General features: G+C 37.6%; 1 protein-coding gene across 2 annotated transcripts; it reads left to right on the plus strand.

Annotated features, from left to right (window-relative positions):
- Positions 1–31,225: 31,225 nt before the first annotated feature.
- Positions 31,226–89,518, plus strand: lgr4 (leucine-rich repeat containing G protein-coupled receptor 4). Of its 2 annotated transcripts, XM_059530263.1 has the most exons (19): positions 31,227–31,540; positions 31,740–32,026; positions 60,517–60,588; positions 70,123–70,194; positions 71,055–71,126; positions 76,465–76,680; positions 78,451–78,522; positions 79,813–79,881; positions 80,379–80,450; positions 80,570–80,641; positions 81,079–81,147; positions 81,305–81,376; positions 82,078–82,143; positions 82,229–82,300; positions 83,766–83,837; positions 84,102–84,227; positions 84,484–84,581; positions 84,744–84,800; positions 85,957–89,518. In XM_059530263.1, the coding sequence occupies exons 2-19, from the start codon at positions 31,830–31,832 to the stop codon at positions 87,327–87,329; spliced, it is 2,919 nt and encodes a 972-aa protein (XP_059386246.1). In that variant the 5' UTR covers positions 31,227–31,540; positions 31,740–31,829; the 3' UTR covers positions 87,330–89,518. The 2 variants fall into 2 exon arrangements, with proteins under 2 accessions (XP_059386252.1, XP_059386246.1); XM_059530269.1 differs by lacking the exon at positions 84,744–84,800 and having other exon boundaries at positions 31,226–31,540.
- The last annotated feature ends 54,661 nt before the right edge of the window (positions 89,519–144,179 follow it).

Consider the following 144,179-nt stretch of genomic DNA (forward strand, 5'->3'; position numbering starts at 1 on the left):
AATGTAAGAAATTACTTGTAAAATCATTTTACAATGTATATTTATAAATTTGAACATATTAATACAAAACCTTTAGAGCTGCTAGTCATTCACATTGGCACATTGGCATAAAAGTTATCAATGCATAGTTTTTAACATATTTCCATCAGAAAAAATTAAAATAAAAAAATTAATAAATAATAATAATTATTATATATATATACGGTATATATAAATATATATATTTTTTTCTTCATTGGATCATATTGCATTGAATCACATTGTGTTAAATCGAATCGAAGTCAGATCGCACTGCATTGTAATAGGAGTGAATCACATCACATCGGTAGTTGCTTCATATCTTTAATGTATCATATTGTTGGCTATGCATCAAGATGTGTATCATATCAGTCTCAGTTATGGAGATACATATACATTCAATATATACTCACTATAATCTCTCTCTGTTTTTTTTCTGTTCATATAGCACACATACAGACCGACTGAGGTTGAAAACTCGTCTCGCAGCTTTCAAAACATCAGCCATCATCCCTGTGTCTGACTTTGACTTCCAGTGTCTGTGTCCTCTTTTAGAGAAGGGCATTAAGGATGATTGACAGCTGCTGAAAAGCTGCGTCTAGGGAAATGTTGCTCACTTTTACATTTGGATCTTGGCAGACATTCCAGAAGGTGGATATAATAATACGGAGAGAAATAAATTCTGTCAATCAGAAAATGGTCCGCATTAGATCTGAATTCAATCACGGGTGAGGCCTCTTGTCATCTGGTTCCCTCCCATTCCACGTTAATTAGAGTCTAACGGTAATTCTGTGGCCTGAGTGGCCTCACAAACCAAATTATTACAATATCACAATATAACCAAATTATTCACCAATGTTCAGGTGCCGATGCTGCTGTATTATTGGCATTATCATTGGCTCTTTGATGCTGAGCTGTTTTAAAGTACTCTCACAGAACTGGGATTTCATTTAGAGCCTCCAAAGTGTTCCTAGAATGGAATCAACTTGAGTGCCTTTGGCCTTGCTGCCATAGCTACCAGATGTTGCTAGGAAGTGATGCATGATGCATGATGTATGACGCGTCTTAGACTGCAGGTGACGTCGTGAAATGGAAATCGTTCTCTTGACCTCATCCACGTGAGACCTTGACATTTTACTTGAACTGTGGCATAAGAAAGGGAACATCTGTTTAGCCATCAAAACTATGGGATTCTATTAACATATCAGATGTGCTGTACAAGGATCCCAGACAGAGCTTTGAAAGACTCATCAAAGTATCAGAAAACGGTCTTGTGTCTCAGTGAATAATCAGTGTAAGCGATCTCAGAGCAGGTCGATATGGTTCTGATCTTATCGCTGGACTTTCTCTTAGCACTGTAGTTTGCATTACCCTCTGCTAATTGTTTTATGTAAAGGTTCTCTTATCTCTGAGTGCCGCAGAATGATTTTGTCTCTCATTTACACACAAACACATATACAGATGAACGTACACTGGTCATTTGCACTTGCCAGTTAACAAGCATAATTTCCTTGTTTAGGGTCAGGGACTATCTTTGCCTTTAATTTGGTCAAATCAATATCTCTCCAAGTGGCTTAATCTTATCTCGTTAATGCAGTAATGAGGCTAACATGGGTTAAAGTTCTCAGACAATACCGGCCAGTTTGTTGATTGGTTGGGGTGGGTGCTGGGGTTGTCTCTAATATCTATTGATTATGTGTCTCTAATGTTAGTCCTACAGATAGCTTTGTACACTTGTAATGGGCTAAAACGTCAGCATAGACGTTCATTTCCTGACAGCACAAAGACAAACATACACAAACACAATATTGCAGTGACAAATACACATAATATGCTCTCAAATTCACACATACACTCCTACATGCACACACATTCAAATGAATGCACTCACATTTACTCAAGCACACCCACACACACTCACTAACGTAACAGCCTTTAATTCTTAGTCTTCAGTGCCAACTAGTGGCAGGCTGTGAGATTGCAGTTTAGCCTGAGGTCGAAGATGCATCGAAACCTTTGCTCAGAAAACCCCTCAGTCCTCCAAATAGCCAAATTATACCCCTAACTTAAATCTAACGCTTAGACAGACCTGTAGATATCAAATAAGTTGAAGCAAAACTTATGTATGAGCCTTTGAAATAGCCAGGTGCACTTCAAATGTCAGGTTCTGACAGGATTCACCAAATTTCAGTGGACATTTTCAACATCTGGCTGTCAAAAGTATAGTCAGACCTTTGCGCACACACAGAGTTGTCCACAATATGGCTAAACAAGAGAAACAGTTCCTGCCTGACAGGAATGAAATGCAACTCGTTGCAATTTACACCCTCATTTGTCATGGTGTAGCTCTGAGCATGAAAAAATTAAGCAAATATGTACTGAATAATTACACCCTGAATAAATGACACTGTTAATATGGACCTTCTTAGGAGGGAGAGTACTGCTTCCATAATTAATTGCAACAGTGAGCACAGAGACAGCTGGTGACAGCAGCTTGGCCAAGCTTACAATGCTTTAGTCAGTGTTGTGCTGTTTGTTCATTGTGTTTGCTTGTTTGTCATTTGTGTACTTGTTTTTTCTATTTCTGTATGAAGCGTGGAAAGGTTTCCATTAAGAGGTTGAATCACTGCCTTAATTCAAACAAATTTGTAGTGTGTCTTTAATAAGTTAAATCATCCTTACTTTAACTGACATTAGTTCATTAGACTGATTAAAGAGTTTCAGCTAGACCGTTTATACAATGGCCTAATATGTGAGTATGTATGAGAAAGAGAGGAGAAATTTAAAACAACTCAAACTAATCTTATTTGGTTCTAGCTGGCAACAGCATACATACTGTAGGATGTAGTATACAGTCACTGTCAACCTAAACACAATCTCTACTCTTTTTTTAAATCTCAACATAACAAAATAATAAAAACCTTTTTTCATTTTGCTCAAAAACACATAAAATAACACTTTAATTTCAGTTTCAGTACATGTACTGTATGTTGATCATAAGTCCTCTTTTCCCTGTACATGTCTTGCATGGCTGGGATTTATGGATTGTCTAAAATGTCCAGGTTTTGGCTTTGTTTTCCTAATGTTTGTTCTTATTATTATTTATGGCCTGAAAAGTAGTTTGATCCAGGCACTGGCAATGATTTCCACTGTAAAGAACCTTTTGAGCAATAGAAAGTTTCCATGGAAAGGATGTTAAAGGTTCTTCCAGGGAACCATTCCTGTCAGTAAAGAACCTTTATTTTATTAAGTGTATGTGTACTGTAGGGAGCACTTCAGTAGTAGCCTAAGCAAAGGCTAAACACTGATATTTTAGGCAATTTACAAATTCCAGCTAGGAGGTTGTACTGTATGGGCATCGTAGTTAATGCCAACTAAAACGGAACACAAATGCATTAAGTAGACCTCTGTTTTACAAATGTAAATGGAATGCATATAGTTCAATTGATTTATGCAAAATATTCAAGCACTGTGGACTTGCATTAGCTCATTTTAATATTTAGTGTAAACTGAACCAGAAGCATTTTGTGTCTTTTGTCTTCCATTTCTTCATAAACACGATTATCTCAAATGATTGTTTTCTTCATCTCATCTCATTTCTCTGTCTTGAGAAGATGATTAATTAATATTTTGCGTGTTGCACAGTCTGTTAAGTCTATGAGTTTAGAGTGACACTTGTTCAGTTTGGGGGGGGGGGGGGGGGGGGCGTTTACTGAATCTGACTGTTACGATCAAGGATGTGCTGTTAGCAAATCATTCAATGACTCATAAATGCAGCATCAATGATAAAACCTTTGCCATACATACAACAGGATGAAGGAAGAGCAGGGTTTCAAGAGGGTCTCACAGAGTAAAGTCCTGGTGAAGGAGGCACTATATAGGCCCAGAATATCTGACATGTCATATGTGTTTGTATTTAGAACAAACTGCTCTTCTAAAAGAAATAAAGAGGGAAAATGTTTTTCCAAGATACAAGCGAAAATGTTGCATCAGCATGATGGATATGTAATAAGTTCTGTAAGTCTTAGCTTAGCATATCAGAAGTTTGAAAAAGCATGCCACAGCAATAAGACGGAAGGAAGAAAGGCAATAAAAAAGTCAATTTAGGAGAAAAAAAGAACTCAAATGCAATCTTTAATTCTGTTTTTCTGTATTGTCTTCTTATCAGTTTCCTGCCTTTCAGAGGTTTTGTAGGATCTGTAAAGACGGACAAAGGCAAATGATTTCAGTTGCAGAACAATGTAAATGAAACATTCTGTATTTGTTGTTGTTGTTGTATCTGAAAGTGTTTTCAACCAGAAATCCTCTTTTACATCAAGCAGCTATAAGCACTCAGACAGACTTGTGTTTTCACAAGGTCAGGTCAGATTTCCCAGTTAACCTGAAGGGGAAGGGTTGTGGAAGCCAATAATCTTGAAGTCTCTTCATTGTGGCATAAAATTGATACTACTGCTGGTACATAAAAAAGGATGTTTAGTTGACTTATACAGGTCATGTCAACATCGGCTGAGTGTGACAATGTTTCCCTGTCCACTGAATGAAGCTGGGTGCAGTTTGACTTGACTGGCAAGTGCTGGAGCTCTTAAGGATCAAAATAAAATAATAAATATCTTTAAATTAGCCTCAATATTGTATTTCTACAGGCAACCTAAAGATTATTGTAACCAGAAGTTAGAACAATAGGCTCTCCAGCATAAAAACATTTGGTGTTTGTTCCTAAACAGGCATCCAAGTAAACCAGAGCCTTATGAATGATATGTTATTGACAGTTTTACCACCGACATTTTGACAAACTTTCAAGACAGCGGTATCACAGCAACTGCAAGACATTGAATTTTCAAGACCTCCAAGTGAAAGTAGCATTGCCTGAATCGCAGAAGATGGAGGGCAGGTTGTTCAGCTTCACAATGGCAAAAATACTGTATGAACAACTGATGCAACTTTAATCTTCAGAAAAGTCACAACCAGTGGCAAGATTGAAAAATGACTGCAGAGAAAAAAAAAGCACTAGGAGCCATAGCTGTAGACAGATAAAAGACAGACTGCTAATTGTAAGAAATTGATGCTTTCCTGACCAATATTAGAAAAAATATCAGATGCCAGATTAAATTTCTTATATTTAAGCAAAACCATTTCTTGCTTTATGTATTATTTAATCAATATTTGATCTATTTTTGCTACTTTCATGTTATTAATTTCGTTATTAATTTGTATAGTATGTAAAATTAATAGCTATTTAGAAATAACAGTATATATATATATATATATATATATATATACACACACACACACACACACACACTCACACACACAAATACAGTATATATTTTTTTTAGATTTCCATGTATAGGCCTATATTTATATCCATATAACTGATATTACATACAAATACTTTAAATGTATAAACTTAACATATTTTTTAAATACATACATGCATGTATGTGTATTTATATAAAATAAATATACACAGTACGCACACATATATTATGTAAACAACTTGTAAAAAAAACATTTTGGATACGTATTAATCGCGATTAATCATTTGACAGCACGATATGATACATTTTAAACCATTCTTAAATATGATTATAGGATAAGAGGCTCTGTTTTAACTCGGTGTTATTCTGTTTTCTCTCTCTCTCTCTCTCCATCTCTTTGCAGTAATAATGCAGCAGGCAGCATATTGCCAGGGTACGGTTAATTTGGTCATGGTCTGCCGTGTGGCGAACCGCTAGATTAATAATTAATAAGGCTTATTGAATAGCAGACAGGACAACTGGGAAATTTCCCTTAAACTTTGATATGTTTTAAAGGTATGCTACATAGAAAAGGATAAACAAACATAGAGAAAACAAGCATACATAAGGTATGATAAAATGATACGTGTTGAAATTAGACTCACGTAGCTGAGGATGGATGTAGAATTAGATGTCAAGTCACTCTTTGTGAGAATGGAAGGGGAAAAGAGGGCTGTGTGAGTGGAAAAATTACAGACGGATGTGCTGTTTTAATGAATCTGTGGATGTGTGGTGGCGTCACAGTGTGGACACAGTGCTGACCTTGAAACTGGAATTAGTAGGATGATGCACAGGCCACAGGTGTGGGAAAAGAAAGACAGAAAGAGAAATAGTGCTAGAGCAGTGGTCTTCACTATTTATGTATTTTTTTTTTTTTCATGAGAGCCGCACTAATAGGACAAAGTCAAACAATGAGCCACTTTTACTGCAAAGTATCAAAAGTTACATCCAGTCATAAATAGCATGGCTGGCATCCCTGAACATACAATATACAATGCAATGCAATGCAGTACAGTGGGGGGGGGGGGGGTCATTCTTTATCATTTACCAGTCAAATATGTAACTGAGACAAGAGGATTTCTCTTGATGACAAAAAAGCAGGATTTCCTTAATGCTGGGAAGACCTCAAGTTTTTTTTTTTTATACATTAGCCCATCATCTAACCACCCATGAAGAGCACATTCGGTGTTAAGAGCTGGAAAGATTGTCAAAACTGGTAACTCCGCAGTGAGTCAGTGTCATGGACATAAGGGCAGAGCAAGTTTGAATATCTTTTCTAATCTATATTTCTATCTTGTAATAGAGCAGACACTGTCTTACTGTGTCTACACCAAATGCAACACTTGTGCCATGGCACGCTGCACTAAAAGTCTGCTAAAAGTCTGTCTACAATGGATGCGACAAAGCAACCATTGCAAATCATTTGAACACAGGGCTGTCGCTAGGGTGAAAGGTGGTGAGGACTGTAGGGGTCCACGGCTGAGGGGAAAAGCTTATCATTTGCACAAGTTTTTAAGCCTTGCCAATTTAAACATTCAAAAGAGTTTTAAAGCATTCAAACACTCGAGTAACTCAACTGAGTAGCTGGTTACTCGTGCGCTGTGTTCGGTGCGCACAGAGAGAGCCGTCTCACGGACAGCAACACTGAACCAAGCTCTCTTTCACGTCATGTAAACAGAAAAATATGTAAAAGAGCCCAATTCAGCAGCCAAATGCTGTATTCTTTGCACACAGGGCATACGTAGGGAGACGCGTCTCAAAGTGCTTGAACACTGAATGTGCCTCTTCTTGCTCTTGTACCAACAAATACATATAAAATTGTCAAAATATCCATCAAGTAAACAGTGGGGAAAGAAATCAGACATGTATCATTATTATGGATGCATTGTCTCTTAAAGTGACCATGCCTAATTTACTAGCAGCTGTAATTTTAATTTAATTTTAATTTAAGAAATCACTCACTGCTCTTGACTGAATTACTTTGTAGTTCTAACAAGAATCCACAATCAAACCAAAAATTATTGAGACACCAGATATAATTTGACATTTTCCTTTTTTTTCAAAATTAAGCATTGCTTGGTAACTGGTCAACAAAGTATTGATAGTTGTGTAAATATTGTCATACTAACATGTCAGAATTTTTGATAGATTGTAATCCATTACATACCTTCCTATCAAGTTCTTGTCATATGTTATTTCCCTTTTTGAACCTATAGTAAACAAACTGTGATAATGTGAAAAATGTCGAAGGTGTCTGAATAAGTTTTGGTTTGACTGTATTTAATTTCTACATTGAAGATGCAGTGCTATTTTACATTTGATTATTCGATTTATGTACCTGGACACTTACAAACTTGAAGAAAATGTAAACATTGTGTTAATAGCACAAATAAATAAATAGAATGAACATACAAATTGAACAATTTCAAACAGGACCCACTGGTACAACCTTCATTGGGGTCCCGCAAACCAGCTACGGCCCTGTTTGAACATTGTGTCAGTACAGTTCGTCATAAATAGAACGAGGCACCAGTTTGTGTCACATGCATCGTGCTGTGCCGCATCCAGTGGAGACAGAACATCACAGATTAAAATGGTCTCTATTGTCTTTTGTCACGCCTTGTCGTGCCACTCACGTCCGGTGTGAGTTTTTTAATGGGTTATGTTGTAGCTTGTTTTGAATGTTTTTATAAAATATCTGTACTGACTGCATGATCTTATCATCGTATTACTTACTGCCATGCAAGCCACATATTGAAGCTTGGCAAGCCTCAGGTGGCTCGGGAGCCATGCAGTGAGTATAACACTGGGCTAGAGAGAGACAGAGAAAAGACAAAGACAGAGAGAGTGGGATCAGCCGTTGACTCTTAATGAACATGCAGTGCACACAGAAACATACACAGACACACACGTCTTGTGTTTGTACAGGTAGTGCTGTTCATATGCATGTCGTTTCCTTCTATTCATGTGTATGTGTCCTTCAGGGACTGAGTGTGAAACAGACGGAGGAGGGGTAGATGAGGAGAGAAAGAAGAGGGAGCCATGAGCCTGATTGAAATACATAAACCAGCCACAATTGATTTGAAAGCAAATAAATGGGACTGAGCATATTTATCCAATTACTGAAAAATTAAGACCCATGGTCCATCTTGTTCCATTATTCCCATGTTCATTTTACCATCTTCGCATTAGAGGTCATGAATTTTTAATAAGCACTGAGGCAGTTTTTATTGGTTGTCTGTTGCTAAACAACTCACCGTAACATTCCAGCACAGCATTGTTTCACTGGGTAGACCCTTTGCTTTGCTATACTTGGATTATATGTTTTCAACAAATAAATAGAGGTAGAGATATACAAAAGAGATAACAAAAGACAAATATATGTTTCACATTTCTAGATTATTTGAATTTCTTTTATACTGTATATTGGCAGTCCCGGGAACATATTTTGTCTGGAGGGTGCTGGGGCTTGATGTTGCAGGGCGGGGCCATTTTTAATAAAAATCCTTATATTAAACAGCCCAAACTCTTATATTAACATAGAAATGATGACAGAGTTATATGCGAACCAATATAGATGTGATTTTTTTATTTTAGTTCAAAATTTCAATTATTTAAGGAGATTTCAGTAAATATTAACATCGCTGATACACAAAAATTTGGGTGTAAAAGTGCAGATGTACATGCAATGAAAATATGACATTAATTCATTATGCACAGACAACATTACTGATTATAGCTTAGTTTTTATTTAGAGTGCTTACACAATTCAGTGATGTTATTTCATAGGCCTATGTTCTTTGCTCCTATGTTCTCCTGTTAACAAACATTGGTTTTCACGAGACTCACCGGCGCATGCGCAACGCTGACCTCATACATCATTCCCCCCGGAACTGCTTCCGTTTAAAAAATCTATGAACGCAAGTTAGATTTAAGTGATTATTACGTTTTAATGTAGATGTTTTTCTTACAAAAACGCATCGATTCGCTATAGATGGCCTTTTTTTCACCCCCTGGAGCCGTGTGAGAAATTTCTTTTTTAATGGATGCGCTTTCTATTAAAGTTCTCATGGACCTGTTAAAGTGCAACTCCCGCTGAGTTGCATCAAACACCTTGACAGATCAAAGACAATTTTTAAAAATAACTCTGACTGGATTTGTATGAAAGAAGAAAGTCATATACACCTAGGATGAATTCAAGGTGAGTAATTTATGGGCATACTTTATTTATACTGGGGATGATGCATCCTGAGCAGTCAGCACCCCTATTTCCCACAGCCATGATCCCGGATAGACAGTTCTGACTTTTTTTCTCAAAATTGAGTTTTTATGTCAAAATTGCAATACATGATTTGTGAGTATACATCTTTGCAATTCTGACTTTTTCTCTGAATTATGAATTTACCTCTCGCAATTCATTTTTTTTTCCTGCCCCCAACAGAATATTAATTGCAACTTTTTTCTCACAATTCAGATTTATTTCCCCTTAGAATTGCATGATAAATTTTGCTAATCTCACAATTCTGAAAGAAAAAAAGGTAAATGAGAAAAATTGTGAGATAATAAAAAATCACAATTACCTATTTAGTGGAAAAGATTGTAGCCTGCTGTGGTGGTTAAACAAATAATAGTTTATTATTATAATTGACTTTATTTAAAACTTTTTGTTAGTAAAGTTACTAAAACTACAGAAACTCTTGTGAAATTATTTCGTAATATTCTCAATTAATAAAGTATTCTCAATTGGGTAACACTTTAGTATAGGGACCAATTCTAGTTTCTTATTAGCATATTGACTGTTTATTAGTACTTATAAAGCACATATTCTGCATATCCATATTCTACATCCCTAATCCTGCCCAATTCCCTAAATTTAACAACATCCTTACTAACTATTAATGAGCAGTAAAATAGGAGTTTATTGATACAAAAGTCATCGTTAATCGTTTGTTAATGGAAAAATATTGCCTAAACATTGCCTAAAAAGTGCATTGTAATGATTAAACTCCATAACTATGGTAAGAAGGAGGCGGGAACCGGCGGAAAATCAACTGATATTTAATAATAATCAAAATAAACACAAAACAGCGCAACAGCCCCTCGCGGACGACTGTTGCGCCCAAATAAAAAGCAAACACAAAATAAAGTCCAGGCCTGGTCCTCTCTCGTCCGTCACTGTCGTCGCTCGTGTTTTATATCCTTCCATCTCCTCCATGGGACTCGAGACCGGTGGGTCGAACAGGTGTCGTTCATCTCCAATCACTCCACCGGCCTCGCTCCTGTTCCCACGTCTCTCGGCCCCACTCGTCACATACCCCCATCGCCCCTCGCAGGCCGGGGGGTACCCACGAGACTGCGCTCTACTCCCCATCCCCCGCTCACAGGGACCTGCGGAACCTGTGGATAGGACAGACGAGGCGAAAGAAAAGGAGATGGAAGGAGGAGCGACAGAGACGAGAGAGGGGAGAGAGGAGAAAAAAAAAAATTCCGGTTCCCTGACGCACTGCTGCTCGGCCCTCCACCAGTTGGGTAATCTCCTCCGCGGTGCCTGGCGAGCATCCATGGCGGCACACTTCCTCGCCAGCTCGATGGCACCGCGGAATCACCACAGCGACGAGGGATCTTCAGCAGCGCGTCCCTCCTTCTCCCGGGCTTCGGCACCACTCAAATGATACAAACTCCATAACTATGGGAAGGAGGCGGGAACCGGCGGACAATCAACTGATATTTAATAATGACAAAAGAAATACAAAACAGAGCGTCAGCCCCTCACGGACGACTGACGCGCACAAATAAAAAGCAAAACACAAACTAAAACCCAGGCCTCGTCCTCTCTCGTCCTTCACTGCAGACATCCCAACCTGCAAAAAGTCATTTCAGGGAGGTATCCCCCCCCCCCCCCCCCCCAAAAAAAAGGAAGGAAATACATCTCAGCTGTAGTCACCTTCTTAGTGAGATTTTGCCTATCTGAATGGGAGAACGGAGATATATTGGAGCAGCGTTCCCTGTACTTAGCCTCCCTAACATGTTGTGGTCCCTAACAGATATAAAAGCATAAAATATTATTTCTATAAGCTATAGGCCTATGTAATTATTCGTTAATTATGTTTAAATATGTAGATTACTTTTACTAATTATATAATCTGCTTATACAATTTATGTAAACTGCTTTTATTTATTTTCCATTGCAACTTTAAACAGGTCTAAGGAGTTGGTTGTTTTCATGTAGCCTTGGCAACTAACCTGAATAATATGCAGATGAAATTAAACTTGTCAACTCATCTCAACATGCCTTTTGCAATCATATAACCCTCCATGGGCAATGCTTGAGCAAGACTGTCATTATGTTTGACACCTATAAGACAGTAGTACACTTTCGTGTAGTCTGCCGTAAAATGTGTCTTATACTTTTTTTGTTTTGTGGCACTATCCCTCTGCAATTGTGCTCCTGTTTCTAGATAGACATAACTGATTAATTTTGTTCAGGACAAGAGATAAAAGCCCGCCCACACTGACAATTGATTGGTTGATTTGCAGAAACAGGCCAATCAGGATGCTCTCTGTCTTACATGCGCTTCCCACACACGCACATTAGCACACACACGCAAGGTCTCTCGCTCCCTCTCTCTCTCTGCTGTGCGTGCGCTACACGGTTTGAAACACAGTATCTGTTTCGCATGCACGCTTTTGCTCGCTATGTCTAGATTCCGGGAGATTTTAACTAATTTCCGGGTCTCAGGGAGCCGCTTTCAATTTGCGGGAGACTCCCGGAACTTCCGGGAGACTTGGGATGTCTGTCACTGTCATCGCTCCAGTTTTATATCCTTCCATCTCCTCTGTGGGACTCGAGACCGGTGGGTCGAACAGGTGTCATTCATCTCCAATCACTCCACCAGCCTCGCTCCTGTTCCCACGTCTCTCGGCCCCGCCCCACTCGTCACATGCATCTTCACTGAATAATGCTCATCTCTTTGTGTACCTCTATCTCTACCTCTATTTATACGCCATTTAATCTCTCATGACCCTTCACTCAAGTCTGTTTAGAATGTGGTATCTAAGTGCAGCCTGTGCTTGTTTTGTGCTTTATCCCTTCATCTTTTGTCCTGTCATGCTGGACAACACATGCTTGTTTTCAGCGAATTAGACCCTGGATCTTTATCTGTACATTTGGATCTGGGAGAGTCTGAAAACAATCCCCTCCACCAGCACTCACAATGCTCCCCAGCTATCTATCAATAGATGAGTCACCCAACCTGCACAGACACAGAGGGAGGCTGTGGAAACAGAAACAGAGTCAGCTAGACAAAGTGAGAGGTAGATGAGAGAAAGCAAGAAAGCAATATATAACCAGCCTAAAGGCCTGTTCAGACCAAGGACGATAACTATAACTAAAAAGTTTTAATAATCATTTTAATTATGTCAGAATAGCTAAGACAACACAATAACTAGACTGAGGATATACAGTATATAATTTGGTAGCCAATCTTACTTTAAATAGCTTGAGCACTTAACGCGACAGATGACATAACTGCACATAAAACTTGGCGAAGACACAACCTGGTGTGGAGGCTAATATTATCATCGGTATAGTTTTATTCAGAGTTATTGTTCTTAGTGTGAATAGGCCTTAAAAGAGACATTTTATTGAAGGGCCAATTTCTGTCTCACCATTGCTTTTTCCATCTCACTCCCTCTCTCTTTCTTTTATATGTTTTTCTTCATCTGTTCCAGAAGGCTTAGCAAGTAAAAGGGTTTTTGTTAAATGTGCCCTCAATAGACTGAAAGTTTGCTATCTCCAACTTTTCTCTGTCTCTCTAGGCATTCACTGTCTAGGCATTCACTTACACAGCACAACAGTCATATATCCACGTGTAAATATTTAACTTTAAAAACTGAGCTGCAATATCTTTCAGAATGTTCCTTTCATACCATTGTTTTGGAAAATTGCTTTTAAAATAATGCACAAGCACTGATATAATTAACAAAGGCTGTGCTCAAGGCAACAAGGTTTATAAAGAATAAAAAAATATTCTGAAATAAAAGACAGGTACATGTAAAAGATAAATTTGAATAAAAATAATGGGAATGTGAAGTTCAAATCAAGCAGATGCTGTCGAGAAAAGAAATCACATGGAATAGATAATGGGATTAAGCTTACTGAGACATGTTCACTAGAGAGTTCATCATCTCAAAATGACTCTGAACCGTTCAATTCACAGTCAGTAGTCGAGCCAACGTCATTTGGAGCCCACACAAAGGTGCGTAATCATAACAAATTCATAATTTCTCATAACTCTCCAGCCCTTTACCAGCACACTAAATGAAAATAAGATTTCAAATGCACGTCAGCCTGGCTTCCGCTTTGGCAAGGTCTCACTGCAGAAATGAGAGTGTCAGCAAGTCCCCGTACACCTACACACACTCTCTCATTTGAAGCAAACACACGTCGTGCTTATTCCCAGTAGATTTCGACACACTGCAGATACTTATCTTTTCCAAAACATTTTTAAAGACAAGAATGGCTTCTAAACAGTCGTTTCATCTTTGATTTCACACCAGTATTGGTCAATGCTCAGAACAAATATTTATGGATTTCAAATGGTATTTATGTACACTCTTTCAAAGCCCCTCTAAGGTGAGTCATTTAACTTGGTGACCATTTTAGTAACACCCTACGGGCAACTGTTTTCTAAGTAGGCACTAGGCAGCATGCATCTGCTTGAATGGAAACTGTTTGTCAATATTGCGTTAAATTCCAGATTTAATACAGTGTGGTTATTGTCGACTAAAGCTGAAAATAAAACTAATGTATACTTATTTGAGAATTGAAAGAAAGCTACACGTATAAGATAAAAAAAGTAAACCTACAAATCAAAAAAAATAAATAAATAATTTAAAATACTATATTAGTATATAAACACGAAATTACACACACACAGTACAGAAAAATAGCTATAATTTTGTTTCAATCATAAACATTTTGCATGTGGGGCGTGTAAACTTGTGAGCACAACTGTATGTTTGAAAAGAGTTAATCTTATGAATGCAAATGTGCCACTAGTGTCAGTTATGAGAATAGCCTTTCAAACATTTCATATAGTGGAGGTTCAGGTCAAATATTTTTGTTTTCTGCTGTTGTCCTCTATAGCATTTCAGCATTTTCTTTTTTTTTTTGGACAATGACAGTAATGGTGACTGTGAAAGTCGAAAGCACCAGTGAATCCTGGGAGCATTTAAGTGGCTCTACTGAAAGTGACACCACAAGCTTCAAACGCAGTGCAGACAGAATATACCAGGAGGCAGTAATCAAGATCCTTTATCGTGTTGCTTTTTTTCACACTGAGAAAACAGACTGAACTGAGAATTACAGTCTCACTGCAGCTATTAAAGATTACAGTTTCAATAATATTCACACATTTGGCTGATGCTTCACATCAAAAGCTGCAGATCTGATTTATGTTCTGTTTGCTTCTGTGTATCCTTTCAATCAAATATATAAACCACATTTCCCAAAGCCCCAAATTCTCATTCCAGTTTGGGATGTGTGTGGTGGAACATGATGTATAGAACTGATCTTTGTATTCTCTCTCTCTTTTCTCCCCTCTGCATTTTCATTATACCACCACAGTGTGTGTTGTGAATGGAAGCAGAGTGAGCGTGATGGAGAGAGAGAGAATGTAATAAAGCATTTGGAAGGTGAGTCATACTCAAACTCAATAGCCTTATACGAGTGCAGCATGGTGGGTGAGAATGACGTGCAGACTCTATTCTAGAATCAGCTGTGGCCATGAAAATAACATTCCAGGGTCCCTGACTAACCTGGTCCTCGGCTCTTAAAGCTTCACACCTCTAAGTGATAAATTGTTGGGCTCAGATTAAGATGTTGTTTTTCTTTCATTGGATACATGTACACACACACACACACACACACACACACCCTTGGCTGCATTGTGCATCTGCTGTTATTGCCGTTTGGGTACACACTTTAAGCATTTTATCCTACATGAGCCTGAGGATCAATGGCTGATACTTGTTTTGTTTTGTTTTATTTATTCAATAATGCATTAAGTGTGTAAATCATACATACTAACACCTCTTCTATGATTAGCAGAATTAATTTTGTTATTTTTCATTTTTTAATTAAAAAATGTCAGGGTAATATAGTCCTGATATCATAACGACTACAACAAAGAAGCCTCATTAAAGGGACAAAATTCCTGAAAATAAAACCTTATTAAGTAGTTTGGCAAAATCTTTATTTCTTAGAAAAAAGCATATATTCTAACAAAACTGCTTCACTTCTTGATTTGTTTTTAAATGTGTCCACCAAAATCATGAGGTGCAATCTACATGCAGAATTATATTGTACATTTTTTTTTAAACATGAAATGATATCATATCATATTATATTATCTTCACCATGTGTCAATAAGTTTTTTTTATTACTTTTTATTACAAGACAATGACCCGCTAACATTAGCACTCTCTATTCTTTTTCTATTCTACTTGGTTTCTTATAAAAATAATAATAACTTGACCCTCAAACCAGCTCTTTCCATTTCATTTCTGCTCTATCTACGTTTTATTCAGTTTATTTATTATTATTATAAATAAAATCTTGTAGATTTTCAAAACCATCTTGAATAAATTTATCTTTTTTAAATGACATTTTTTTTAAAATATTTTTTCTTTACCTTAGACACTATGTTGGTAAGATGTAAATGTGCTTTCTTAGCTGTGATATGATTGAGGAGGTCAGTGCAGATTTATTCTGTTTCTGTCGAGTCTGGGAGGTGTTTGGCTGTCTCTGTGCATTAATGAGCAGGATTTGGCCTAAGCCTTAAAGATCTCACCCTTCCGCCGGTTAGTCAAAATGATTACCACGACATCTGCGGAAAGTAGAAAAGCACAACACTTACTCACAAAGCAATTTCTAGCTCTGTAACATATTAGAAAGAAATCTAATGCAGATGAAATATTAGATTCAGAAACTAAAGAACCATCATAGATGTTATGCTGCTGCCCTTTCTTCTTTAGCGCATAATGGGTTATGACTATTACAGACATTACATGTGACATGAAGGACATCTTCTCCTGATTGGTGATATGTCAAGTCTCCAGTGAACACCCTACTTAAACCTGTGAAAATGAGAATTCAGTGTTGGCTTTCTAGCAGCTGACTCAGATGCAGGTAGTTACATGGCAGAACTACCAATTAGGTGCTTCACAGGGTCTTGTTAGCCTGTGTCTTCTCCGTCCATCATTAAGGTTCTGACACAGAACACTGTGTGCCTAGAGAGAAGAGAATCAAGAACAAGAGAGAGGAGCCATCAACGTGTCTCTTACTGCACTGTGAAATCCAATGGGTGAAGGTAACTTAAACCATTTGATGAAATCGTTTGCCTAAAAAAAATTAACATTTATGAGTCCACAGTATTGTTTAAATATTCATTTAAATGATAAATTCACTAAAATGCTTTGTGTAGCAGAAAGCAGAATATTTAAAGGTGTCATATGATCAATATTTTGTGTATTTGGTGTAACAGAATATGTTGACATGCTTTAATGTTAAAAAAACGCATTATTTTTCAAATAGTGTACATCTTTGTAGATCCTCTATGCTCCGCCTCTCTCAAACGCATCAATTTCTACAAAGTCCCTCCTTCCGACAAGCGCAGTCTGCTCTAATTGGCCAAACACCGCAAGTACTCATCGGAAATGTCATGTCAGAGTGGAGTGACAGACACAGTGATGAAGCTCGTATGTGTTTGCAGTACACAAGCTACGGACGGTTAAGACAGCTGACTCCACTGTGTGACCCTGTCTCTCTCTCACACACAAACACACACACACATGAGACGCAACACGCAAAACTTTGCATTTGAACATTCATTAGCAAATACTTAAACTTATAACAAAACATACTTACAGTAGCTGATTCAGAAGCAGCAGATTGTCGTAGCAAAGTCAGAATTACCTCCTCTCCTAGGTTCACGAAACTGTCATCCATAAAATGCAACCTGATCTCACGGCAATTCGTAAATTTTTCACGAGGTGGCTTATTCGTACGAATTCGTACGACCACACTCGTACAAATTCATACGATTTTTGCCAAATCGTATGTATTTTACGAGTTGCACAATTCGTATGAATTTGTACGATTGACCTACACCTAACCCTGCCCCTAAACCTACATCAAAATACGTATGAATTGGTCGTGAGATAGCGTTGTAAAATGTGTTGCTGTTCTGTTGTAAGTAATCTTAAAGGAGTCATGACCCACAATTTTCACTTTTCCACGAGAATCAATGTATGTTATGATTGCCTAACGATTATACACTGGCCGGGAAGCCGATATTTAAAAGTGAAGCGTTTGTTTACCTCAGGGTTTGTAAAATAGCCCACGTGCACGCGCACTCAAATACGAGATTTTGATATACCATATATGGACACCGCAGCAGGAATCTCGCCCTTCCCCTCTCCCCCTCATATTCAGTCGAGAAAGATGCTGGAACGTAGTGCACACGTGAGTTGCTCTGTGGTTGACTGCCAGAATCAACATGTAAATGTGTTTTCTCTACCAAGAAAAGACCTAGCTATCAGAGACCAGTGGATTAAATTCATTTTTAATGACGCGGTTCCTTCAACCCTTCCACTGGTTTATCGTTACGTGTTTGTGCTAAACATTGTACGCCGAAATCCTTCACAAATTTGGGGCAATATCAGGCGAAGTTGGCATCGAAGCTCGGGAAAAGCGCCATTCCAACAAAATTGCCTGCAATTGAAACGGTAAGACTGTGTTTTTATTGCTCTACTGTGTGTAACAAACAGCATAACTGCTAATGCGGCTATTGTATGCTATTGCGTCTGTCACTAGACAAATAAACGAAAGACTGGAGGTGAAGTAATTATTTATGTTCCCTGTAAACTGACTGCAAAAACGGACTTTTGACTGCATTATAATGATTTCTTAATTCAGAATATGATCAAGATTGCGTAGGTTGATGTGTTCGGGGAATTTGCCAGTTAATAGTAACATTTAAAGCCCCTTAAATGAACGAAATGACTCGAAAAAAGATTTGTTCATTTTGATGAGCGAGTTTGAACAAGAGAGTCTGGCGTTGCCAGATTGGGTGTTTTTTCCGCTACATATTAAGGCAGGTTTACGGTGGGTTTTAGGTGGGTTTTCGCCTGGAAGGCTTTATAGAAATCTGGCATCCTACTGAACGAAGTTAAACTGAGAGAGCGTGGCGTTCACAGACACCAGAATGAACGACTTCACAGTAACGTTCATCAGGCAGTAATGCGGTACGTTCAGTTCAGTCCAAAACATGAACGAGTTCATGAATTATCGTTCAATGAACGCGTCCAGGCACAACTCTGGCGGGAGTATTAGCTTCGAGGTATGGGGAATGGCTGCTAACGTACTTTGCAAAAAACAAATGACTGAGATCATCATGAATTCGGTTATTGTTTATTTATTGCCTAACGCTTACATGAGGCCCCGTCTAGTTTGTGTGTGTGTGTGCTCACGTCTTATATTTGTGTGTGTGTGCTGTGCTCACGTCTCATATGAGTAACTTTATGTGCGTAGATAGTTCATATACATGTATGTGTGACTAGTACTTAGTATATATGCAAGCGTGTTTCATATGTGTGCGTGAATGAAGTTTGATTTAAGCCCTAAACGGCGCCCCATACTTATACACTGGCTGGGAAGCCGGTCGTGTTCATTCACAACTTGCGCCATGATGTCAGTTTGTAATGATATGCTTAAGCGTTACCTGAGGTGTCAACCCCCCTCCTTCCTGCAACCAATCAACGTGCCCCTCATTTGCATTATTATAATGACCGTCCATGACAGCCAAAATATCGCATCAGATCTCGCGAGACAATAATGCCTACAGAGATAAGGGTCTGAGGAGCTCTGTGTTTATTTTTTTTCCACTTTTCTTTTTTAGAAGGGCCTGAAAGACTATAATACAGCAGTAGGTATCCAAGGTAATATGAGGGTATGACTCCTTTAAAGATTCCTAAATGCATCTATTTTTGGAAGGACAAATAAAGTGCTTCAACACTAACTGCGGTTACTTGAACCACGCCTTCTTTGTCTTTGCATGAACATTTGTGCAGCATTACGCAAATATTTCCACATAGTGACGTAGATATGTGGGGGCGTGTTTGAATGAGCCGTTTGCGTGGCAAAGTCTTAACTTTTATGAAGAATATCTCTTTGGAATTGAGAATTTAGTCTTTGCAACTTTACAGATCTTCTTCATGCACCAAGAACTCATAACACTACTAAGAGAAAAGAAAAATTGAAATCACATCATATGACCCCTTTAACTCAAAATTGCATTTTTTATTTCTCCCAAGCCAGCGCTCTTCCTGCCTCGCAACCATTTCTAAAGATTTCATTGGCCAGAGTGCTGATCACCTACACAGCGCTGAAACAGCTTACCCTAACCTTAGTATAGCTCTGGTAGCACATCTTGATAGATATTGTCACATTCTGATTCATATGATTTTTCTGAGCTTTAAACTGAATCTGTGAAGTCTGATCTTTTGTAAACTGGTGACTGAGAAATTGAGGTGACCAATGAAATCATTGGTGGGGTAGGGTTTGTGCTTAATTGGTTTGGGGGGAGGGGGGGGGGTTATCACACACTGAAATCTCTTGCATTTAACTGCTAACTAGCAATATCACAAGCACACATGCATGTGCTAATGTAATTCACAAAGAAACTATCACTGCGCTGAAGTGCGCACAGCCATTGCTTTTTAAATAAAGCAGCATATAATCTTAAAGTTACTTAGCCAATCCTCAGTCTAACCACAGGCTCTACTCTTTACCACAATGGCAAGTCAGACATTACAGAAACACTTTTAAATCCCAACATAACAGAACATTAACCACTAACAGATCCCCCCATATTAATCTTGAGTAAAAGCACATAAAATAACACCTAGTTCCAAACATTTACTCTCTTTTAGCTGTCTGAAGCAAAGTATACTGAGAAAATGAAATCAGCTGAAGCTCATCTCAAATTCAGTTTCATCCATTTCATTTAGTAAACTCGACTGTTGAATGAACTAGGGATCTGAAGAAGGAAGGATATGTCATGGGTTTCAAAGGTTTTGATGCGCAGGACCCCCAGTGAATATTAAAGAAATAGTTGACAGCAAATCTTTTTGTCTATTTTCCTGTTAGAGTAATAAGGTGTGTTAACCTTGTGTTAAACTAGATCTTAGTATTAAAAAGAGATTTAAATTGAATACAACAACCATGATTCATCTAATGATTTCCAAAAAAAGTAGAAATAAGTAATAATATCAAATTCATGTAAATTACACATACATTAGTCTAACAACTTAGATCTGACAACTCCAAATATACTATTTCTAAAATCATTTATTGTAATATAATTCTCACAGATTCCCAAGGATTTTCTTCTCAGTGAGAGTTTGAAAACCACTGCAATACAAAAAAAATACAAAAATAGAGAACAAAGAGGCAGGTAAACAAGAGATTGAAATCCTGTTGCTTTTAATGAAGTTTTAAGAAAGTTATTGTTCTCCACTAATTACATATTTGCTGCAGACTGCAACAACAGTATTTTTGGTTGTACAGTGTTGGCACAGAGGGTGGCTTGGCTTGATCAGAAAATACTTATGAGGTGAAAAGTCTGTTTTCTTAAAAGTCACGTAAAACAGCTGCATGGAAAGTGTCAACAGTTCCACTTAGCACTTCAGAAATGAAGTTCAACAGCTTTGAAAGAGGAGCCAGACCACTAGAGAGTCTCTGAGAGAGCAATATGTGCGCATAGCCAAAAAGAAGATGAATGTAATCACAATAAGGACCCTTACCTGCCAGGCAAGCTCATGTCACTTACAAAGACATAAAAGCAGCCACACATTTCCCAACAGAAGAAAGTCTGCAGGTGGTTCTTCTAAGGGACTCCACTGGGAAGATGTCTGACTTCGCTTTGTGATATAAGATGCCTGAAACATGACTAGAAGCTGGGATAAGAGAGTATGGAGAGAGGCAGAGCATCTACGTAAAGTCTAACCTCCATTGCCCTGAAGTAACACACCCCTGTTCATGATCACATGAGGATATGCACTGCTCCTTATTTCACCCTTGGCTCACTTCACATCACTTGGGCCCCCAGGAAATTTAAGATGCACCTGCACAAACAGGCCATGTGGATTCTTGCCAAGACGCTCTAAGATCCCACCTCAGGACTCAGGTCCCCATCAGCCCACTAACATGCCCAGATATGCTCCCTCTCCACTTGAAAGATGCAGTCGTGCCTGAGGCTACTCTAATACCCTTTATTTCTCTGTGCTCCTCTACCCTCACACCAAACTTCACACGCAAGCTGCTGGATGATTATAGATGTGGTGCATTTGAGAAAAAAGTGCCTTAATGCAAACACCTAAAATCCCATTGTCGTGATAATGCTTTGTTTATGACTAATGCAATCTAGCAGTTATGATGTCACCAACATAACAGTTAAATTTAAATAAATGTAAATAAATAAATTCCCAAAAAAGTTCCACATAGTTAAAAGAAAAGGGTATTTTAAAACGACTTCTTATCTTAAAAAAATTTTTTAATTAAAAAAGCTAATAATAATATAGCTAATATAATTTGTCGGCCGGTTTTATTTTATCAAATTTAGTGGTCACTCTTGTCACTTGCTTGTTCAGAGTGAATACAAAAGTTATGATTTGTAGCATAGCTGGGTTTCCTGACAACAATGTGAATCATGCTCAAGATTATCTTAACACTCTTGAGACTGTTTCTGAAACCAGTTTGATTTACTTTTTATTAAGTGAGGGATAATGTGCAATTATGGTAAATTATTTTATTTTATTTGTTTTGTTTTGTTTTGTGTTAATAAAATAAATAAAAATAAAACACACCTGCTTTTGAATTATTTTGTTAGTTTACTCGTAGAGTACAGTGTTGTCACAGAAAATGGTCATGATATCTGACACATTTTAACGCTAATGCCATGGTTGGCCTTACAAAATGAAGTGTTCCAAAGATCTACCTAATGTAGTTAAAAAAAAAATTTCATTCCATGAAATAGTGTGCAACGATCAAAATGCATCTGATAAAGCATCTGTTTAAATGGCAAATAACAGGTTTACAATTGGTCATTGGTTCTCATTCAAGAACATTTCTATTTGCTACTTTAACAATTGCACTTATGGGAAACATGTCATTAAGATGAAGTACTGCTTGTGTGTGGCTAACATTTTACTTTTAAGTCTTTGGGAAACATGTCCAAGGGTATCATCAGACAGAGAAAAGCAAGCAGGATTATACAACACATAAATTCAGGTGCTTGTACACCTCTTACACCATTGAAAAGATTTCTCACAGACTGGTACAAAGATTAATTCATTTTGATGGATGTGAGAGTTAAAGATAATCTGTTCATTCTCCCACACCTATTTATCCTGTCTAATCCTTTGTATTCCCAAAATAACAGTGCGTTTACTACATTATACACTGCAGAATCTAACTTGCATGGGTTGGGGGTCGAGATACAGTGGTATGAAGAACAGAATTCAGTTCATTTATTGTGCCCATTCAATTTAATTTGCATCTTTACTTATGAGTGAACAAATGTACTTACTACTTCAACATTTCAAGTTTAATTCAATGTTACTTGTTGTTGTTGTTATATATATATATATAATTCAATGTGAAATTTACCAGGAATTTCTGTGTGAATTTTTTGTTCAGTGAGCCTTCATACTGTACTGACCATCAACCAGACAGAGCAAGGGCATTGAAGTCACACTCATAAAACATACCCACTCCAAGTATTCCAGACTCTTGTTGACGAGTTCTAAAGGCTTTGCCGTCATGCTTTGAAGCGAGTCCACCACAAGAAGTCATGAAGGGCTGCTTTATCTGTCAGACAATAAAGACACATAACTGACAGCACCACACTCGTGTCAGTCCCATGACCAAGTTAAAAAACTTAAAACATCATCTTTTAGTTATAAATGTGACAATAATAGCTATTTATCCTAAGATAATCGACTTCAAAAAGTTCTCTGACATTTCAATCAATGTTTTGTTTCCATGGAAACCGAATCAAGGGTAATAACATTTACTAATGGTCTTAAGAATGAGATAATTGGTGACTGAGAAACACAAAATGTGCACAACATCTCTTTGTCATACAGCCAACGGCAGTTTCTTCAATGGCCTCATTCATTTGTGTCTTGGAGGAGAGCAGAAGAGAGAGAGGGATCCAACACGACCACAGTGCCTGATGAAGTATATTTGCATAATGTCTGCTGAGCAATGTGACAAGTGTTCTGCGGTCAGCTACTTTATGGCCACTCTCCTCCTTTAGAAATTTTTAACAGCGTGATTTGAAAGGCTCTTATGTCTGACATGTAATTGTTCATTTCTGCCCTGCTCTGTCTCTGATATGTCCTCAAATTCCCCATCACCAGGCTGGAGACAATAACAACTCTGTGAGGATATGACATGGTCTGACTGTCTGTCTTACACATCTATCAAACATCTTGCGCTGTTTCAAGGTCTTGGGTTTAAGAAGCGGATGAGCGCCATCTAGGACCGGATGCTCCAGTGTTCCATTGAATTGTTCTGCTTTTCCAAACGTCATTACATATTTTCTAGCTTTGATCATAAACATCTGCTGTCTTTGGGTAATAATTCTCTGTATTTGTAGGACTTACAGTATAAACATTTCAGATATGTCAGTCACGTCTGCTGTTTTGAGACATTCAGGATGGATTGGATGGGAGGAGGGAAGAATGAAGCAGGATGATGGGGATTAAATGTGGGGAATGGAGGAGATGGATTTATCCGACGTGAAGAATGTGGCATGCTGAGGGGTTTATTTCTGGTTACTCAACTGCTTAATATTGATCAGGCCCAGAGAGACTGGGGGAAAAATAGAGAGAAAGAGTGAGAGACAGATGAAATGAGAAAGAGAGTGGCATAAGGTGCTGCAAGACCAGACATGCACACAAATCTCACACTCATCCCTGTAAATTCATGCATGCTAAGTACACAAATCATGTACTTGAGTTAAAATGCATTTACTCAAGTGAAATAAGGGATCAATCATTCATTCTGATTAATTAGTGCATATTTATTTTGTTTATTTAATTCAATATGCCCCATAAACCCTAGTGAAAAATAAATATACTAAAATGTATTTGAAATACATTTATTTCATGCTGAGTATACTACAAATACGTTTACATATTCTTGTACTGAATAAAAATATTCTGCAATTGTACTTTTGGCATACTAAACTGGTAATAATAAGAAATGTGGATTGTGCACAAGTTGTACTCGAAATAAAATTTCATTATAATTTTTATATTAGTAAATCTCGAGCGATATGTGAGTAAATATGTTTATAGATTTTAACTATACTTATGAAATAAATGTATTTTAAATATAACTGTTTTTTTGTTTTGTTTTTTTTACTAGGGCAAATTCTCAAAATTCATATTTAAGGAGAGGGGGTCTAACGTGCATAAAAGCACAGAAAGGATAAAGTTTAACAGGCTTGATACAGTATATTATGAATTATTATAAATAGTCAGCATTGTAGGATTTCATACAATCCCTGCTGAAAAAAACATCAATAACTGAAACAAGCCTAAGCTTGTGAGCTGGTCTTAGCCGAAAACCCAGCTTGGCCAGGCTGGAAGACCAGCTTAAACCAGCAAAGACCAGTCAGCCAGCAAAAGTGTTTTTTTTTGTTGTTGTTTTTTCAGTAGGGATGTGTGCAAAGACCCTGCCATTTTACAGCAGCTTTAATTCACAAACAATTAACAGTCTTTTATAACATAAATATGATTTCCATTGGCAATAAACAATTCTAAGATTTGGAATTAGTCACTTAATTTCCAATCAGTTTCTTCTGCACTTCAGTCAGTTCTTCTGCACTCACGTCCTGTTCTTGGCTCATTTTGAGTCAGACCAAGACGAGTCATTAACTGGAATCTTTTTTCTGAGCAGATCAATAAATCAGTGAGTGAATCAAGAACAGCTTTAGGCTGCATTCAAAACGGCATATTTTGCAAGTAAGTACTTCTTTTGAATAAGTACTTATTTTGCAACTGTTAAAAAGTATGTTCTATACAGTATGAATGTGTGTAGCATGAATACAGTCCAAATGAACTGTGTTGGTCACATTGTGATTGTCATGTGACCTAATACCATCAGCTGTGTCACTTCACTGTCATTCACAAATCCTCTCCTTTGGCCTCACTGCAAATTGGATTTGCCCATCAGAGTCTCACCAAAAGTTGTAAGTCATTTATATGTTTTATGATTGTGAATTATGACATACTACTCTTTACAAATACAGTTTTTCTACTGTATATACAGGTGCATCTGAATAAATTAGAATGTTGTGGAAAAGTTCATTTATTTCAGTAATTAGACTCAAATTGTGAAACTTGTGTATTAAATAAATTCAATGCACACAGACTGAAATAGTTTAAGTCTTTGGTTCTTTTAATTGTGATTATTTTGGCTCACATTTAACAAAAACCCACCCAAATCTCAACAAATTATAATACTTCATAACATTTTTTGTGAATTGTTGGCCTTCTGGAAAGTATGTTCATTTAATGTACATGTACTCAATACTTGATAGGGGCTCCTTTTGCTTTAATTACTGCTTCAATTCGGCGTGGCATGGAGGTGATCAGTTTGTGGCACTGCTGAGGTGTTATGGAAGCCCAGGTTTCTTTGACAGTGGCCTTCAGATCATCTGCATTGTTTGGTCTCTTTTTTTCTCATCTTCCTCTTGACAATAGCCCATAGATTCTCTAAGGAGTTCAGGTATGATGAGTTTGCTGGCCAGTCAAGCACACCAACACCATTGTCATTTAACCAACTTTTGGTGCTGTTGGCAGTGTGGGCAGGTGCCAAATCCTGCTGAAAAATGAAATCAACATCTTCAAAAAGCTGGTCAGCAGAAGGAAGCTTGAAGTGCTCCAAAATGTCTTGGTAAGCGGGTGCAGTGACTTTGGTTTTCAAAAAACACAATGGACCAACACCAGCAGATGACATTGCACCCCAAATCATCACAGACTGTGGAAACTTAACACTGGGCAACAGTCCAGTTCTTCTTCTCCTTAGCCAGGTAAGACGTTTCTGACGTTGCCTGTGGTTCAGGTGTGGCTTAACAAGAGGAATATGAAATTGTAGCCAAATTCCTTGACATGTCTGTATGCCTTGACCCCAGTCCATTCCTTGTGAAGTTCCCTAAATGAAACTTGAATCAATTTTGCTTGACAATCCTCATAAGGCTGCGGTTCTCTTGGTTGGTTGTGCATCTTTTTCTTCCACACTTTTTCCTTCCACTTCCACAACTTTCTGTTAACATGCTTGGATACAGCACTCTTTGGCAATGAATGTTTGTGGCTTCTTGTGAATGGAGTCAATGATTGTCTTCTGGACAACTGTCAGATCAGCACTCTTCCCCATGATTGTGTAACCTAGTGAACCAAACTGAGAGACCATTTTGAAAGCTTAGGAAACCTCTGCAGGTGTTTTGGGTTGATTAGCTGATTGGCATGTCACCATATTCTAATTTGATGAGATAGTGAATTGGAAGGTTTTTGTTAAATGTGAGCCAAAATCATCACAATTTAAAGAACCAAAGACTTAAACTAGTTCAGTCTGTGTGCATTGAATTTATTTAATACACAAGTTTCACAATTTGAGTTGAATTACTGAAATGAACTTTTCCACGACATTTTAAACAGATCTGCCCAAATCACCAAAGTATTGTTGTGATTTGTGATTCAGACATTGTTATTATGCATATTATTATGCTGTTTATGAAGCAGGTCTCAATATGTTTTTATTATTATTATTATTATTTTTATTTATTTATTTTTTTGTTTTGTGAAATGTAATGGGGTAAGTGAAAAGATCACTAAAATTCAAATATGCTAATTATGTATGTAAAAAAAATATTTTTATATTTTTATGTATTTTTTATGTTAAAGATGCTTTTAAACTTAGCTGTTTTTGCCATTGACATTGTCCTGGCTCATGCTTTCAGTGCTAGATGACAATTGTCTTGACTTCTAGAGTTCCTGCCACTGTCTATTGCCACATTGATGTGGCTGCTGAGTGTGGTTTTGCATCTCAATGACATGTAGTGTCTTGCGGTTGACTCCTATAATGGGCGGTACACTCTCTGTGATCAGTAGCACATGGCAGCACTTTGATCTAATCACAAATTCATCATAATTTGTAGTTGCCCTGACGGGTAGAGCATGTAGTGGTTTGTGGTTTGGTATGGTTAATGCCCAGACAGTTTGCTAGAAGAACATGATGGGGTGGCTGTGTTGGCATCCACTGTGTCTTTTGAGGATCTGGATTTCAGGAAGTGTATTAAGTTGTTAGGATTTGAGTAGTGGTTTTGGTGCAGTTTCGTTGATACTATTGGGTTTTTCTAATAGATACATTTTGATTAAGTGCTTGTAGAGGAAGATTGCTGCTGTAGGTGGGAAAAGCAGTTGAATGTGTGTGACTGTGTGCACATACAAACAACAGTATGTGTATACTACGTGCAGTGCCAAAATATGTTATGCTGGGAACTCCTTTAGTGATTAACTCTGAGATTTTCTTTTTATTTCCTCAACAAATTTCTAGAATTCTTAGCTGTTTTGTGGGTTGCACCTTGCCAATAAGTTTGTTGTAAGGCTTAATGGTCTGTAAGCTGTTTTGGAAAAAAATATTTATTATGAAAGGTTTCATAAAAATACATTTTAATTTAATTTAAAATGTTTTATATGTTCACATGTCTAACATTACTATAATATGACTAGAAAAAAAAGATACAATTTGATCAGAATACAATGTAGGCCTACAGTAAATACTTACTTTGCAGGTAATATTTAAATATCTTCAGTTGGCTTTAAGGGTACAGTACAGCATTTTTAATCAGTTGTCTTTAGCATTAAAAAGTTTGAAAAGCCCTGTTTTATGCTACCACTGAGTGTCAGTGTTTTCCACTCCTGCTGTACTTAAAGTTGAATAAAACGTCAATCCCAACATGCATTTTAGAATTTTAACGGCAGATGGCGATAGATGATCACTCAATAAACTGATCTCGAGTATTGCTCGATTGAATGATCGGTTATATCTGTAAGCCTTACTTTTAGCCAGCCCTTTCTTAGCATTACACGTATTTTGAATATGGTCCATTCTACTATAACTGTTGCTAACCATGTCAGAGCAATTCCACATTTAATAAAAACAAAACTTGTTTTGCCAAGCCATGAAAACTGAATGTTCAGAGCTATCTTATTGCCCCCCCCCTCCTCCCTCTCTCTTTGGACTTGAAATTGAATATTGTGATATTGCTTTGTGTTTGTGTGGTGAATTGTGACTTTTTCCACCCCAAAATTTTCACTGGATAAAAAAAATCTGCGTAGCCTAATTAATAGATAAGTTAATAAATATAAATGTTGATACTTTTGTTAAATAATCATCTTGATCATCTGAATAATAGTCAGGACAGAAGTAAGTTTTTTTTATTATTATTATCTGTTTAAAGAGGTTTTATTATTATTTGTGAATTTGATATGCCAGCAGTTTTGTTCATTTATGTCAGAATTTAATTTATGTAGCCTATTTAATGGGTTAAAACTACAGTATCTGGGTTTCTTGCCACACCACATAGTTTATGACTTGTTTTATTATATTTCTACAATGTAATGTAATGTATTTTTTCAATCATTTAAAAATCACTAAGCTCTGAAAACTATGATAAAAATAATGATAATGGTCAAATACAATCAAATGTCGTAAGCTACTGTTAAATTGATCTCAATTTTACTGCATATCTCAAAAAAACTGTATACCTCTCTCTGTCTGTTACTAAATCAGATTCTGTCTTTTTCCCCTCCACATTATCTGTTTTCTTCTTCATAATGAAATTGTTATAACAGTAGTTGATCTTACTGTATTTTGTGTCTGTATCTCCCTCTCCCCATTCACAGCTTTGATAACCCTGTTTTGATAGTCACTGTCTATTTGCAGCGGGATCGTGATATGTGCCATTCAAATGTGCTCTCACCCATGTCATTTCCTCTTTGGGCCATCTATCACAACAGGTTGCACAAGTGCCTTTTCACTGGTCAGCTGTCACTGGTGCTAATGCAAATTGTATTTGCATGAAAACCCATTGCCTCCTGGGCCCTTCCTGCCCTTGGGAACTGAGACCGTTGCTGCTGCAGCACATATATCGACAATCAGATTGAACCCCTGCATCAAAATGACAATAATACTGCCTCTATGAATTGATCCTGTGTAACTGCTCTTGTGTAGGCCATCGGTTATCCTAGGTATGCCATTTTTCCATATTCACACAATCAGTTAAAGAAAGCGACAGCAGGTTTTGACACAGGAGCTGGATCTGTTTCCCAAACATGCTAACTTGAAGGTGGCTGCTGACATACAGAGCGAAGGAATTCAACAAACCTTATAATTATTCACATACCCAAAGCAGACATACCTTGATTAGTGATGAATATCAAAACAGTATACTACAAACGAAACATTCATTTGCCAAGGTAACGTCATAAGTTTGACATTATTAGTGGTATGGGAAGATTTAATTTTATCCTGAGAGGAGTGCAAGTTCACTTTAGACAATTTATTTTTGTGTTTACTTTCGGTCTAAGTTTTAAATACAGCTCCATGGAAAAATCTGTCCCTGTAGGCATCTGGGCATAACAGAAATGAAGATAAAACACTGAAAAATAACATAGTCAAATGCAATAGAATGATAATGGTGTGAGGTGTAGCGTTTGGCTGATAAGATAAAGAGCTACAGTCTGGACAAATATCTGCCTATAAAAGCAAGCTTTAGTGATTTCAGATAGCTAAACCTGACGTCAGTGGAGCTTGTATCGAGGAGGTAACATGGAAGAACTTACAAAACACACGCACTCTGGCCAAAACATTAAACAATTTTTTTTTCTCTGTCTCTTTCCTTTTACCCTCTTAGTTTATGAGTCAGTGCCATGTAATCCCATGGGTGGTGCAGCAAAGTGTGTAGCTGTGCAGACATTTATGAAAACTTTACCATGGCTTATAAAGCTGAGAAAAACAGGAGTACTGGCAGAAGAAGACAGTCTTTCTCTTATGTTATCACAGACAGTTTGTGCTAATAAGCAGCCAGAATGGGTAGAGTGTATATTGTATTCTCTTGGCCTTTTCAAATATGACTTAAAAGTTTAAACTTTGGAGAGTTCAGATGGAGAAATATTACTGTAAATATCTGCAAATGATGGTTTTAAATATACAATACCTTGCAAAGGTATTTAGGCACTTCTCATTTCACTGAATTACAGATTCTGCATCTGTTCCCTCTGACATTTTAAAGCACTTTCAAAGCAACTTTATTTTTAATGTTTACGCTACACAAAACACTTTGAATTCTTATTAAAATCTCTATTTTTATAAGTACGCACATGCTCTAGCTTTTGTAATTTCCTGAAAATTATTATTGTAGGATTACTGCTTTGTGGATGGGCTGTGAAGTTATGTTTTTTTTTTTCTTATTTGGAATTTGAATTGGGTAAAGGTGCCTGCTACAGTTTGTAATTACTAAGTTACTTTAAGTAACTTTTTGTTACTTTTTTCAATTTTTTAAAATTATTATTAAATCTGTTCCCTGCCACCATATGTAAATAAAGCCTTTTGAATATTTTATAGTCATAAGTTTTCTGCCTCCGGTTTCATACTATACAGCTGACGTCGAGAAATCATGAATATGTAGGTCTGTATTAACATATTCAGCACCTCACTGGCTGTCCTGCAGAGAGAGAGAGAGAGAGAAAGAGAGAGAGAGAGAGAGAGAGAGAGAGAGAGAGAGAGAGAGAGAGAGAGAGAGGGAAACGTGAGGCTCGACCGAGAACTGTGTTTTCTACAGGAAACAAATCAGAGAGAGAGAGAGAGGGAAAATACGGTTGTAACCGCCGTGTTTCGTCGCGGTTTTGTGAGTGTTTTCCTGGAAGCGGACGCTTAGCGAATCGGGGCAATCTTGAGCCCCGTTTGTTTAGACCGGGAATCCAAGCTAAAGGTGTTTATTTGGTGTGTTTTTGGAGGTGTGAGGCTCGAGACTCCGCGCAGAATGACCGTTGACTGGCCCGATCTGTTTATCGGTCGCGGGCATTAGGTAAGAGCACTTATTTACACCGATCATGGCTGAAAGAAAAGCAGGTAGCATAACGTTTCTTTTGGGGCACTCACAACAATAAGACATGATGTATCTTAATTTTAGTCCGTTAACTTGTTAACCCACATCATGTCTAAATCTGATCAAGCCCAACGAATTCAACCCAGTTCCGAGAGTCTGATATTGTACTTGTTCTTAGGTTAAAGGAGCTATCAACATCTCTGTTTGCTGGCGAAACAAGCACCACGCATTTCCTTCGAGGGGCTTTTGGGTCGAAAGGAGGAGAATAATGGCATTGCTGGCCGCCCGGATGCTCATGCTGGGGCTGTGGGGTTGTGCGGCGGCGGCGGCTGCTGCGGGAGAGGGACCGTCCACTCCGGCCACATGCTCTCCGCTGTGCCGCTGCGATGAAGACGGAGGAGCGGACTGCTCTGGACGAGGACTGACCACCGTCCCCACCGGCCTCAGCGCTTTCACTTATTACCTGTAAGTCACCACAGTAACGTTTAACAATTGAGTTCATGCTGGGAACAAGTGCATACTGTATGTATAGGCTAGAAATGTTTGGCTCCCTTTTCAAAACGGTCCTTGCAGTGTCAATGTTACGCATGTTACATATTTCTACAACGAATTGCTCCAGAAACACCATGTAATCCCCTGAAATAATCAAACATGTAATTTATGCAGTTATGTAAACTAACAATAACTTGTCTAAAATAGTTTTCAGACATCAAGTGAGTAAGATCATTGATCATATAATATCAAATCATAAAAAAACTGTAACTATGACTCAGAAACACACCTGCACACAATCAGTTTTATTTTCAGCATAGCAGTCAGAAAACCATAACACAATATTAAAGATTAGAAGTGAGAAATCAATATTGAGAAGTATGATTATTACATTTAGCTAAATGTGTTTTGTATGAATAAGTCTGGCAGTTGTTTTGAGACCGAGATTCATTGGAGAGGTTTTTCACTTTGTAGCTCAAAGTCCATATTGGGCCTCTCTTTGGGTACTTTGTGTGAGTACAGACTAAATGCTGTATGGCTCAAACTGGTAATACAGAGAGGGCTGCTCATCCATTATTAAAGTCAGTCAGCCTTTAAAACCTCACCGGCCTGCTTTTAAACCCATGCAGCATAAAAAGGTAGATATTGTGCCAGTTATTTATATTTTGAGGTGAGTTGGGGTGCTTTTCTATTAATAGTGCTTTCCACAAGTCAGCAGTCTGCTGCTGATTTTATACAATGCGTAACGGACACTAGTATTATTGCTTTCTGAATTCTTATTTTACCATTAATTTTTTTCTTTATTTTTGAATAACTTTATGGATTTGTTGATAATTTAGGAGCCCTCTTACAGTAATAAAACATAAAGTGTGTCTAAGTTTACTGTCAAGCTATAACTTGTACCATTACTGACTAAAGGTACATTCACACCAAGAACGATAACTGTATCGTTAACTATATTAGCGTCCACATAAATGCATTCTTTTTGTTAGTATAACCGTGCCACATTTAATGCTCTAAACCTTTAAAGTCAGGTGGATTCTGATTGGCTATCAATGTTTTAATTGTTCATTACAGCTGGGGTGTTGACTACTTTATTATAGAATTAGAATGATTATTAAAACTTTAAAGTTATTGTTATAGCCATCATTGTTGACGCTGTCTCTGTTGGTCTTCATCAACAGAGAACTCGCATCAACTGCATAGTTTGATTTTTCTCTGGTTGACTTGGAGAACTTTTTATCCCTCAAGTTTTTCCATCTGTCTTAGTACAGAAAGACTGGTTTATTGCTGGCCTGAGCCAGAGCCCGCTGTGTGGCACGTGTGAATCACATCCCTCACCTCATTACACTTTACCAGCATTCATTGTGTTTTCACTCTGTTGTGATTAAGTGTGGTACTTTTCTGCCAAAGTGTTTAGAAGCGTGTCTGGAGGCAAATGTTTATTCTGCAGCTCTCTCTTGGAGCCCATACGTTTCGAAAACAGCTTGACCGGGCTCTTGAAATATCTCTGCCAAGCTGGAGCGTGTAACCCAACGCCAAGCTAAGTCCAGTCTGAAGAAGCGATAAAGCCAGAAATAAAGCCACAGAGTTAACACTAGTGGTGGAAGTGGCCATCTTGGATATCAGTGAATTATATGCAAGTGGGGGGGGGCTGCATGTATAGGCATCAGCAGGATGCTAACCCTCCTGGTTGTTGCTCTTGTTTTTTAAACATTTTGCTAGGCAGCTTTATCATTGTATAAATCATATTAGTGTTTTGAGTGACCTATATATATATATAAGACCAGCAGGCCACGTTAGATTTAATTTTTTAGTTTTAGCACAGCCCTTTTTTTTTCTTCAAAAAAACACACATTACAGATCAATCCTCAAGTGATGCTGAGCAGATGATGGGACATCTGTCAGTCAGTCTGTGTGGTAATAGTCATGAGCTGTGAAATGCGCCGCACCGTTCCAGCCGCATTGCTGCATCCGGCTGCGTCGGCCTGCTGCACGCTTAACTGCATTTCTGGTATTTATTTATGTAATTGATAATAGTAGGGCAGTTCTCTCTGCCCGTCCTCTGGGTTGCCTTCAGCTGTCGCCACACTGTCTCTCCCCGCAGAGAAGAACAGCACTGGAGAATTAGCGAGAGAAAGGACGACAGAGAGAGGGAGTTGAAGTTTAAAAAACTGGTAAAGTGACAAAGAAAAATATGTTGGAGTATATCAGCATTCGAAGGGTCTGAGAAAAAGAAAGGGAGGGAAATGTTTTTAAAATATGAGAGAAAGAGAGTAGGCACAGTCTGGTTGATCATTATTCTCCTAGTCCAGATACCAGCTCTCAGTCTTGTGGGGTTAATATAGTTTGCTCACTTCAACAGGTTGTTGCGCAATGCTTCAGGTTAATCATACTCTGTTTAGGCGGAGTATCGGAGCAGGGCAAGCGAGAGACTTAGCACCTGCTTAAGAAACAAATATGCACTGTAGTATTGCTCCACACCAGAGAAACTTTGACCTTGACTGTGCTGTATGGGCGGATGTAACTATATACTTAACTCCCACTGCAAGTGGTTCATAGCTTATTACACTCTGCTTTCGATCAAATGGCCTTCATAATGTTTTAACAAGCACCTCATAAACATGTGTCTGTTATGTTGTATAGGGCAAGATATGTGTAACTGATGTTTTTGAAAAATTATTACCTGAATGTATTTCAGAATTTCTTTGTTGTATTATTCTTACACACTTAAAAATAAAGGTTCTTTATTGTTGCTTATGTTTCCTTGAGGAACGTTTAACATCCATGGAAACTTTTCATTCCATAAAAGGTTTTTTAGTGGAAATGGTCCTTTAGATCAGATCTTCACACATTAAAATTTCTTTAAAAACTGAAAAGTTCAATGGAAAGGTTCCACGGATGTTAAAGGTTCTTTATGGATCTATCAATGCCAGAACCAGAACCTTTATGTTTAGATATGTGTTTATGGAATCATTGCAAAAAAAAAAAAAAAATTATGTATATATCATAAAGATACAGTAACCTTGTTCCTGACAAAAAAATAATAATAATAAAATATTAAAAGATTTCCTAGCTATTTCCCTTTCTCACTTACTTGTTTGTTCTTATCCAGTAAGTTTAAAGAATGTGTTTTTTCTTATGATTCAGTGGCACGTCCTTCATAGTCCAGCGCGTGACTCCTTTACTTTTGACCCTTTCTACAGTTCAGTCTACCTTGCCTATTTTTTGGTGTCCCCTTGCTGACTGAATGAATTTCCCCTGTGTATATATGAGTGTGTGTGTACTGTGCAGTGGGGATATCCCCCCTTAACCGTCTGTCCACACACCATTAGCCCACTCTTGTCTCAGCCTCAGTAAAGCCCTTCAGCATTGAGGAGCTGGAATGTGCCTTTGTGTCCCATTAACAAAACAGAGACGCCATGTTCTTTTCCATCTTAAAGGCTGTGGGAAGGGTTGCACGTCTTCAAGCTCAGTCAGATGGAACCGGCTACACCATTTTTCCACACCTTTCTGAATGTATAGAGCGATTAGTGAGTGCTTTTTTTCACATTCACCTCTGAAGACAATACCATTTCTGTGCAGTCAGGGGGTACGTGACAGAAAGTGACTGGTGAGGTAATGCACTTTTAATGGGAGATTTAATGTGAAGTGGAGGATAAAGTTTGTCAGTGCTCTTTTTTTTAATTTAGATTTTTTTGAGTATGCCACCAGAGCAAGTCACAGTTTTATTGAACCTGTCAGTTAAAATTACTGTTGTGTAAATTCTGGTGTAGTTGATCTAATGCATTGCTTCACCTGAAGATGGTTTGTATGCCTCATTGCTGCACAAATGATTTACAGCTCTGATGTTATGAGGTAAATTGGGATAGTTCAGGATAAAGGTTGTTTTATGTACATGAACACAGGCAGCCTTCAGTCATACCTGGACACACGCGCGCGCGCACACACACACACACACAGGTCATGAGAAGAGCTCTGGAGGAGAAGAGGGCCCTCTGTGTTCAGCGTTCTGGCAAAGACTCTCTCAGCCGTTAAAGGTGAAGCCTCATGAATGTCTGTGACCGCTTTTCTTCAAGAACAACATTGCATATCCAGTTTGAGTCCCAAATGTTGAACTTCCTACAGTAAAATCTAGGGTTAGGAACAATGTTCCCAATGTAAAGAACCATTTACTTTTTTTTTTACTTTTAAAAGACCATGACCGAATCCTGCACTAGTCAATCCACTAGTGAATCTACAGCATGAATATATATATATATATATATATATATATATATATATATATATATATAAATTTTTTTTTTTTTTTTTTGTGAATCAAACGCATACAACTTACAGTGAAACCTAAATCAGTTTAGTTACTGCCTGGTTGTTTATGTGACATTGTGTAGATAAAGATAAAGAATTGTACAAATATTCATGAAATAAATATTACTGCTTTTTTGTTTTGTTTGGTATAGCGGTTTAACAGTTAAGGCCAAATATTGAATTGAATTAAATCGGCCTGTAAAACACCTTTTTTTCTTTTGCAAGAAATGTTTGGTAACACTTTAGATTAGGGAACACATATTCACAATTAACTATTTGCTTATTAGCATGCATATGACTAGCATATTGTATTAGTACTTACAAAGCACTTCTTAGCATCTCTATATTCTAGATCCCTTAACCTTACCCCAAACCTGAACATAACTATTACAAAACACCTACCTGACTTGTTATCAATAAGCAGCAAATTAGGGGGTTACTGAGGGAAGAAGGTTATAGTGAATATTTGTTTCCTAATCTAAGGTTTCATCTGTTGTTTTAATTTAGTAAAATATTTTTTATTAGCGTTTTATTTTATTATAGAATCATCTCATCATTAGGCAGTGGATCCAAGTTTTCACCAAATATTTATTCTTTTCAAAAAGTAAAATAATTTAAAACGTTAAGTGGAAAAATTACTTTTTGATTCCCATTAAGGCTAGGCGATCTATTGAATTTTTGCTAAAGTTTTGGAATAATTTTGACGACGATGTAAAATAAAAAAAATATTGAACTATCTTTTTTTGAACTAGCTTCTTTTTTTTATTTTATAATCTTTTAAAGATGCATTATATTAAATAGGACGCTGCGCTACGGCTAAAACTAGCGCTTCCTTAATTTTTTTACTTCTGTACACAGATGTCACGCAGTGACATATCGATCTTCTACTGGTCCCACATCTTCACGTGATGCGAATTCGCAGGTCAGAGTTCACCAAACTTGAACTTTGGAACAGAGATAGTAGACAGACCTATGTTCTTAGCTAAAAACTAGTAAAAAAATAAAAACGTATCCAGTTTAATCCTGTTTTTTTTATTACTTAAAGGATTAGTTCGCCCAATTTGCAAAATTATGTCATTAATAACTTACCCTCATGTTGTTCCAAACCCGTAAGACCTTATTTTTGGAACACAGTTTAAGATATTTTAGATTTAGTCCGAGAGCTCCTACTCCATCCATTGAAGCTGTGTGTACGGTATACTGTCCATGTCCAGAAAGGTAATAAAAACATCTTCAAAGTAGTCCTTGTGACATGAGTCGGTCAGTTAGAATTTTATGAAGCATTGAAAATACATTTTGGTCCAAAAATAGCAAAAACTACGACTTTATTCAGCATTGTCTTCTCTTCCGTGTCTGTTGTGAGACAGCACAGTTTGTCATATCCGGTGTTCATCAGAGGGATCTGATTGGGGATTGAGGGATTGTCAGCCACATTAAAAAAGTTAACAGTTTAAGTCATTTGTGGATTAATGCGTATTAGAGATGCGAACCGTTTAAAACGATTCAGTTCGATTTGGTGAACTGAATGATTCGTTCGCGAACCGGATATCCAGACTTCTTTGTTTTGAACTCTCTCACACAACAGACACGGAAGAGAAGACAATGCTGAATAGGGGTGTAACGGTATGTGTATTTGTACCGGACCGTTTCGGTACAGGGCTTTCGGTACGGTGCACGTGTGTACCGAATGACCGAATGCAATATTTTGTACGTGGAACATAGGTACATTTTCGTTTTTCCAAACGAACATATTAAGTGGCGGAAGTCTCCGCGTTCAGCGCAAATCCTGCCCTGCAGCTGATTCTAAGGCCGGCGACAAACTGACTGCGTGGCGTTTCTGCTGCGTGTCAGTTGCGTGACGGCTGCTTCGCGTTTTCTGTGTCTTTACACACCAGAATCGTGCCTGACACGGCGCTGGCGCGCTGCTGCTACTATAGGTGACATAGAGGGAGGCCGCCGACAGACCAGGATCTCGTCTTCACGACAATAATATCTATACTTCATGTTGAGCATAAATATAAAGCCTACTGATAAAGGACACTGTCAACAGTATTGACGGCAAAATAGACTATGTTTGACAGGTGCAATATGCCAGTGTGTCACCGGCCTAAGGTTTTCAAAAGGCATCACGCGAGTGTGAACATCACTAGGAAAAAACGATTGTAACTCAAATGCAGCTCCCGTTGGCATTTAAACAGACCTTTGCTCTTAATTCCGATCCGTCAAATGCAATAACGAAATCTGAGCAGGTCTAAAAACTGAAACTGTTGATGGTTTACACTTTGGAAAAGTTATATATATATTTTTTAAATATGAGCAGGCCTACAAGCTGGGATTGGTAATGCTGCACTGTAATCATAGTTATTTATTTATATTTTTCATTATATTTTATTTAGGGCTGCAACTAACGATTATTTTGATAATCGATTAATCTGTCGATTATTTTTACGATTAATCGATTTATGTACTTATATTTTAGTTTTTTCCATTTTTTCCCCAAGTAAATTATTAATAAATGGTCTTTATCCTTCAGCATAGATTAAGAGATTTTAACCATTTTGCACTGTTATATCCTAATCAAAAATATACCTGGAGTTGTTTTATTGTGTTAGTAATCCTTTGTCGAACTCTTCTGCAATCAGAACACTGACCCATACTCTAGCAAATTTCACAAGGAGATTTAAAATAATGTTTTCACCATGGCAGTCCTTAGAGCTCCTAAAGTAGTTTAACATCCCGAACGAAGCTTAAGGAATCTTTCAGAACATATTTTCACTAAGAATAAGGATAAAACAGAATAAAATTGCAGTGCATTGTATTTTATTATTTACTGGGAAACAGCTTTATAGCTTTTGCTGAGAAATTGTAAACAATCCTTCGAATAAAGTGCCAGTGGCATGAAACCTGAATGGAACTCACAATTTAAAGTAAAATCCATCAGAAGGTTGTCCAGAAAAAAAAATTGGACAGTCACAATCAAAAAACCTGCTGTGTGAAAAAGAGCAGTGAATACTTAGAAAAAAAGTGCATTTCAAATATCTTTAAACATTTACCTCTGTCATTCAGTCATAATTAGGCTGCACGACTGAATTTTGAACTGGTAAACTACAAACTGATCACAGAACATGTTTGTAAAGCTTTTAATGTTAACTGTTAAAAAGCAATGTTATCAGCTTTTACGACTAAACATTTGCAAACAACATTGTACTGGAGAATCTGCACAAATGAAAGTCTTAGGGGCCGTTCACAAATCGCGCCTAAAAACGCGTGGAAAAACGCTAGGCGCGCCGCTTTCTCCTTCTTTCCAAAGCGCTCGCGCAGAAGCGCCCCTGAGGCGTCTGCCTTTGATAAGCAACCATGACGTGCTCTCTCCTTGAAGACGCGGAAATTTCAGCAAAGGATAAATGGATTTGCAGCTCAAAAAATCGCTTGCAGTAGCTCTGCTACTAAATTTATTTCAAAATGGAAATCCATATACAACTATGATCAGCTGTTCCTTTCATCTTGACTGAGCTTTTAACGTTGTTACGGGAAAGGATGAAGCTGATTGGTTAGTTCTTGTCACATGACCCGCGATGCGCTTGCAGCATTCTGAAAAGTTGAGATGTTTTTAACTCGATGCGGTGCGGTGTTGGAAATAACGAACTTGAGCGCGCAAAAGACGCGATATGTGAACGTCCCCTTAAACAGTTCAGTAGTGCAGAGTTTACAGGTTACTCTTCTTTTTTGAAGGCTCAAAGTAAAGTACTCCCAGTCTCCCACATCCCGCTAAATGCTGCAGAGACACTGTTCGGGAAGCACGTGACATAAACGAGGCCAGCTATTGGCTATTCGCTACTTCTCCTGCTGTACTGGCTGAGTAAAACCTCCGGTGGCTCATTACTGCCACACTTTGGTCACCGCAGATTTGAAATATGCACGAAATGAGCCGTTTACGGCAAATAAAAGTTATTTAGCAACGAATCGATGACTAAATTAGTTGACAACTCTTTTAATAATCGATTTTTATCGATTAAATCGATTCGTTGTTTCAGCTCTAATTTTATTATATGATATTGGTTTGAGACTGAGAGTATTTTATTTAGTGGAGAACTTTGCAGCAGTATTTTATTTCTTATTCTTTTTAAATTATATATATATATATATTTAATTAAAAAGTATTTAAAAAAAAAAGTGTAAACAAATTGTTAAAAAAATGAACAACCTGCGGTTTAATGTTTCCATTTCTTTCCCTTACTGTACCGGAAATGAACCGAACCGTGACTTTAAAACCGAGGTACGTACCGAACCGTGATATATATATATATATATATATATATAGAATATCGTAAAATATTTTTCATATATCGCCCAGCCATAATTCCCATACCAAATAGCATCTTTCTGTCACCATGTATCTTTCCCTTTTTGGTTCTTTTGGTTTTCTTTCACTTCCCTCTATTTTTGATGAGCGTGAATGATGGCTCATGATGATTAGAGAGACACATAAGAGCTTTTCTCTGGTGGGTGTGGGACAAAGAGAGAGATTGTTAGGCTGCCAGAGTTTCTTAATTCATTGCGAGTGTTTACACGTGCTGCACTCAGACCTCAAATCAAGCCTTATTGGCCATGCCCTTGTTCCGTGGATTTCAACCCATGTGGAGAAAATATCCGCCAAATGTCCATTCTGCTGTGAGGAACTATGAGGACTAGATTAGTGGACTGACAAGTAGTCCCCAGTAGGAGTCGGACCGGAGATGAGCTCTAATCCAAGGTTTGCGTGTGTTGTGTTCTCCGGTGGTTTGACTCCTTGAGAAGTGTCCAGCAGCTGAAGAAGTGCGGATGTCTTCTCTGTCCAGCTCTTCCAGTAAGGAGTGTTTAACATGGCACCTCTCCTCCTTGCCGAAGGTTTGAACGTGTGTGGTCCTACGTGGTGCCACTTGGCTGGCATTTCCTCTCTGCCTGCTTGCGTGACCCCTGGCGACCTGGAGTCCATCATCGCTCCACAGCCGCACACTTCCTGACCGGGAGATGACCCCCTCGGGTCCCCTGCATCTGTCCACACGGTGCCTCCTGCCAACGATTTGTGTGTGTTTATGAGTGTGAGAGAGACAGAAAAGCAGAATGTGTTGAATTTATTTAAACTGAGCTGATGATACATTATGTCTAGAGGGCAGTAAAATAAACAGTTATTCCCAGTTCATAATTTTCTTCCTCATTTCAAAAACCTCTGCTGTCTCCTTGTCTGTGTGGCATGTCATATTTAAACCAGTCCAGGGCTCCAGACTAACATTTGAGAGCAGTGGCACCAGCGCCACTATGTTCTACAGATGGTGGCGCCAGGAGCAAATTTGGTAGGGCTGGGGGTGGTGTGTGGGGGTTCCAAAATAAAGATCATTTAATCATAAAATTACTATTGGTTTGCATTAATAAGTACAGTTACCAATAATATTTCATCTTTATTTCTTGTTTATTTTTCTTTTGTTTATTGTTTATACAGATTGGACAGTAAAGCACTAAGCTTGAGGTAAGATGCATACAAAAATTACTTTTATTAACAGTAAAAGGTGCAAAATCTACTTTTTAAATACAGAAAATGTTTATATCAGTATGTACCATTATGTTTCTTTTCTATCTGATTTCTTTATGATTTGATATTTTATAATAGTGATTTTATAATTTCAAAATATAGAGAAAAAGTAGAAATGAATGACTAATAAGCCAATAAGAGCTCCTCTGCTGCTGTCAACTGGTTATAATTGTGATTTCAAAGATGGAAATTAGCACCAGCCAAATGTGGGTGATTTTGTGTTGTGGCGTGTAAACTCGCTTCACCATTTGTACACACACCATAAATTTCCATCCCTGGTGTGTGTACAACACGCAATAAAGTGTAATATCATCCGAAGCAGCTCCATGGAGAAAGGCAGTGTAATCCGGGCTCGAAACGGTGGCGTTGTTCCCAGTACAGTGTTTGCAGCTGAAGTTAGTGCCGCTGGCGGAGTGATATATTTGTTGGTTATTTACAGTACGTTTTATAGCACGCGCTCATGATATACAAGATCGCGTGAAGAGTTGAATTTATCTCCCACCAATTTCTGCATACTGTCACGTCTCTGTCAAACCCCGGTAAGTTCATTCTCCTCCAGCATTCTGCAACATTTTAGGTTATATGGACAGTTTGTGTTTATCTTATTGTTTTTAACGGCATAATAAGCAAACTAACAAACAGTATTATCGGTCACGTGTCTAATAACTGCTGTCCGAGGGATGCATTTTATTACCAACATAAAAAGTCTTCAAGTACTTTTTCAGATGTTAGCTCTGTGGCTAGTAAGTTGTTACGCTGTTCATTTTTGTTTGTAGAAATAACATTGCTACACATGTTTGACAGCTCGTGTGTGACGAGACACGTAAAAACGATGTATTAAAAACGCTGTATTAAAAACGCTGTGCGTTCGTTTGTCAACGGCGAGCCGAGATTTCTTTCAGGGGTAGTGTTGAACAGGGGACTTTTCCCCATGCGTTCCCTGAACCACAAAAAGAAATGACACTTATACTGGTGAATCCTTTACTTTGGAATAAAATACAACATTATTAATGCGTACAAAAACTGTTTAGAATATAATTTTTTTTCTGTGCGTTAAAAAAGTTCAGTGCAGTGTATCATCCGGTTGGGCTACGGAGTTGAGAGAATGAGCTACTTCAGCAAGAGTCGGCTGTTTCAAAACCTAGTAAACTGCTTGGATAGGCAGCATTTTTGAGCATCACTGAAAGAGAAAATATCCGTATTTCATTGAGACTTGAGATTAAATAAACTGCTTAAGTATTGTAGATCTTGTAGTATAAATTTTCACATGCAGTTACACATTGTCGGTTAAAAAAATGAAAGTGGCTGGTAAAAACATTGAGTGGCTGGTAGATTTTGAAATCCACCAGCCACAGTGGGTGGTGGACAAAAAAGTTAATTTGCATCCTTATGTGATTTGATGTATTTTCAACATTTTACATGAGTGATTGTTTACCACAAAATATTTGTTATTCATCCCATTACAAATAAAATTCAAACTGGATCATCTTACAGCTTTAAAGTGCTGGAAATAGTTGTGTGAAATGCTTGAAAGTCATTGAAAAGGGCTTGAATTTCTCTCTCAAAGGTTGTACAATCCCTGAGATGAATGATATAATGCGGTTACGATTAGGCGGTTGCAATGGGTCGGGTATTGGTAAACATAATAATCGCTCACCGCTGTCAACGTTTTTTGTGCCTTTGAATCATGTCGTCATGTCACTCCGCAAGTAGTACAATAATTTGTCACGATTGAAGTTCTAAGTGTACGCGCACCGTTCTAAATGCGCACACACCCAACCATCTACTCACGTGAACAGCTTCAGTTGACTGACGAAGACTGTGAACACGGGTGATTCATGTAAGCAAATCCAATATATTGTCTTTCATTTTTATATGCAGGTCTAGTAAAATTTGACCAATCAATTGATCACTTTTGTCATGATTCCATAACATTAATGTTAAACGATTCTGGGCTAACTTAGCAAAGTAACGCCATGTTGGTTATTGCTTACTTCTAGCTAGAAAGTTTAGCAGCTTCTACAAGGCTCGAAATTGCCAACATTTTTGTCGCATATGCTCCTGAAATTTAATCTGTGCGACCTAAAAATATATTTGGGAGTAACGTTATATGCGCGGAGCATATGAGCATATCTGTCCACTAATGACTCATCCGATTTGCGAACTAATGACTCCTTTGAACCGATTCACTTTAATGAATGCTTAAATCTGATCTGGGTCGAGTTTCCCGATAACAATGTATCTTAGCTCTGAAGAGCGCTCTCAACGTGCAAGGTTATAAACGCTCGCCGCAATTCCACACGCTTTTCCCAAAAACTTTACTTGACATGAACGCGTTCTACGTGCTACTTAAGAGTCGCTGTCCATTCGCAAAATTCGCGCTGAAATATAACCTATGGAATCGTATTCTAAACGTTCAACCTAATAATCGTCTTCTGTTGTGAATATGCAATCATAGAAGTCTATAATAAAGCACTGACAAAATGGCTGAACAAAAACACAAGAAAAGATACCTTTCAAAAATATAGAGGCAAATAAAGATGTTATTTTTAATAGATGTAAAGGACACCATAGAAATAAGGAAAAACAAAAAATCTGGGAGGACAAGAAATGCCCAATAAATGGCTAGTTTTCGTGCACGTCAGCAGCAAGTTATTGACAGATTTTTTGGATTTCATCACTATTTTTTGCCCAGTCTTTGAAGCATATTTCCCACATTACTCCTTTTATGATTTTTTTTTTGTTCAATCATTTAATTTAGATGTGTATTTAAATTTTTCTTCCCTTTTTTAATTATTTAATTTATAAATTCATTTAAACAAAAAACAAGTACAATATTTTTTATTAATTTATTATTATACTATATAAATTATGTCACTGTGTGAGGGAGGTAAGTGCACCGTATAGTTTCCTGCTTTTTTGTCCATTGTCGATCACACCTATGATCAAAGTGTCATTAATTAATATGTATTTGTGTACAAAATGACATATAAACATATTTTCCTATTCTATTTTGCCTGGAAACGCTTCTAACACGCTTGCCTGTCGCGTGAAAAATAGGCGTTGGTTCTATTTCTAGCATGCATGCGTTCAGTGTGTCACCGGCCTTAGAATCAGCTGCAGGGCGGGATTTGCGCTGAACGCGGAGACTTCCGCCACAAAATATGTTCGTTTGGAAACACGAAAATGTACTTAAGTTCCGCGCACAAAATATTGCATTCGGTCATTCGGTACACACGTGCACCGTACCGAAAGCTCTGTACCGAAACGGTCCGGTACGAATACACATACCGTTACACCACTAATATATATATATATATATATGTATATGTATATATAAATATATATATATACACACACACAGTGCCTTGCGAAATAATTCATACCCCATCATTTTTTTTTCAAGTTTTATGTTGCTGCCTTATGTTACACCGCTTAAATTATTCTTTAATTTTAATTATCTATTTAAATTAGTTTTTTTTATTTTTAATAAATTTAAGAAGTTACAATTCTGTTTTTGCTTTGTCAATGTGGTGTATGGAGTATAGACTGACACAGAAACTACACACAGAAAAGGTGTTTCTTTACAAAAAAGTCATCTATTCACCAAAAGGCTAATCGGGCTGCACTGAACTGAAAAACAGGGTGTACAGTAGATATCAGTAGATATTTCAAAGATAGGTTTTTTTTGTGTGTGCTTTACATGCACAGTCACTCATTCACTTGATCCTTCAGCAATCATTCTAATATGTTCCAATAGCATTTCTAATTATCATTTTAAAAACTGTTGCACTGCTTAATTTTTTTTTTTACAGAAACCTTAATACATTTGAAAGATTCTTCTGCTTAACATGCATTTGAAATAAAAATCTGTATAAATAACTTTACTGTCACTGTAATGTATCCTTGCTGAATAAAAGCATTCATTCTTAAAAAAAATAAAAATAAATAAAAACACATTTTTGACAAGTAGTGTATGGTTAGACTTTAGGGAACTTTTATTAGTCATTAACAAATATTTGCACTAACATCAGCAGTTTATAAACATTAAACTACATTAAACTAATTTTAAAGCATTAATATGAATATTTATATTCATTAAGTTATATTTATATTCATTAAGTAATTTTCACTTGCAAACTGAGAGAGTATGTGTAGAGAAGGCAGGCCAGATTGTGGGGTAGTAAGGTAGTGAAGAGGCCCCTCTGTAATTTATTGAAGTGCTGAATTCTAGTCAAAGCCAGTCTGATTGACTGTGTATGGTCTAAACCAGCCGAGGGCAGCCGGAAACTCCCTTCGACTCACTTCATTCACATGCTCGAGTTCATCTCCATCCTCCAGAAGCAAAAGGTTGTGGACACTCGCAGACATTGCCGTGTGATTATTTAGATATCGTTCATGGTCAGTAGTGTTGTTGGGATGCTGACAGGTTGCCTTGGCAGTTAATGGGTTTGTTTAATGTGAGCTTCCTGATGGAGCCTTGAAGAAGGCCATCTGCTGCATTAGAAACGCCTGTCTCCCATCACATCTTCTTTTTCTAATGGACACCAGACAAATGACAGGATGAGGATCTGAGATCAGTGGAAAGGAATGAAGGGGAAGGATGGAGAGAGAAACGGAGGGAGAGAGATGGGCCGAACGATAAACAGAGGGGTATACTGATTGAGATGAGCTGGGAAAGCACTGAGCCACACGCACACACACACATTCTGTCTCTTAGTGTCACAACACACACAGACACGCAAATAGGTGCAGCCAAAGACAGGTCTGTACACACACTCTTACTGGAAGGTGGGAAGCCTCTCTGGTCTCACTGGAATGTGAAATGGCTTCCCAGAAAACTGTTTTTATTTGGGTTTCGTTCCATCAAGCTTCCGTCCAGCTCTGCTCACCTCTCCAGAGAGAAAGAGAGGGAACGCATGGACCAGTTTGAGCTGGAGTACTGTGGAAAAGAACTTGCTGGCCATGAGATGTGTGTGTTTTTCTGAATTTTGTCAGTATCAAACCCCTAATGGGAGGCAACTTACATTTAGGTGATGCTGTCAAAGACATCTGGACAGCACTCACTGCCAAACATTAGCAAGCATGTGGTATTTTGACCTTGCTGATGTTGTATTAAAACGACTGTTATTTTAAGCTGTTGAGATATCAGCTGATTAATGTCAGATATCGGCTAATATCATGATAGCTTATCCTTCTTTAGTGGAGTGTTTCCTTCTCACCAGTTTTTTATATATTTTTTTATTTTAATTGAACGCCATACAAGTATGTTTTAAATGAAATTTTTTTTGTAGCAGACTGGCATAAAAAGATGAAATGTTTATTGTCAGTGCTGATTTGATGCTTAGGTAACATTTTTAATTGTTATCATTGTTGCAAAAGTTTGTCCTGATCACTGATTTATTGTTAATTAGCATTAATTGATGATTTTCACTGATATTAATATTTAAGTTCAATAACGTTGAATTTATGAAAGCATGATTGAGATTTGAGCGCAATAGAATAATGTATACGGTAGTTATATAGAATAACTGTTCTGCTTTATAACTTAAGAGGAGTTGGATCTATGATATTTTTTTATGATACTTGAATGGTGTTAGTTTTGTTTGTTGTTATAAGCCATTTCAGTGAATGAAAAAAAACAGCCTGAATATTCTACAATTGTGCTCCTTACAATAAAGAAAAACAGATGGATTTGGATTGATATGAGGGCAAGTAATTGTGACAGACAGACTATTCAAGCACATTTTTCATGATATTTTACATATTAAGGTTTACATTTAAGTAAATAAAAGCTGTTGAAGAGACATTAGTTTGCTCTTGGCAAACTTTGCAGTCAGGCTCCAGTGTATGTTGCTTGTGTAGATCGGTGGTGTGTAGTGTTGTCACGGTACCAAAATTTCAGTATTCGGTACCGATACCAGTGAAAATCCATGGTTCTCGGTACCAATTTCGGTACCAAAGCAAAACACAGAAATATGCTAATTAAAAAAAATAACTTTTTATCACTAAAAATAAAACCAAAGCCATTCTTTATACTTATTTACAGTTGTGTTTAAAGTTCTTCTACAAGTAATATAATTATGAAAAACAGTAAACAAGTTTCACCCAAATTGAATTTGTCTTTTAATTTATGAAATTTAAACACATTTTATTTTTTGGTAAATAAAGGGGATTTGCTATTAAAATTAAAACATGGAAGAAATATTGTGTGATTAATTTTTAATTAACAGTAGTAGCAGTATCACATACATTTTACAAAATAATAGCAATATGTCTAGCACAATGCCTTTATGTAAAAATGAATTTGTAATGAATGCATATTTGTCATTTATCTGAACTTAAGACTGGTGGTGATGCTTAAGATATTTTTGTTCATTGAGGGTTTCTGTAAAAAAAAAATAGTAATAGATCATAATAATTATTATTAAAAGATAATAATACTACTAATTCTACTACCATACTAACAATATACAATGCACTATGGATTGATGAGCTGCTGGTTCATGAATATTAATCACGTTGTCTGCGTTCGGTCGAACTGATTTGCTGAAATCAAAACAGGGACGGTAATAGATGAGCGCCAGCCAATGAAATTGCCATATGCGCATTAGCTCCGCCCACTACCGGAGATACGGGCATATCTTCTGCTTGTTCGAAAATATGAATAATTCTAAATGAACTCCATTATTTTGACAGGAGAAGACAACAAAGAATATAGTTTACATGTAGCATGTCGATTCAGCGTGGTAAGACTCTCGCTCTCTCTCTTTGCATGTGTGAGAAACAGCTATCAGCAAAGCGTCGGCGAGTCGTGCTCCTTCACACAGAGTTTACAGTTCGGCAAATACCATAGACAGTAAAAGAGGCAAATACAGGTGTACTGTGCATCCATTGAGATGAATTGAAAAGTACAGATCGCTTGATGGAGAGAGAACTCTGAAGCGCTCAGTCAGTGTTCAGCGAGTGAAAATATATCTGCGCCAATCTTATAATAGCCTCGAACACACACACACTGGCGAGTAAAATCTAAGAATTTATTAGCCAATGGCTAACAATAGACATAATTTAGTCGCCCTGAGTAAAATTTATTCACATATGCAAGTTATTTACTCGCAATGTAGAGGCTGTTTTGACGGTTTTCCGTGAATACCTTTAAATTGACACTGGTTTTACTCAAATGAAACGGTAAAATGCTTGTTAAGTGACTCAGATCAGTTCTGGTGATGTTGTTTGTTTGATGTCCTCATTATTGCAAGCGTCATGCGCTTCAGTCTATGTAGTAAACAAACCATTCATTCATTCACACAGAGACATGCACGCAGAACATGCAGGATGCAGATTTCAACCAACTTTTGCGGCTTAACATTTACAGATACTGGTCCATATGGAGATTTGATTTGATTAATTTATGCTAACTTTGACAAATTCCGTGACTGTCCATATTAAATTGTAAGTTTCATTTTCATGACTGGATTTTGAGATTCCGTCCGCGTTTTCTGCTTCGCATAAATCATAGCGCTGTATGCATCCAGAACCGGGTTTGAACGGGTCCTCGGTACCACCGGTACTTACAGAAACCTGGTACCGTGACATTTTCATTTTTTTAGTACCGACTTGGTACCGAAGTACTGGGTCTTTTAACAACACAAGTGGTGTGTTCAGCCTTGTCCATATCTCATTACAGATAGGCTATCAGCAACCTGTCAGCTTACAGCCATGGTGTTCCTGTGGAATTAGCAGCTTTATATTCTTCCTTTCTTGCATTTCTGCTGTCTTTCTCTTTCTATAAATCCTTTGCTTTCTCTTAGACTCAGAATGTTTTTTTTTTTTTTTTTTTTTTTTTTTTTTTTTTTGGGTTGACATGTTTGCTCTCAAGGCTGAGTGTTTGTGTTAGAGCTCACGTGAGGGAATTGGCTTCTTGCTCTGTGACTCCAGACTGTAGCCTTTTTTTAACTGGGCATAGAGCTCCCTGTGTGTAAAGTGTGACTTGATGAATGTATTTTATTTCTATATATTTATTTAGAGTATAAGTTATGCGTGCCTGTGTGTGGTCGTATTCTCTTCTTTTAGTATAGGGCAAGTCTGTAGATTTTTCTTTTTTTTAAGGATCTCAGGTAGTTTAGTTCAAAGAGGGTTTAGACTGGAACCGATTACTCACAGTTAAAATCCCATGGTCTGAGTCAGACGCCCCTCTTTTTCCAAAACATTTAAGTTAAAGATCCGAATACATCGCTTATATCCCTTCGTTGAGGCCATCAGTCCTGTCTTTTCTTAGAGAAAAGGTGCTTTAGACTTTTTTTCATGATTCAAACCATATAATTGTCTTCTTGAATGGCAGACAGTTTGCCGAAGCTCTAATATGAGTTAAACTTTTCTTTTGTGTAGAGAAGGAGAGGAATTTGTCAGGCATGACATCATCCAAACCACTGATAGGCTTCCAGTGTTTAGTGTTCACTCTACTGTATGTAACACTGAAGGAAAAACAAATCATCAGGCTTGTGAGAAGAGACTAATGTGCTATGAATTCAGGGTGGAGGTCCTGCTTGAAACAACAAACCCTCAGCCTAACTCAGGCCTTGAAACTCAGTGTGGGATTGTATGTATTGTGCACAATTTTAATCATTTCCACAAACTGTGCATTCAGAATGTGGGCAAATAATCCCGTGAAATAATCTGTTTTATCTGTATTATATATTACATTTCAGTTACATGATATACAAGTGACCGAATAGAAAGGATCCTATGGATTTTTGGAATAAAATTAGATGCACGTTTCTGTAAGATACACAAACATTTAGATAAAGTAGGACAAAAAGTGTCCTTATTTCAAGTCCATTTTTAAGGTGCACACCCTTTTTACACTTGATCCTTAAAAGACATCATTTGCAGGCTTGTCAATCAAAATGAAACTGTCACCGAAGCACCTCGCCCTTCTTGGCCTAAAATCCAGCCGGTGAACGAGACCCACCCATGCCCCAACACATACACTCACACGCACACACACCACATCTGCTTGCCTTATCATGGGGCAGGCTGTGGCTGGGCTCCTTCAGGGCTTGGCAGCTGTGATGTGGGGCTCTGTGGGCAGCTGTGGCCACTGAAAGGCCTGCTGCGGTGCTGGGGTGGTTTGCCGACATGCGGATGCTCCCATGTTTCACTGATGCAGTGGAAATGTAAAAATTAAGCCTCAGAATCTTAGCTGAGGAGTTTAGGAGCCCACGGAGAGCAGCTGCTATTGAGAACATTCCTGCAAACGCTCAGAAACAGGCTTTCTGCATTGTTTGACCTTTTAATTCACTAAAATAATTATACATATTAAGTAACAAATGCAAACGTGGCCACAAAATCTGTGCTAAATCCAATTTTCCCAGCATAATTACCGATCTTCTACAGTAGGTTGTTACTAAGTAGTGACTGACCAATAATTCCTTTTTGGTCAGATATTTAAATTTTTTTTATAATCGCTTGTCATTTTTATATAAATAATATATATTCACTAATGAATAAACCCCCAAATTGCATTGCATTTTGTAATATTAACTGAAAATAAATATTTATAAATAAATCTGTGTGTTGGTTGATTAATTAATTGTTATATTATTAATTGTTAAACAGATTAACTGAAGAGTATCGGATAAATAATTTATATATTTACATATGTGTGTGATTTGTAAGAATTTTTTTTTTATTAATCTCCTATGGGGATAGTTCACCCAAAAACTCACCCTCAAGTCGTTCCAAACCCGAAGACCTTCATTCATCTTCAGAACACAAATTAAAATAGTTTTTAAGCATTCCGAGAGCTCTTTGACCCTCCCGTTATGAAGAGTATCATGACGCATGCACGCACTTCTGCTTCATGTAAACAAAGCATGCGCATTGTGCTGCTGCTTACATCAACACAGACATGTGTTGTTTACATAAAGTGGATACTCTCCAATAAAATACGCGATCGGCAATCGGACAGTTTTTGGTCTTTTTTCGACCGATTTTTCCGGAAGTGCACCCGCGCACAGACTACATTGTAATCATTCGCTATCATGTCAGTTGTGTGGAAGTATTTTGAAATCTGTGCGCAGGACACGGGCAACCGTTCAGCGCTGGATGTGCAGAGCTACATGTCTGAGGCACAGATAGCAGGAAGCGAACAGCCGACTGCACAAAATAAGAGTCCCTTTCCTGCGCTCACTGAAGCTGTGCGAGTGTATCTGTACCTGTCCGCGCCCTGAACAAGCGGAGACAGTGAAGGGACAAAACTGAAATCCTTTTTTTTTTTTTTTTGAAAGTAGAACTTGCATACATGTTTGAAAAGCCAGAAGTAAATGTCAGTTCTGTATAGGATGATTATTTTTTTTTTTCCTTAAAATTACATCGACTTAATTTGATTTTAAATTTAAAACTGTAGCACACTGAAGTGTTTCATTCATCCAATTAAAAAAATGTGGGTAATGATTCACATCTATATTTTTTTTTACTTGAGCCAATAGTTATTTATTTTTCATTGGCTCAAGTAAAAAAAAATATAGATGTGAATCATTACCCTATTTTTTTTTTTTTTTTTTTTTTGGATAAATGAAACACTTTGCATCTTTATTTAATTCGCACCAACATTATTTGATTTTAACATTTTGGAATAATGTATTTATATAGCATACATTTATTTAGTCTCACTGGTAAAGACCTTTTTTAATTTAAAACCAAATTTAAAAACTAAAACAAATACTGAATGCTGATTAAGAAACCTCTTATTGAATGTGTGTTGATTGTGTTGTTTGGACTGTAGAACTATGCATTTATTGCCTTTATTTTCACATGGTTACTGTTAATCTTTTCATTTAAGGCCAGTTCTCTGTAGTTTCAACCCAATTCAAAAACAAAAGCTAAGTGCTGATTTCTGTACCATCTATGTTTGTATTGAATGTAGTCTACTTACTGTGCAGTTACTGCCGTTAATTTCAGATGGTTATGGTTATTGTTTTCAATAGCCAAAAGTCAGTTTGGCCTATTAAATACCAAATAAACATCTTGTTTATGCATACTTTCCTTCTTTTTTGTTTGTTGCTTAAAGAAAAAAAAAATCGGTATCGGAATCGGGCAGTTTGCTTGTAAAAAAAATCGGTATCGGAATCGGCCATGAAAAATCATGATCGTGCATCCCTAGTTCTAGGTTGCCGTAGACACAATGTTGTGTACAGCATCACAAGAAAGCATGCAAGTCTACAGTCTACATGCGTGTTTGGCACTGTTCTCCATTATTTTTTTTAAACTGCATGTTAAACTGGTTTGCATATAAGTTAGTGAATATGCACAGGTTTGTAAGACATCACCTACAAAATTTTTAAAGTTTATGACTTGCCTCTGAGTATGTTCAGTCAAAGACAAACAGGCTTGTTGTGCTTCTTTCAGAGTGATTAAGAGAGAGTGCCTATGTTAAGCTCTGAAAAAATAAATAAATAAAGTCTTGTGGAAACTTTTGTCTCCAGAGGCCACAGGAGAGCGCAATGAGCAAAACAATGCAGCGTAAATTGTCAATTTGATTAAATAACTGTCCATAAAAACATGCATAATGTCTAAATCAATGTATATAAATCAAATGTAATTTTGTAAATTGCATAAACAATTATAAACAAAACAGCATCATATATTTATGTACTACATATAGGGAATGGAACCAAGAACCGGTTCTTATTCAGAACCGGTTTTGTTGTTTGAAAAGAACCGGAACCGAGAGCAATTTCTAAGTTTCGGTTCCGAAAACGGTTCTGGTGCAACACGTGACCAAGTGCTGTAAGCAGCCTTGCGCCGGTGTTCTGAGTATTCGGCGTTTCCCGTAAAGGATGTCACGAACCGAATAACAGACACGCCTCCCTGCCTCTTTAATTACTGAGCACATTGATTCCAATGACACGCATTCCACAGACTCGTTGCGCTGTCGCGTCTTTAATTGCCGAACACATTGTTTCCAACGACTGTATGTGCACTCGTGCCTTTGATAACTGTGCACATCGTTGTGTCTGACTGTACATCTAACAGCAGCGCGCTGCACCTGCCGCCACTAAATTACATTATATTTGTCCCATATTGTCATTAATATACATACTGGCTTCAACTTGGACCACTAAATAAATAGACTGCTATTGTTATGCAAGTATGAGGGTTAGATTATTTAGTGTACAGGTCATTTCAAGAGTGATAAACAAAGTGATAGAAAATATTTATTTTAATGCATTTTAAATGTTTAAATGTGAAAACCACTCATTGCATCACACTATCTCCCGACTGCATTATTATATGTAAAATAGGGACTTTATGGAGAGTGTGTATACATGTTTATAAGTTTAACCGTTTTTTATTTCATTAATTAAGGGAAATTAACAAGTGTCTCAGCCCTCAAGGGACTATTTTGCCAACAAACTTATTCCTGCTTGAAAAGCAAAACGTTATTGATAGTGTAAAAAACATCAACTTTGAAACACATGCTGATTGATGGACTAGCATTACTCAACATTACTTACTACCTACCAGCAACACTACATTCAATGAAGGTAAAATAATAAAAAAACATAATAATAGTTCATTTAAATGGAACCAGAAGCCGAACCGGAAAATTTCAAAAAATACCCAACCCTACTTATGAAGATCTGTACACTGTAATATATGTTGCATTTTGACATTGACAACCTTTAAATTAAGCTGACAGTAAGTAATAAACAGTATTGAGCATTGAGTAGTTGACTATTGTGCATTTTTCCTTACCACTATTTCTTAATAATTGTTTAATGATTTTAATGGAACCGGAATCAGAACTGGAACCGTTAGGTGGAACCGGAACCGGAACCGGAAAATTTCTAACGATTCCCAACCCTAACTGCATAAATAAAAAAGAGCCGAATCGTTGAATACACAGATTGCATTTGAAAACTTATGAGATGCAGTGAAAAGGAATAAACCTCTAGAAATTGGCAACGTGTTTTCTAAACGATTAAACTGTTTTAACTTTGCATGGCTTTCTATATATATCTTTTGTGTGACACGCGAGTGCAGCAGTCTTATTTGTCCGTCTAAAAAATGCACTATATGTGTTCTGTGTGAATGGCTTGGTTTTGGTTTTAACCTAATCAAGATCTTCTAAGCATTGAGGTACCATATTTCTTGAATATTTTGAATGAATAAAACAGCAGTGGCGCGTCTCGTGGGCTGGAATAACAAAACATTAAAATTCAACAACGTCACTTACATCATCATCACCCCATCTCGCACGCCACTGATCATGCTCCTTGACGGACACCTAACATTTGACTACCATTTTTGCATTCAAATTAATTTTGACTAATATAATTTTTTTTTCACAGCACTCATGTTCGTGTTTGTGTGTGCTGTCTGCATCGTTCATAGCATGTGCCTATATTGAAAATGTTTTATATCGTTTGTTATCGATGAAGGAGTACCTTCGATAAATATCAATACCATTTTATTATCCAGGCCTAGCTTCTGTCTCTTTCCTGCTCTATTTTTGATTTGAAATTGAAGTGACATTCAGCCAAGTATGGTGACCCATACTCAGAATTTGTGCTCTGCATTTAACCCATCCGAAGTGCACACACACAGAGCAGTGAACACACACCCGGAGCAGTGGGCAGCCATTTATGCTGCGGCGCCCGGGGAGCAGTTGGGGGTTCGATGCCTTGCTCAAGGGCACCTAAGTTGTGGTATTGAAGGTGGAGAGAGAACTGTACATGCACTCCCCCTACCCACAATTCCTGCCAGCCCGGGACTCGAACTCACAACCTTTCGATTGGGAGTCCGACTCTCTAACCATTAGGCCACGACTTCCCTTTTTTGTTACTCTTGCTGACAGGCAGAAAATCTACAGTGCTCTGTTGAGACTTGACATGTTCCTGAGCTCTCCTAAAACAAGGCTTTTCTTCTTCCTTCCATGTTTGTAGTATGCATTTTCCATTCAGTCATGCTCCATCTGTAGCGCTTAGGGTGGTCCATATTTGTAGTCGTCGAGCTAGTGTTTTAATGACAATGGCAAATTGTATCTGCCTTTGCAAGCTGAAATCTACTGTATGAGCATGTTGCAGAATTTCACCTTTACAATACCCAACAGGTATTACATTGTGTTTCTATCATTTGTGTTAAAATGATTTTTAACATACTCAACCAGCTAAATAGGTTTTGTCATTTTCGCTCATTAGTATTAATTAATCTGACTACATTACACTACACTGATAAGAATATTATTTAGAAATAGTTACTTAAAAATGAAAGTTCTGTCTTGTCGTTCTAACCTTGTTTGACTTTCTTTCTTTTGTACAACACAAAGTAAGATATTTTAGACAGTGCTGAGGTCCAAATAACATTAAACTCCAAAACTTCTTATTTTGTGCTCCACAGATGAAAAACATGAGTTGTGAGGGTGAGTAAATAAAGACAGAATTGTAATTTTTTGGGGTAAACTAACCTTTTAAGGTAAGAAATTGACATTTTTTTCAGTTTTAAAATAAGTTTTAATTGTAAGGTTGTGATTTGTATAAGAAATTAGAAGTTTGAGACTTTTTGCAATTCAGTTTGGTACCATGTAAATGAGAAGCATCACCTTTTCAATTCGTTTTAGGTTAATAATTATACTTTATTTAAACAGAACATAAATGCAGTAGAACTGGTCTCACATGGTCACAAACGCACACACTCTTTAAGAGCACACGCTATCAGTCTCATAGGATAGAGTTTCCTCCGGTAACGGCTCCAATAGGCCTCTGTCTCCGTCCCTGTCTTTGTCAATGCACTGCGGCCCCTGGCCCCTAATGAGGAAACCTGCTACTCAGGAATAGAGATCACATTCACAGACCCAAACACACATACACAGTCTTCTTTCTCTCTCTCTCATTCTGCTCCCAGTCACCTCAGCCAAAAGACTGAGAGAGTTTGCAGAAGGGCGAAAGGCTGCGGGCGTAGAGCAGTGTGTGTGTGTGTGTGTGTGTGTGTGTGTGTGAGAGAGAGAGAGACAGTACAAGAGGAACAGGACTGTCAGTTATACATAATGTATCCACCGGGGACCACCGGGACCGCTGCACAAATAGGGGCCCAGGGACACCACCAAGGGGGAAAGAGAGAGAGAGCGAGAGAGAGAGAGAGCGAGCGAGTGATAAGGAATGAGAGGAGAAACGTGAGTGTTCTGGTGGTACATGGTCCATTGAAAGCAGCCTGAAGGGTAATTGGATAGGGCAGGTAACCTGCGGATCCAAAAAAAAAAAAAAAAGATAGCGGAGTGATGGAAGGTCATAGCTGCAGGGGGGATAGGGAGGCCCCTTTCGGTGTGTGTGATTGGGGGGTAATCTGATACACAGTGTGGCCAGAGGCCCTAGTGCTCATATATATACGCTTTCAAGACTCAAGACAGCCCTTGCATTGAAATCCAAGATGGCGGACGATATCATCCCCTTGTTTTTCTCTTCCTTCAGGGTTGGAGATGTGCTTCATTAGCTATTGTAGCTGTTTGTTAGGCTCCATCGGACACAGTCTCCATGTCTACTGTTTGCAGCCCAGCTTTTGAAGCCGCATATAATGGATTCCTAATCAAGATCTCAGTCTGAGCTGAAAAACCTGCCCGGGTTCCATGTGCATCTCCTCCAGAACAAAGACTGAATCACACACACACACAATTCTGGCTGGAATACGGTAGAATAAATAAACAAAAGGACTGAGATGTATAACAAGTCGAATGTCACATAAAAACACACTTATTATGATTTACATGCACTGGTTCTCATTTCCTCTCTGAGAGTCTGTGTTGTGGCGTCTCTAACAGCGGGTGTTTTAAGGTCAGTGTTCTGACCTCTCTCACTGCGGATCTACCATTTGCTTTTCTAGCTGCCCACACACTTCACCTTTCAGCCCAAATGGAAAAGAGAATGAGAGAGAGGAAAACACTTTGTGTACTGCCTGCATTTTTGTCATGCTGCTACATGCTATCTCTCCATCTCCTTGACAGCCTCTCTCTCTCTCTCTCTCTCTCTCTCTCTCTCTCTCTCTCTCTCTCTGCTCAGAGCTTTGGAGCCTTAGGGAGAAAAGGAGGGACATACATAGTTATATAGAAATAAGAGAAGAAGAAAAAGTGAATGAGGGAAAACCTAGAGAATTTGACTTAAAGTGCTCTTGTGGATTTTTGAAAATGACCTTTCCTGCAGTGTGTAACAGCTCTTAAGTGAATGAAAACATCCTACACATTTTTAAACTGAAAGTGCACCGTGTATAAAGTTATTGTCTCTCAAAATAAAGAGTTGGCTCTGAATAATTGAAACGAGTTGTTTTTAAAACGAATCCCAAGCCGTTTCATGTTGACATCAACATGAATCATTAGCATATTGTCGCCCACTTGTTGGTCTTTTCGTGTTGGTCTGAATGAAAGTGTAAATTCATTCTTTGCCACTAGACGTGTAACTCTGTACACAAAGCAGCACTGCGCTCACAAACACTGCTTCATCAGGCATTACAGGCAAGATTAAATGAAAATGAGACCAATCACCACATATTAGCATCACGGAAAGGAGGGGTTTGGAAAATGCATGTCAACCTGTTATTGGGGACTCCCAAAACCAAAATATGAACCTTTCACTACCCATAATAGGGGCACACTTTAATGAAATGGTTCACCATTCTTTACTCACTCCAAACTCACTGAATGATTTTTCTTTATTTTTCTGTTGCAGTTTAATGTTACTCTTTTCCATTCAGTCTAAAGGTATGATAATTAGAGGCTATTAAACTTCAAGAGGACAAAAAGCACAATAAAATTAGCCCCTGGTCTTCTTTAACAATTTGCCTAACAAAAAAGCTCTATGAACCTATTTGTCAACCCATCTTTTTTTTAAATAGACTTTTATGAAGCAACATGATACACCATAAAATAAATTTGTCAGGCATGATGTATGCATGGTGAAAGTTATACAAACAGTAGTTTTTGTTCAGAAATCTGACAGTATTCAGATTTTTTAGCTGTATATAGTGCACACTTTGGAGTGTTTTTTTTTGTAATTAAATGTCAATGTGAATTTGATCCACCTCATTAGAAATGAATTAGCAAATTAGATTTAGAGGATCAAGTTGTTAAAAAAAGGTTCAATAACCCTTTCTTAATAACCATAAATTCTAAAGAAATCACTGGGGTCAGACAAATGGGGTCGCTGTTAGGGCTGCACGATGTGTCGTTTAAGCATCGATATCGCAATGTACGAATCCACGATAGTCACATCAAAGGATGTGCGATGTAGGCTGTCGTAGTTGATCCATTATCCTATTCATTAACTGTACGGGCCAGCTGCTCCCCGGCCCTTGAAGAATGTGATTCGCGGAGAGCGCGAGAGAGAGAGCGCGCGCACGAGAGAGAGAGAGCGCGAGAGAGAGAGAGAGCGCGAGAGAGAGGGAGCGCACGCTCACCGTCTTCAAAAAACATGAGCGCTGTCTTGCTCTCTCTCCCTCGCGCATATTAATCAATTGACACGATGGTGTCGATGTTTGAATCATTTAAAATGAGAATGGAAGTGTGCTCACCCCATTTTTGTTTGTAAGAAAAAATTAGATTAGATTTCATATCGTGATATATATATCGCAGAAAAATAAAATATCGCAATGTCATTTTTTCCCAATATCGTGCAGCCCTAGTCGCTGTCATATTTGCACAATGTACTGAGATGTGTGCCAGTAATGTGGGTCTGAGGTAAAGAGGCAGAGCAGGAGATTTTTAGGAGGAAATTCATACTTTTACTCCCAGCCAAACACTTGTAAGCCTCTGATGTCATACTTGCACCATGAGAGGTAAATCACCATAGTGCAGTGCAGATGACATCAAATAGACTCTGCTTCTTCTATTACTGTTGCGTGATGCTTGATCTCGCTGTCTGATCTGGATTCAGGTCTTATCAGTCGTCACAGACATACAGATCTCTGTTTGAACTTGTAAAGCATGAACATCAGCTGTGGGAGGGACCGCTTAAAGAAATTTTCGTCAAAATGAAATACTCCAGGACAGGATTTTGAGTAGTTCTACTGTGTTATAGGGGTCATTTTAATCTCTCTCTCTTTTTTTTTTTTTTTACTAGATTTTATATTTAAAATGCATTTACAGTACTATAATTATATTACAAAAAAGCTTTACATTTTTCCCTAAGGTTTCAAACGTGACATGTCTAGTTTGTGCAGGTTCACATGCCTATTTTTTACAGTTTATTTTTAACAAATGGCCTTTTTGGATTGGGTAGGGAGCACCTTTGAATAAAACATGATACGAGCATGAAATCTAGCTCTGTTTAAAATGAGTGTCTGCACAAGGCCAGTTTTAGTTATGTTGGTAAGTCAGCTCAAACCCAAAGCGAGCAAAATCACAGTATGAAATCATCCATGATTCTCTTCCATGCAAAACAGTGAAGCAGTCAATGTAAACAATGTGTACCAGAAAATGAAAAGTCAAACAGAAATGCATCCAAACAGCAAATGTAAATTGTTTATGTTGTGTTAACCTATAGAAGCGGTACCGCTCAACCACTGACTACAAGCATTTGTTCTTCTGTTTCCATAGGGATATCAGCATGAACAACATCACTGAGCTGCCTGCTAATGTCTTTAGAAACCTGCCCTATCTGGAAGAACTGTGAGGATGAGTTCTGTTTTCTCTCTTTCACTATTTTGCCTCACGCTCTGTTTTCTTTTTCTTATGTATGCTTGATACTTTTTTCAAACACCGTCATTGAAAGATTATGTATGGAACAGTTCCACGATGATTTGAGATTATCTTTTTGTCATTATTCTTGAATATTCTTGTCTATTTTGAGATTTCTAAAATGTTTATAGAACTGCAGAAACAGCGTAATCCACATGGCATCCATTAAACCGCTGCTGGTCTCATTACGCGAGCTCCATTGTCTTCATTTCTTTTGCTAGCCACCACATTGTTTCACTGTCCATTTTCACAAATTAAAGTGCGTTTCTCATGTCACCTTAGATTTGCCAACTATCATTGAAAATTTACGACTTCCAGACACTTTGACTGTGCAATCACTGTTAATGCTTTAGTGCTGTTATATGAGGATTCAGGGCTCATTGCCACAGAAAATCCTCTCAGGTGAATATTCAGTATAACAGCACTAATTCAAGTATAACATGAATTGACCCTTTACAAAGGCCCGCCCCATTTAGTTACATCACGGAGCAAAGAGGAAACTGACAACGCTCTAACAGGTTACTTTTGGTATGAAACAAAGTGTCCGCTTTTTTTTTTTTTTTTTTTACATTTAAATTAAAAAAAAAAAAAATGTTGTGGCTCTCCAATGTGTTGTGATAGATCTCTGCCTCAAGCGGCACATTACCAATCATATCTTTTCATCTCTTCTGGTTATAGCACAAAATAAACATTCCACAACCGCAGAAAGCAGTGTTAATTTTGTTGACAAATTATTTTCATTATAATTTTCATAAACTACATTTTCTCACCGACAAAAACGAGATGACAACTAAATAAAAAACAGTTTTTACATATATAGTAATTTTCAGCATTGAATAAAATTTGAGAGTTTCAACCAATTTTTAGCCTTATAATTCTTTGAACAGGCACACCAGACTATTCAACCAGACCGCGAGACCACACACCTGTTGATTGTAGGAACGATTTCACAGAGACACAAGATCTCACAGAGTATCGCGAGATCAAACGTGACTAGAGAAGATAAACAAATAGAGGACAATCTGGCTGTCCTGGCACGTGTTCTGTTTCACAGTGAAAAACAAAGTATAACAAAGAATAAGGGTGATGTTTCACTGCTTCCATGGCATGTAATCCGGTAGGTGCTGCTTGCTCGCTTTCATTGGCTATCGCGGAGAACATGTTTGATATTTATGATTTAAGTTTGGGGATGTGCCGAGCAAGAGCAGTAAAATAATCGTAATGACACCACACAATAGAGGATTTTTTGGGACAAAAAATTGCTTGCGACAAGCCGCAAAACAGGCCACCCCACGAATGTTTGGGGGTGCAAATCTGGTTTAAAATCCTTTAGTGTGCGGCCAGCTTCAGTCAGAACTGATTTCTTATACAGTAGTTATGTATTTTTGCATTTTACCTTCCTGATCTAACCACATGAAAACTGCTGCTCTACAGACTCACGCTTCAGACTGCTTCAGTGCGGACTGTAATCATGAATAGTGCACATTAGTGCACAACTAATGTTGATGAATTATGATAGTGTTTTCTATAAAATGTTTACATGGAAATATATAAATGGTTGGAAGAATGCAAAATATTTTTCATTAATTTAAATAAAATAAATTGTAACTGAAATTAAAAACAAATCTATAAAAAAGGAAATATGTATATAAAATACATATATGTGACCCTGGACCACAAAACCAGTCATAAGGGTAAATTTTTTGGAACACAAAATCTGAAAGTTGAATAAATTAGCTTTCCATTGATGTATGGTTTGTTATGATAGGACAATATTTGGCAGAGATATAACTATTTGAAAATCTGGAATCTGAGGGTGCAAAAAAACCTAAATATTGACAAAATCACCTTTAAAATATTCTAAATAAAGTTCTTAACAATGTATGCTGCTAATCAAAAATGAAGTTTATATATTTACGGTAGGAAATTTACAAAATATCTTCATGGAACATGACCTTTAATTAATATCCTAATGATTTTTTACATGAAAATTTGATAATTTTGACCCATACAGTGTATTATTGGCTATTGCTACAAATATACCAGTGCTACTTATGACTGGTTTTGTGATCCAGTTTCACAAAACTTATTTTATTTAATTTAGTTTATAAGCTTTAGCTTATCCTGATGTTAATCTACTGTATTTAGTTGACAAAATTTTTTGATATTTAGTCAATTAAAACTCAAACAATTCAGATAACTAAAATATGACTAAAACTAAATCAAAATTATGGCTTGGTTGTCAGATTGTCAGTCAAACTACCTACGAAGTGTAAACTAGGGCATATACGATACTGGCACAAAATAATGTTTATTATTTATAATAAATTAAATGTTTAATTATGATTAAATAAATAAATAAAAAACATTTACACACAAACAAGTTATACACTGCCTATTAGACCTTAAGAGTTCCCTTCAAAAAAGTGCAAGGATGTACAGAGAATAAGCGGGGAACCGATTTGGCCACCCACGGCTCCATCAGTGTGGTGCTGCACATCTGGAACAGTCTTATAGCTTGAAGTACTGTTAGTCAGAGCATCTCAGTATGGCTTTTGAAGCTACGTCTAACTTATCCGTAGTGTGTCAGTGACATTAAAGGAACAGACATGTGCTGTTTTAGGCAGTTTTGGAGTGGCTGAATCCACATGTTTGAAGTAAGTTCTGAACTCTCATTGGGTGTGACTGATCTTTTTCTTTGTGTCTGTCTTTTCTTTACTCCTTCACTCATCCCGCGTCTGCCCATCTGCAGGAAGGGCAGATAACATCTAAGTGATATCAGGTACCTGCGCTTTCAGACTGCTGAAATGACCAGCTCCCAAAGACGGCTCCCCCTCGCCGTTCGCTCTTTTCCTCTGTTTTTTCCTTTTTTTATTCGTTTGATTGGAGTGTGTTTTCTTACCCTCGTGTGTCTTTCATCCACTCCAATCTCTTCAGCTCTCGTTCCCAAACAGTCCTCCAGCGCTTTGTCAAAGGCCAATTTGCTTTTCAACGCATTGTGAGAAGGAATGCATGGCAGGAAGAAGGAGGGCAAAACAATGGTTTCCGTGACAACTGGAGTTTTCAGAAGCGTGTGCTATCTGGGAATGAGCTGGGGGTGCGTGAGGTCTCTGGGTCCTGTACAGCACTGTATTGTACCAGATGCTCTTTGTCAGGTTGCTCATGGTTCAGTGGTCACAATGGGTGTGGTTAATGAGGAGGGTCAGGAGTTCACTTTCTGGGCTTAAAGTTATTTTTAAATACATCCTGGACTGTTGTATCTACTCAGCAGCTACATTTACATTGCAAGTTCTTCAAGTAGCCTATATCCATACAAAAAAAGAAGAAAGAATACTTGGTAAAATAGTTCAAAGGAAAAAAATATTTTTGAATTTATAATAATGTCATAAAAAATGCCTTGCAAAATTGAAAACTGAATATGTTTGTAAATAAAGTGTTAATGAAATTTTAATTTAAAAAAATGTGTGCACAATTTGGAGGAAAAAAATGTATGAGATAAAAAAAAAAAAAAATTTATCTGATACATTTAATGCGATTAAACAAACATCCTGTTTTGTTGTGCTTGCAATTTGGCCAAAATTCTCAGATTTATATCACTATATAGTAGTAGTAGTAATAATAATAATAATAAGATCAACAATAATTCTAATTCTAATTGATACTACTACTATTATCTACTAAATACAAATTAAAAATATACTAAATATTACTATTGTAACTTTTCTACAACAATCAAGACAGTATTTAAGAAAAATATAATAATGATAATTATATTAAAAAAAAAATATATATATATATAAATATATATATATATATTTTTTTTAATATTAATCCATCAGACTTTTATTTTAATGAAAAACCACAGGGAGCCTTTTCAGCTTCTCTTTTATAATAAATTCTTTTATTACAAGTAGATGGTTGGCAGATGTTAGATTTCCAAATGCATGTTGAACCAACACAAACTCAGAGACGAAGAGACGGACTACAGAGATGAAGTTCATGTGGAGCATGTAAAGTGCTATGTATAAAAGTGTGGGTGTCCAGAAATAAGCTTGCAGATATTGCCTTTCAAAAGTAGTTCTCATGTAGAGAAGAGTACATGTATTTACAGTACGCATTTCCCTGACAGGGCAGCAGCAGTGATGTGCTTGTGTGTGACCTGTGACAGCACAGTGGAGAGCCGAGAGGAACATTCTCTGCCTCAGAGTCACGCAGTCTTCTAACATAACCACACACACACACCCTCACCCCTCTCTTCAAACATATCCAACCCCACTGACAGATACAGAGCTGTCAAATATTAATCCTCTCTAGATTTGTGTGTGTCTCTGGATTGATACATTTTGTAAGTGTGAGTATGCCAGAGATTGTGTCTGATCGATTTTCTTGTATTTAAAGGAATAGTCCACCCAAAAAAATGTTTTCTGTCATCAGAATGTCTGTAACTAAACAGTTGATGGTAGCCGTCAACTTCCATTGTATTATTTTGTATTATCATTCTTCTAAATATCTTTTGTGTTCAACAGCTGAAAGAAAAAAAAATACAGGTTTAGAATAACTATCTCTTTAAAGATGTTTTTCTCATGAATTTGTGTAAAACATTTTTGTAATTTATTTTAAAATATCATAATTTTGTCTTATGTATTCCAGTGGCCTTAAGTTGCTTCATGGTGATTAGTGTTGGGAACCGAGAACCGGTTCTTATTCAGAGTAATACTTAAAGCATTGAAGTTCTGGGAAAAGTTGTGTGAAGCATTTAAAATCACTCGAAAACATTAGACCATTTCTGCCACAAGTTGTCCCTGTAGCTTTACTGTTAAATCTATGGTCAATGGTGGAGATTTTGTGTTTATTGAACACTGTTTTTCCTGGTTTCCACATCAGTGGTGTTTGTTCTGATATCAGCTTTAACAGAATTCTTCGCTGAATTTGAATGCTTCTCAAGATTTCACAGAGATGTTATTGAGTCTGTGGGGAATTCGACCGCTTTCTTCACTGTCAGCGCTGTGTATAATGGTGTTGCGCTCTGGCTCGAGCAGATAAACGGTCTGCGCAGCCCGAACTAGCATGGATTCGTTCCGCTTTCGGTTTGTTTATCCAATGTAGCTCTTGTAAATTGGTCCTGATGAGAACGCAACGCATTTCTTTGACTGAAAGTGCACTGCAATGACATCACAGCACATGCTGATTGATGGACTAGCATTATTCAACATTACTTAGTACCTATCTTCCAGTGACACTACATTCAATGAAGGTAAAATAGTAAAAAAACATAATAATAGTTCATTAAATGGAATCTGAAAATGTGTATACTGTAATATATGTTGCATTTTGATATTGCCAACCTTTAAATTAAGTTGACCGTAAGTAATAAACTGTACTGAGCATTCAGTAGTTGAGTATTGTGCATTTTTCCTTCGCACTATTTTTTTTTATAGATGTTTAATGATTTAAATTGAACCAGAATTGGAACCGGAACCGGAACATTTCTAACGATTCCCAACCATAATGATGATATATACTGTAAAGATATTTCTACAGTGACCTACAGTACAGTTGCAAAGACTGCAGTTATTTTTCATTAATGAAAGGTCTGAACTGAAAGTACATGTTTTAAACTTATATAAAAGTTCACCATTAAAGCTCTTGACCTGGGAAAAAATTTCACCATCAGAGTCTGTGGTTTCAAAATGATGTCACATGGACCAATCTGAAACCAGCTTCGCAGTAGACAGTAGGACAATTTGACGATGCCAGAAAGGATGAATTGTATTGCATTCCCTTATTAGTTAATTTGTAATTTGCTATAGGTAATTCTATCTTGGCTGAAGCCTTCAAAAGGTCACATGACAGTTGCCTTGCTCACTGAAGTGGTTACTAAAGCAACACGCCGGAGTAGCACTACACAGCTTTGGCAACACACTGACCACAGAATGAGACTTAGATTAGTTCCAGACAAATAAAGATCAGGGGTGACATCTCCCCTCTCAACGCATCAGACTGCTGAGTAGTGACGATGAGTGTGTGCTTAAGAATCCACCCATGGAAGTCTGGACAAATCTGGTGGCTTTGAGACACAGCCAAACCCGAACGATGTCGAGAGAGAGAGAGAGAGAGAGAGATGTGGATCGAGAAAACGTCTCTGTTTCCCGCAGGCTAACTCGACCGCATTGGTGTGCCACAACAAATGTGTTGATGTAAACAAGAACGCAGTTGGACAGCAGTTGATTGTGTAATTTGGGGTTTGTGTCGTGGTTGTAAAGAGACCGATATTCTGTCAAAGGCCGTGTGACGGTTCATCATTTTAACTTTTTAGTGTCTCAGCAGTCTTTTCCATCTCTCCCTGTGTTTTCTCCCTCCATTCATCTCCTTGTATGTGGCAATATTTCAACACTAAAAAGCTGAACCCCTATGATCCAGCTGACTGATAAGCCACCCCTGTCATGTCCTCACCATCATAATTCCAGCTGTATTATCCAGTGTCTCTTGTTGTTTTTCCTGCCTGTTTGTCTTTCTCCAGGTATACAGGTGAATAATGGAGACATGGTGCCATAAGATAGTTATCCACGTATATATACTTTGGTATTATGGGTGTTTTAGAGAAAAGCAGCACTCTAAAAAGACCCTGAATTTTAACCTGAAAGATGCATCATAATTTTTTTCCAAGAAGTCCTTTATTCTTCTTAATAGCAGTTGCACAGTAGGCAAATTATCCCTTGATTTTTTTGCCAGTTCTCGTTATGCTCCATTTCACATCCATCCAACTTTGTTTGGTTTTGTTTTGTGTTATTTTTGTTTTACTTTGCTTTTTGTTTTTGGTTGTGCTGTCTTTTTATTTATTTATTTTTTGGCAGCAGATGAGGAAGAATGTAACATTTCAAGTCCTCGAAAAATTCACAGTTTGTTGCAGCTTTTATATTTGTCAATGGCAAATAGGTCTAGATGATAGTCATGGAAAATTCAGTAACAAAAACAAAATTACTTGCAGCTTGATATTGCCAAAAGAACCCATTGAAGACTTTTCTCTCAGTTTGGTTACTTCCACACAGGTTGTGCTATAGTGAAGATGGACATTGCATGTTTTTTTTTTTTTTTTGCATTGAAATAATCACAAAGCAAATTTTTTTTGTACATTTTATTTTAGATTTGATTTATTTCAGACATGCATCTAAGGGCCACCAAGGGGCAGTTAACACGTCCTGATGCTGTAAACATCTAGATAAATCTGTGAATTCCAGCACTTCCTGTGATGAGAAGGCCAAATGGAAGGCTTTCTGTTCTTTCTGAAACACTGTGGCCTATTTATGCTCCTAACAGATAGAGAGAGAGAGAGATGATAAGAGAGTTACAGTAGAAGAGTGTGAGAGAGTTCTCTGACTCCAGTTTCAGTGGGTGATAAATCTGGTGTTAATCTCTCAGGCCTGATTTGGTGAAATTATGTGGACCTTCTGCCTGCCTTACCACACACAAACACTCTAATGGCACATGCAGCACTGAAAAATGCATGTATACAAACAATTCACATCCTAGCATGTATTATGCAGTACAGCTTAACCTGTCTACATGCCTTCACACGCCTGGTGAAATTCTGACTCAAGATGTCCACTTGATTCTTTCTGAATAGAAGGTGTCAGGGTATGTGTTGTCCAGCCCAAAACATATCTGTACCATCAGAGCTCATCAACTCCACAGCACATTCATTCCAACCATCACATTCTGACACGTACTTAGGTATTTGTGCTGCCCAGTCAGACAGAGAGTCTGGGGAGGCTTTGCCAACAAAGAGCAAGCTTAGGGCAGGTCTAAGGTAAAACACCAGTGTCAATCAACAATCGTGGGAGGGGCCTGTGCAGAACTGTGTCACTCTGCCAAAAGTCTGAGAACAGTTTGATCTGAGGCGGTGGTTATGATTTATTGGGATAAAAAAAAAAAAAAAAATAAGAAACACTGGTTGGATTTTTATCATTGTAGGGTGGTTGTGTACTCTCACTGCCAAGACACATTTCAGTTCAAACAACATGTAAAAGTGAATTTTGCATCCGATGACACTTTAATATATTTTAAAATGTAATTTATTCCTGTACTGACAGCAGACGCTACTCTAATCTTCATTGTAACATGATCCTTGAAATCACTATGAAATCATGTAAATACTTTATATGTGTGTAAATAATTTATAGTATAAATTATTGGGCTTTGTGATTAATTGTCTTGCGCATCTTGTCAGTAAAGCCATTTCTGTGTGTTTGTAGTAAATCTCCATCACGTGCTTTCAGATGAGCAACATTTACTACACACAGCCGTAGTTCACTGACAAACTATGCAAAATTGCGTTCATAATCGCAGACGATTTAATCGTGTGATTATGAAATCAAAGAAATCGTTCTGCAATTATGAAAGCTGTTTGTGTAGCTTGTCAGTGAACTACGGCTGTGTGTAGTAAATGCTGCTCCATCTGTAAGCATGTGAAAATACCACATTTAATAACATATTTTTACTCCAAACCTACTTCATAATGTCAATCGAGTATTTGAAATCAATACTTCTGTGAGATGATGTGGTTTCTTACACAGAATAGGGCATGCAACATATTTCATAGTATTCTAAGCAGTGATAAAGGTTAATGTCGATTAGCATTGCATTATTATATACTTTATTATAATAAAAATTATGACAAACTCAGATAAACCATATATTGTTGTAGTTGCGTGTTTATTAGTCACGCTGAATTAATGAAAGACGTTAAATCTTCTGTTTATTCAGCTACCGCTATACTGTAGGGATTTCCTGGGTTTCTTCTGCTTGACGAATATATATATATATATTTTGTATATTACTTGCTACTGATATATATACCTAATTTAACACCTAATTTATACCTAATTAAATTGAACTAATACCACACCGACCAACCGTCACACCATGCTTGTACTACGACTGAATAACAATGGAGAAGTTAATATTGTTTGTCTCCAAACATCCATGTGTTCACCAGATGGAATTCCCCGGATTACCACATTTTTTTTAAAATAATGCTTGGAGAATCATTTAATTTGCAATGCGTCTACCATATTACTTCAGCAGATATTCTATAATACTATAGCAAACAAAGCGTCTCAGCTGAAAACAGAGAAGCACTCACAGCTAGGCTTTTTCAGCAGATCATCTGGTGTTTCCAGCTGGCTAAAAATGCTTTGGTGGACACATGGCCTTAAGGTGGTGCTTAGTGAAAGTAAAAATGGAATGTAAAAAAATATATATATATTGTCGCAGGAGTGCGTTTCTCCGTACTTTACACTAGCTCATCCAGCCTAGTTTTTAAATCACTCTTTCTTCACAGTTCCTTCCCTCTCATTACTTCACTTTCAGTTCCTCTGACACCCTTTCTCCAGCTTTCCATCAGAATATCTAACATTTTTCTTGCAGTTTAGCTTATATGAAGTATGTCTCTTTCTCTCTTCGTAGACGTTTGGCTGGTAATGACCTTGCATTCATCCACCCAGAGGCTCTGTCTGGACTCCATCAGCTTAAAGTCCTGTAAGTATTCAACACACACACACACACACACACACACACCTCTATTTGATACAGGCTTACTCGTTCACCCAGTGAGAAGATCGAGTACAGCGCAGTGAGAGAGCAGTAGATCCTGCTGTGAGTTTTGTTGAGTTGTTAAGTGGTGTTGTGTAACTAACAGGAATTTCGCTGCTACTGGATCAGCAAGTCTGTCAGTGTCTGATGGAGTACCTTTCATCATGAAGCAGCATGATGTGTTCTCTCTCTCTTTGCTGTAACTTATACTGTATTTTGTCCTTCAGGTGTTTGTGAGCGAATTCAAATGCAGCTTATCAGCTGGCCGGTCCCCTCAGCCATGATTTACATAAAGCTCACTTTTCCTCTTCCTGCCCTCATCCAGGGCTGCTTGAAAGCCCCATGGTGCTGTTACAGCTCATCCAGACACTCTAGTGGGAATTGATTTAGGGAAACTGGTTGTGCACCAAAAGCCAAGGGCTTTGGAGCTATAGATGTTGGAGATGATTTGAGACCAGTTTTTATTTGCTGTGGTCGTGTGTTTGTGAATGCCTCTTGGCTGGGCTGCATGTGTGTAATTGTATGTGTGTGTGTTAGTGTGTACTTGTGTGTGCTGTGGCCTGGCACTGAGTGGGAAAAGCTGTTCCCGTGGCCTATGCCATTTGAGTGACGCCAGAGAGCTGATAGGGTAGAGGAAGCAAGATATGCACCGTGATTAGCTCAGAACAAGACACACACACACAAACACATTTTAAATCAATACTAGAGCTTATAATTATGGAGAAATCTTGAAGTGTATATTTGTTGCGTTGTGATATAGAGGTGTACACAGTATATAATGGTGGTGTTTTAAACTTCTTTTTCAGAATGCTTCAGAACAATCAGTTGAAGACTGTCCCAAGCGCAGCTCTCAAGAATCTTCATGCCCTGCAGTCTTTGTAAGGATCTCACTCATTTTTTTTTCTCCCACTCTTGAACAAATATTTCAATATAAACTATAATTCAAAACAATTGGGGTCAGTAAGGTATAGTAAGATAGAGATTATTGGTTTTATTTAGAAATGATGGTCACTCTTTATTTTAAGGTCCAATTCTTAGTATTAACAAACCATTAAAGGGTTAGTTCACCCAGATAGCAAATTTATGTAATTAATAACTTACCCTGATGTTGTTTCAAACCCGTGAGACCTCCGTTTATCTTTGGAACACAGTTTAAGATATTTTAGATTTGGTCCGAGAGCTCTCAGTCCCTCCATTGAAGCTGTGTGTACGGTATACTGTCCATGTCCAGAAAGGTAAGAAAAACATCATCAAAGTAGTCCATGTGACATCAGAGGGTTGGTTAGAATTTTTTGAAGCATCGAAAATACATTTTGGTCCAAAAATAGCAAAAAAACGACGACTTTATTCAGCATTGTCTTCTCTTCCGTGTCTGTTGTGAGATAGAGTTCAAAACAAAGCAGTCTGGATACCCGGTTCGCGAAAGAATCATTCAGTTCACCAAATCGAACTGAATCGTTTTAAACGGTTCGCATCTCTAATACGCATTAATCCACAAATGACTTAAGCTGTTAACTTTTTTTTAATGTGGCTGACAATCCCTCTGAGTTCAAACAAACCAATATCCTGGAGTAATGCATGCACTCAAACAGTACACTGACTGAACTGCTGTGAAGAGAGAACTGAAGATGAACACCGAGCAGAGCCAGATAGCGAACAATAGACTGACTAGTTCACGAGTCAAGAACCGGTTGCATCAGTTTTCGGATCACCAGTAGTTCTTTCGGACAGTTCGAATCAATAAACCGGTTGAAGAAAACGGTTCACCAGTTCTTTTGCGCTCGACGTATAATGGCGTCAGTTGCGATGATTGCCCTTGATTCAAGCCTTCGGTTTACCCGCGCTCATGACACTAGCACAGAATCAGTTCAGAATCAATCACCAAAAGAATCAGTTTAGTTCAGACGCCCTGTGTGTCGGTCTGCTTCACGCTGAATCACACATGCGCTGTATCATCAGCTCCTCGGTTCACGAATCGGACGCATCTGACAGAAACGGTTCTTGACTCGTGAATGAGTCAATGATTTGTTCGTTATCTGGCTCGGCTCGGTGTTCATCTTCAGTTCTCTCTTCACAGCAGTTCAGTCAGTGTACTGTTTGAGTGTATGCATTACTCCGGGATATTGGTTTGTTTGAACTCGGAGGGATTGTCAGCCACATTAAAAAAGTTAACAGCTTAAGTCATTTGTGGATTAATGCGTATTAGAGATGCGAACCGTTTAAAACGATTCAGTTCGATTTGGTGAACTGAATGATTCGTTCGTGAACCGGATATCCAGACTGCTTTGATTTGAACTCTCTCTCACAACAGACACGGAAGAGAAGACAATGCTGAATAAAGTCGTAGTTTTTGCTATTTTTGGACCAAAATGTATTTTCGATGCTTCAAAAAATTCTAACTGACCCTCTGATGTCACATGGACTACTTTGATGATGTTTTTCTTACCTTTCTGGACATGGACAGTATACTGTACACACAGCTTCAATGGAGGGACTGAGAGCTTTCGGACTAAATCTAAAATATCTTAAACTGTGTTCCAAAGATAAACGGAGGTTTTACGGGTTTGAAACAACATGAGGGTAAGTTATTAATTACATAAATTTGCTATCTGGGTGAACTAACCCTTTAACTATTATTTGCCTCAATAATCTACTAATTTGCTGCTTCTTAATAGTTAGTTAGGTAGTTAAGTTTAGGTATTGGGTAGGATTAGGGATGTAGAATATGTTCATTCAGAATTCTGTATGTGCTTTATAAACACTAATAAACAACTAATATGTTAATAATAGGCATGCTAATAAACAAGTAGTTAATAGTGAGAATTAATGTATTATTTTATATTTACATGGTAATGTCTCGGATGCATTAGTGTTTCTGTAACTTGCATTTTTTGTTTGTGTGTTTGTCCTCTAACTTTGTCTCAAAAGAGACCAGCTGCTGTTTCTGCTGTGGGTCAATGTATGTTTAAAAAATCAGCTCTCAACCATTATCACCTCTTCAGATCTCTTCGTCTCTCTCTATCGCTCCCCCTCATGTTGTGTGTTTTTCCTTTTCTTTTTCCCTGTGGTGCTAAAGTAATGTGTTTTGGCACAGTCCGTCTGCTTTTGGATAATGCCTTAGAGAATGACCTGTCAATCAACGGGCCTTCTGCCCCTCAGCATGGACGATGAGAGAAAGAGTGGGAATATAGTCAGAGCAGAGGCCAAGGACGAGAGACATGAGAGAAGGAAGGGGGCAGTCCTCCAGGAATGTGTTCACCCTGCAGGCTTTCTGCACAGGTTCTTCAGCTGCACTAATCAGGCTACCACAAAAAAACCTCCGAATTACAGTAACATTGCTGTGGGGAACAAGGTGGAGTCAAAGCCCGAAGAAAACACCAGAAAAAACCCTTTACTTCACCACTTACTGCAGTTCTGCTTTGACAGGTGTTTGATAGATCGACTAATACATTTTTGGTTGTAGCCAGTGATGCATTCTGGTAAAAGCTGATACTGATAAATGAACCAATTTTAATTTAGCATACGTTTAATATATATATATAATTTTTTTTAAATTCATATTTCACAATTTTTGTGCTTTTATTCAAAAGGTTTTTTTTTGTTATTCTTACCAAGGCTGCATTTATTTGATCAAAAATACATTATATACAGTAATATCCCAAAATATTCAAATATTTTGTTCCATTTAAATATAATTTTGATGTTATTTATGCCTGTGATGGCAAAGCTGAAGTTACATTTAATCTTCAAAATTTTCCTACTTAATATTTTAGTTTTAACCATGATAATATTTTTGCTAAATAGAAGGTTCTAAGAACAGCATTTATTTTATTATATATATATATATATATATAGAGAGAGAGAGAGAGAGAGAGAGACGAATTAGAAATGTCATTATTGTCACTGAATTCATGTCGTTCATCAAATATTGAGCCTAAGCTTTTCAACAATAGTGTGTTTGTCTGTCAGCTCTTATCTATTGTGAATACTGAGGTGTGTATGTCTCAACAACTATAAAACTCAACCTCTTTCCTATCAATATATTACCCATTAACAGCCCGTGTTTACATTAAATCTCATCAAAGCTGGATCTTTGCATGTGCACACTGCTTTTTCTTCCATGCCGATGATTCTGTTATTGAATTTAAATTTGAATGGACCATTTCCTTCTTTCTTTTAATTATTTTTTTTTTTTTAAGTTTCAGCTGGCCAACATTCTTTGCATCCCTAGTTAGAGCAGTTGATGCTATGGATATGCTCTAGAAATATGACTGCCTCTCCTCACTCAAACAGTTTCCAAAACCACAATTATAATCGTAGGTCCATCTATAATTTCAAGTGGCTGCCTGTGCCACAGTTTGCAGTGATCCGGAGATCCGGAGATCAAAGATCTTATTCTTGTAACCTCAAAAGTCAATTCTGTGGTTTCCTAGCCATGCAACAGACCAAAGAGCAATTCATTATCATGAACAATTATCCTTATGATCAGAAAATGCTTACAAAGTAATAAATCGTAACAAACATGGAGCTGCTAATGTGTTACATTTACTGCTCCTGTGGCCAAATGTTTCCTTGGAGATATACATCTTAAATGAATATCTCTCGTCTGTGCCACCCAACCCTTTTCTCTGTGAATCTTGTACTATATATGTTTGTTAGCGTGCTCGGGTTTGGAAGTGGCTGATGTAGACATGCCTAGATCTGTACGTTCAAAACAAGCAGCATGCACAGCCTTCAGCTGCAGCTGACAGATCCATATCTCCATAGATAAGAGCCACCTGAGTCGACTGAATTGTAATTCAGTTCAATTCACAAATTAACTGTCCGTTTTGGGATAGATCTATAAGGGACTTTGAATGCCAGATTGTGTCATTCATTCACTGATTTCAATTTACTTATCACTCACCGGCCCCACATTGTGTGAGCTTCATGTCTGTGTAGAGCGGAGAATCAAACATAAAATGTCCCAAAGCCGAAAGTGAGCCAGAGTTCATATCCAAAGCACATGTCAGTTTAGATGATCTCTCACTATATCTCACACAAATGCCTCGGAGTGCTAAAAAGTTTTTCCTAAAGACTTGCACTCAGACAAAAATGGGGAACGGTACATGTATTAAAAACTGGTTTTCACTCTTTAGTCCTCCTTTCTTCGAATGGCCTGAGAGAGCACTAGAAGTTTATTTAACTAGTGAGACTAAGCTTAAAGTACACTGTGCACACATTACTCCACACAAGGCTATTGTGAACAATTATGAGCTGTTTATATTTTCATTCGATAGATCCACTAGACCTCTGTAATATACTTCCATTACACAAAGGCATTCATAATCTCCCCACTGTGTATGTTTCTGTTCCCAAATAGTGAGCTGACTGTATACAGTATGGAACATTTTAAGGCGACATATGCATGTTCCTGATGTGTTGTACATAGAAAGCAATTAAGACAAGCTCAGTGAAAAAGTGTCAATAGAAATAGCTCATACTTAAAGTTCCCATACTTAAAGTTGCAGTGAAAAGGTTACAAGGCTTAGTTCTTGTTCTAACTGAGATCTACACCTACGCATGCTCTACACTTTTGTGTTTTTTAATTGTACAATCTTCAGGGGAGGGAGAGTATAGCTTAGTCAGTGTCAGTCATTCATAAACAGGAAGTCACCACCCCACCAGTATTACCCATCAAACCCTTCCTCCCTATGATTAGTTCCCATTCCAAATCTCAGTGCCCTAACTTAGAATAGAAAATTGAAATAGAAAATGCTCCACATGACTTGTGCGCTTTATTCATAGTCTTCCGAGGTAATGTGCAACTCACACTTGTTGATAAAGTATATCCATACTGAGTCAGATCTTTTAAGCATCCACAGTATTTGACACAGCACTGTTTTATTTCGGTCATTAGCCCTCAGGCCTGAAAGGTGTGGTCCTCTTTTCTCATAAACCAATCGAAGGGGCCCCTTAGTGGGGCCAGTTTTGATATTCCCGGATGGACAGTGTGAAAAAGGGAGGCCAGTGCAGTGAGATCATGGAAATGGCTTGTGTTTCTTCAACAGAGACTGAGTGCTAACTGATGTTTTAGCACCTACTTGATAGCACACTGTTATTCCCAATATGCACGCTCACCCAGTGGCGTTTGTCGAAGCGTCTGTTTCATTGCGTAGAACTAATTTATGCTCTATCCACATCACATTTAAGAAACCTCTTTCACGATCTGTGCAGGCGATTGGATGCTAACCAGATCACGTCAGTGCCTGAGGACAGTTTTGAGGGTCTGCAGCAGCTCAGGCACCTCTGGCTAGATGACAACAGCCTGACTGAGGTTCCCGTCGGGCCGCTACGGCACCAGAGTAACCTGCAGGCCCTGACGTTGGCCCTCAACAGGATCACACACATTCCTGACAACGCCTTTGCCAACCTCTCCAGCTTGGTTGTTCTGTGAGTACTTTGCCATTTTGGTCCCACACACTAGAGGAATTCATAAGATCCTGCTTTTAACACTGAGAAATTGACCTTCCCTTGTTGCCCTTTAACACACATCAGTTAAATCCATCAGTGCGCTACACTAACTGTAGCCCTAGGTGGCTCGTAAAACACTCATGCAAATACACTTGCACATGGTTAAGTACACATGCAGGTAAACAGTGGCGTGGATGGACGATTTTAGAGAGAGAAAACGGGAAAGTAAAATGGACCCTTGTGTCTTGCAAAGTCAAACAGAGGCTATAGACCCCCCCCCCTCTCTCTCTCTCTCTCTCTCTCTCTCTCTCTCTCTCTCTCTCTCTCTCTCTCTCTTGCTCTCTGTGCCTTACTTCTGGAAGCTTCTATGCGGGTCTGATTTACCAATTACATTCCAGCTGCTGGAAAATATTTGTTTTAGGAGTGGAGGCCAATTAATCCGTTAAGTAGACTGAACAAACACAGAGACCTGTGCGGTGAAGTGCTCAGCAAAACAGCTGAGGAGTTATCTTCCAGGGACAGAAGATGTTTGTGTTGGTGTTCTGCTGAGAAGTGCATCTTTTTAATGACTGGAAAATTCAAGCGAAATAGATCCCTTGTCATCTAAATTGATTCTGCATAGATGAGATGCTATTCTTTCAGCTCTTAAAGTCTTAATTCGCCCTTCCATAAATGATGGCCACAAAAGGTCTTACATTTATAAAGTCATGGCACTAAATGTTCCATTCGCTGCTAAACATGAATGTATTTTTGTTTTGTTTGCCAATACAAATATCTAAACATCCTTAAATCAGGATACGTTTACTTGAGATGCAACTTGAACATATGTAGTCTTTTTGTTCCGAGAAATTGAAGTTTATACCTAAAGAAACATCTGTTAATGGGATATGATTAAGATCATTTTACTTGATTTAGGTTGAATTAAGTTGACATCGGCAGATAATTGTTTTTGTTTAAGTCTTTAATTAGCTTTATCAGTTTCTCAAAAAACAAGACTTCTTATTTTATTACACTTTGCTTCTCGAGTAAACTCATCTTGATTTAAGAGTCATTTTGCACATAAAACAAAACAAAACAAAACTACTGAGGAAGACAATTTTTTTTTGCAGTGTGAGCAGAAGGCATATATTGAAATATTCTACTGGCTAGGAGCACAGCCTTGCTTTTCTTTTTTTCAATAAATTAAAAAGTAATGAAAATTTGTTGTATTCTATTCTATTTATTATGTGGTTGTGTGCCGTTCAATTTATTGCTTACATTTTCTTTAATTTGGTCATAAAAAGTCTTACATTTTCCTTCATAAAACCTGCAGATATTAATTTTACCTCTCAGATTATACTCACTTTAGCATTATTGATGTGTGTTATACTGGCACCTTATTGATTATTGACAAAACAATTTTTGAATGTAGTGTTTTATATTGATATTTAATGGTGCATGGCCATTTCCCTTATTTTTATATTTAGTTCACCTCTGCCATCATCTAATGCACACGTAAAGTTAATCTTTAAAATTCACTTAATTATTTAATAACATTTTAAAATGTAATCTTTAGCAATTCATCATACTTTTTTAAAATGTATATATTACAGTGTTATAATATATTCTAACTTTATACCTGATTTATATTTCATTTCGAATTCATTTAGACAAAAAGTATAGAATTGACATTTTTGTCCATTGGTTGTGTGTATGTTAATGAATGCCTAAATCATAGCTTCTAAAATCTTGTTTGTCCATGTTGTTCAGGCATCTACACAACAATCGAATCCGAGAGATTGGAACAAACTGTTTTAATGGGCTGGACAACCTGGAGGCATTGTGAGTTGTTCCCCTTCACCTACATTTGTAGCCACACTTCCTGTCATTTAAAGAGATTGTAACCGCATGCAACACTACATTTATATCTGCTGCAGTGGTTCTGTCATCAATATCATCATGCTACATAATTTGACAAGAGATTTTATGTTGGTACAAGTATAGTTATGCAGTGTTTGATAGGATAGTTATCTGCTGCTCTTGCGCCCTCTTCTGCAAGACTCAGTATTGCAGAGAATGTTGGGAGCTTTCTGTAAGGATGCTTTAGCTACAGTTATTTAAAGACCTGTATGCAGTGTAGAGCAGAGGTTAGGGCCGAGGGTGTAATCCTTGAACCTTGAGCCTGAAATGTTACCTCATGCATTTCATTATGAATAAAAAGCATGCAAGAAGTTTCAAAACATGTAGAGGTTTATGACTTAATAGCATTCGTAAGCATTTTATTACGTAGCATAGACGAGTCCTTCTTTGACACTTAGTACAGTATGTGCAGTAAGTTGTTATTCTGAAAGTCATTTTAGAGTGTAAAACAAAGTAGCTGACTTATAAAAGTTTGTTCAAATAAATAGTAACATGCATTTTCTTCATATATTTTGATGTGATCAGAGTTCAACCTAAAGCCCGGCAACACTCATGAGTCTTTACTGCTTCACTTGAACTGAGTTAAGCAAGATTTACAGTATACCGATAAAGGACAAAGGAGTCTTTTCAAGACCTTTGGCTTTACCTTATTGCCTCCGTTCTCTCTCTCCACTTACCACAGTTCGTTTAGCAAGCATCCACCGCGTCAGGGAGGAAGAGGCGAGGGGAAGGGGAAGGCAGATAGCCATCACTGATTCTGCTTTATTTACTTATTCTGACCATAATTAGGACAGGATGAGGACACGCCAACGTCCTGTGCCCCTAGGGAGGAGAGTGGGACACCGGACAGGGGCATTAGGGGGTAGAGAGGAAGTATCATGCCAGGTTGTGTATCATGTGGCAACTGAGACAAACAATAACACACTGAAGAAATCAGCAGACTGGCTGTCCGGATTGGCCTCTGTAAACAGAACAGTCGGTTTCTCTAAACACATTTTTTGTCTTTTAGCCAGAAATGATCTTCAGTTATGGTTGTCTAGTGTTTCTTTAAACATAGAACAGAAATAGCCCTTATTATACGGCTTTATTAAATATACAGTACAAAGAAAGTATAAAGAACAATAAAAGTTGCTTTAGCTTAAGTGTTTAGTTTTCACAAAGGGAGGTTTTGTCCTAATGTGACTAACTTCCATCTGTGCTGTCTCCTTTTAGGGATCTAAACTTCAATAATCTGAAGACCTTTCCAGAGGCCATTCAGACGCTGCCCAAGCTGAAAGAACTGTGAGTGTCTCCGAACACACACACACACACACACACACACACACACTCATTTACAGTCATTCCAATCATTTCTCTCAGACACTTTGCTTTTGATGTGGATGGCTGGTGTTGTTATATCACAGTTTGAAATTTCGGATTAATGAGCCTCTATTACAGAGAGGAAAGGAAATCAAACTGGTGTGAAGTTTCAGCTTCTTCTTTCATCATTTGAAATCCTTTTAAAAGTCTAGAATAGTGTAAAAATCAAGGGTACCAAACAGGTGTCTGTTAACCTCTTCACCATTGTGTTTGGAAATCCAGAGAGCTTTAAAAAATAATCACTTGTGCCAAGCTGCCATCTAGTGTTGAGAATTATAACTTCTTCATAATGTTGAGCTGTGATCAGTGATGTAGTAGCAGTTATGAATCCTTAGGGGAAGTGTCTCATCTCACAGAGCTTCTTAAAGATTTCTAGCTTAATGATTTTATAATGCGTTTAATTTTTCCCTGTTTGCCAGTGGTTTTCATAGCAACAACATTGCATCTATCCCTGAGGGAGCTTTCCGTAGGAATCCCCTGCTCCGCACAATGTAAGCAAACGCTGATCCCACTGTCACGCAACACACACACACACACAGTCTAGTTGAAATGTTGTGATTTATTTATTTATGTTGTTGGCTATAAACATCCATTATATCTGTGTCTGCAGCCATCTTTTTGACAACCCGCTGTCCTTCGTGGGAACCACTGCTTTCCAGAACCTGTCAGACTTGCACTCTTTGTAAGCAGAACCATTAATCAGTCATTGTTCTGGAACTGCAATAATTACACATGTCAGTCACTCACACTGACACCTGTCACTTAAATGCTCTTTTGCATATTATAGTGTTTACTTCCTTTTATTTGTTAATTTCTGTTTATTCAACCGTATAGCAATTAATCACTCCAAAATTACAGTGTTGTTATTCAACACTAGTATGATTTTTTTTTGTTCTTTCCATGAAACGACAAAGAAGGGTTTTAATTATGTATTTGTTTTCTATATTGCACTTTTCCATTTAATAAACTATATATCATACTTTAATAGAGCTTTACAGCATCCCCATTTACTTTCATTATATGGAAAAGAGCAAGTCAAAGTTTCTGCTAAGCTTTTCTTTTTATGTTGAAGTAATGAACACAGTGTTTTTATTTTCTTTAATTTGTTATGTTTTTCAGAATGCTGCGTGGTGCCAGTATGATGCAAGATTTCCCGAGCCTGACTGGAACAATAAATCTAGAAAGCCTGTGAGTTTATTTTACACAGCATTAGCATACACAAAAAATGTGCCTAATATGGAAAAGTCACACAGCACAGCCTGAAATAATAATAAATGACAAAAAATTAAGTCCTTTAAAAGTTTGAAATGAATTGAGCAAAACTCACGTTTCTTGTGTTGTCCAGGACTTTAACAGGAACTAAAATCAGAGGCATCCCAGAAGACCTGTGTGAGGATCTGACTGTGCTGCGTACACTGTAAGTCATACGTAACACATGAACACGGTTTATAATTCAGTTCCATTCTTATACTGCTGACACAACAGTGTAATACATCAGAGAAACACATAAAGATAATAGCACTGAATACCACATTGTGACCACACACATTAGCATGTTTTTAAGCAGTGACACACTACTCATAATAGTTCGTAACACATGTCAGTCAAATGTCTATGAGTGGCCAATGATGTGCCAGTTACAGCCTCGAGTGCTCGGTAATTAATCATCAGTCACAAGCCACTAACACACAAAGGTTAACCGTCACTCAGAACACTGAGTGTCCCGGAAAAGCCTTCAAGCCGGTGCTGTCATTCAAGAGACTAACATATGCTCGGCATGTCAGTCATAACTACACACTGGCCTTTCCGTCTCCGCTTCAAATACACACAGACGCAATCCACAAGCGCAGTCAGGCATCATCCACCTCATAGGCCCGTGCGCAGTGGCCTGTCAGAGGCACAGCTGCAGGGGGACGTTTTAAAGTGATGTCTAATGACCTCCCGGAGGAGAGCGTGCCAGAAGCAGGCCTGCTCCCAGCCTGACTGCTGTAAAACATAACAGATCCTTCAGTTCCTGTCTAAACTTCATCAAAACAGTTCCATTCCTCACAAGCTCAGTGTCTCAACATTTGTGTGTGTGTGTGTGTGTGTGTGTGTGTGTGTGTGTGTTTCTGACAGAGATCTTTCCTATAATGAGATTGAAGACCTGCCGTCCTTTCAGGGCTGTGTTAGACTGCAGGATATGTAAGTTTGGTTCTTGAAGTTGGAATTAATTGTGTTTATGAGCAGACATTGACGTTTTTCTGTTTTTTAATTATGTGCTCTGCAGAAGTCTACAGCATAACCAAATCCGGCAGATAGACAGAGGAACTTTCCAGGGCATGTCCAGCCTTAGAGTGCTGTAAGTAATCACAGTTTTCATAAATGAGCCATAAATGTATGTATATGGAAATTATAATGTGAAGTCAGTCGGTCATTATCATGAAATTATCCCAGACAGGGTGATCAGTCCTGTTTTAGATGATCCTACATTATTCCACTTATTACTTGGCTACTTTCCACATAAATAAATAAATGGACATGAAATATTGATTTGAATTGAAAGATGTTATTATATGAGAAAAAAGAGACCATGGAGTGGTACAACAGAGAGACCTGAAACTATTACACATTTTAGGAAACTGTCAATTATGCAGATAAGTGCTTATTATACCACAGAATGCTGAAATTAACCAATGAGAATAAAGTATTAATATACTTAAAGTTTTACAATAGGACAAAAATCTACTTTGCGTGAAATGCATAAAAAGCCATTGTGAAAAGGTTTAACCTTAGTTCAATATTGAGTTCTGTACTAAAATTGTAAATGGTCTAATGAAATATATTATTTAATAACTTCTTTATTTCTAATCATAACGATTATAATTGTATCATAAACATATTTAACTGAATATTTCTGACTTAAAGGGATACTCCACCCCAAAATGAAGATTTTGTCACTAATCACTTACCCCCATGTCGTTCTAAACCCACAAAAGCTTTGTTCGTCTTCGGAACACAATTTAAGATATTTTGGATGAAAACCATGAGGCTTGTAACTCTCCCATTGACTGCCAAGTAAATACACTGTCAAGGTCCAGAAAAAAAGTATGAAAGAAATCGTCAGAATAGTCCATCTGCCATCAGTGGTTCAACCATAATGTTATGAAGTCAAGAGAATACTTTTTGTATGCAAAAAAAAAAAGTAATTAATGATAGATTTGGGGTGGAGTATCCCTTTAACTGCTGTTCAGGGTTTAGGGGCAGTAAAAATTTGTTTTTTAAGAAGCCTCTAAAAAGGCTGAATTTATTTGATCATGAATACAATAAAGTGATAATATAATTATATCATATAAAATAAATATCTATATAATCCATTATTAATATGGTTATGTTGATTTTTAAGCAGTCATTACTCCAGTCTTCAGTGTAACATGATCCTTCAGAAATCATTCTGATCAGCTGATTTGGTCCCCAAAAAACATTTCTTATTATTGTCATTGTCAAACAGTTGTGTTGCTTAATATTTTTTTCCACATTAAAAGGTGCTACTTTTAATGTACTGTTTATTGCTTTTTTCGCTGTTTTTATAACAGGAGACCCTATTTTACAGTAATTTTTACCATGGTTAAGACGGCTTCAAGGCAATGGTAAAATGACCAGTTTATGACTTTTTTAATGAAATGAACAGCAGTTCAGTCATCACACTCTGACTGATCTCCTCATAGTGAGCTTGCACAAGGCTTGTCCTGAATTGGGAATCTTTACCCAGAGCCATCTGTATATGCTTAGCCTGTGGATCTGTTTGTTTTCTTCCCACTCTATAGAGACCTGAGCATAAACCAGATCAAGTTCATCCACAGAGATGCTTTCCTTTCTCTCAGTGCACTCACCAACCTGTGAGTGTTCAGTTATAATTATTCACATTCATTTCATTTTAGTAGAAAAACTGCTGGGGAATTGAAATATAACTGTCATGATTTAACTGATCATACATTGCTGTTGAATTACTTAAAGATATCAAAAGTACTTTGATGCAGTTTCTCCACCAGAGTGCCTCTGATTAAACAACAAACCCATACGGGGCTTTCTTGCGTGTGTGTGTGTGTGTGTGTGTGTGTGTGTTCTTGAATATAATTGCCTTTTTTCCATCATGCCATTAGGGATCTCAGTCTGAACTCCCTTGCCAGCGTTCCTACCGCAGGACTGAGTGCACTGAACCAGCTTAAACTGACTGGAAATGTGGAGCTGAGGAACGGCCTAATGTCTAAGAGTCTGCCTAAACTCAGGTTAGAGCTCTTCACAGCTCTACTCATGAGCCGTGACTGATTACAGCTTGCTCCTGTGTCCCAGTTTATATGAATAATGACGTGACGTCCCCACCTTCACCCGTACTCTGTAATCACACTTACAGCGTACTCAAGAAATCAGAGAGACCTTGAGCTTTTCTGTGAACAAAACCCAGATAATTAAGTAAATCTTTGGGTCTCTCGCTCACTTTCTCTCTCTCTCTCTCTCTCTCTCTCTCTCTCTTTGTCCCCACAGGTCTATAACAGTTCCCTATGCCTACCAGTGTTGTGCTTTTGTGGCTTGTGACAGTGCAGTTAACTCAGCGGAGGATGATGAGCGGAGAAACGAATTTGGTATGACTTTTTGGTGTGCACTGTAAAGCGTAAAGCAGTTCAGTTCAGCTGCTTGCTGCCTTGGTGTTTGTGGCTGCATGTGATTGAATGAAGTGGTCTGGCTGTATTTATGTGTGGTATTATGTTTCTCTTAGCTGACATGCATATAAATATATATGTTAGGTGGCGAGGAGGAGATGGAGAGGATTCCTCTGGTCATGCACTGTTCACCATCACCCGGTAAATACAAAAAAGAAGTATCTTTTTCTCTCCTTTTGATATAGCCAGAGAACTCTGGGTAATGAAATGTTACGTGATACAGATTAATGTCACATAGCACATGCATTCTATGTAATAGGGATGCACAATACATCTGTACCATATTATGCTTTGTTTTTATTTGGTGTCACAGATTATTAGATATTTATTGGCTGGAAGTGGATATTTAAATTCCAATTTCCACTATTTTAATTACATTTAAATTATATAAAGAACACATAAAGATCTTTTAAAACAAAAATAAATAATTTTATAACACTTGTAATCTCAAAATAAATATCAGATTTTTTTATACTGTACATTATAATGTTGTGACTCTTAAATTTGCTTTTTGCTTTTAAAATTATTATTTTAGATTTACACAAAATAGTATAGAATTTTTATATCTGGCATTACATGAAATCAGGTTATTGACCGTTACATAAAAATAATTACCTGCTTATCGTAGTTGTAACTAATAATAATATCTGTGCATACCTAATGTGTACACTGCCTTTCAAAGGTTTGGGGTCTGGAAGATAAACTAAACTGATCAAAAGAGACATTTGTAATGTTACAAAATATATATATATATATATATATATATATATATATATATATATATATATATATATATATATATATATATATATATATATATATATATATGTTAAATACTTATTTTAAAACTACTTTAAAAGACTTCCTGTTCAAGAAGCATCACAACTGTTTTAAAGATTTGGTGCTTAAGAAACATTTCTTATTATTATGAAATTAGCATATTATAATGATTTCTGAATGATCATGTGACACAGAAGGCAGGAGTAATGATACTGAAAAGTCAGTTTTGCATTCCCAGGAATGAATTCCGTTTTAAATATATTTTACATTGTAATATTATTTCACAATATTACTGTTTTAACATATTTTTTGATCAAATACATGCAGCCTTGCTGAGCATATAAGAGACTTCTTTCAAAAACACCAATCTAACCCCAAAAAATTTGAACAGTAGTTTAAGTTGTTTGTGTTTTGTTTTGTTTTGTTTTTTCACAAGTATTTTTTAAAATTGTGAAATGTTGATTTAGCCTCTTATGCACCTCTCATACTTCGGCTCTCTTTGGTTTTCGTCTTTCAGGGGCATTTAAACCTTGCGAACACTTGTTGGGAAGCTGGATGATCCGCCTGACCGTGTGGTTCATCTGCCTGGTGGCGCTCCTCTTCAACTGCATGGTCCTCGCCGCCACCTTCTCCCCACGCACCTCCCCTCTCTCCCCGGCCCGCCTCCTGGTGGCTCTCCTGGCCTCCAGTAACCTGCTGACAGGGGTCTACGTGGCAGCACTGACACTTCTGGACGTGGTCACCTGGGGCTCATTTGCAGAGTACGGCGTGTGGTGGGAAACAGGCGCCGGGTGTCAGGTAGTGGGCTTCCTCGCTGTGTTCTCCTCCGAGTGGGCCGTCCTACTGCTGGCTTTAGCTGCGGTGGAGCGTTGCTTGGCTGTGAGGGCTCTAATGGGGAAGGCGGGAGCTCTGAGGTCCAGGGGCGAAAGGAGGGAAAGACGAAGGAGGTTCGGTATCGCAGCGCTCTTGTTTGGACTGGTATCTGTTGCAGCTGCCTGCCTCAGTCTTTATCACGGATCAACCATGGGCTCTCCTCTCTGCTTGCCCTTCTCTGGAGGTCCCGGAGCAGGCCTGGGGTTCACAGTGGCCCTGGTGCTAATGAACACACTTGCGTTCCTGCTGAGCGCGGTGGTCTATACACGTTTATACTGCAGGTTGGGCCGTGGCCAGCTGGCTGATCCCGAGCAGGCCGGGTCTGTGAGGCACATCGCCTGGCTCATCTTCACCAACTGCATCTTCTTCTGCCCGGTGGCGGCTTTCTCTTTCGCACCCCTGCTGGCTGGGACCAGTACTGCAGTGGGAGGACCAGAGATGGCCAAATCTGTGACCCTCATATTCTTTCCTCTCTCTGCCTGCTTGAACCCCGTGCTCTACGTCTGCTTCAGTCCCTCCTTCAGATACGACTGGCTTCGCCTGAGAGGACGGGGCCGGGCCGGAGGTTGCTGTGGGCTGGTCAGGAAAGAGGTCACCAAAGGGACGGTAGCAGAGGGTTCGGCGGCATCTGACGATGGCGAAGGCCTGTCTAGCGACTGCGGAATGTACACGAAGCTCCACGGGGACACTGGGGGACTGTGCGAACACTGTGACGCCACCCTTCACATCAGCACGTCTTCCTCTTCCGCTTCCTCATCTTCCTCAGCCTGCAGACATTTAATGAAGTCCCACAGCTGCCCGGCCTTGATGGCAAACGCACCCCAGTGCTTGAGCTCAGAGGGGTACTGGCCTGACACCGGGATGCTTTCCGCTCAGTCGGAATATGGGGACGAGGGCGATTCGTTCGTGTCGGACAGTTCGGAACAGGTGCAGGCATGCGGCCGAGCCTGTTTCTGTCAGAGCCGCGGCTTCCCTTTAGTACACTACTCTTATAACATCCCCCGCATGACAGACTGAGCTCACAGCCCCGAGCGCTCACACACTCACTTCCTCACACAGTCCTCCAGGGTGTGGAGTGTCCCTGCTCCTCAAGGACAGAGAGCAGGGAGGGGCTGGACACATGGCTGCAGATCCGTGGAAACCCAACAGACCAGAAGCACTTTCTCTCTTTTCACACTTGTTTGTATGTGTGTGTATGAGTGAATGTAGACCGAATCCATGAAAAGGGAATCTAACAATACAGAAAGACTCACTGAGCCAAATGTTGTCAGCAAACAACAACGTCTTGTTTTCTGTTTCCAGTCCCCCTCAGCCAAATTGGGTTGCATCGGCACCCAGGGCTGATTGACGGCTGATGGACACAGGGATCTTATCTCCCAGTGCCTGCCTTTCAGTTTGCAAGAGAGTAGAACTTGTCTGTTTATTTTCTTAGGGCATTTTTAGAAAAGAAAAAATGTTTTCCCTTTTATTCTTACCAATGTGATTTAAATTTTTTGATTTAAAGCAGGGATATATGTGCCACTGTTTATAGTGATGTCGATTCTTTTTCTCTTATTTCTTGTTGTCATCATAAGTCCTGAGTGTGGCGGGGGATCCCGTTCTATGTAGCAAAGCTCCTCATTATACTGGACTTCCAGTATGCCGATGAGAATGTAATCAACAAGTTTATGTTCACGCTGTCTTGTGTCCCCTCACAGTTCCTGGTGGCTGTTAGTTTTGCCAAGCATTCATTCCTTTCCTGTTGATTATTTTAAAAGTGATCCTAAAATCACAATCATCTCCTTCAGCTAACTGAGTGATCCAGTAATGCCAGTACAGAACTGTTTGTCAAAAGAAATTCTTTAATTTATGTTTTAAATTGACATTTGGATCTCTTGACCAGAGCTTTCTTAATCGCTAGTAAGTTTCTAATAATTTATTGCTATACAAGGAAATGCTTTGATGCATGAATGGCAAACTACACTTTTTTTTATTCTGCTATTATTCCTGACAATTATGTCACTAGATTGTTTCAATATGTATTTTGTACACTGGGTAGAGTAAAAAAGGCTTTTTGTATATTAAAAGCTCCTTCCTGTCCAGATAATCTGACTATACAGCTTACTACATTAAACACAAAAAGGGATTCACCAGTATTAAGATTCTGGCCAATATGATAAGACAATGATTATTTTATGTTATAGTTGATAAATTATTAATGACCGATATTAATATTTATACTGTTATGACTAAATTTAAATAAAATGCTAAAAGCCAAAAAAAACATTTAACAGTGTTACTGAATAATTAGTGTTTTTAAAGATAAACTTTAAGTGAACGTTTAATGCGGACAAAAGTAATCTAAATGTAAAAATAGGAAGAAGTAAATATCCAATATTCTTCAATTCAAATGCAAAGAAACTGAAAGTTGTGCATCCTTGCACAAAAGCTGTCATTAAATGCTTTGTATCAAGGTCTTTAATATTTAAAACCCATATAAAACCATTTTTTTCTCTCTCTCTCTACACTTTCATCCATACAGTAGCAGTTGGTTGATCAGCTGTATGATATATCGATGTTCAAGTTGCCAGTAAGTTATGTCACGTGAGATGGACAAGGGGACCAAATTGTGTCTTTGTGTTCAGGAATATAGAACAATGTTTCATCATTGTGATTCCATTTGTACACCTTTGCCCATGTATGTTCAGGAATTCAAGTGAAAAGACATGCGTGTTTGTTTGCCTTAGGTACCGAATGTCAACACCTTCCTTTGGTCTTCTAACATGTTTGCAAAGTGGATGCCATTACGCCAGTCATTAAGCTCTGGCATCAACTGACAAGCCTTGCAGGTCATAGCTAATAGAACTGACAGAATTCCAAATCATATGTCTATGCATTTGTGTGAGAGATCTGAATGTGTGTGTGTGTGACGTTTAGAGATGTTAGTGTGTTGTAAATTATTTTTGTAGGACACATCTAATCAAAATTGGGATGCATTGTCTAACTGTGGAAGCTACCTCTTCAACCGTAGCGGCTGCCAGTAGTGAGTAGTACATGTGGTTACGTTTCCATGTTTATTTTGTTGGAATGATTGCTTGCGCTGTAAATACAACTAGTTGTACATTCTCACTGAATGAGTCACGCGTTAGTTTGTACTGGGAGAAAATGACATACTGTATACAGACATTTTTTGTAAACCAAACTATATAAACTGATTCGCTTTAAAAGATGGGAGTACTTGTCCTTTGTTATTAAGAAGTTTCCCTCATGATAGTTTAGTCCTCTTCTGGTTGAAGAGTTACATCTGCTTTTTATTCCAATGGAGCTGAAAGGCCCTGACACTGTTCCTCCCACTGATAGATTTAACCTTGCAATATTATGACTGTCATCCTAAACAGGCTCATCGTCTTTATACTACTAACTGCAGCTCCTAAAACTTCACCTTTGTGTCATAACAATGAACATTAGCTCTTTCATCCAAAAAAACCAGCTATCTTCGATATTAAAACATTTCATGCGGTTAATGCATTCATTATTCTTTAACCTGTCATGCCATTTAAATGCTTGACAATATTAGTAGTTCAATTAATGGAGCTTTAGTACGTCGTTTTATAAAGAGAGGAGAGTGTCTACAAAACAACGTCTGCTCAACCCAAGGGAATTATCGGTTCCCTAGGAAAAAGGAAAAACATCACAGCCGATGCTGTGGAAAATGGCTCCACCGATCAGGCAGGGAGGGCTGGGGAGTGTGGAAACACCAGACACTGCCAGAAGGCACAGGGAGGGATTCTTAATAAAGGGTAGTCGATTATTCTTTTTTCCCTCTTTCTAATTTCCCTGTTATCAGTCTCCCAATGCTTAACTGGAGGGGCGAAATAAGAGAATTTCAAGTAGACCCCCTGGAGCTCATCGTCGAGTGGCAAAAACATCTCAGTGGGAATCTATCCTAAGGTGGCCATAATTGTACCAACCACTTAAGTGTGAACGCTTTCTGCAATAAACCTTATTACAGTCACGCTGGTTAACACTTGATAAACTGCCATCTTTCTCCAAACTTATGTAACATTAGTTGTACAGATCTGCACAAAACCTTCTTCTGAACAGGGCTGATCTTACTTGACTTACGATCCACAGTTTGGTGTTTGAGGAGTTCTATGGGGTCACTGCAGACCTCACTGCGTGTGTTGAATGGATAGCGTTGATTAGGCAGGAGTGAGAAGGAGTAGCCTGCCAGGATTTGTTATTACCTTAATGTTCCTGGTGATAGACTAAACCATCCAGGCTGAGAAAAAGACTCATTACTAAGACTAATATCAGCGTCAGTACTAAATATACGGCTCATGACAGTCAATTCAACATGTAATTAGTGAGTCTGACAGGAGGGAGGCCTCATATGCTCCGGATGGTTCGTGCCTGTAGATGGCAGTGCCGTTTAGCTGGTTTCTAACAGGGTTGCTTTCTCATCTTCATGCTACTTCAGCTCAACATTGAACACAGGAGATTTTCCCCAGCTGTTGTGAGCCTCTGATCTTTCCAAATGTCCTCCTGTAACCTTCATATGTACAGTAAGTGCACACTGCATATGGATTTGCTTAGCCATCACATTAACCTGAAGGAGAACCCACCTGCTAACATTTCAACTTGAGGTGGGCTAATGTAAAGCGCCCATTTGTACGTATTAACATTGCTGATGCCGCTCAGCCTAATAGTGTAAATGTTTAAAAAAATATATCACAAATTCTTTATGACTCTGTATGTGCCATCATCTGGCTTCAAGAGTCATGTGCTCCAGATTTATGAGCTGTTGTGTAGTTCTGTCGTCTCTAGTATTTATTTTACTATTTCCAATATCTGGTACTGCTGAAGCAATCAATCTTCTATATAAAGATGTATGACATTGCCGTTTTATAAAGTATTTAGTCTCCAGGAGGGTTGCTATGGTGATACTATGAACTGGAAAGGCTAATATAGCTTCACCTGTTCTCCTGGATCCATCTTCAGTTTACATCTTTAAAAACTACAGTACTTACTGTAACTATTGTTCTAGTGTTCATACTCATTTGAGTGAAGATTAAATGCAAGTTATGTCAGTTGAGAGGTCTGTGACCGATATTTCCATAAAGGAATTTTTTATGTTTTGCATATAATCTGTTTATTAGATATCTGACTTGCCACGCACACTGGAAAGCTTGAATCATTAAGAAAGTATGGAGAGAAGGCCCGAACAGAGCCATCAGTTCTGCAATTTAGTGAGCTTGAAATCTCCAAGCCTTTAAATTAGGCTTCCTTCACCATGTGCAGAATTTTACAAGGTTTCATTAAACAGAGTCATTAGCACATAAAAGTCATTCAGAGCGCTGTACCAATGGAGCAGCTGAGCCACAAATCTCTCCTAGTGCAGTTTCCCGATAAAGGACAAACTGGGAGGGAGTGACACTGGACCAGAACCAGGGAAAAGAGAAAGAAAAAAACAACGTCTATTAGCGTTCAGAATGTTGATTCTTTCTGGCATGAAATGAAAAAGAAAAAGAATCAGTAGAGCTGTCCATCTGGACCTGGAAGAGACAACGTAGACTGAGTTTGTAAAGAAACTTAAGCTGTTAAAAATAAACCCCCCTCAGTCTGTCGGCTACAAATTCAGTCAGCTGTGGCTCATGGTCGGAAATCTCACAAGCCAAATAAAGCTCCACCATACCTTCCACCCCAACTGTAACCCACTAACATTGTGCAAATGTAGTGTTGTTTTAGGATTCTTTATATACTATTATTAGCATATTTTGAATGAGCGTCTATATTTGTATTTTGAGTTTTCGTTTTAAGTTTTAGTAATTTTGTTATGTGATTTTGTCAATTTGATGAACTTTTTTAGTAACACTTTATTTAAATGCATTATAAAGGGTTAAATGGTATAATGCATTACAATTATTCATAATGTGCCTTGTAATACATTGTCATTAATAATTACAATCGAAAAACATAGTGTAACAATGAATTGATAAGTGTTATAAAGTATTAAATGTAATTACAATTACTCTTGAGATTGTACAATGCATTATAAGGTGCATTGCAAGACATTATTAATGCATTAAAACTACTTTTATAATGCATTATACATAAAGGCTTTAAGAAAAGTGTTACCAATTTTTTTTGTTCTAGCTTTAATTTTTATTTCAGTAATTTGAGTATTATTTTATTTCATTTAGTTGCCAAGGCAATGTTAATTTCAAATTTATTAAGATTGTTTGATTACAAGATTGTTCGAATTAAGTAGCAAACGGTTTTTAATGGTTTTACTTTTAGTTTAGAACTTAATGTAATCCAAATAAAACATATATAATCAAAAAAAAAAAATCAATACATATTCAAATAATCAGTCATAGTATTATCATCTTACTTTAATGGAGAAAAAACATATTAAAGACAATTAGTCCAATCTCTTTGACTACATTAATATTCTTTTAAATAATAATTTTCTCAACAGCTACTATCCAGAATCTAAGCAGTTACTCAAACACCAGTCTACTAGGTGCTAAAATGCTTAAAATAATTTTGAACAAAAACTAGTTCGATGGAAGGTCTCCACCACCAAAGTCAATACATAACCTCAACAATAGAACATATTTGTCTTTATATTTAGACGCACCATAGCTTTATGGTTGTTTGCTGAATGGAGCCAAGTGTGTTTACTCAAAGTTTAGAACAAATACAGTCAGACAGCATGTAAACTACAAGTTAGTTCCAGTTTAATTTTAATGTCACCACTATAACAATCTTTCAGTAGAAAGTTAGCATGATTTCTCTCCACTCGAGAGGCTGCTAATAGCACAGTTCATCTCCCTATGGCCTTGTCTGTGGTATCTCTGACAACACACTCTGTTCATATCTGCAGACATTATTTAAAAAAGGAAGCAAAGGGCACGAATGTGCTGAGGGATTAGCGTTCGCTAACATTACAAGGTAATTCACAGTGGCACATCTGCCATCTTGATTGTTTGTAGAGAAAGCACACACCTAATCACACTGAGTTGCCCATTTTCATCTCCCCCTGGCTTTCCTCTCTCAGCAGCTGAAGGTGATCACCGCCTCATTGGGGAACGGCTTCAGCTTAGCCACATCCTGCTTATGCAAGCTTATCTCTCGCTGTCAAACATCTCACACAGATGCACCGTGGCAAGGCTCGTTTTTAAGCCCATGTTGATGAGGACAACTTATTTTCAAGTGTGGCATGTAATGTTTTCCCATTTAAAGTTATTTATACGCCATGCATATTAGAGCATATTGTGCAGAATATTTGTAGATTCAAATAGAAATGTACAACTGTAGGGAACTTATTGGGTATACTAGATCGTGTTAGACCAGTCGATTGCTCCAGCAGGCAGATATTTCTTTAAAATCATTATCACCCATTGAAAATGCTGTATATCAGGCTTGTAATGAACAACGCACAAATGGGTCTGCCTAGTGTTTCCACTGGCTGAAATGCCATTTAATGCATCATGTCAGTGCCTGCTTAGAAAACCTACCTATGCTGCTTATGTCATTTTACTTGTGTATCCAAAAATTAGCTAGGCTATATTAATTGCCTTTTATGTTTGTTTATGTTACTTATAGTTCCTAATAAAGCTGTGAAATTCAAATTGTGAAATCAAATATTTCTCGTTCTTTAACAACTCAGTATACTAGCTTAGCATATGCTAGCCTGTTAGCCTGCTGGCTTATTAACTTTGATTATTTTTTAACCATTCATATTTTAGATTTAATATAATTTATATAATATTAAAGGACAGTTTCATTTCCAGCATTTGTGGTAAAAAAAAAAAAATTCTGGAATGTTTTCCTCAAAAAACTTTTTTTTTTTCAGCTGAAGAAAGAAAGACATGAATATCTCGAATGACATGGGGGTGAGTAAATTATCAATAAATTTATATTCTGGATGTGTTCTAATATTTTAATAATCACCTGTTTTACTATACACAGGCGTCAGTAGCGCCAACACACTTGTCTAATACCGTTCAAGCCACAGTTACAAATAGCTATTCCTAAATTGCAGACCCATAGACCTTTTACACATTTCTGGGTTTCTCAGCAGTGAAAGTCGTCATTTAGGTTAACTTCGAGAGCAGTGAATGGGAGATTTGCACAAAAAAATGTTTTTGCATTCCCATTTGCTCAAATAGCAAAAGAAAAACTCCATGATACTATTTTCACGACATTCAAAAAAAGGGAAAAAAATGATAGAGACTGATAACAGCAGTCAGAATGTCAAATGTACTGTCCCTCCCATAGACGCTGCATTAGAAACACCCTTGTGTTAGCATTTACTAGTTTTTTGTAATTTGACACAAAAAATAATATAATATAAAGTATAGAGTTATAAATAAACAAAATTTAATTGAAAATTTATGATGCTGCTGGCTGTTGAAATGTGTAATCACAGTCTTGTTAAAAAGGTCCATTTGTGAGTGGGACCCGATTTTTCTGCATCCTCGTGTTGTGAGAAATTGGGTCCTCCCACTGGGTCTCCATTAGGACCCCAAATTTTAATGGCTACTCTCTTACCTGATTACAACTGACTACAAAATCACATTATACAGTATGTCGTTTGAACTATAATGACCATTATTACCATCTTATTTAGTTGGCTTATGTTCTAGGATAAGCTAGTATAAGGCTGATAGCTAAGCTTATAGACCCTACAACAATCTTCACAACAATCTTTAATGTACTGCAATTATGTACGTGTTAAATGTCCAGATATATCCGTTATTAGAATAGCACTGTAATGATGATTGCATGGTCACAATTTCAGTGGAGAACATGATTTTATGCTTCTCATAATTGACTCTCTTTTTCATACAAATGCAAATGGCATTACTAGTGATTACTAGCAATTTTAGTAAAAATAGTTTTGTTGCTATGCCAATTTGTTGGTAAATAATGATATTTTTTTCTTATGTATAGGTAAGAGTACTTACTGCAAATCAATATTTCATGTCCACATATTTATTAGTTGAGTAGCTGTATAATAAATGGTTTATGGTTAGCTGCTTAGTAAATCATGTGTTAGGGTTAGGGTTAGGTGCATGAATCAACACTATAAACTCCTTGTCATGGTCTTTTTAGGTCCAGTTGAAAGTCGCACCATGATCATATGATCACACATCGACCGAGCAGGGGCGTTTTTTGTTGTGACGTCATGAAATGAGTGTTAGATAATCCATTACTACCCCTCACACATATCATCCATGCCTTCCCACAGAGCTGCTCTAATTCACTCCGACACTGCAGAGTTTCTCACAGTAGGTGGATGTTTTAAGGGTAGCAGGGCCCTCGTGCACATTTGTCCTCTTCATCACAACTGTATCACTCATCAACTGCTTCCCCCAGCCACCAATTTAAGCATCCATTGCAATAGGATGTAAAAAACATCACAACACGGCCTCGCTGAAACATTTATGACTCTAAACTTCTGTTCTAGATGCACTTTTATCCTCTGGCTCGGTCTTAAGTATTCATCCGCTGTGATAGGCAGAACACTGGTTGGAATGCTGCAGCGTGTATCATAATTGAACAAGTTTAAGCCTGATTGTACTTTATGTTCCGTTAAACGTGTAGTATGTTTTCAAATGCTACACCATCTTAGGCTGTCAAGCCGCTGTCCCTGCTGGAAACAAACCGAGGCTGTAAAATAAATGAGAAGTTGAATATGAAGGAGGGAAGGAAGGAAGTGGAATGAAGGGAAACAAGCCGCACACTGCTTGACTCTGGAGGGAATTTTCTGTGTTGTTCTAGAGAACTTCAGTGTTATTATTTGTCTGATGGAACATGTCTTGTTATTATTACATATTTTGTGTGGCACTTCACAATAGCGTCCTGTTTGTTAATATTAGTTAAGTACAGTACATTAGTTATCATGAACTAAATAATTATAAGCATTTATTAATTTATTAGTTAATATTAATATCAGTGTTTACTAATAGAGTACATTACTAAAATGTTATTCAATTACCAACCTGAACAAATAACAATGAAGAGTGCTAACAGAGATGAATAAGAACTGTATTATTAGTATTATTAGTTCATTTTAGTTAATGCATTTACAAACGTTAACTTCTGGGACCTTATTGTAAAGTGTTAACTATATTTTTCCTGAGTTCTCAAGGGTGTTATAAATCGCTGCCTTAACTTAGTCTCATTATGTAAGTAAGTTATGTAAGTCGATTTTACATTAATCTCAAACATTCTGCTTGCATGGATGAGTTCGGCGCAGTAATAGATCCATAAAGAAATTAGATTATAAAACATGACTTGATGGAGAGTTTCACTAGAACAGACACCGGTCGCTGATTCAACTCAAGCCTGGCTACATTAACAGGCAAGAGTTTTGTAAGCATGAGAGTCCATTGCCAAAATGGAGTCATTTGAGGCAAATTGTAGGAAAAGCTTTTTTTTTCCCTCTTTGCAGCTACTCTAGTACCTGTAAAGATGCTTTACTGGCTATAAACCAGCAGATGTGGAAAGTAACGAATTACATTTACTCGCGTTACTGTAATTGAGTAGCTTTTTTGTGTACTAATACTTTTTAAAGTAATTTTTTTAATCTGTAATTTTACTTTTACTTAAGTATATTTTGTTTGAAGTATTGTACTTCGCTACATTTTAAAACACATTAATTACTGAGTAAAAAAAATAAAATAAAAAAAATAAATCGCTCCCTGGAAACTACGGCAGTAAATGGGCAGGAGGGCAAACTGGCGCTAAAATCACAAGAAAGATGCAGACGGACAAAACAGGCGTTAGTGGTGCAGACACCGCTGAAAACGAAACCCCGTCATATTCTGATGTTGAACTCGAAGGAAATGAAGTGAACCCCTGGCCATATGTATGCTCTATTATGCAGTGTAAGCTGTACTTGCCTAGGAAGACCAAACTAGCAGCTTATAAAATCTCGATAAGACATCAACCCTTCGCAAGAATGTAGAGGTAAGCTAAATAATTGCATCGTTGCATTGGTGGTTAAAATGAAGCATTGACATTTTAGCAAGAGGTTTTGCACAAATTAGCCAAAAAGACAGTGGTGAGGAGTGTGCTATTTTTGTTTTAATGATGTGCACGCGCATTTATAGTGCGTTCTTTCACTGTGTGATTCAGTCTCCTAAAATGCATTTAGAATGATCACAGAATTGAAGATATAGGGGCAGAAAATTCACATATTTATATAATTTCATATATTAAATCAAAATCACACAAAGAATGCCATCTTTTCCTCCAAAAATCATCATGAATATATACATACATATATATAACAGTTCAGTAAACAAGTTAATTAAGAGACTTGCGTTTTAGACACCATATTGCCTTTTTAGCTCTATTTCTACAACAGAAAATAATTCCAAACACAGCCACCAAAGCACAGTTTTGCGTCTCTGAGCAACGTGACAGTGTTTCGTTCCTGAATGAATCAACCGTTTAAATGATTCGGTTCAATCGCAATGACTCACTTATTAACAGTGACTTGCTGACACATACTGGCCATTTTAATTTCACATTTAAAGTATCTTTTGATTTTTTTAAATAATTAATTTCTTATCATTTCAAATGAGTATTCAACATTTTATGTCTTGTATATCAAAACATTATTCATGCATTTGTAACTGCAGGTTAAATGCATTCTTGTCCTGCACTAAACAGTGTAATACATCTAAATGCCACTTCCAATGAATCTTCTGCATTTCCTCTGCATTAAAAGATGAGTTTGTTGATAATGATTTGCCTGGTAACAGCCCAAATGTTTTATTATTCTAAATAACTGATTCCTTTAATTAAAAACAACTAGTTTGAGATTAATAGACCTATCCCAGGGGTATCAAACTCAGTTCCTGGAGGGCCGTAGCCCTGCAGAGTTTAGTTCTAACCCTGCTCCAGCACACATATCATGTAGTTTTCAAATAAACATAAATGATTAGATTAGCTGGATCAGGTGTGTTTAATTAGGGTTATATCTAAACTGTGCAGGACTGTGGCCCTCCAGGAACTGAGTTTAACACCCTTGGCCTGTCCCATTTTTGACTCCCTCCCACTGTTAAAATGTAACTAAGTAATTTTTACTCTGAGTAAATTTTAAATGAGCTACTTTTTACTTTTACTTGAGTAGATTTTTAGACTGGTACTTTTACTTGTACTTAAGTAAAATTTCATTAATGTAATGATACTTTTACTTGAGTAGAATATTTTTGTACTCTTTCCACCTCTGTAAACCAGGTACTTGATTGATTATTCATGGACAAATGCTCATGGAAAGGACAGCATATATCAAGTAGTCACTAAAAAAATGTGCAGCGAACCAAATTTAACGATGCAACTGAGAGAGAAGCTCCAAAGTCAAAGGCAAGTTGTACTGCAGAGGAGATACCCAGCCAAATATCCTGACTGGCCGGTCCCTTATTCCCAATCACCTGATCATCAGGGCACTTTCACAGCTCTCCAGATGTGAATATATCTGTTTATAGAAATACGAGGTAGGTAGAGTGCTGCTGTGTATGTATAAATCTTTTTTCTCTCTCTCTCTCTGCAGACATTGTTTAGATTATGAATGCTAAGTATGAGTTGTTTGTTTCTTTTTATATTATTTTATCTGAATAAATCTGAGTTGCCCCCCTTTCTGCTGTGTGTCATTGCAGGAGGATGTGACAGGAGGGCCGGTGGGGCAGAACACGTCTGCTTCCATTTGTCATAACGAAGCACTGTCATGCAAGGTGTGTGTGTGTTGAAACACTTTTACATCAGCGTGTGTTTGTCAGCCTGGGACAGATCCGTGTCCATCCTTGGCATTCTGTAAGGAAGTCATGCACACAAACATGTCACACATTCGCAATTATGTCTAAATCACATGAGTGTTTGAATGAACATGCAAAGCCATTCCTGTTCATGGGACATGCATGTCTAGCTAGGCATAGAAATATGACATTTTGCTCAGCCACACATTCATACATGGTTATGCATGGCTAACTTCACCCACATATTTCACGTTTTGAATTTCATTGGCTTAGAGACATCCCCTCCTTGACGTGGCCACACACACACACACACAGGCACATAAACAGGCTCGTGTGGTAACCACAGCGAGATAGGGATATGAGGGTCGGCTGAGCCCCTCCAGGCCAGATCCTCCTTTCCACATGAGTGTGTCCAGTCTCCAGTCCTCACCCCCTCCCATCTCTTTCACTCTCCTCTTGGGCCACAGGCTGCAACATGGCTCTGAATACTCCAAAGACACACTAAATCAAATCCTCATCGCAAGCTGTGCCTTTTATTAGAGTTATATAAGGATGTGTGACGGATAGAAAGAGAGCGAGGAAGTTGCTCCTGATTTTTAGCTTCGTGCTGAGGGATGCCGGGTAGAAAAATAGAGGTTTCAAAACGTTTTCAATTTTATTGGCTTGATTTAACTCACTAGTCTGTAAAATTGTGTTTTAAGATTGTTTTGCCATTGTCTTATCTGTTCAGAATTCAAATTGATTCCCGCTGACCTTTGGCTTACATTAATGAGTAGTTATAGGCTAATACTGCATGGATACATGGGGATTTTAAATCATGGCACTCAGTCTTGGTCTGATGCACTAAGGCAGGGGATCTCAGAGCCTGAAGGCTTCGAGGAGCTGTCACACATATATGATGTAATGTGGAGGCCAGATGGACAGTGGTACCACAATCAGAGGCTCACTTGCTCCGCTCATGCTGTCTCATACAGACACTAACACACACAGAGTGCCTCTCACAGCCATTAAAGGGGTTGTTTTGAACAAAAGCAATGAAATTTTGTCTCGAGTACTATACTGTTTTCTTTAAACAGGCAAGCTCCTACATACACAAAGGAGCTCTTAAAAAAATTCTAAAGAGAAAATAAATGACGGTGAATAAATAAAAATTGTGTGTAGAGCACAAGAGTGATGTTGTGATTGGCCGTTCAAAGCTGTCAATGTGGTAATGGCAGCCTACCATGTTCACCTTCGTACGATGATTGGCTGTTTACGTCACACGATGTGTCCACCTCTCATCCTCACAGCAGGTCTGTAAATCAGCCTGAATCAGGTGAAACTGGTGAACTAATTGCAGAGTGAATCACTCACCCAACCAAACATTTTGATCATGATGACCTTGAAAAAGTGAACTTGAAATGATAATCTGTGAGTGAGCTGGTTTTTAGCAAATAAATTAATGGAACACCTCTGTTCCATCAGTACATTTGTGATGTTTATCAAGAATTCCAACAGCTGATATGTTATAAAATAGATATAAAATAGCCAAACAGCCTAAAAAATATGTGTATCTGAATTATTGTTGTGACTTAAAAAGTGATGTTTTCAAATAAATACACAAAAATTTTTATATATATATATATATATATATATATATATATATATATATATATATACATATATATATATATATACATATATATGTGTGTGTGTGTGTGTATGTATGTATGTGTAATACATACACGCTACATTCAAAATCTTGAGGTCAGTAGGATTTTTTCCTTCAGATTCCATGATTTTAAATAGATATTGTCCTATCCTAACAAACCATACATCAATGGAAAGCTTATACAACTTTCAGATGATGTATACATTATCTAAAAAACAGTTGACCCTTTTGACTGGTTTTGTTGTCCAGGGTCACAAATGATCATGGTTTCCACAAACATATTAAGCAGCACAACTGTTTTCAGCATTGCTAATATTAATAGGATATGTTTTCTGAGCATGAAATAAGCAAATTACAACTTTTTTAAAAATTTAGCTTTAATTTAAAAAAATGTTTCAAATGTAACTTAAAATGAAGCTTATACTATCAGAGCCATCGCATTCCAATTTTAAATTATATTAAAACAGAAAACAGGTTTACTTTTTATTTCTGGTTTCTTTTTTATTATTTCTCCAATCATTTGAATGGTAGTTAGTGTGTGTGTGTGTGTGTGTGTGTGTGTGTGTGTGTTTGTGTGTGTGTGTGTGTGTGTTTGTGTGTGTGTGTGTGTGTGTGTGTGTGTGTGTGTGTGTGTGCGTACAGTGAATTTCACAACATGCAATTTAATTACATAAATCAATTAAATGTAATCATTCCTGCAACCTTCCACAATGCAAGTTTTAAGACTTTTTTCACAATTGCGAATAGTAGTCAGCATAAGTTTTTGTCTGGTATATCTGTGCTCAGTAACTCGTTATGATATCTTAGGTTGCAAATGGAGGTTTGATTTGCCGACTTGCAAGGGTTTGCATCATGGCAGTGTCTCAGTCAGACATCCGCGAAGCCCCTCCTAAGCGCAGAGCATAACTGGTGCTCATTTGAAAGTCTAATGTGCTAATATGTCGGTTAAACATGAGTCTATTTATTTAAAAAAAGGAATATGCAATGAAAACCACTAAATCAGATTTATTCCACTGTTTCAATAATAAGCCTGTGTGTTAGTCTGTGTATGGGAATATTGCGCGGCCAACTGTGTTTGTAATTGCCTTCACTTATTTGTGTTTGTGCATGGTTTTGAGCGTTGGCTCGTGCTGAGTGAGTGTTCTGCTATGACCGTGTTGGTGACACACGTTGTCCTGTTGCAGGGGAGCATGTCTGATGAAAACAGTGGACTAGCAAACGCGTGACTAGCTCTACCCTTCTCCCTGCACTGTTGCATCATCTGCCTCCAGGACATCTCACAGAAAACGGATTCTCTCGGACTGAAACGTCTCCATGTGATTATTCCACCCAGCTCTAGCAGGGCCGTAGATCACTCTCATTATCATTACATCCTAGATGTTTACGGACACTGATGATATTCAAATCTACAGCACACAGAAGCAATTGGGAAATTACTTCAATTACTTTTCATCATTGTGTTGCAGTTGACTGACAGTCAGTGACAGTGAGATGTGGTGGGAAGATGAGTGAAAGGAACGCGTCCTTGGGTATACCACAAATTTCTCCAGCTCTCATTTAAACCCATTTAAAGCAAATGTATCATGGGACTTCAGACAGGCTTTTTGTACTTTCTGCCTGTTTGCCTGTTGGTTGATTTCCAGGACTTCTTTTCATTTCAAAGCTTTCCAACTACCAACTTCCAAGGCCACAAAATCTCATGAAAAAAAAAACAACAAAAAAAAAACCAATTGAAGTGAACATATTAGTCCTCAGATATCTTCTTTTCAGTTTACTTCTAAATCAAACCTTGTTTGATTTCAGTTTTCGTGAAGTCCAGGTCTTGCTCAAGAATCTTTGATAACTTTGTCAGGATCAATATAGTTTACAGAGCATCATTGTAGTGACCAATGGGTGAATAAAGACGCAGGTTTCCTTTGTGTGTGTGTGTATGTGTGTAGGGTCTGTGTGTTTCGGGCAGATTGTGGTTGTCACTATTCAGATGAAGATGAGGGCAGACTGGTTTGTGACCAACTCTGTCAGACCCCATTATGTCAAATGCACGTATGGTCTCTGGTTGTACCCCAAATATACCAATGACATCATCCGCATGCAGAGTACGGAAAATGAGTCACTTTGAGATAATCATGCAGAGATTTACGCATGGATGCCGGCCAGAGCAGGAGTTTGTTTATTTCTTGATTTGGTAGAATTTTTTATTTTTTTTGCATTCCTGTTATTTGTTCCTCTCACTTTCTCCTCTCTGTGCCACTTTTCTCTCTATTTTTCTTTAACCATTCTTTCATTATCTTTTTCTCCTCCAAACTCTTGACAACTTGCTTTTAATGACTCTTTTACAAAATGTTCTTTTCCAAATTGTCTGCTCAGTTTAAGCCCGGGTTTGTCAGTCTTTAAGGGGAGAACAGAACCACTTGCAAGGGTGTGGGAAAATTCTGCCGCTTTTCTAGTTTCTACAGCATTTTGATTAGGCTAGTTCAAAAATGAGCAATGTACAGGTTACTCTGCAAGGGCACAAGTATTTTTAAATCCGTCAATTTATATAGATTCACCAATTTCGTGTGCACAATGAAATTGCCTGTTGCATCTGATCAGGTGTTGTTCTTGTTTAGAAAGAGTATTTATATATGTCCACTACCTTTTGTGCAATGAAGACAAAATGTCCAAGAAATAGACTAGAATTTATTGGGTCATTCAAGAAAACAGATGCTTTTGGTATCCCTTGTACCATTTGCATAAATTGAGACTTCAGCAATAAAGAGATGACAGCAAGTTATTATCTTTTTTTATTTTTAATTCAACAGAACAGAATTAATTCAAACAAACAAAACAGGAAAGGGGAAGCAACAGACACATCAATAATTCTACAATTTGAAAAAAAAAAAATAATAATTATGGTCATTCTTTTTATATATTCCAAAATTTTAGAAGAAGAACATTGACATGCATCGATAGTACAAGGTTTAGCCTTATTCAGTCGTGCTGTTGTACAAGTCACTATTTTAAGGAGGCTATGAATCCAAAATTTCTTTGCACACATGCAGAGTAAACCAGTTTTGTATTATTGTCGTCTTTGCAGCTGTAAAACCAGCAAACAGCATTCTCTTCTTTAATGAACTTAAACAGGAATTAGAATTGTCTTTGAGAAGACATAAACCTGGATTTGACGTGTAATCAATTTGAAGTAAAAAGGACAAAACAGAATTGGACAATTGAACATTCCCAAAACGTGGAGAAAATTATACAGTGTTACAGATATGGCAGTTATAGATTGATTGCAGGTTCATTTAAAACTTCTTGTAAGGAGTTATGTATGCTCTATGATGATGAGCCAAGTTTTAAGAAATATTAGATTAGACCACACCCTCTCCCATTTGACTGATACGTAAAAATTGGTTAATTCACAATTCCATATATGTTTAATAGAAAGAGGCTTTGCAGTGTGATCTTTAAGTTTATTATATATTAAAGAAACAGAGGGCCGACCAGAGGGTGCTGCAAACCAATCCCACATAGGATGAGAGGAAATGGGGATGCCCAGGAAACTCCATAGGCCTTGAGAGCAGAGCGTAACTGAAAAAAGACAAAATATGATGATGCTGGTAAACAAAACTTAGTTCTTACTTTTTGAAATGAGCAGAGTCCTTGGTTATCATATAAGTCCACCCTTTTCCAGATCCTTATAGAACTGGCCACAACCAGGCCAAATTTATATTTATATTTTTTTATAAAATATCTTGAAGCCTATGTGGTTTAACCTTGTCTTCCTCGATTACTCTCCATGAAGTTTTAGATTGAGGATCAATTCAAATATGAAGAGCCTTAAATTGAAATGACAAATAATATAATTCAAAGTTTGGCACAGCCAATCCTCCTGAAAGTATAGGATGCTGAAATGTGACAAGTTTTGTTCTGGGTCATTTACCATTCCAGATAAACTGGGAAATTATGGAATTGATCTCCTTAAAGTAACTTTTAAGAAAGCGGCAGCATAGAAAAAAGAAAATTAAGCCGAGGTAACGGTGGAGATTTTGCCTTGAAGAGAGACTTTAAGATTATTCCATCTTTGAGTATCCCTTCTGATATCCCTTGATTAAATATCAGAAGGATATCCCTTGAGTATCCCTTGATTAAATGTTATTAAAATTGTTTCTGGCTGTTTCTGAATGTCTTTATATATGGTAATATCAAAATAGATGTAAGAATATTTAATAGAAATGAATGAGGGGATAGGAGAGTTAACTTTAATATTGTTAATTGGCATTAAAGCAGATTTGGTCCAATTTATCTTGTACCCCGATAGACTACTAAAGTGATCAAATTCCTTAATTATACCGGTTATTGACATATCAAAATGATCTAAGATAATGTCATCAGTGAGAATAAAATAAAGCTTCTTTATTAGCATTCATGATTCTATGAAGAACATATAACATCCAAGAATCTTTTCTTTACAGTGAAACATCTATTATTCTTATGTTCTTCACACTAAAAAAAGGTGTTTCTTTTATGATCTATTCACTGAAACGGGATGCCAAAATGTATGGTCTCTGAAAATCCCCTTTGGAGAGTCATTTTTCTAATTACACCAATGAAGAACAGTTAACTTTTAATTTATGCTTTTTTTATGAGCCCAACTCTGTATTGCAACCATCTTGAAATGGTTGTTCAATAAGCATTTTACCAAATTGTTCTCTGGATAATGGGAGCATCATACCTCACTGGTCTGGAGGCTAGAAGTTTTTAAACAAATCAAATTATAAAGGCAGATATACTATATTTTGAAACAGTCAATACTAATATTCGTTCATTCAGTACATTCCATACTTTTTTCTATTCAGTCCAAACTGCAAAGAAATGGTGAATTTTTCAGCTGTAACTAACATCCTGTTTCTTCAATGTTCTTTGACATAGTGACCAAAAGAACAGCTTTGAAAGAATGGGCTTCCAAAAAAAACTTTCCATCTAAACAATCTGTTATTCATACAGACAAATGAACACTTAAAATGTTGAATTTCTGGCTTTCCTGCATGAGAGAAAAGATGTGTTGACATTTTAATTATCATAGACCAGCCCAAAAGCATTTTCTTTCATCATTTGCTATTCTCAAATCAGTTTAAAAGTGTGAGTGCTAAATGCACATTTGTGATGAATCTATAAGGGCGACCCTTCCGCTGAATGTAGTCGAGCCCGGTTTCCCTGACACTTTTATCCTCTCCTAGAAAACACTAGCTCTAGATGGATTTGCAGCGGGCCATAATTTTTTTTCCAGTCCACTGAGGGAAGCTCTATCTATTTTTGGCATCACATGACAGACTACCACAGCGTACCAAAGAGCCAAAACTCGCACAATATCCTCCAGGCCTACAGCCAGGTGACATAAGGACCCACTGTGAACAAAACAACAGGCTGCTGTTGTCAAACACTTTTGGGTTTCGGAAAACCTGATGCTATTATTCCATGTCTTTCAAAAACCCACTCTTATGCCACGTGAAGCAGTTTTGGGAGACAATTTGGTCTGAGCGCCAGACTTCAGAAATGAAAGAATTAAGGATGATAGAAAGCGAGAGAGTCCATTTTGATGAGCTTAAGCTCAATCTGTGAACCCACAGCGAGATTCAACCTGAGATTCAATCAACAGAGTTTCAGCTCTAAACCTTTTATCAGCAGAATGTATCATTAATGCTGATTATTGACTAAATTCATTCAAATCTGTCTAAGTCAAGGATTAAGTTCTTCAGTCAAGTGAAAGTGAGCCTGAAGATCAGTCCAGACGTCTAGAAATGCTCTGAAAGTTGTTCTTGGCAGCTCAAATTTTTGATCTCAACTGAAAAGTACAGTGAACATTACAGCCTGAGGTGTCATTACAGATTTATAAAAACACATGTACTTGTTCTGTCACTTTTTTGGATTCATTTTTAAATAAACTGAAGTTGATTTATGAAGCTAAACATCGTCATCTCTTTTTTTTTATAAAAAAAAAATATTATCATTACTGTCATCAATTATACTTAACATCACACACTAGCAAAATGTTTTAAACTGTATATTGGTTTGTGAGTTTAACCTCTCTAAGAAGAGGTTGTCATTTTCCCACAATTCTCTGTGAATGCAGGCCTTTTTTTGGCATTTACTGTATGCAGCAACTGGGCGAACTCAGCAAGGATATGGCAGTTAGGAAGCTAGCCAGGAAACATTTACAGAGATTCTGCACCTTACTAAAGCCTAGCAATCCTCAGTCATCACTGCTCTCAACAACACACATTCACAGAGGAAAAGGAGAACACATCTGGTCCTTATTGGAACCAGAGAAAAAATGAGTCCAAGCCAAACTAATTATTCAGCACCAGAGAGAGGTATTAATACAAAAAATATTTACTTGCGTCATTGAAAGGTTACGTGTGATAGTCACGTCTAGCCAGATCTTTGGTAATAATCTGGTCCACATTGCAGTTTATTCTGGCCAAGAACCATCTGCTTACACCTGACCTCTTGAGGTAACCAAAAAAATTAACTACATCCGTCATGCTGGCATTGTCCTTTCGACCTCTTATGTTTTTTTTTTACTGTTACTGTTTTTGTAACATTCATTTCTTTATGTTTGATCACAATTTTTAATTTCTCAGTACATCTCTATAATTCTATATATCTGAGTGTCTTCTATATATCTTTCTCTAAATCAGTATTTTATATAATTTAGAATGGTACTAGGCACAGACTTCTTGTGCATACAAAAATCTCACTGGATTATTATAATTAATGGCAAAAATATATATTCTATTGACACACTACAGCAAAACATAGAAATAACTGACTTAAAACCATTTTTTGTTGGTGAAAATACTAGTGGCCTAAGTCTCTTGCACAGTACTGTGTGTGTGTGTGTGTGTGTGTGTATATATATATATATATATATATATATATATATAGTGAAAGTAGAGAAATATTGGAAGGTTTTCAAGATGTTTTAAATCACCAAGAAATCTTAAAAAAGTATCCATAAAGATATTAAGCAACTGTTTTAAACATAATACATAATAACAATAATACAACACAATAGCAATAATAAATGTTTCTTGAGCACCAAATTGACATTTTTGAAGAATCATGTGATACTGAAGACTGGAGTAATTATGCAAAAAATTCAGCTTTGCCATCACAGAAAAATAAGTTATATATATATATATATATATATATATATATATATATATATATATAAGTTACATATATAAAATAAGTATATATATATAATTTTTATTTTTTTTTATTATTAAATAATTGATAAGAATTTATTCAACAAACTGCTAGTCAGTTTATTGTCTTTCATGTGAAATTAAACTCCATCCGCCTCGCAAACAGAGTCTTACAGACTGTATCATACTCAAGCACAGCTCAGTTTATTCAGGAACCTTTAATGGTACATAATTGTTTGTGTACACTTTCAATAGACATGACTGCTTACTATTATTGTGAGCGACCTACTTATTTTGTGATACTCCATCTTAATAGCTTTTAGATGCCTTTATGCATTTAGCAGATGCTTTTATCTAAAGAGACTTACTTTTTATCAGTTCATGCATTCCCTGAAAATCAAACCCATTTGCTAGTGCCATGCTGCACTGGCCAATATATAAAACGTTTAGTGCAAACTCCAATGATCAGCAGATGATACACAACAGCTCTGCTGATGAGAACTGAAACAATGTCATTTTCATTCCATGATTTTAAATACGGTCATTTACCATTTCCCAAAGAGCTGTTTATTCTCAGCCGAATAAGTACGGTTTAATTTATTAAGCACACTTTGGAATGCTGTATGGAAACAGTGATGTCATTCCACATATTGGCTGGATAATGATGACTCATATGTGAGTTTGTATGCTCACTGAAGAGTTGGTGTTCAGCTGAAGTGACTCAGTGGCTCTTTACAGTGTTTCACTGGCAGCTTTCAGAGCATGTAGTTGCAGATGAGGCTGTAATAGGGATAATGTGCATGGCTGCAACAGAGCTAATTTGCAATAGACCGAATGAACCTGCTCTTTCAACAGGCTAGAAGCTTTGCCTTTGAAATCACGATATTTATCAAGTGATCAACACGGCGTTCCTGTGCACAAGTTGGTGCTAAGATGAACGCGAAAGAGCGATGAAAAGATAGGTCTATGGTGGGCGTTTGACTGCTCTTGAGGAGCCAACGTTGTGGGAGGGATCCCAAAGTGCACACACGCTCCTCGAATCCTGGCAAAAACATTTACCCAATATCCAAGCAATGTCTGTGATGACTGTTTAAGTTTAAGCTAGCTAGAGTTTTCTGCTTAAAATGTTAAATAAACACAAAATTTTTGAATCTAGCAATATGGGACATTTGTGCTCGAGCACTTTCCCTTAATCTGATTGGTTGGATTATGTCTCTGCTGCTGCTTTGAACCACTTGAATATCAGACATGAATACAACCAAGCTAAGTGCTGCCTAAGGCTTAACCTAACCTGTGACGGACTACTGGGAGCTCAACAGAAAGGAAGAGCGACCCGGTCATTTAAACAAAGTGAAATGGACCAGTAAAAGAGTACCCGATACACATTAGAGGGTCGGGTCGCTGTACTGACAAAACCTTCTCCAGGCTGGAGATTTCTTTAACGCTTTCTTCAAGAAATAAAACTTACTGTGATACATTACAGTATGTGGATCATACAACAGCATCTTACATATATATATATATATATATATATATATATATATATATATATATATATATATATATATATATATATATATATATAATGACAATTCTCTGAGGGATTGGCATGGTAATGTACATGACAATGTTAATATGTTTGGTCTTGGCGGAATAGATTTGCTATGCTGCTGAGTACAGAGACTTACTACTGCTAATACATCCACAGCATTCTTTGAGCATGTAATAAATACTGCTGCTGCACATATAACATATATGAATAACCACCATATATAGCATACATAGAATCACCCTGTAACAGATCTATACAGCAAACACTACAGCCAAGTGTATGAATTTTGAGCAGCAAGCTCATTACCTGCTGATATAAAAAGGTAAGACTAAATATAGTCTATAACTAAATAACTGAACGCAGAAGAACTGTGGTAACATATCCAAGATGCTTCAAGGAATCTACCTGCAAAGCTACCTGAAAAACTATTTGCAAGTGCACCTAGGGCAAAAGTTGCTGTAAACACAAAGGATGGTCACACCAAATGTTGATTTAATTTAGTTAATAGAAGTTAATTGAAAAAAATCTATTTATGACATATTTTGACAGCATATTCATTTTACAGCATTTTTACACAAGTGCTGAAAACTTTAACAGTAGTGTAGCTTTGCAGGTAGGTCTCTTGGAGCATCTTTGAGACGTTACCACAGTTCTTCTGGATTAAGTCTGTCTCAATTTGTTCGGGTTCTTCATGTCATTCCAGACAGACCGATGATGATGAGATCAGATCTCTGTGTGGTGCACTGGCTGTTGTGCAAACAAAAATCTCACTGGATTATTACAATTAATAGTAAAATGAATGTTTGGAAATGTAAACTGATATTTCCTACTGACACACTGTATCAAAATCAAAAGATAGAAATAACTGACTTAAAACCATTTTTACCTGGTGAAAATACTAGGGTTCTAATAATTTTGGCAACCACTATATATACAGTACAGACCAAAAGTCTGGACACACCTTCTCATTCAAAGAGTTTTCTTTATTTTCATGACTATGAAAATTGTAGAGTCACACTGAAGGCATCAAGGGCTATTTGACCAAGAAGGAGAGTGGTGGGGTGCTGCGCCAGATGACCTGGCCTCCACAGTCACTGGACCTGAACCCAATCGAGATGGTTTAGGGGTGAGCTGGACCGCAGACTGAAGGCAAAAGGGCCAACAAGTGCTAAGCATCTCTCTGGAACTCCTTCAAGACTGTTGGAACACCATTTCAGGTGACTACCTCTTGAAGCTCATCAAGAGAATGCCAAGAGTGTGCAAAGCAGTAATCAAAGCAAAAGGTGGCTACTTTGAAGAACCTAGAATATGACATTTTCAGTTGTTTCACACTTTTTTGTTATGTATATAATTCCATATATACTGTAATTCCACATGTGTTAATTCATAGTTTTGATGCCTTCAGTGTGAATCTACAATATTCATAAGTCATGAAAATAAAGAAAACTCTTTGAATGAGAAGGTGTGTCCAAACGTTTGGTCTGTACTGTATATATATACAACATACGTTGTCAGTGTTGTGCGCTTGCTTAGACCTTTGTTGTGATAAACAGTAAAGTGCGTTCAGCTGAATTCAATTTCTGTTTTGTCGGGTTTAAAAAAGATTAGTATACCGCGGCAGCGGTCGCGGCAGCCCTCCAGTTAAGCCCTCCTCGTGTGAAGACCTAAGAGTGTAAAGACCATCGACTCTACCGTGCGACTCCACTGGGCAGGGACACCGGCAGGGAATATCAATATTGTTTTGATTAATCTTTTTTTCCTTCTCCTTGTTTCATTTCTATTTCAGTAGTTTTTTGTTTATAACCAAATCTTACTATGTGTTTCCAGATCCCTACTATCACTACCAATCGCAAACCACACATCACACAATGTAGACAGCGCAATCTTAACAATCTGCACACTTTGCCTATATCTGCTAATACACTACTTTCTTTTTCTATTGGTCTCTGGAATTGCCAGTCTGCTGTAAACAAAGCTGATTTCATTACTTCTATTATTAGTCATTCAAAGCTTAATCTCATGGCCCTATCAGAGACCTGGATCAAACCAGAGGACACTGCTACACCTGCAGCACTCTCCAATAATTTCTCATTTTCCCACTCCCCCAGTTTGACTGGAAGAGGTGGAGGTACTGGTCTGCTCATCTCTTATGATTGGAAATTTAATTCTTTACCATCTTTGGGTATCAACAGCTCCTTTAAATCTCATTCAGTAACTGTTACCTACCCTTTTAAAATACATTTTGTAGTTCTCTATCGACACCTGGGACCACTGGGTAACTTTTTGGATGAATTAGATGTGTTGCTCTCAACCTTTTCTGAGGATGGTACTCCCCTAGTTATGCTTGGAGATTTCAACATCCATCTAGATAAACCTCTGTTTGCTGATTTCCACACTCTGCTTGCCTCTTTTGATCTCAACCAAGTGTCAACTACTGCTACTCACAAATCAGGCAACCAACTGGACCTTATTTATACACGACACTGCTCTACTGATCATGTTCTGGTTACTCCACTGCACACGTCGGATCACTTCCTCCTCACTCTTAACCTCAACATGGTCCCTGCCACATCACTTACCCCTCCACATGTCATCTTTCGACGTAACCTACGCACACTTTCACCCACCCGGCTATCTGCAGTGGTTTCATCTTCACTTCCTTCCCCTAAACTGTTTGCATCTTTGGATGCTAACAGTGCTACTGATACTTTCTGCTCCACTCTTACATCTTGTTTAGACACTGTTTGTCCCTTATCTTCCAGGCCAGCCCGTAACACCCCTTCTGCCCCTTGGTTATCTGATGTTCTACGCGAACACCGTTCTAAGCTTAGAGCTGCTGAAAGGGTGTGGCGCAAATCCTGCTTCATCTCTAATAGCTGACGACTTTGCAACATTTTTCATTAATAACATTAAACACATTAGTGCACAATTTTCCACACCACAATCAGTCAAGCTCATATCACCAGCAAACATACATTCATTTACATCCTTCTCTTCACTCTCTGAGACAGAAGTTTCAAAACTCATCCTTTCTAATCAACCTACTACTTGCCTGCTTGATCCTATTCCATCTCATCTCCTTCAAGCCATTTCTCCTGCAGTTGTACCTGCACTCACTCACATCATCAACACATCCCTCCACACTGGTGTTTTTCCCTCATCATTTAGACAGGCACGTATAACTCCACTACTTAAAAAACCCAACCTCAACCCATCTCTTTTAGAGAACTACAGACCAGTTTCCCTTCTTCCTTTCATTGCTAAAACACTTGAACGAGCTGTGTTCAACCAAGTCTCTACATTTCTCACGAACAACAACCTCCTTGACAGCAACCAATCTGGCTTCAGAAGTGGGCATTCAACTGAGACGGCCTTGCTCTCAGTTGTTGAAGCTCTAAGACTGGCAAGAGCAGAATCCAAATCTTCAGTACTTATACTGCTTGATCTGTCCGCTGCTTTTGACACGGTTAACCACCAGATCCTCCTATCAACCCTACTGGCAAAAGGCATCTCAGGAACCACACTTCAATGGTTTGAGTCCTACCTATCAGATAGGTTCTTCAAAGTATCTTGGAGAGGTGAGGTTTCCAAGTCACAACATCTAACTACTGGGGTGACTCAGGGCTCAGTTCTTGGACCACATCTCTTCTCTGTCTACATGGTATCATTAGTGTCATTCAGAAACATGGCTTTTCATACCACTGCTATGCTGATGACACTCAACTCTACCTCTCATTCCATCCTGATGATCCGACGGTTGCTATTCGCATCTCAGCTTGTCTAACAGACATTTCTTCCCTGATGATGAACCATCACCTTCAACTCAACCTTGCCAAGACAGAACTGCTTGTGATTCCAGCAAACCCATCGTTTCATCACAATTTCACCATCAAGTTAGGCACATCAACCATAACTCCTTCAAAAACAGCCAGAAGCCTTGGAGTTATGATTGATGATCAGCTGACATTCTCAGACCACATTGCTAAAACTGTCCGATCCTGCAGATTTGCTTTATTCAACATCAAGAAGATCAAGCCCTTTCTTTTCGAAACATGCAGCACAACTCCTTGTTCAAGCTCTTGTTCTGTCCAGGCTGGACTATTGCAATGCCCTCTTGGCAGGTCTTCCAGCCTATTCTATCAAACCTTTACAATTAATTCAGAACGCGGCAGCAAGATTAATTTTTAATGAGCCAAAAAAAATACACGTCACACCTCTGTTTATCAATTTGCACTGGCTTCCAATACAGTTGTGTTCAAAATTATTCAACCCCCTTGACTTGCAAGACAATTTGCTGTGGAGGACAACATTTTATGAAATCAATTTAACAAAGGCATCAGTAAAGTATTAGAGAAAGTTTGTTAATAGACTTTTGAGTGATTCTGAGAATGGAACATTGATGAATCATGATAAAATTCGAATTGGCTCTAAACATTCATGTTCAAAATTATTCAACCCCCTTTGTGCAGAATCTTTTATTCTTTAAAATTACCTATAAACGCTGTCTGTAAGTGTTTAGAAGCTTCTGTCACCTCTCTACTACAGTTTTGGCCCATTCCACACCTGAAAAAGCTTTCAGATCACTGATAGTCTTTGGTTTTCATATTGCCACTGCTTTCTTCAAATTCCACCAGATATTTGAAATGAGAATTAAGCCTGGAGACTGAACAGGTCACTCAAGTACATTCTATGACTGATCCCTGAACCAAGCAGTAGTAGATTTGGATGTGGACTTTGGTATGACTGGCCTGCAGGAAAGTCCATTGATCATCAGCTTCAGTTTTTGCACCAAAGGCATCACAATTCTTGTCAAAATGGCCTGACACTTTAAAGAATCCATGATGTCCTTCATACAGTCATGATTTCCACTTCCTTCTACAGTAAAGAAACCCCATAACAGGACTGATCCACCTCCAAGTTTGAGGATGGAGATGGTGTTCTTCTGCTTATGAGCCTTGTCTTTTTTTGCAGCAGACATACCGCTGATCCATGGGTCCAAAAAGTTCCAGTTTGGTCACATCACTCCATAAAACATTCCTCCAGAGCTCCACAGGTCCACACAAATGAATTTTATCAAGTTCAAGTTGATTTTTATTCTTCTTGATCAAGAGTGGTATTTATCAAGATGTCTCAACATGAAGGCCATACTTGTCTAGTGTTTTTCTTACACACTGCATTGAAATTGTTTTCCTCCTTTCATCGGGTCATCTTGCAAGTCTTTGGCTGTACATTGCAGGTTTTTTCTCAGTTGCTCTGATTAAACATTTTATGATATTGTGCTTTTTCTTCCACAACCTCAAAGATTTTCTGGTAAAACACACTTTAGGCTAAGGAATAAGGCTGAGAGCTGTGTCTCTAGGAACTTTCAATGTCTTGGAAATCTTCATATAGCCTTAGCCTTTCTAAAGTAGTACGATATTTATTCTCTTTAGCTTTTGTGAGATCTCTGTTGACATTTTTGCTACTGAACTTCAATACATGCATGGGCCAAACTGTATGTGTAACAGCTCAAGCTAATTCTGTTTTTAATAGAGTTTCTAAAGGCTTAATTGTGTTTTGAGACGGTTTTATTCCCCACCATGCAAATAAGTGATTTAAAAACAGCAATGTTGAATAGGGGTTGAATAATTATGACATAGCAGTATCATAAAAAAATCAATTATAACTCAAATATATTACATTATATATTGACAATATCACTTTTAATATGCCAGTGAACTGTTATAGATGCAAGTTTTATTAGATCCTGGATCTTCAGAAAAGCTTGTATTTGTAAAGTACTGCAGTCTCTAGGGGGTTGAATAATTTTGAACACAACTGTAGCTGCTCGCATAAAATTCAAGTGTTCAATGTGTATGTGAAATGATCTCTAACACTAGCTTGCTCTATTCTTTTTTTATTCTATCGGTTATTTTTTTATTTTTATTTTTTTTTTTTTATTATTTAAAATCCCATGCTACGTGTACTGCGTTAACCTAACTGAGACTTGTTATAGCACTTATATATCATTGCTCTTTTTGTTGTTTTTGATTGCTTCCACTGTCCTCATCTGTAAGTCGCTTTGGACAAAAGCGTCTGCTAAATGAATAAATGTAATGTAAATGTAATATATATATATATACCAGCTGGCAACAGAAGAACAGTGAATCCTACGAGTTTCGCACTTGAAAACAAAGCCCACTAGACTGTGATCATGTGCTGACTCTGAATGCGCCTCTCACAGACTGGCAAAGGAGTATACTTTAAAGGCTCAACTATTTGCGAAATGAAGCTTTGTGCTCATGTATCCTACCTCTCTCATTCGGCACAAATCCAAATATTCCATAATATTTACATATTTGCAACATAACATATCTGAATGCTAAACTATTATTTATTATGTACAGTCGTGGCCAAAAGTTTTGAGAATTACATAAATATTAGTTTTCAAAAGGTTTGCTGCTAAACTGCTTTTAGATCTTTGTTTAAGTTGTTTCTGTGATGTACTGAAATATAATTACAAGCACTTCATATGTTTCAAAGGCTTTTATCGACAATTACATGACATTTATGCAAAGAGTCAGTATTTGCAGTGTTGGCCCTTCTTTTTCAGGACCTCTGCAATTCGACTGGGCATGCTCTCAATCAACTTCTGGGCCAAATCCTGACTGATAGCAACCCATTCTTTCATAATTACTTCTTGGAGTTTGTCAGAATTAGTGGGTTTTTGTTTGTCCACCCGTCTCTTGAGGATTGACCACAAGTTCTCAATGGGATTAAGATCTGGGTAGTTTCCAGGCCATGGACCCAAAATTTCAACATTCTGGTCCCCGAGCCACTTAGTTATCACTTTTGCCTTATGGCACGGTGCTCCATTGTGCTGGAAAATGCATTGTTCTTCACCAAACTGTTGTTGGATTGTTGGAAGAAGTTGCTGTTGGAGGGTGTTTTGGTACCATTCTTTATTCATGGCTGTGTTTTTGGGCAGAATTGTGAGTGAGCCCACTCCCTTGGATGAGAAGCAACCCCACACATGAATGGTGTCAGGATGCTTTACTGTTGGCATGACACAGGACTGATGGTAGTGCTCACCTTTTCTTCTCCGGACAAGCCTTTTTCCAGATGCCCCAAACAATTGGAAAGGGGCTTCATCGGAGAATATGACTTTGCCCCAGTCCTCAGCAGTCCATTCACTATACTTTCTGCAGAAGATCAATCTGTCCCTGATGTTTTTTTTTGGAGAGAAGTGGCTTCTTTGCTGCCCTTCTTGACACAAAGTCTTCACCTCACTGTGCGTGCAGATGCGCTCACACCTGCCTGCTGCCATTCCTGAGCAAGCTCTGCACTGGTGGCACTCCGATCCCGCAGCTGAATCCTCTTTAGGAGACGATCCTGGCGCTTGCTGGACTTTCTTGGACGCCCTGAAGCCTTCTTTACAAGAATTGAACCTCTTTCCTTGAAGTTCTTGATTATCCTATAAATTGTTGATTTGGGTGCAATCTTAGTAGCCACAATATCCTTGCCTGTGAAGCCATTTTTATGCAACGCAATGATGGCTGCACGCGTTTCTTTGCAGGTCACCATGGTTAACAATGGAAGAACAATGATTTCAAGCATCACCCTTCTTTTAACATGTCAAGTCTGCCATTCTAACCCAATCAGCCTGACATAATGATCTCCAGCCTTGTGCTCGTCAAAATTCTCACCTGAGTTAACAAGACGATTACTGAAATGATCTCAGCAGGTCCTTTAATGACAGCAATGAAATGCAGTGGAAAGGTTTTTTTGGGATTAAGTTAATTTTCATGGCAAAGAAGGACTATGCAATTCATCTGATCACTCTTCATAACATTCTGGAGTATATGCAAATTGCTATTATAAAAACCTAAGCAGCAACTTTTCCAATTTCCAATATTTATGTAATTCTCAAAACTTTTGGCCACGACTGTATATTATAAATAATAATTATTGGCTTTGTGTTTCAGTCACGTTCTAGCATTGACACAGAGGTGACCACACTGATTGTATTTTATTTTGATAAAGTACCAAATATGCTGTCAAGTCAGCAATGCTGGAACTGATGTGTTTTGTGTGTGTGTGTGTGTGTGTGTGTGTGTGTGTGTGTGTGTGTGTGTGTGTGTGTGTGTGTGTGTGTGTGTTTGTGTTTGTGTGTGCACGCACTGGCGCGGTCACTTCAACTGTTTCCTTATTCTAGCAGAATCAATTTTAAACACTTATTGTCTTATTAATAATGCATCACTGTACAAAGGTCTGCTTTTATTTGTGTATGACATTGTGACATTGTGCTTTTGTAAAATAAAGAAAACAAGGATGTTGCTTTATGCCATTTGAGTTTCCTTTTGTTGTGTTTTCCCCTTGTTTATCTGTAAACTAAATCAAATATATTTTGTGTATAGGTACTGCAGATTTTATTTGTATAACATAATATAATAATATTTAGTATTTTTAAATCTAAGTGTAAATATTTTTTCCCTGTCGTAGCGACCATGACCCCCGAACCAATGTAAATACTGAATAGTATATAGCGTAATTTCAGTCAAGATCAATCAAAATGTACTCAAAAAAAAAAGATTGTCATGCAAAGTTCAGAGCCAAAGAACAAATGATTTGCTTCATGATCATTCTGGAAGTTTTTCTGAATTATAAATCAGCACAGGTATATTCATCTTCACAGAGTGATACAGGAGAAGGTCAGAATACACCTCTGCTATATGTCATTATTTAGAGTCAGCCAAAGAGTTCATCGCCCACAAACTCATCCACATCTCACTGATGACTGTGTCGTTATGAAACCGTTGCCGTGGCACTCATGTGCTTTGGCAGGTGGCTGCAGGGAGTGAAAGATTCCTGGCTCTGACTATCTGTGCTGAACAATGCCAAAATATTACAAAAAAACATCAAAACAAAACAAAAGAATAATGTGGAAAAGGTCCATACAGAGAGGTCAGATAAATGGATTATTTACACATGGGACTTATAGACATGTAACGTCAGACACCAGTGATGACTGGTCATGTCAAACGGATACAACACCAATTTCAATATTTAAATTAATGCCAATAAATAATATTTAATAATATTTAAATTGTAATATTTACACTATTATTTAAAGGATTGGGGTCAGTGAGATTTTCTTTTAAATAAGTATAATTTTCACCAAGGGCTACAAACAGTAAAAAACAGTCATATTTATTTCTGTTATGGTAAAGCAGAACTTTCAGCAATCATTACGTCGGTGTTACATGATCCTTCAGAAACCAATCTAATGTTCTGATTTGGTTTAGTTAAAATCAGTATGAAAACAGTATGATAAGATAATAATCTTCTTCTGTATTATCATTTTATTTTAATTTTACAGATTATTATTTTAATCATAACATAAATCAAGAATTTCTGTATGTTCTGCGCTCAGAGGTACTGTATGAAGTCGCAAGATGTACAATTGTGTGGTAGATATGATGAGTGAGTCATATGATAATAATGTTATAATATTTAATATGATGATAGTGTTCCTTTAGCTCAATTGGTAGAGCATTGCGTTATCAAGCGCAAGGTTGGGGGTTCTATTCCCCGGGAACACATGATAGGTAAAAATTGATAGCCTGAATGCACTGTAAGTCGCTTTGGATAAAAGCGTCTGCTAAATGCATAAATTTAATTTAAATTTAATTTTAAATTTAATTTAATTTTTAATTTTTTAATTTAATTTAAATTTAATATGAATTAAACATTTATTTGTATTTTTAACATGTATTTTTTTGTCACAAGGGTAAAAAAAAAAAGACAATTTAAATTTTTGAGTGAATTAACCTTTGATAAGACCTTTATTAGCTTTAAATTCGTGTTCCACTCAGCGAGGTGATGTATGAGAAAGGCCAAGCTAAATGCCCAGATCACTGCAGGCCTGAAGTGGGTAAGACTAGGATGCTGGCTTTAATTCAGATACTGGCTGGGATGTGGCCTGGATTTGGATGTGCTTTGATTCAGATGAGTGATGGGGGATCACAAAGAGCAGAAGCATTGGCAGTATTCTGGAAGGGGCAAGTGAATGGTGAACTTGAAGCTGTTTGGGCCGCTGCATTACATTTGCAGAAAATAATACATTGTAATATTGCACTGTTAAGAAACGAGCCAGTGATTTTACAATACAATTAGAGCTGTTCTTGATTGAGCCAAGACGGCCAAAGTGAAGCCAACAACTACACTAAATGACAAGCATTATATTTGAAAGTCAAGACATTCTAGGGAGTTTTTCCGACATTCAGAAGTGACCCTTTTATGATTCACTGGAGGACGACCAGATAAATTTTGCCCAGATCTGATGCAATGAAAGCGTAACATCATCCAGAGACACCTGCCTTGGCCAAAGAGTAAAACCATCTATTAAAAAAAAAAAAATAAACTGCTGCATATACTATATTTTGTTATTATGGGTTAATGATAAAAATGTGAGAAGCATCTCTAAGGACAAATGTGCCATCTGTTTGCAGCATGTGTGATTCTGTCCTTTGCCACCCAGTACAATGTCAGGACACCATTTTTGTTATAGTTTTAGTCATTTCCATTTTATTACTTTTTAGAACATCAAGTTGCTGAAATAAAATGTTACGTTTTTTTTATATTTAGTTTTATTTCAGGTACATTTTATTTTATTTCAAGTAACATTTTTTATGGTTTTAGTTTTTGGTTTTAACTTTAATATCCTTGTCAGTATATTTTCCCACTGCTACACTTATTATCAAAATATAAAATAATAAAATGTTTCTTTAGCACCTATTCAGCATATTAGAATGATTTCTGAAGGATCATGTAACACTGAAGACTGGAGTAATGGCTGCTGAAAATTCAGCTTTGCCATGACAGAAATAAATTGCATTTTAAAAATCTGTAAAAATTGAAAAAAAAAGTAGAATACATTATAAATGATACTATTTCAAAATATTGCTGATTTGAAAGTATTCATATCAAATAAATGCAGCCTTTGCATGCCAAAGAGACTCACAGAAGCATTCCAAAACCTTACTGACTCCAAATTTCAAACAAAATTTGAAGAGTAGTGTACAGTCCTGCATGTGACTCGGCCCTATATGAATGCAGAATGTGAAATGTATAGCTGAATGTGGTATTCTCATGTGTGTCATGATTGTGAAACAACTGTTTTAGTGTCCGTGGTGAAGCCATTGGCATCTTTGTGTTGTTCTGGCAGCCTCCTGAGGAAACATCACTGGGTACAAGACAACTCTCCATCTGCCTCCTGTGCCAAAGCTTGCAGGGTCTCTCCGTCTTGTTCGGCCCTGCCGAGTTTACAGTCTTGGTGACTAGCACCAAGTAGCAGTCTCACGCTGCTCCTGAATCATGAAGCTGTTTCGCACTGAAGCGAAGAGTGTCTGTGAGACTGAAGACTGACTGAATGATTGTTGCTGTGTGGTCATGAACGCTTCCCTGTGAAACACTAAGCAGTGTCTTAGAAGCGATTACAGTGGCTTCTCAAGTGGCATATATCAAATTCCCCTTTATTTTTAAATGAGCGCTTGAAGGAGTTTAGCTGTCTTTACTTATAACCTGGTCATTTGGGCTCTGTTTTGTTTCAAATGAAAATTATTTAAACAAAAATAAAGCAACAAAACAGAGGTCTAGAAAAAAATCATATATGATAATATACGTACATTGATGGTATTAATTTAATAATAAAGTAAAAACATAACAATAAAGTTTAGTAAAGTAAACTCCAGTGAAAAATAAACATACTAAAATGTATTTAGCATTAATTTCATGCTAAGTATAACTTTAATTGTGTGAAAATAAATATATACTGAATTATATTTGATTGGAACTATTCTAAGTATTCTTCTTGTACACTTTAAATATCTTGCATTTAAAGATCAATATTATTCAAAGATGATGCTACAATCCTCATCAGTAGTGACATTAAAACACATTTCATGCTTAATAATAAGAAATGCGCATTGTGCACAAGTACTCCAAATAAAGTGTCATAATCATTTTTATGATATGTGATATGTCAGTAAATAAGATTTGAACTATACTTAGTATGAAATAAATGTATTTTTTTTTATATATTACTTTTTTACTAGGTAATATAAAGTAGGCAGTCCTTATTTCTAGATTTACTTACAGGTATTTCCTGCTTTCATTTTCCATCATTATAAAACATTTTGCATCAAATAGTTCTCATCATGCCTTTATATTTATCTGAATTCATTTTGGTCTTATCTGCTTCTACAGTAGTTTCCTTCCCTATACGTAAGGGCCAGACAATGTGAACCAGACTGCATTCTTGCTGGGCTAAAAACATATTTTATTCCCCTATACTTTATAATGCATTAAAAACAGGGCTGCTGTGCAATCTATTACAGTTATGATTCCTCTGTCTCGTGATAACACAAGTGCACTTTTTCACCACAAGTCAACTGTTGTTACATTATAAAATTTTAGATATACGAGGCAGCGCAGGCAGTATGACAGAATAGCTGAAGAGCACATTAGGATCACATATGTTCCTGGTAGTGATGGCAGCGGAGAGGGTGAGTTATGCACACACACCTTGTACACATTCATAAGATAAGTAGACCCTGGAGCAGCTCTGGGTGAGTAGCCACAGGATGGATGTTTTAGAGGGATTTACGGCAGTGATGGCTTGTAAACATTTTCAGGCACGATGCCAATAAGAATTTATCGATAGTTGCGGCGAAGATAGAGAGAGACTTCCTCTGATCTAACCTCACTGTGCTCTTCTCGCTTCACCCGAGGAGTCGCTAGCGTTAGAGCATTTTTAACGCAGCCATTATCTAGAATTAGGTTAGAAAGCTTGTTTACAAATCTCTGCAAATGGGAGACAATAAACAGATGTTCAGGCGACATTTTAGTGTGTTACCTTGCACGTCGCTGAATGGCTTTCACACTCAAGTTTTCCAGATGGAGTTGGAACTCAGCACTACAACTGAGGCAAAATGTTTGTAGCCGAAACAATGAATACAGATCTCAACCCAGCATGTAAGAGCTTTTTATATGAATTAATTTTTTTTATTTCCGTGAGCGTTCCACGGACAAGTAGCAGACCCTCCGCAGGTATTCCTGTTCATCACAGAGACAGCATGTGGATCTGAGCTTAGCCAAGTCCAATCCCAGCTCCTCTCCGCCTGTCACTTAGCCAGCACAGTGTGACACATTCAAAGCCTCTCCACTATTCATTAGCATAGAAGCCCTGTAAAATGAAATAAATATCTTTCCCTGCCTCATCAGTTTGAATTTGAGGAAGGAATGGTTACGTAAGGCTGCTAAATTTATCAATGCTCATTTTATGCAAAGCCCAGGCTTACAGGCGGAGCCTGTGCGCTATTCCAACAGGAGGATGCCTTTCGTTTCCCCCCAAGCTATTTTATTCTATTTCTGTCTTTTAGCAAGGACTTCTTGATTTGGGGGCCAATATGAGCTTGTCTTTGCAGTCTGTAAAAATTAAGCATCCATGAGAAATTCATTTGTGACTTGACTCACTGTTTGGGGGCAAAGCACTGCAAAAGAAAAGAGAACATATATAATCTGTGTCATTGAAATAGCTTTGGACATGGCAAAATGAAAGAGTCTTGTGGTGTGTGTGTGTGTGTGTGTGTGTGTGTGTGTGTGTGTGTGTGTGTGTGTGTGTGTGTGTGTGTGGTTTAAGTCTTTGACGAATGAATTGGTATTCTAACAGTGTGAGGCTGGAAGTGAACTGCTCTGCTCCCATAGGAAACTGTTAGTGTCCCTCTTATTTCTGTCTCTCTTCTCTCTCACTTACTCTCTCTCTGAGGCTGAATGATATGCCCCATGCCTGTGAGCTGCTCAGCCATATACAGGACTGACTGACAGCTCCCTCAGAGCAGCTTAAGCTAAGATGGCACAGTGCAACACAGTTCAGCATAGCTCAGCTGAACACTACACTGCATACCACTTACCTGCACACTCCAAAATTAGATTTGCACTAGACGTGCAACAAAATGCAGGACAAGGAGTCCAAAGTTACACCTTTGGGTAACGTTTCTCAAACACTAAAAAGAAGTGGCCCAAAGTTTGAGAATGTGTTCATGCCATGCCAGAACTACAAAAGCTTCTCAAATTCAATTTCAACAAAATTCAACAAGTTTTTGGTGGGCATAACTTGCATTTTAACATTTCTGAAAAGACTGAACTGTTTCATGAACCGCTTTTCAGCTGCACTTCTCCTCACATTCTAAATAGATGATCACACAACCGGTCTACTCAGATTCACAAAACAAATGAAACTTACGAGCAGGGGCGCTGGACTGGGGGTAAAACCAGTACTGATTACCAGGGCCCCAAAGGAAGAGAGGGCCCTTGAAAAGTCTGGAATATATATTTTCAAGGGGAGGGGGGCCCATTAGGACTGCCTATGCATAGGGCCCGGGATCTTGTGCAGCGCCCCTGCTTACGAGATAGTTATTTTAATTAATCATTAAAAAAGGACTCAAAAGTTACCGGTTTGAATCTGTCTGACAAATCCGAATATATATATATATTAAGTTTTACATAAAGTTTCATAGGATAATTTACAAAGAAAATATCAAATAAATAAATAAATAAATATTTGTTTTACTTCACTTTTTAAAGTAATCAAAAAGATACTTTTAAAAACAACAATGGAAAAAAACTACAATTATTTAAATATTATTTTCATAAGTTTTATAAGTTGATATGCATTATAAATGTAAATTTATGGGTTAGGGGTTCAGGACAGCCACCTCCCAGTTGAATGTACCCGGTAAATGATGATTTTATTTATATATTAAGCTCACTAATATTTTAAATATTATTGTGGGTTTTAATAGATAATAGAAGGATCTTAGTAAACATTTAAGATTTGAATACTTAAATGCTTTTTAATGTGTTTTTAGTTAGGACAGCAGTTTGCAGTTTTTATTCTGTAGAATGGCACATATATTCTATCTTAATCTGTATCTTTTATAGTTTATCATGACCCTTATACAATTAAATTGAATGAAAAGGCATGCCTAATTTAATAATATGGCAAGGAAAAATGCAAAAAGTGAACCATAAGAGAACAAAGGCATCTATCCTCATATTTCAGTTTTTGGTGGACCTTAAGATTCATTACCTCTCCAATCCTAGCAGGAAATAGTTTAGGATCCTCTGTTATGCAACACACTTCATCACTGAATGCTGCAGTTATATGCACCATAAATGCTAAAGAGGAATTCTAAAAATGAGCGCCACTGCATGCATCAACACAGGGGGCAAATCTCAACATGGCATAACTTCAATAGGAAACTATGACACTTATTCAGATAATCCTTAAACTGTCCTGTCAATCAAACCTCATGCCTGCATAAAACCCTCATGTCACTTGCATTTGCAGCCTCTCCAAGAGATGTTCTCTGCATGCAGTCTCTGTCGCTTCATTGCTATTTCATCCCAAATTACCACACACTCTTCTGTCCTCATTGAAATCATCTAGTGACTCACTGTAGGATCAAAAATTCCCATTTTCTCCACATCACCCCCATGCATTATCTCAACCTCCTCCGAGCATTCCTCATTGAAATCCGAATCCAAAGCTGACCCCCTTTAACTTGAAATGTTTATGCTGCTGCTCTCATAAATGTCTGCCCATTGTTAATCATGCAAGTGTACATGTAAGGATTTTTTTACAATGCATGAAAGTCATCACATGACCACTGCTCAACTTAGCATGGCTGTAAACAAGGCTTGAATTTGATATCTATGTTGTTAAACAAGCACATTTTTGTCCACATTTATTTGAAATTGATTTGGAGTGCATTTAAGGAAGGCAAATACGTGATGTAATGTTGTTGTTGTTGTTGTTGTTGTTTTAATATTAAAACAAGTTATAATTTATCCTTTATCTGTATAAATGAATATGATTTTATTTTTTTGTAATTAAATATTAAAAATAAAGAGTACTTAAAAATCCAACAAGCTGCCACTGTTATGGCCGACCAACATGATTTCAACATGAATTCTGTGGCACTGTTTTAAGGTCATTTCTAAACAGTCATTGAGCTGTGTAGAGTGGCATTCATTCCCATTCGGTCTGAAATGTAATTTGTAACTCTAATCCCCAGTCTCACGCATACACATGCATACATGCACGCGTGGCCACCTAGGACGATGAGGGCACTGGCAGGTCAGGGGTGTAACAGCAGAAAATATCAGGCAGACTCCTGCTGCTCAGGTTCAGCCCAGGCCCCTGATGAGTGGCAGAAGCCTTTGAAAGTGTGTGCGTGCATGTGTCCGTTATGCAGTCAGAGGCCTTTCCAAAAGAACCCGGCGCATTGTGTTCCGAAAGGTTGAGCGGGCAAATGGAAATATCCATTGTAGATGATTGACAATGCCTGACACCCTTATATATCACTCTGACGAATGCTTATTGGAAATATAGGTCTCACCCCCCCACCCCAGTATAAATCCTCTAAGATAGAGCCGCTTAAGCACAGCGCTTCTGCACCACTGTGTTCGTGCACTATTCAGAGACATGAATGTACCATTCAGTCGCTCACAATCGGAAGAAATGTAACCCGACACCTATTCCGCTGTGAGAAGAAGAACACCTCGGAATATACAGCCTATATGAATATCTGCAGCTAGACATGAGTAATATATCATATCAACTTCAGAAACTCGACAAATCCAATTATTCATGTTTGTAGTGGCTGTTTGAAAGCTTTGGCTGTGAGCAAAAGACAGAGCTTTTTGCAATAACAGTTTATATTTGATAGTGAAAGAGTGCACTTCAGCCCTAAGGTGCGTTCGTTTCTAAAAGGAACAAATCTTACAGTCTCAATGAAAGAAAGGGTCTCCCCTGAATAGATCTACCATGTGTCTTCTCTTCTCTTCTCTTCTCTTCTCTTCTCTTCTCTTCTCTTCTCTTCTCTTCTCTTCTCTTCTCTTCTCTTCTCTTCTCTTCTCTTCTCTTCTCTCGTTCCCTTTCCTCTCCTCTCCTCTCCTCTCCTCCACTTGTAATTTTGCTCCAGACAATTCACACTGGCAGTTTCCATGACAACAAATAGAAATTTCCCTTCACACCTCATGCGGGTGCATTTCACCGCCAGTGCATGGAAGACAGCGCCCGCCTCTCATGTCACAAACTGTCTGTGCCATGCTCTTGTGCTCCAACCTCCATTTCTCCCAACCAAAAAGCCCTCGTCCCTCCTCCTTTACCCATGTCACTAAGCCTTAGCTCCAAGCTACAGCCCACTAGCTTCTTCAAGGCCTCATGCTGGCCGCGAGAGCACGAGTGTCATATAGAATCACGCTCTCTGGTCCTCATTTCCCTATCTCTCGGAGGCCGGTTTGGTATTATGGTTGTGTTAAGATGAGTCCCATGTATGGAGTTCTCAGAGCTGAGAATGATGTTAGTAATTGCACAGAGCGGCTGAGGATGTGCCGCGTGCCCGTGGCAGTGTGTGTGTGTGTGTCTGTGTCATGGATGGCTGAGTATGTGCGGTCTTATGTGTTCTGTTCTCTTACAATTCAATCGTTTCTGCATCAACAGTCTTCTCTCTCTGCCAGAGCATTATTTCCATTCACTCGTCATGCTCCTATTCTTGTTCATACATTTTTTTTCTTCTGCACTCGTTCACAATTTTATCTCTTCCTCTCATTCCCGTGGAACTGTCCCTTGACTGTTATTCTGCTCTGTCATCCGTTGTCCTACTCATTTATTGGAGTCTTTTTTTTTTACTCTGTGCACCTCTTATCTCGCTCTCTTTGTTTCACATAGTCCTCCAGAGCTACCATACTGGTCTAACATATATTCATGGCTGCCGAAGGGACCCATTTCAAAAGAGGCTTCTGTTGCCAAGACAGCAGATTTTCTCTCTGCAAATATTATAGGATGTAGTTACAGCAGATTTAAGGGTGAAGTGATGTTGTCAGCCCTTTGTACGCCTTACTGAAAAGTAACTCAATTTGATTGCTATCATCCATCAACATAAGTCAAAGTTTGGAATAATTGGCTGCCTTCAAACTCACGTGTTGGAACTGAATTGGCCACACACCAGAGGAAGTTGAATTGGAATGTCTTGAAGAGGAATTTACTGAATTGTAATTCAAAGAGATTTCTCACAGGTGATGCATTCTGAGAGTGCTTCCTCACTGGTCTATTCCATTCCATATCATAAAATAAAATAATGCTTTATTTTAAGGACCAATTCCTCCTATTAATTAGTTGCTTATTAGCATGCATACACCTAGAATATTGGATGTATATTAGTACTTATTAGGCACATATTAATGCCTTATTCTACATGACCATATTTTAGATATCTTAATCCTCCCCCATACCTAAACTTAACAACTACCTAACTAACTATTAATAAACAGCAAATTAGGAGTTTATTCAGGGGAAACTCTTAATAAATAGTGAATATATGTTTCTTAATCTATAGTGTAAAAAAAGTTTTGTTGTTGTTTTCTTGTCAATTTATTGCCTGACAATAAATTAAAATGAATTAAAAGAATTATTCTTATATATTTGTCCACCCATCTTCTCACGCCAGTGAAAATGTTGCCATGCAACCTATAAACCTTTAAAAAATAATAATAATAAATATTGCCTAACCTCTACAAACTTAAATTAGTTAGTGAAATTTGTTTCTACTTTAGAATGAAAATCTTCATCCTGTTTTTTTAAATCAATTCAAATTAAATGAGCAGGATTGGAATTTGCATTTGTCAATTCAGTCCCAAGCCTGATGTCAACACTTTATCAAACTTTGAACTTGAAGTTACACCATAAAGTAACAATGAAGCTATGACCTTTGAACTCAACCTGTCAAAAATAATGATTCAAAGCTTTCCAATTAAAAGACAAGCATCACGATGATCATTTAACAGTTGAGTAAGTACTGATCACAGACCATATGTCATTCATTACACACGTATCTCATAAATGATGTAAAAACACAATTGATCTCTTCCTCAATTGCTGTCCAAAGGGGGAAATAATTAGCCTATATCTTCCTCGGCCCATGACTGGCAATCATTTTTGGGCAAATGAAAATTTTGATTATCACTTGATTGCTTTAATTGGTTGAGAATCAAATGCTGTCTGAAGAGGCCCTGGGAAAAGAGCTGGTAATTAGGGTACAGACTCGTGATGAGGAAGAGTGCACAATAGCATAGCAGGAGAGAGATTGTACATTATCTGAAGATGAGTTGGGGGAACCTAAAATGGGGGGATTAGAGTGCAAAGAGAGAAGGACCAAGGTTACGCCACAGAGAGAGTCAAGTTAAAGGAAACTGTTGGAGTGTAAAATGGTGTAGAATTTCTAGGGACAGTAACGGGCCCGGCATTATGTTTCCAGCAGTGTTAGTCATAAGGCTAGCCGCTTACTGCCATGTTTCCTGGTAGTGTGAATGCTTCAGAATGCCCACCATGTGCTTAGTTATTGTCCTGTGTCAGGTTTAATGTTACACCTTTGAGTGATGTGGCCTATTCCTGGAAGACAGCCACAAGCTCCAACTCAAAGCCAGCAAGAAGGACATTCATGGCCTGTTTCATTCAATGACCTTGCATGTGGGTGATGCATGAAGTATCGCTCTCCTCAGACCAAATGGGACTAGCTCATTGGCGAGCCAGTCGCCATAAATGAGCTTAAGCACCCTGACTTTTCCGGCCAATGGTAACAATGTGTGACAGCTGACATTCCACGCCGGAAATGTTACGTAAGTGTGCCAAAGCAGACGCACCGAGCGGGAAGACCTCACAGATTGTTTCAGGGTCCTCTGGCAAGTTCACCCCCGTTTTACAGACAGCAATGATGGGCGCTTATCTATAAATATCAGCACCCAGCGCTGATTTACACCCTGTGGTCGTAGCCCAGAGTCCACAGGCATTGACCTTCAAGGTGGAATGCAAACACACAAAGACAAATCTGTCTCTTTCCATGTCAGCTTCTGCAGTTTACAGTAAATAAAGTAACCCACAGAGAGCAGGACGATCTATAATTAAAGTAGAAAGGTCACCTGTACCCTAGTACCTGTTAACTCTCATCCTCCAGCCACTGGTGACTTTTCCCTGAAGTCAAACAAAGGCATCAGATAAGACTGGGACTAATTAACACCTCATTTATTTTGGTGCACTGGTGTGGACAAGCGAATGTGTGTAAAAGGGGAAGGACCACATCAGCATTCAAGTGCTATTGTGTTTACATCGGCGCATTTGAGCATATGCGTGTGACCCCTAGAAAGATATTTTGTTTGGAGGGTGTGAACTCGGGCACATTGTCTTCAGTGGGAGTTTGGCTACTGCGTCTGGACTAAATCCAAGAGTCTAGTAATTGCTCCATTCACTTTCCATGTTAAATATTTAAATGCTGCCGTACATGAATGACTGGAGGATCAGGTGTCAAAAAAACAAGTTTGTGGGCCTTGCAGCAGAAAATGTCCCATAATGGCAAAACTTTGTCCTCGGTCACAGGCCTCAGTCGAAGACAGCACAAACACATGGCGAGGGACGGGTTAGACTCATGCTATACATCAACTGTCATGCACACAAATGGAGATTTGAGTCTCAGAAGTAGTGCAGGATGACTGCTAACATAATGAAGAGTTAGATTACCCAAATCATTCATTCAAAAATGCACACACACAAGGAAAGATAAAAAAAATGGCCTACTTTGTTTTTATTTAATATATTATGTTTTGTTTTTAATTTTCAACATTGCACATAATTTCATTTCCATCACATCTCATATTGCTGCTTACAAAATGATATGCATGTAGAAAAATCCAGAAGATTGATGAATTAACCCCCGAAAAAAGAAACAGAAAAAAAGAAAGAAACGATACAGGGTCTCCAATATACAAAAAAAAAAAAAAAACAGTAATAAATAAATAACACAAATACATCAACCAGGATGCAAGTTTTCAAAACCAAAGCATCATGCAGAAAGAAAGGGCAAGTCTATTCAAAACTCACATGAATAGAGGAACATCTGGTTATTTATTTACTTCTTTGAGGGGGTAATTCTATACACTTTGCTGTCGTCTGGATTGTTCAGCGTAAGAACACAGACTCCCTCTGCATGCTTGTTAGGAGGCACAAAAGCTGACCCAACACACCTCTCATCAAAGCGGAAATACACAGAGGTCCACCTGTGATTATCAAAAAGATCTGATATTAGATTCATATTTCTGATGTGCGATTGCCTGTTTTTGTGTTAGTGACCTGTAGCTGCATACATTGCTGTAGGACGGACACTAGAAGTAAGGTGATCTGGTAATTGAAAGAGATCTCTTCCAGTCAGCCATGTTCTCCTGCGGTTTTGTTACTGTGTGGAGACAAGGGTAAGCAGCCAAGCGTTACACAGGTAACTCTGTCCATTACGACACTTTACAAAAGTGAAAAAAATGCCAAATGATTCTGAAGAACGTATGTAAGCTCACTGAAATTCATTAACAATGAGCAGACAGTCACTTGTACACAAAGTACAATATATCCCATGCTGTAATGATGCACAATATTTTTTTATTGATTATTATTGTTCATACGGTACATCAAATATCACATTAGTGTGCTAAGGTCTCAGGTATTCTATGATTGCTATATTTTAAATTGCAATTTTAAGGATTCTCTTCGTTTTGTCTCAGCATCTCTCACACAGTAGCAGGATTTTGGCTGTTTTGCAATCAAATAGGGATGCACAATATATGGGTAAATATTACAGAGATCTTTTCATTTAGAAACTGGATTGGGGTGTCGAATCCCACTTCATGCCTGAACCAAAGTAATTAAGATTTTCAGCATTATAGTATCTTCCAAGTAGGTATGCTGGAACAAACTTGAGCTAAATTCTGCAGGACGTTGGCCCTCCAGGAACAGGATTGGACACCCCTGTATTGGATTAATATCAGCCGATAATGAATATATATCTGTGCATGCTTGTTTCCACCATCTTTACATTTATATACTCTTAGCCATCATCTAAAGCTCACTTGAAGTTTTTAAAAACACTAATCCAATAACACTGTTAAACGTCACTTTTAGCAAATCTTAAAATTAATATTCTCTATGTTACAATTTTGTGAGGCCTAAATTCACTTGTAACACCTCAAAAACATTTGATTTTAGTTTTAATTTTAAAAAAAATTATAAAGAGAAAATAGCCATTTATTTTCTATAAGCCATGACAATAATTTTTTTTTTTATTCTCAGTGCATCCCTAACAGTCAAACAGAATTCAGATTATATTGTGTGTGCATATAATAAGTGAGCTTTTAGATTTCTCTCCATTTCATTGCATATTCCTGTGTAACTCAGTCTGCATAAGCCACTGTTTAATCGCAGCAAGTTGAATATGAACAAAATAATTGATCGAATCAATGAGAGGTTGTGCTGATATGGTCTATGTTGTTTAGCAGGTAATTCTCCAGGTTTTTTTTCACAGGGTAAAGCTTACTTTCCTCCAAAGCCAGCTGACCAGTCAGCACTGGCAGAGCATTTCCATGGTAACAAAGTCTCCTCATGGTTGGCTGGTAATTCTTGGCTGTTGACTCAGTGTGTAATGAAAGAGCCATGCGCATCGCATTGTGGATGTTAAGGAATTCTTTTGTTCCCAATTTAAACCATTCCGATCCACTGCGACGAGCACAGAGCGACATGTCGTGGTGACATCATAATAGCACTAACACATATTTACATATCAAAGTCACATGTTACGTGACGCAATGCTCGATGTTTAGTTGCTTCATGGCGCTGATCCACCTGATGATCTCGGCTTCAGTTAATGAAAAGCACTCAGCAAGTGGTCCCCTGCTAGAGAGTCCAGTCAACGAACTAACACACGCTTAAAAAAGAGAAAGCTGAGGAGAGAGAGTCTGCAACCAGCAAGATCGACTTCCACAAGGTGCACAGAACCATTAGGAATTAAGAGAACGAGAGAAAAACAGGGCCCGGGACTCGAGAAGGCTAACAGTCAAAAAGTAGATCTGCCTAAAATGACGTGTGACCTTGAGGACACAATAAAATAGAGATCTGCTTATGTACATACGTCGTGTTTCGTGTGCATCTATTTTCACTAGGTCTAAATCTCTTCAAGAAATAAAAAGAGGTCCGAACATAGAACATAGATTTTCAGGGTTCAACTTTGGTTATATAATATTCAAGGCTAGATTTAAAAAAATAGATAGTACACTTCCATAGAACTTTGCATACAGATTACTTGAATGGATTTCCATGACAACGAAGCAGCTGGTTAATTCTAGAAATTGTTTGTGTTTATATTCTATAAGATCAGAACACGTTTATCCTAAAATTCCCACACGTCGTCTACTCGGAGTACTTCCAACAGGACAGACAGAGAGACAGACAGACAGACAGAAACGGACAGAGAAAGAGAAGACAACTGTGTGCATAAGTCTGCATGCTTGGATGCATGTCAGATAGGCAAGGAGGGAAAGCAAAAGACAAATGAAAAGAAAGAGAGACGGGGAGGATTGCGGGGCAGTCATTTCAGAGAGAGTATCGTCGTCTCTTTCTGTTGCTGTGTCTCCCAAAAGAGAGAGTGTTAGTTAACTGGGATTATGAAGATCTGTTTATATGTGGCTTTATTGTCATGCTGTTGGTGTGTGGCACTGTAATTTGCAGTCTTCTGTTTGAGGGCACTATTTATAGAGGGTATTGCAAAAGGGGCGAATTGAACTGCAATACCAAAATTCCCAGTTCACAACAGCAAAGTAGTGTTATTCCTGTTGCGATTAACTGATAGCTTATATTTATAATCCAAACTCTGATATTTAAAGTATATGCGGGCAGAGAGAAGCAGACTCAGCTCACCATCTGAGTGCTGGGCATCAGTCCAGTAATGCACCAATTCAAATGAATAACCAGCTGTCCACCAAACCTGTTGGCACCCACATACCAACTTTCATAATTTATCTGCACCTTAGAGACCTTAAAGGCCACCAAACATAGGTCTATTAGTCCAAAGACTATTACTGATGCATTACGCCTCTGGGTGTTCAAGGGACTGTTTACATAAAAAGGGAAGTTCTATCATTTAGTCAGCCGTATGTTGATCCAAACCTGAATGACTTACTTTTATTCTGTGAAGCAATTGAAATAGTTTCAGTCAGATTCTAAAATGAACCCTAAATGTTGCAAACCAATTCAAATATTGAAAAAGCGGACATATATGTAAGACCTGGAAGACGTGACACTTTAACATATGCCTGATCGTAAGATGTAAAACATTAATGTAAGCATTAGTTTGTTCACATGGTATTTTTGAATCCAACTGAGAAAATGGTTGGATTCAAACATTTATGTGCTTGTTTTGTCCTGTTCATTGATTTATTTCAAGTTTACACCATACCTTGCAATTTGATACAAATTTAATTTAAAAACTGATTATTTAGGTCCATGCAAACGTATTGACTCACACTGTATGGACAAAAAACACTAATCTATTTCTCAGAAAAAGGAAAGTCATATGGGTTTGGAATAACATGATGAGCATATTTTTGGAATTTTGGGGTGAACCATCCCTTAAAATACATTTAGAGTTTCGATGAAAAACAGCTCTTTTAATCTAAAAGCGGATTGTTCTTGAAGGTGCTGAGGGGAATGTGATTTGACCCTGCATTCATACTGTAGATGTGTGACCCGTCAAGACTGACATCATTGAGCACTGCCGCTGAATTTCTCCATTCCAGCTGGCAGTCTTTTGGTTTAAGAAATGAAAAGAGATAACACTAGATGGAAGAGGCTGCCACAGACAGACATACAGTAGACTTTCCCTTCACTTATATTTAACAGCTTTCACCAGGCCTACCACAAAAAAACAAGTGGCAATATTACACCCAAACAAATATTTCTCTATTATAAGAAAATATTCACATCTGTTCTTGCAAGACACTGATTCACTCATAAAGAGGAAAATGAAAACATGTCAAGCTTTTTTAAGAAGTCTCCTGCTGCAGGTTCCTCTACATAAAGATGTAGTGTACTGTGTCTTTAAGGCATTTATTGGGGCGGGTCTTAAACAGTTTGACACCTGGCTTGATGATGGACTTTTCTGTCTTACTGCTCGCCGAAGAGGCTGCAGTGTCCACTCTCTATCTGATGTCCAGCAGGATCTTCAGTGACACCTGCGTCGGCGGGGTTGTCCCGTCCACTTGCCATCCGTTGACTGGCAGCCATGGCCGTTCCCCTCTGTAGGAGTCCAAAGGCTGACGGAAAAGTCTCTCATAGGCAAGACTCACAACACTGCAACAGAAAGGATACAACAAAAATGTTGACTGCTGACACAGCTTTTATCATTTATATTGTCTATTATCAGATTTTAGTCCATTTCTTTCAGCTGGCTTAGTAGAAGATTAAAGTAAGAGTTTCCACAGTCTTGTCATTACAGCGTCAGTATTTACAGTGACAAAGAAGTCCAGTGTCAAGTGACACACAGAAGATTGTCCTGTCTGGCACATTAACCCAGACAACCTTCACCTGTAAAGAGCATACTTTACCATTACTCATCAACAGCTACAAGCTAATGAGATTAGGGGTGAATTCATTCAAAAGTGCCCGACTCACTCAGAAGGACAGAGCACTTGAAGTGAGCACTCTGAAGGGTGCAGAGAATTAATGTCTATTATGTTGCACTACTGTTGTTTGGGGTTGTAACTAAGATATCATGGTAGACCATGATACATATTTCATTTCATGATACATATTTCACAGTCCTTTGATGAATGGAATATTCAAAAGAACAACATTCAATTAAAATAGAAATTGTTTGTAACAATTTTAAAAAACTTTACTGTCCATTTTGATCAACTAATTGCATCCTTGCTCAATAAAAGTTTTTGTTTAATCTTGTAGACCCCAAATTTTAGTTTAAACCAGAATGTAATCTTCATAATATGAGAATAAAAATCATGCTGCTGTTAAGACTGATGTAAAAAATAAATACCGTTTTATATTTAATGTAAATGTCTTTTGTAATGTCTTTTCATTTGACATTTTGGTTAAAACAAACCAACATAAAAATGCAAACATGTACAGGATTATTAATGAATAGGTAACATTTTTAGGAAATTTTTCAAATAATTACCTCAGGTTTCACTATTACTCAGGAGGGAGCACTACTCTGGATCACAAGTTTACAACAGTAAAATTACTTCTTCCATCTCATCTACCCATCCCTGCACTTTGCTATTTGCCTAAGCTAAAATTTTCCAGAGATCTGCCCTTCAACACAAAAGCATACTAGTACACATATAAACATAAATAGAATGTGAAAAACCACTTCTGAGAATGTACCTCAAGAGAAGATGTCACCATTAACTTTCACTGTATGGAAAAAGATATCAGTCTTCCTAACATCCCCCTTTGAGCTCCATGGAGAAAAGAAAGACATTCAGGCTTGGAAAGACATGAGGGTGAGACAGATTTTTTCAGTTTTGATTGAACTATCCCTTTAAGTCGTTTAAAATACAGCTTGAATTACAGCAGGACAACTTGACAGTCACATGCACTTTTAACCACAGATGTCCATACAAAACAATGCCACATAAGCTGATTCCATGAACGCATGAAAGTCCACAATAGTCATTCTCATTGTATTCCATAATGCCTAAAATACCAGCTCCAGCAAGAACAAGAGTCATTGGTTTTACATGCTAGTGGCCATGTCACATACCAAATTGGCAAGACACTGCATAGGCTGCTCATCTAAGTCCGAGAAGATGGCCAATAGAACAGATGAATAATCCAACCTCCAATGATAGACTGATTACACCAGAACAGAGCCAACACATCACTTTTAGTCCAGAAACGTAAGCTTTTGCCAGCCAGTGAACACTGTCAGGCTCTTTTTGCAAAAATATGTAGGAGAACATCCCACAAATTATGCTTCAGAGCCTCTTTTGCATTAAACAGTCAAACATGATACAAAAAGCTAAATAATGACTGATATATTCTTCAAAGTTATTGCTACTTTTGCTGGCATGTTAATTTTTCTTTGTTTGCCTATAAATAAGAAGTAAAGAATTTTGAACAGTGAAAAATGTTTTCATTCTCTAAAAAGAAGAAATAAGAAAAGTGATAATAGCGAGTTCACTTTTTACACTTACATTTTATAGAAATAGGTGTCAAGGATGCATTAAATTGGTCAAAAGTGACAGACAATTTCTAATGTTACGAAAAAGATTCCTAATGTACATAAATGCTTTATATTCTTAAAAGGATCCTGAGAAAAATTTAAGACAGTTTCCACAAATATATATATATATAAATATATATTTAACTGTAAAAATACTTAACAATATTACTGTTTTTATTGTATGTTTTCAAATAAATAAATGCAGCCTTAGAGAGAATAAGAGACCTTTCAAAATCATAAAAAAATGAACGGTCTACCACATAAGTAAAAAGTGACATTTTACAAAAAGTATTTTAATAATATAATCTAATAGAGTAATCTAAAAAGAATTTAAACCTATAAACGAACAGAAGATAATCAGTGTTCTGTAGAGTTGTGTAGTTGAGTAGTGAATAATGTAACTGTGTGTGCAATGGCCTTATTTATTTTGGAGGACAGACTTCCGCAAGCATGTCTAAGCTACTTGAAATGCCTGTTTGTTTTTCTAATTCTTCTCTTACAGCTGAAATTCTAATAAACACTATGAAGTAATAAATAAACACTGATAAACACTGGCACAGCGTTGGGCTGGCAAGCCATCAAATGTGTGAGATCTGTTTCTGTGCTGAGAAGTCAAACGTATAAAAACAACCAAGCATATGGTCTAATCAGTCCACAATATTCTGAGTTGATTCATGCCACAGGAAACAAGCGTACCCCTCAGAGCCCCCGACTAACATACACATTCTCCATCTGACTCTCTCTTTGCTGCTCTCCTCTTTTTCCTCTCTCCGCTACTAAATGACGTTCATATTTTCCTGGCACAGTAGAGGTCAAAACATGACTTAATAAGGAATTCTCCAGTAATTGAGTCCAATTTTCCTTTTTCTGAGACATTTCATTCCGTAGCTAATTTTAGCGCTCCTGCCTTTTCTGTGCTGTGAACAAGGATCCAACAACAACCACAAATCCCATGAACTCTGACGAGGCTGAAGCTGCATCACTCAGATTTACTGTACAGCTGGGATCAACAGAAAAGAAAGATAACATTTAGATTCAAAATTTAGTGCTTTTTACAATAATTATATTTCATATACTCACCCACCACTCTTCGTTTTTGTAACCAAAATCAAACTTCATAAAATGTCATGCAAATTAGTTACTCTCCAATCTGACTGAATGAGCTGCCTTCCAAGATTGTTGATATACAGTCCAACAGTACTAGGACTTGGACATTGCTTCATTCAATCCCTGTTGGGATCTTTCTGCAGATTTCATCATTACACCAGTAGATGGTGATAAGTTTATCATTCTTTGACCAATTTGTTGGGGGTGGGGAAACTGATTCATTCAAGAAGGCTTTAAGTTACTACTGTCTTTATAAGAAGGTCACTGAATCATTCATTCAGCCTCTTCTTTTCAAACACATATTTATTTAGGAACAAATGTCTTTATGAGTGACTTACTATAAGTGTTTTGTTCAAACACAAAGGAATGCCACACAAACAGCTGAATAACTAATTACTGTGGCTTTATTTTGAACTTTTGTGGATGGAGCAAAAACAGACTAAGTCACGAAGAGTATAAAAGAATCTAAAACGTGAATTAATGTTAATTTTGTGCTTATTGAACTGTATAAAAGCAATATCACATGGTCTAAACATCAACAGCTGAATATCAACACAGCCATGATGAAACTCAAAAAGCAGTCTTGCTAGGTATATATACCTTCATTCATCTTTAGAATACAAATAAAGATGTTTTTGATGAAATCCGAGAGCTTTCTGACCCTGCATAGACAGCAACAGAATGACATGCTCAAGGCACAGAAAAAGGTAGTAAGGACATCGTTAAAATAATCCACATCACATCAGCGGTTCAACAGTAATGTTGTGAAGCTACGAGAATACTTTTTGTACACAAAGAAAACAAAAATAAAGACTTCATTTACCAATTTCTTCTCTTCCGTGTCAGTCAGCGTGTGTTTACAAGAGTAGCATGCCATATATGCACACGCATGCATCATGGTACTGTCATGAACATGCGGCAGAGACTGACCTGGAATAGAAGATATTGTTAAATAAAGTATTTTTGTTTTCTTTGCACACAAAATTATTCTTGTAGCTCCATAAAATTAAGGTTTAACCACTGATGTCATATGGACTTATTTAACCATGTCCTCACAACCTTTCTGGGCCTTGTGTTGCTGTCTATGCAGGGTCACAAAAGTCTCAGATGATCAAAAACATTTTATTTTATTTATTTTTTTACAAAGAAGAACGATGGTCTTATGGCGTTTGGAATGACATGAGGGTGAGTAATTAATGACAGAATTTTCAATGTTGGGTGAACTATCCATTTAAAACCTGCTATTCGCAGGACAATCATACATATTTACTCAAAGACAATCATACATATTCAATCAAAAACAAAATGTCCACAGCAGAAATCCACATCATTTATCATTGCAGATCTGTCCTGAGCAATGAGCAATGTATCTCTCTTTTACTTGCCTGAATGCCTACATAGCTGCTGTTGTTTTTTTCCCCTCTGTCTCTCTCTCTCTCTTCTTATCCCTCTCTTGGCTGGCGTCCATATAGCAGGCAGAGCATGTAGTAAGTATGTGACAGAGTGTAACGCTGGAACCCTTGGCATTCTGATTTTTGGGGGGGGGGGGCACAATGGAGGCACATGTGCCTGATGTGCCTCTGAGTCATCTGACTCTATGACAGACCGTCAGTGCGAATTAGCGGCATCCCGTTCACAGGGACGGGGGCTATGGAACATCATTAAAGCAAAGACGTCCTCCGCCCCCTCCAAACAGGGCACAAACACAAGCACGTACAACTAAGGCATCTACACAGAATGCCTTCTTCTTCACCAAATGCCTCTGATCAAGAACACAGGAGTGAGAATCGATCCCTGATGAAGTCAGTGGCACCTCGGGGGTCTCTGAGAGACAATGAAGACGGCAACATGAGGTGCTATGCTCTGTCGAGCAATTATTGATTTTTAATCAGAGGAAGTTTTGTTCTCTCTATGGACAGCCTTGAGTTTGACAGCAGAGCATTTACAATTAGAGATCGCTTTCTTGATTCATCCATCACAAACATCTCTAATCCTGTAAACTAAGTGGGTTGACAGTCGGAGAGCCAAAATATGACACATGTAAAACCATTTGTAGATCAATTTGTACGCTGAATATACACTGTACAACCTGTAATGTGACACAAGACTTTGTATTAAGCTCTTAAAACCCTTTTACTAATTCAGTTGCACAATGAAGCATGACCTTGAATATTAGTGTTCATTTACCAGGGTAAAAATGAGACTGGAGCACACATACACTTGCCATGTCAAACACACACCCGGCTTGCTGAATACTGAAAATGGGAAGAACACAAATTTAGCTAATACATTTAGCCAAAAATAGAAATAAAGTAGCTAAGACAATGGATAAATTATTCAGGACCACAAACACAATTATATCTTATTTTTCTTCCACGTAGACTAAAGCACAATTCAAAGTGAATATACAGAGAGCTGTTATTAGAGGTTATTTGCCATTATACCTTTCTAACGTTCACGTCATTTCAGGAAAACGGAATAGTGCATTCCCCAAGTGGATGAGCAGCCAATTTTGCGACAGTGCATGGACGTTTTATCTTGTACAGGGTTATTAAACTCCATTTTTAGCTGATGCTTCTGGCAGTGATAACAAACACGTTCTCGTAGCAGCATGGTGACTAAAAAGGACAATGTTCAGAATGACGTTAAAAAAGACTTGTCAGTGGTGTTGCTCAGAGGCAGTGTTTATTAATAGATTTAAATTAGGGGAATAGTGAAAATGGATAAAATCTAACAGATTTAATTGTACACTTTCCCTCTAGCAATAAAATTATAAAATGTACAAACAGATGTGTGCATGAAATTTACATAAACACTTGAGAGTTACATGTCCAAATAAGGACATCACTGTCTGACTAATTCCTCTGTAAAATAATGTTTCAATTAAATCATCAAGCTTCAGTTAATTCAGCGTTCTCTCTTGGCACTGGATTCAACTTCACATACCCAAATAAAAAAATCAAAACCAGTCTTAAGATGCTGGGAATTATTCTTAGCAATAGCAAAAAAAAAAAAAAAAACATTGTATGGGTCAAAATTAAAAAATTTTCTTTTATGCCAAAAATCATTAGGCTATTAAGTAAAGATCATATTCCATGAAGATATTTTGTAAATGTCTTACTGTCGATATATCACACCTTAATTTTTAATTAGTAATAATATGCATTGCTAAGAATTAATTTGGACAACTTTAAAGGCGATTTTCTCAGTATTTTGATTTGTTTGCGCCCCCAGATTCCAGATTTTGTAGGTAGCTGTATCTCGGCCAGATATTGTCTTATCCTAATAAACCATACATCAATGGAAAAACAGCATTTATTTGATGTATGTAAGGAAGATCAATATAAGTGATTGGTGCTGGATGATCTATGAGACAGCAATTACAGAGTGTCTCTTACAGACTATATAATCATTACTAATAAATCCATTAACCAACGAACATGCAGATGCTGACAGAGATTATGAAGTCAACAGTGTCTGCTTTGATTCACACCTCTCTCTATCTGTGATATAGTCGAATGCCAATATGTCTGATCATTCAGAGCCAAAATGGATTGCAGGTGATCTAAAGGAGGGACACAAGTGTGCCAGTTGCCTTGCTGCTTCTCCTCACCTGAGAGGAGATTTATTGTTTGCTTTCAGCCTCATCAATCACACAGACGTATCTGAAACAGAAATGATATCAGCAGTCATCCCGTGCCCGTTTTCATCTCTTTTCATGCGCTAGATTTATGCTGCCAATGACCTTCATCCCTATTAGAGGAAGACAGATCTAATGCCTCAGACGATCTGCCTAATGCCAATTATGTCTCACTGTACAGCCATGAGAAACACGTCTGGCCTTCCAGCGAGTGGGGGTACAATGCAAGACTAACACAATGTCACAGACCACTACATTAAATATACCCTGTACTACTGCTGTCCTAATAAAACAAATGCTTGTAAGTTGTAGGTTAATAATTATTAATATTTTTATTCATGTTTTCAGTACATGGTTTCTTAAAAAAACTTCAATGCACACAAGTACATAAGCTGCAAAATTTGAGAGTTTTCTGTGAACACCTGCTTAATTTAGGGCCTGTACTTCATAAAAAGCTGTTGTATTGATTTAAAAGACTTGGAATAATGAAAACATGTCCCACGAAATCAAATAGGCTCCTTTTATTGTATTTTTAGAGTCCAATGGCCCCATTTTTTGTGTTCCACTGAAAAGAAGTTATACAATGTCAAGTAAACATGAATGTGTAGATACTGACATGGGATTACGTGCTTTGCTCAAGGGCAAAATGATGATAGTTAATGGAGTGTGAAAGTGGGATTTGATCTTAAGATTGAATACTTTCACGTCACATCTTAAAACATAGCCTCCCCCATAACTGATATATGTTTTGTGAAATCAACAAGAGATCAGGTTCTGTTGAAAAGCTAGTGGATGATTAAAGCAATAAACTGCAGAACACAACAGAAGGTGTCACTAACAGAAAAGACAATGCCAACACCCAACTGTGTCTCATATGTTTTTAATGTAGCCATATGTAATTACTCCAAAACATGCACTTAAAAGAAAAGTGCATAATTTATGCACTACAGCATCACCAAACAGAATTGGAAAAATAATGACTGTTGTCAAACAGGTTTTTTGAACAGTCCACCCATCAAACATATAGATAATTCTGCCCCAAAACACAAACCTTATAAAACTACAAATAAATATATAAGATTAAATATAAAAATATTTACATTTTGAGTGATGAAATCAACAATGAATCCAAAATCGACTGCACCATATTGGCATTCAAAACCAATGAAACAACAAAATTGTGTGCTGATGGGTTGTCAGCTTGAGATTTCAAGCTGTTGCGGCTGATAGACCTTTTTCAGCATTTAGTGAAGGTGAGTGGGAGGTCTTGAGAGAGTTTTTTTTTATCAGCGGCAGGCATCTTCATCATGCTGTTGCCCAGTGCATGCTGAAAACACCCTCTACATAACACTTCATTCCCTTCATCCGGCCTCTGCATAACACCTGCAAGCAGCCGTGTACTTATTTGTGATTCAACAGTCACTGCCTTTGATATTACCTCACAAAGTGAATTTAAAAGCCATTGATTTTTCTCCTTCTGCCCTAGCAACCTATGATTCAGCTGTCAGTGTCTGAGCAGCACAGTCGTTGGACTTAAAATGCTTTCTCTGCCTCTTCCAAACACAAACTCACATATATGCATGTGCATAAACATGCATACACACGCACAAATCAATAAAGCTTTACCTGACACTATCTGTTGCAGGAATTCTCGGTTTCTTTCATATGCACTGAGGCATAGCATTATGCATTATGTGTTTGGTTATTGCAATTTGTGACAGATGAATGAATACTCTCAGGGCTCAAGATGCCATTTACATTAGCAGTCAAGCTAATAAAAATGAAAAAAGCAATAGCAGTTGGATCACAGAGCTGTATATATTGTGGCTTTACAGATAAAAAAAAACAAATGTTTACATTTTCAAGAAAAGTATGACCGTTTTTGAGGAATTAACAAGTCAAGACATAACCAATATATGTATATTATAGTATATACCAATTCACAGATGTCATGGACATTTTGCTCACACTGCTTTTTAGCTTACTATTCCACAGCAATGCCACTTTTACAGTGTGTCAACATCATTTTATGAAGCGTCTTTCTTGAAAGTGTCATGCGTTCGCTTTGCTGTTCTGGACAATCCACTTCTTATACAGCCTGCTTCATCTACAATGGTATTTGAAGCATAAGAGTATTTCTAGACTGAGACAAATCTCCCTCACATGCTCACAATGAGCACTGCAGTCTACTGCCATTTTTCAAGCCTCATCTAAATGAAATCAGGGCAGCTAGGTGGTGGGAGACACAAGCAAGATGTGAAGTTCAATGTCACCAAAGAGAGAACAAATGTTGTCAGAAAAGAACTAAACAAGAATATACTGGAATGATCTGAGGGAACAGGAATCTAGTGGTGTCTAAAAGTGAGGGATTATTGTAAAGGAAATCATGACACTTTAACGGAGGATTATTTGTTAAACAAATAATTGTGAAACAGTTAACTGTTTGTTTTTCATCTTGTCAATTACAGTTAATGTATATTAAACATTAATCTTAAGAAGATTCACATAATAAAATTTATGATTTCCTTTAAGGATGTGTAAACAAATATGGCATTGCACTGGGGTAGAATAATCTGAAAAATATTTTATATATTTAAAGTGATTTACATTGTCTTCTTAACCTGTAATCTTCAGATTCTCTGCCTCTGAATCGACTTTCGCTTTCGGCTGATATCACAAATCCCTCATTTGTTTAAACTACCTGGTTCCATTCTGATTTGTAACACCCTCTTTTAACAATCCAATCAATTCCTGAAGAACAAAATCCAGTCTGACACAACATTTTTTTTTTATCTTGAGTATTCTGTTTCTGATTAG

Source organism: Carassius carassius, chromosome 3, assembly GCF_963082965.1.
Source record: "Carassius carassius chromosome 3, fCarCar2.1, whole genome shotgun sequence".
Classification (NCBI taxonomy): Eukaryota; Metazoa; Chordata; class Actinopteri; order Cypriniformes; family Cyprinidae; genus Carassius; species Carassius carassius.

Coding starts and splice junctions, on each gene's coding strand:
- lgr4 (XM_059530263.1), top strand. CDS start 31,830: ATGGCATTGCTGGCCGCCCGGATGCTCATGCTGGGGCTGTGGGGTTGT. Junction 60,589..70,122: donor CTGCCCTATCTGGAAGAACT/GTGAGGATGAGT, acceptor CTCTCTTCGTAG/ACGTTTGGCTGGTAATGACC. Junction 80,451..80,569: donor AATCCCCTGCTCCGCACAAT/GTAAGCAAACGC, acceptor CTGTGTCTGCAG/CCATCTTTTTGACAACCCGC.